The 144,179-nt window shown below is 41.8% G+C and overlaps 2 protein-coding genes across 4 annotated transcripts; both read left to right on the top strand.

Moving 5' to 3' along the window:
• Positions 1–32,445: 32,445 nt before the first annotated feature.
• SLC22A15 (solute carrier family 22 member 15) lies at positions 32,446–78,128 on the top strand. 3 transcript variants are annotated; one of them, XM_061638765.1, is made up of 13 exons: positions 32,446–32,758; positions 35,081–35,293; positions 38,535–38,667; positions 39,955–40,119; positions 41,950–42,079; positions 45,123–45,338; positions 53,394–53,534; positions 54,023–54,108; positions 56,252–56,372; positions 67,017–67,089; positions 69,260–69,448; positions 70,748–70,843; positions 77,734–78,128. In XM_061638765.1, the coding sequence occupies exons 1-12, from the start codon at positions 32,672–32,674 to the stop codon at positions 70,829–70,831; spliced, it is 1,638 nt and encodes a 545-aa protein (XP_061494749.1). In that variant the 5' UTR covers positions 32,446–32,671; the 3' UTR covers positions 70,832–70,843; positions 77,734–78,128. The 3 variants fall into 3 exon arrangements, with proteins under 3 accessions (XP_061494749.1, XP_061494739.1, XP_061494758.1); XM_061638755.1 differs by lacking the exon at positions 77,734–78,128 and having other exon boundaries at positions 70,748–73,196; XM_061638774.1 differs by lacking the exon at positions 77,734–78,128 and having other exon boundaries at positions 32,447–32,758; positions 69,400–69,448; positions 70,748–70,836.
• An 18,912-nt stretch (positions 78,129–97,040) lies between these two features.
• MAB21L3 (mab-21 like 3) lies at positions 97,041–139,632 on the top strand. Its single transcript, XM_061628360.1, is given in 7 exon segments — positions 97,041–97,319; positions 97,321–97,423; positions 102,005–102,145; positions 110,012–110,303; positions 111,304–111,485; positions 121,545–121,739; positions 139,151–139,632. Coding segments are annotated over 7 exon segments (1,281 nt in total). The 5' UTR covers positions 97,041–97,185; the 3' UTR covers positions 139,385–139,632.
• Positions 139,633–144,179: the final 4,547 nt, after the last annotated feature.

Raw genomic sequence — 144,179 nt, 5'->3', positions numbered from 1 at the left:
CTACTACAGAAAATTTATCCCAGGCTTTTCCAAGCTAACAGCTCCCCTTACGGACTGTTTAAGGAGAAAAGGAAAGTTTCAATGGACAGAGAGTGCAGCGAGAGCTTTCGGGGAACTGAAAAGGAAATTCGCATCTGAGCCTATTTTGCGTTTTGCTGACCCTACCCGCCCTTTCATCATGGAAGCGGATGCTTCAGATGTAGCCATAGGGGGGGGTCCTTTTGCAACCAGATGTGGATGGGAAGGAATTGTATCCTTGTGCATATTTCTCCAGAAAACTAAAGGATGCCGAAAGAAATTATACAGTGTGGGAAAAAGAGCTGTTAGCCATCAAAGAGTCATTTGAGAATTGGAGACAGTATTTAGAGGGGGCCCAGCATCAGATAGAAGTACGTTCTGATCATAAGAACTTGGAAAGTCTGCAAACAGCTCGGAAGCTGAACCAGAGACAGATACGTTGGTCGCAGTTTTTCGCCAGGTTTAACTTCAGGATTACTTACTTTTTTTTTTTTTTTTTTTTTAATAATTTTTATTCAAATTTTTCCAAAAACAAACAAAACAAAGTCAAAAAGACATAACAATACATCAACAAAAAAATGAAAATAAAATAGTTGACTTCCGATTTGTCGCAGATCAGCTATAAGTATATAATATACATCAAACCTGTCCCTTAATGTATACATACAGAGTCCCTTTTCTCCATAGGCTGTCTTAATTAATCGTCAAATCCCAGTATCATCATTTTATTTTGATCTTTCAACAAAAAGTCTAAGAGAGGTTTCCATTCCTTAAGAAATGTATCTGTCGATTTTTCTCTAAGTAAACATGTCAATTTATCCATTTCTACTAAGTCCATTAATTTCAATAACCATTCTTCCATTGTTGGTGTTGATTCCATTTTCCACTTTTGTGCATATAATAATCTTGCTGCCGTAATCATATATAATATTATTCTTCCATATTTCTTTTCTATTTGTTTATCCATAAAACCCAATAAGAAAAATTCTGGTTTTGACCGAATATTTATCTTTAGAATTTTTTGCATCTTCCTACCTATCTGTGCCCAAAATAATTTCGCCTTTTTACATGACCACCACATATGATAAAAAGATCCTTCTTGTTGTTTACATTTCCAACAAACATTAGAGACATTACTATACATTTTTGACAGCTTTTCTGGAGTCATGTACCAACGGTACATCATTTTATAAAAATTTTCTTTAAGATTATAACATAATGTAAATTTCAAGCCTTTTTTCCACATATTTTCCCATTGATCCATTTGTATGTTATGACCAAAATTTTTTGCCCACTTTACCATGCACTCTTTTACTTGTTCTTCCTCCATATCCATTTTCAATAAAAGTTTATACATTTTTGCAATTATGTTTTCATCATTTGTACACAAACCTATTTCAAAATCAGATTTATTTATTTCAAACCCATACATTTTCTTGTCCATTTTATATCTTTCTAACAATTGTAAATAGGCAAACCAATGAAAACTATATCCTTCCTTTATCAATTGTTCTCTCTCTTTCATTATGTATTCTCCATGTACATTTTCTAATAGTTACTTCAGGATTACTTACCATGCCCATGCAAAAAATCAGAGAGCAGATGCTCTATCCAGACAACCGCAATATAAAGGAGATGAAGTTTGCAGCCCTCCCCAGTACATTGTCCCGCCAGAAAAGCTGATGTTGGGATTATGCCAGCCTTCATGGGAAGAGGAGCTCAGGATGGCACAGCAGAGGGATCCATGCATGCAACAATATATCCAGGAAATGGAACAGGACCCGGATTCAGAAGTAAATTTCCATTGGAAGGATGGACTGCTTTGGTTTAAAGCTGCCAGATATGTGCCAAAGGAGGACCTAAGACTCAGAATTTTGCATCAATGTCATGACTGTATTACGGCTGGGCACTTTGGCATTTTTAAGACCATTCAAAATGTAGCTAAGGATTTTTGGTGGCCAAATGCGCCGAGACATTGAGAACTATGTAAAATCTTGCTCTGTCTGTATGCGGACAAAAACAGACACGGGAAAACCTGTGGGGTTGTTGGAACCTTTACCAACGCCGAGTGAACCTTGGAAGGACCTATCCATGGATTTTATAACTGATTTGCCGAAGTCACAAGGAATGACAGCTATATTGGTCATGGTGGATTCATTGACCAAGATGGCACATTTCCTTCCTTGCTCAGGAGCCTTAGAAGCTAGAGAAACAGCAAAATTGTTTATAAAGGAAATTTACCAACTGCATGGATTGCCCAATAGCCTAGTCTCGGATCGGGGAACTCAGTTCACAGCTAAATTTTGGAGGGCTGTTTGGAAACAGCTGCAGACGGAGTTAAAACTTTCTTCAGCTCATCACCCCCAGACGGACGGGCAGACGGAGAGACTTAATGCGGTTTTAGAAAGGTATTTACGTGTTATGTGTCTTACCAACAGACGTTTCCTATTTGCATTTTGCAGAATTTGCTTATAATAACTCCTTGCATACCAGTACTGGACAAACACCTTTCTTTGATAACTATGGATTCCACCCCAAGGCTTTCCCCAGCAGTACAGGGAGTATGCCTGTACCGGCTGCAGGGGAATTTCTGCAGGAGCTTCAGGCGGTGCAGCAGGTATTGAAACAACAATTAGACGAGGCCAAAATGGAGTATAAATGAGTTGCTGATCAACATCGACGGGAGGGGAGCCCCCTTCAGATAGGAGACAAGGTATGGTTGTCTACCCGCTTCTTCCAGATGCCGGGCAAATGCAGGAAGCTACAGGATAAGAGAGTGGGCCCCTTTGAAATAGAGGTGCAAATCAACCCAGTGGCTTATCGTCTGAAGTTGCCAGATACTTTTAAAATACATCCTGTGTTTCATCGCTCCTTGTTAACGAAAGCAGCCCCTCCCAGTGAGTTAAGACCAGTGGAATCTCCAGGAGTGCCGTTAATAGTGGATGAGCAAACTGAGTTCGAAGTGGCAGAGATTCTGGACTCAAGGAGAAAACATAACAAACTACAGTATTTGATTCACTGGAAAGGTTATGGGCCAGCTGACAGATCATGGGAAAATGAGTGCGATGTCCATGCCATGGACTTAGTAAGAGACTTTCATCAACGGTTCCCTCATTGTCCCAAGCCGACAAGTTGGGGGGAAGCACAGCATGAGAGAGGGGATGGTGTCCAGATGCAGGATTGGGGCCCTGATGTTTCAGAAGATGAGGAGAGGGAGGGGGTCATTTGGCCAGAGCCGTATGAAGAAGAAGCAGAAGAGGGGGAGGGAATCTCCGAGATTGAACTGTCTGGGAGCGAGGACCTTGAATGTCCAACAGACATAGATTCTTACCGTGAGCTTCCCACGCCTCCTCCCCCTCTGGGCTTGGAGAAGTTGGAGAAGAAGGGAGGGCAAGGGGGAATCCAACCCCCTCCTGATCCAGGAAAAAGCAAGGAGAAGCAGCCAGATGGTTTAAGCATTGCCCCCCCGCTTTCCCCCATACCTGAGTCAGATTTCTCAGAAGTGGAGGGGGCATTGGCACCCCCTTCACCACGTACAAGGAGATAGCAAAAGAGGCGGCAAAAGAAGGGGGAGAGGCGGGGTATGGATGAGGGCACTTTGAGGCGGAGTGAGAGAATTTGCACTCGATTGCCCCCTTCTTAAGGGACGGGGGGAATAGTGATTCCTTGTTCTGTCAACTCTCTTCTATGTCGCAGGTTATGTTTTGTAATTGAAGTTCATGAGACAGCGCAGTCTTTGCCTGGATATTACTTTAATAAAAACTGAATTGCTTTCACCAATTGGTCTGGTTCCTGAGCCCCAACCTGGACACGACAATATGGCTGTAAAGGAGTTCTCGCCTGGGAAGGAAAGGCTGCTGGTCAGTTTCACGCCTGCCTTCCCACGGAGAATGAAATTGACAAAGCTTTCCGAGCAGGCTTGAAACCTCCCAGAAGCCCTTTTCTTGTTTGCATTTGTGATATTACACTTAAACGAATGTATGCTTTTCTGCCTTTATTGATATTTAAGGAGATACACACACTGGCAATGCACTTATTTCTCCAAAAAAGCAAGAAACGTGTCACACACACCCCTCCTTCTCCCTTTCCTTCCCACGGAGAATGAAATTGACAAAGCTTTCTGGAGCAGGCTTGAAACCACCAGAAGACCTTTTCTTGTTTGCATTTGCAATATTACACTTAAACAAATGTATGCTTTTCTGATTTGAAGCAAAAACCCCAGCAAGTAGAATGAAATTGACGAGGCTTTCGGAGGCAGGCTGAAACCAACCACCCCCCCTTTCTCGCTTGCTGTGCATTGCAGATCTCACCCAGAGCGGCCGCCCAGTTTGCAGGCTGGCAAAAAATAAAATGCATCTGTGCAGTAGTTGCAGATCCCGCCCATAGATTTTAAGTCAGCATTTGATTTGATCCCCAGGGAAAGACTCTGGGGGAAACTTTTTTTTTTACAATAATTTTATTCAAATTTTCATAAAACATACAAAACAAAATCATAAAACATTCAAAGACAAAAAACAAAACAAAACAAAAATGATTAAACAAAAAAATAAAATGTTGACTTCCCATTTGTCACAGATCAAATCAGTTATAGGTCTACAATATATAACAATCCTGTCTCTTAAATTATATTATAAAATCACTTTCCTCCAGTAGTTATCTTAATTAATCATCAAATCTCATAAACATTACTTTATTCTTTCCACAAAAAGTCAAAGAGAGGTTTCAATTCTTTAAGAAATATATCTATCAATTTTTCTCCAAATAAACATGTCGATTAATCCATCTCGTTAATAATAATAATAATCTTATTGTCATAACCATAGTCCAAATAAACATATCGATTAATCCATCTCATCAAAATCTGTTAGGTCCAATAATTTCAATAGCCATTATTCCATTATCCATATTAATTCCATCTTCCATCTTCAATAGTCCTGTTAAGTCCAGTAATTTCAGTGTCCAATCTTCCATTATCAGTATTCCATAATAATCTTGCTGTCGTAGCCATAGTCATATAATAAGAGTCTGATGGGAATTTCCTCTATCCCAAATATTTTCTTGCCATCAATTCTGAATAAGTTGCTGAAATATTGTTGTAAAGTCATATCTCTGTTCTTCTTTTTTACAAAATGCACTGGCTCATCTCTTGAGAGTTTTTCCATTGTCACATGGCTGCAGTTAATTCCATAGATTTTCTCTATATCAAGCTCCATCACGTCATTCCAGTCCAGAAAATTATCCAAGCCATTGATAACTTTATCTCTAATATCTTCATTAATTTCTTCAGAGATAACGTTAAATTCCAAACAGTAGATTTTATTTCTAATATCCATAAACTCCAGATCTTTTTCCAATTCCACATTTGTTCCAATCTCCAGGGCTTGTATCTTCCCTTTATTTTTTCTTTTCTCATCTCTGATCTCATTCTCCTCTCTCACAGGATCCCCTATTTCTTTAAGCTCCTGCGTCATTTTGCTCAGTTCCATTTTCAGCTCCTTACTGCCCTGTCGCAGGGTTTGTTTCGTTATCTCAATCTCATCCATTATTTTCTGAAACATAATTACTTCCAGATTCTCAGCCGCTTTCTTGATTGCCATTTTTAAAACCATGAGAACAAAGCAAAACAAAAATAAAGAAGAACCACTTCTTATTTCAGCAACAATTGGGTTAATATTCCAGGCTTGATGACATCACAGTATAAACAGAGCAGCCTGCCTTATCTCTCTATGTTCAAGAATACAAAACAAATTTAGTTCCCAGCATCAAAACAGTTAGTGGCGTCGTGAAGAAGCAGATTCGTCAAAATAAAATAGACCAAAAAGAGAATAGTCCCAGACAATATAATGTTCCTCGGAATAGAAATCCCTCTTCTGTTTATATCTTTAGAATGCACTTCCAGGACAGCTTTTTGCAATAGAAACAGAGATAAGCTGTTAATTTCGTGAATAACAGAGAAGAGTTATAGCTCACCCAGAAGTTCTTTAAAGCTGATTCATTTGACAAATCTCTTTTTGCTGCAACAATTTAAACCAAGTAAAAAAAAGAATAGAAAGAAGGGTGCTTGCCTGTTAGTCTGTTTTCTCTTTGAAGAAAAGATAAACGTATCGCATTAAACAGATAGAGCTTGTTCGGAAATCCGTCCGGCATTGCTGGCTGGACCTTTTCTCATAAATTAATGAAATCCAGTCCTCCCAACAAAAACAGGCTTTTGAGGTTGATCTCTACGTTTCTCCCTGCCCGGGAGAAATTTCATCAGTCAAAAAAAAAAATGTTCTGACTGATTTATATCTGAATAAGCTTCTTTTGAGGTGGGAGCCTGTCTCAAAAGCAGGCACAAGCGAAGTCACCCTTCCCGGAAGTCGACTCTGGGGGAAACTGAGGGAGACTAACATTGATAGGCGGTTATTAATTTTAATTCAGAGTGTCTATGGAGATACCCATTTGAGGGTGAGGGTGAGGTGTAATCACGCCGGACATTTGACTGCTCCTATTCCAACCTACAATGGAGTCAAACAGGGATGTGTACTTGCCTTTTTAAAAATGATATTCTCTCTCTCAGGATTGGCCTCATTAACATTAGTAGATACCTTCCAATCACAGTGGAAAAATGCCGTGACTAACAAATTACATCTCCTTGGACTTTCGATGGAAGTGGTCTTAGACCTAGGTTATTACAAGGCCAAAGAAATCATCTGCCAACGAATTAGGGACATCGAGCTACAAAACAACCTGAGCTGTGTGGCAGCATATCCTTTCGTTTGGACCAGCGTGAAATCCTTCGCGCCTGTGGGCTCTCTAACTAACTTGAATATTGCCAAGTATAGAAAATCATTCACGCTTGCAAGACTTAACGTACTTCCACCAGCACTGTTGGAAGGGAGGTATAAGAGAGTCCCTTATTCTGAACGGGTTTGTCCCTGTGAGATCGGGGCAGTGGAATCTGTGGACCATGTTTTATTACATTGCCCACTATATTATGATTTCTGTGACCTTTTTATTTACCCGTGTTTGTCTAAAATGTCGAGGGCCCCTGAGGCAACATATGTTTACAGCTTACTTGCAGATCGGTTCCCAGGGGTTACTGATATGGTGGCGAAATTCTGTGCAGCCGCTATTGCTCATAGGAGGGTCTTAATTAAAGATTTTAAAACGTCACACTAGTTTCTATGAATAATTAGTTTTAACGATACAGTTTTGTAAACTGAAGTTTCCCTCTGTAAATATTTATTTTATAATGCAAATTTGTTTTGTACTGCATTTGCTGGTCTACGACCGAAATATATAAATTCATTGAGCAGGGGGTTGGACTTGATGGCCATGTAGGCCCCTTCCAACTCTACTATTCTATGATTCTAAGTCCCAGACAGAAGAAAAAGAGTCTAGGGGCCCATCCATACCCCCTTTTAATCTGCAGTCTAACCCTTTGTGTGTCCATTAATTCACCAGCATCCATATGATGTTCCTCGCCATTTCAGACTTTCTCTTAGTTAAATCCGTACTTCTTCTATTCTGCTGTAAAGTGATTATTTTTTCTGACCCAATTATTAACTGCTCTAACCTCTGTAGTGAGGATGTCTTTCCCTCCTTTTTTTTATTATGTGCAGATGATATTAGATCCCACCTTCTGTCCATGCCTCCTCCTTGTTCCTTACAGTTCTGCTTCTGGTACTGAACCAGAGTAGTTCCTCCTTCTGGCTTTTGTAGCTGTATTGCATTGCTTTAAAAAAAAAAACTCTTTTGCAATCAAACATAAAATCAAATGTTTAATGAATCACGTTTCCATTTAAAAGCTATTTTGTGATATTATGCAAACAAAGGCCAGTACATTGAAAACACAGCAAATCTGCACGTGTTAATTAAAAAGTCAGATATACTTTTGCGCTCTTAAGAACATAAGAACATAAGAAGAGCCTGCTGGATCAGGCCAGTGGCCCATCTAGTCCAGCATCCTGTTCTCACAGTGGCCAACCAGGTGCCTGGGGGAAGCCCGCAAGCAGGACCCGAGTGCAAGAACACTCTCCCCTCCTGAGGCTTCCGGCAACTGGTTTTCAGAAGCATGCTGCCTCTGACTAGGGTGGCAGAGCACAGCCATCATGGCTAGTAGCCATTGATAGCCCTGTCCTCCATGAATTTGTCTAATCTTCTTTTAAAGCCGTCCAAGCTGGTGGCCATTACTGCATCTTGTGGGAGCAAATTCCATAGTTTAACTATGCGCTGAGTAAAGAAGTACTTCCTTTTGTCTGTCCTGAATCTTCCAACATTCAACTTCTTTGAATGTCCACGAGTTCTAGTATTATGAGAGAGGGAGAAGAACTTTTCTCTATCCACTTTCTCAATGCCATGCTTAATTTTATACACTTCTATCATGTCTCCTCTGACCCGCCTTTTCTCTAAACTAAAAAGCCCCAAATGCTGCAACCTTTCCTCGTAAGGGAGTCGCTCCATCCCCTTGATCATTCTGGTTGCCCTCTTCTGAACCTTTTCCAACTCTATAATATCCTTTTTGAGATGAGGCGACCAGAACTGTACACAGTATTCCAAATGCGGCCGCACCATAGATTTATACAACGGCATTATGATATTGGCTGTTTTATTTTCAATACCTTTCCTAATTATTGCTAGCATGGAATTTGCCTTTTTCACAGCTGCTGCACACTGGGTCGACATTTTCATCGTGCTGTCCACTACAACCCCGAGGTCTCTCTCCTGGTCGGTCACCGCCAGTTCAGACTCCATGAGCGTATATGTGAAATTAAGATTTTTTGCTCCAATATGCATAATTTTACACTTGTTTATATTGAATTGCATTTGCCATTTTTCTGCCCATTCACTCAGTTTGGAGAGGTCTTTTTGGAGCTCTTCGCAATCCCTTTTTGTTTTAACAACCCTGAACAATTTAGTGTTGTCAGCAAACTTGGCCACTTCACTGCTCACTCCTAATTCTAGGTCATTAATGAACAAGTTGAAAAGTACAGGTCCCAATACCGATCCTTGAGGGACTCCACTTTCTACAGCCCTCCATTGGGAGAACTCTCCGTTTATTCCTACTCTCTGCTGTCTGCTTCTTAACCAATTCCTTATCCACAAGACGACCTCTCCTCTTATTCCATGACTGCTAAGCTTCCTCAGAAGCGTTTGGTGAGGTACCTTGTCAAACGCTTTTTGAAAGTCTAAGTACACTATGTCCACTGGATCACCTCTATCTATATGCTTGTTGACACTCTCAAAGAATTCTAATAGGTTACTGAGACAGGACTTTCCCTTGCAGAAGCCATGCTGGCTCTGCTTCAGCAAGGCTTGTTCTTCTATGTGCTTGGTTAATCTAGCTTTAATCATACTTTCTACCAGTTTTCCAGGGACAGAAGTTAAGCTAACTGGCCTGTAATTTCCGGGATCCCCTCTGGATCCCGTTTTGAAGATTGGGGTTACATTTGCCACTTTCCAGTCCTCAGGCACGGAGGAGGACCCGAGGGACAAGTTACATATTTTAGTTAGCAGATCAGCAATTTCACCTTTGAGTTCTTTGAGAACTCTCGGGTGGATGCCATCCGGGCCTGGTGATTTGTCAGTTTTTATATTGTCCATTAAGCTTAGAACTTCCTCTCTCGTTACCACTATTTGTCTCAGTTCCTCAGAATCCCTTCCTGCAAATGTTAGTTCAGGTTCAGGGATCTGCCCTATATCTTCCACTGTGAAGACAGATGCAAAGAATTCATTTAGCTTCTCTGCAATCTCCTTATCGTTCTTTAGTACACCTTTGACTCCCTTATCATCCAAGGGTCCAATCGTCTCCCTAGATGGTCTCCTGCTTTGAATGTATTTATAGAATTTTTTGTTGTTGGTTTTTATGTTCTTAGCAATGTGCTCCTCAAATTCTTTTTTAGCATCCCTTATTGTCTTCTTGCATTTCTTTTGCCAGAGTTTGTGTTCTTTTTTATTTTCTTCATTCGGACAAGACTTCCATTTTCTGAAGGAAGACTTTTTGCCTCTAAGAGCTTCCTTGACTTTGCTTGTTAACCATGCTGGCATCTTCTTGGCCCTGGCGGTACCTTTTCTGATCTGCGGTATGCACTCCAGTTGAGCTTCTAATATAGTGTTTTTAAACAACTTCCAAGCATTTTTGAGTGATGTGACCCTCTGGACTTTGTTTTTCAGCTTTCTTTTTACCAATCCCCTCATTTTTGTGAAGTTTCCTCTTTTGAAGTCAAATGTGACCGTGTTGGATTTTCTTGGCAATTGGCCAGTTACATGTATGTTTAATTTAATAGCACTGTGGTCACTGCTCCCAATCGGTTCAACAACACTTACATCTCGCACCAGGTCCCGGTCCCCACTGAGGATTAAGTCCAGGGTTGCCGTCCCTCTGGTCGGTTCCATGACCAACTGATCTAGGGAATAGTCATTTAGAATATCTAGAAACTTTGCTTCTTTGTCATGACTGGAACACATATGCAGCCAGTCTATGTCTGGGTAGTTGAAGTCACCCATTACTACCACATTTCCTAGTTTGGATGCTTCCTCAATTTCATATCTCATCTCCAGGTCTCCCTGAGCATTTTGATCAGGGGGACGATAGATCGTTCCCAGTATTAAGTCCCTCCTGGGGCACGGTATCACCACCCACAACGATTCTGTGGAGGAGTCTGCCTCTTTGGGGGTTTCGAGCTTGCTGGATTCAATGCCTTCTTTCACGTATAGAGCGACTCCGCCACCAATACGTCCTTCCCTGTCCTTCCGATATAGTTTATATCCAGGGATAACCGTATCCCACTGGTTTTCTCCATTCCACCAGGTCTCGGTTATGCTCACTATATCAATGCTCTTCTCTAAGACCAAGCACTCCAGTTCTCCCATCTTGGTTCGGAGGCTCCTAGCATTAGTGTACAGGCACTTGTAAGCAGTGTCTCTCTTCAAGTGTCTTTGGCACTTGTGGTTAGGCCTGTGGTAATTTTGCTCTTCTGAATTTATATCCTGTGCCCCTGCTCTCACAATGCCTACTTCTAGGCCTACCCCTTTTAAAATTTCATCATTTCTTTGGTTTTTATCCCAGGGGGGAGGTTTATTCCGAACCGGACCTTTCTCAGCTCCTGTCGGGTTTCCCCCCTCAGTCAGTTTAAAAGCTGCTCTGCTACCTTTTTAATTTTAAGTGCCAGCAGTCTGGTTCCATTCTGGTTCAAGTGGAGCCCGTCCCTTTTGTACAGGCCCAGCTAGTCCCAAAATGTTCCCCAGTGCCTAACAAATCCGAACCCTTCCACCCGACACCATCGTCTCATCCACGCATTGAGACTGCGAAGCTGGGCCTGTCTGGCTGGTCCTGCGCGTGGAACCGGTAGCATTTCAGAGAAAGCCACCTTGGAGGTCCTGGCTTTCAGCATCCTACCTAGCAACCTAAATTTTGCTCTTCTGGAAAAGTGAGGGGAAAGCAAAATACTGTTCTGGACCAATTACCATAAAGGGGTGGACTTGGGGATGTGACTAATGCAGAAGCAAATTAAAAAAAATTAACGCCTATATCTATAGATGTGAAAATTTGGGTTTGAAAAAATAAATCTGAGCATAAACAGAATATGTATGGATCTCGAAGCCACCAACCAAATATGGAAAACATGGATTTGGGGATTAGGTATGGATGCGCCCTAACTAAACCCATTTCCCATTTCCATTTCCCAGCTTTTGCAACCTTAGGAACCTCTTTAATTCCAGTCATTTGCTATTGGTAGCAATTAGAAGATTTAAGGGAGGATTTTCAGAAGGAAAATGGCATGGGGAAAAAAAAAGAATTATCTCTTCTCTCCCAATATGAATTAAAACAAACAAGCAAACATGAAAGACAGGGATTTGAAGATGCATGTAACATTTAATTTGGCCCTCATTTGGAATAATTTTTACACAAAAGTATTTTTCAAATGTGCTGAAATATCTTTACTTGTATAATAAAGATGTTTTAAAAAATAAAATTAAAAACCAAATTCCTATGTGCTGACATTCTCTTTGCCTGCAGCTAATATGACAAACACCCAGTGCCAAGAATTTAAATTCAGAGGCAAGTACAGTAAAAATATTAACAAGAGACCCTTGCTGTTGTTATGTGCCTTCAAGTCGATTACGACTTATGGCAACCCTATGAATCAGTGACCTCCAACAGCATCTGTCATGAACCACCCTGTTCAAATCTTGTAAGTTCAGGTCTGTGGCTTCCCTTATGGAATCAATCCATCTCTTGTTTGGTCTTCCTCTTTCTCTACTCCCTTCTGTTTTTCCCAGCATTATTATCTTTTCTAGTGAGACTCTTAGGAATGAAAATATTATGTGAATGCAAAGAGATGCTCTTGGTGTTATGTTAAAACTCCTCTGACACAGCTACACTGAACCTAGTGTGTGAAATGGTATGTCACTGAAGAGCAAGACAACAAAATGTCTAGCCACAAGTAGGATGGGTCATCAGATGCTCAATCAATCTGGAAGTAAAAAAGAGATAAAAGACAATAATATATTGATAAATCATAGCACTGATGTCTATAAAACATTTGTGGAATACCAAACTCTGCATTTCCATCCAAAACACCTACCACAGCACCAATGCAGCTGCTATCTTCCCCCAGCCTTACGCTGTCCCACAAAGTCCCACACTTAGGTAACGGCACCAACCTTGTTCATTGCTAGGCAATAAACACACACAGAGCTTTGTAGACACCCCATGCACTTTTCTTTGCCTCCCACTATTTGTTGGAAGTGGGGCAAGAGCAACTCCTGTTTTGTTCTTTTGTTTGTGCTCCAGAAGGGAGATAGAGCTAGGGTCCTCCAGATGGACAGGCTTGATTACCTTTTACCTGTGATGCTCTAACTGACTTCCTTCTGTCGCTAGACTGTGACGTCTTTAGGGAAGCTTACCTGCCCCTCCTCCTTCCGCCCTTTCCATTCCTTTGTCCTCCAACTGTCTGGGAGAGAGGAGACATCCCTTTGTCTCTCTCTCTCTCCAAGCCACGAGGCTAACTCCAGCACCTGGGCGTTATGCCTCCAACTTAGTTAGTTAGTTAGAACTAGGTATGCTTTTCTATCTACTATGTATTTCTATAAATAAAGGAGCTTTTCTTATTTTACTAAGTCTCCAGTCTCAGTGATGCTGATGCAGGGTAAAAGCCTGCTTTCTTAGGTAAACGCATGCATACGCTGGCACACTCACATTTCAACATCTGCTGTTACTCTGCTGCTGTGGTGTTGCTTTAAACTAAATTAAGCACACAGCGCAACAAGGGTTACGGGCCCAGCAAACTAAGTTGAATGCAAGTTGTAGCTGAAGCTAAAAGTGCTTGTGTGTAATTTACAAGGGAGACTTTAATTTAGAAAGAAAAGCAGAACAAAGATAGAAAGGTTGGCTGAAGTTTCAACGCTCGAGAAATGCGTTCCAAGGCTTGAAAAGGATAACTACAATCTATGGACTCTAAGGTTCACAGCCCTCCTGGAAGGAGAAGAATTGGACGAATTCTGACTGATCCTGAACCATCAGCTGAGGATGCGAATGCAATGGCTTCATGGAGACGTAAGCATGCAAGAGTAAGGTCTCTGCTTATTTCTGCTCTATCAAATGAAGCATTAAGTTTCTGTGTAAGATGTAACAGTGTAAAGGAGATGTGGGCCAAGCTGCAAGGAGTCTATAACAAGAAAACAAAAAGCCACATTATGTTTTTGTACAAGGAGTTGTTTTCTCTAAAGGCAACTACTGAGAGAGGCAGTCTGAATAAATACATAGAAACGTTTTCAGAACTTTTTGCAAAATTGGAAAGGTGTGGCAGATTTCTGAAGATTTAAAGAAAGGATTGCTTTTAAGCTCTCTTGATCAAGATCATAAATTAATTTCCTGCGTGCTAGAAAATTCTGATCAAAGTCTGAGTCAGCTTATATCGTATTTAAAAGACCAGGACTTTTGGGAAAGGAGGGGAAATGGAAGCTGTGCCTGAGCAAGCAAACTTTACTGTGGGGAGAAACAAACAAACAAACAAAAGGTAGCCACATGAATCACCACCCGAATCCACAAAAGGGCAAAGACAGATGGAATTTGTATTTTAAATGTGACTCTCCAAAACATTTTCAAAGGGAAAGCGTTAGGTGACAGACAACTCCAAAGCCTGACTTCAAATGAGAAACCCCCAGGCAAACTTGGCAGAGAAAGCCAACAACAGACTTATAGCTATGTGTCTTATCAAGGCAAGAATGATTGCAAAAACAGATTTTTAATTGACTCAGGATCCACATCACATACAGTAGGGCCCCGCTTTATGGCGTTCCGCTGATGCGGCACCTTTCATTTTCAATTTTAAAAGTTTTTTTTCCCCTTTTGCGCTGTTTTGCGCCATTTTCGCGTCATTTTCACACGACGCGACCCATTAAAGTCAATGGGGTTCCACTTTACGGCGTTTTACACTTTACGGCGGGGGTCTGGAACAGAACCCGCCATATAAGCGGGGCCCTACTGTATTACAATTGATAGAAACCTGTTTAAAAGTTTTGAAAGTCACAAGCAAAAGATACTTACAGCATCTGGACAAGAAATTTTCTGTGAAGGAATTGGGACAGTTGAATTATTACGCAAAGTGCCAGGTGGGCAAAGACAGATGGAGCTTAAGAACTGTCTATATGTTCCAGATTTTAAAGACAATTTAATAAGTGTTACAAAAATAATGAAGTTTGGAGGTGAACTTCATATGAGTGGAGAATTTTGCCATGTTCTAGATAAAGGAGGAATATGTTGCACAGCAAAAGTGAAAAATGGACTTTTAATTCTAGAATACTTAGAAACCATGCATGCAAATGTGGTCAAGGAAACCAGTGATTCTGAATGCTTGCATATCAGGCATAGAAGGATGGGACATGCCAGCCTAACAAGAGTTGCTGCTCTAGAAAAAGAGAATTTGGCAAGAGGCATTAAAATGAGACAGTGCCATTGTACACAAACTTGCAGGTGCTGTATTAAAACCAAAAGTGTGAAGCCAAAATTTCCTAAGAAAAGTGAGAGGAAAACCAAAAGGCCTCTAGAGCTAATTCACACTGATTTTTGTGGGCCAATGAAAGTGCCCTCCCAAGGTGGAAATTTATACATGCTGACTTTTATAGATGACTACTCCAGGTATACTACCATGTATCTGATAAAGGAGAAAAGTCAAGTTCTTCAAAAACTGAAGGACTATGTTAGGATTGTGTTCAACAAATTTGGCAGAAAGCCACAGATCATAAGATCTGACAATGCAAGGAAATATGTGTCTAGGGCTATGCAAGATTTTCTCAGTGAGGAAGGCATAGGGCACCAGACTACAGTTGCATACAACCCAGAGCAGAATGGGGTCTCGGAGAGAATGAACAGGACCCTTGAACAAATGGTTAGTTCCCTGTTAGAAGATGCGCAGTTACCAAAGCAGTACTGGGGAGAAGCTGCGGTTACTGCCACTTACCTGCAGAACCCACTTCCTGCATCTGCAACCAACAAAACACAATTTGAACTGTGGCATTATAGGATACCAAGTATGTCTCACCTTCGTGTATTTGGGTGCAAGGCTTTTGTGCACATCCCAAAGGAAAAGAGATCCAAACTTGACAACACTGCCAGGGAAGTAATATTCATTGGATATTCTCCAACGCAAAAGGGATACAGAGTAATAGATCCAAAAACTGGCAAAGTTGAAGTATGCAGAGCTGTCCATGTTGATGAAAGTGCTCACACCAACCAGAAGGTGCGCCACACCAAACAGATGACAGCGAAATGGAAGAAGCTGAGTTATTCTTCTACCACAGAAGGTATAACAGTATACCTGCAGAAGAAGGTGAGGAGTCTGAGCCAGAAGAAGACTGAGCCAGAAGAGGTAACAGACAGAACAGGCATCAGAGCCAGAAGAGGCAGCCGCAGCGCCAGCACCCAGACTCTCTGAACGCACCAACAGAGGTGTACCACCAGACAGATTTGCTTACCTTGTGAGAGATGAATTTCCAGAACCAGAGACCTGGAAAGAGATTGATGCCTTACCCAAAGCCAAAGCTGAGAGGTGGAGGCAGCCAGCCAAGCAAGAGCTGGAATCTCTACACCAAAGTAAAACTTGGACACCAACCAAGCTTCCTCAAGGAAAGAAAGCTGCAGGCTACAAAAGGAAATTCAAGAAAAAGCCAAATGCTAAAGAAAAGTCTGTATATCAGTCAGTACTGTTACCAAGCCAGATGTGGTGGTAGCAGTAGGATACCTGTGCTGAAAAACCAGCTAGTCAACCAAAAGGGACTGGGAAGCAAGCAAGGATGCAACAGACTCTTGGAGTCAGAAGGGGTGAGTTCACGCACCAAGTACATAGACGTGAAGCACCCACCTACCGCAGAGGACTGCTCAAGACGGAGTATTGTCCAACAGAAGACATGACTGCAGACGCTCTCACGAAGGCGTTGGGCAAAGTCAAGACATTGCAAGCTGCGAGACAAGACGAATCTCATGGACTGAACCAAACACTCGTTGAGAAGGGGTGTTGGAAGCTGGGCAAGAGCAACTCCTGTTTTGTTCTTTTGTTTATGTTCCAGAAGGGAGATAGAGCTAGGGTCCTCCAGATGGATAGGCTTGTTTACCTTTTACCTGTGATGCTCTGACTGACTTCCTTCTGGCGCTAGACTGTTATGTCTTTAGGGAAGCTTACCCGCCCCTCCTCCTTCCGCCCTTTCCATTCCTTTGTCCTTTGACTGTCTGGGAGAAAGGAGACATCCCTCTCTCTCTCTCTTTAGCTTTTCTTATTTTACTAAGTCTCCAATCTCAGTGATGCTGATGCAGGGTAAAAGCCTGCGTTCTTAGGTAAAAGCATGCACACGCTGGCACACTCGCATTTCAATATCTGCTGTTACTCTGCTGCTGTGGTGTTGCTTTAAACTAAATTAAGCACACAAATTACACACAGCGCAACACTATTGCCATTGGCACTTGATCTAACAGGCTATAGTGTCTGCTTTGATCATAAACTCTTTGCTGGTGCAGATTCCAGGACATTATTTATTTATTTATTTATTTATTTCATTTATATCCCTCCTTTCCTCCAAGGAGCTCATGGTGGCATACAGACATGGTTCTCCCCCTCCCAATTTTATCCTCACAACAACCCTGTGAGGTAGGTACGGCTGAGAGACAGCGACTGGCCCAAGGTCATCCAGTGAACTTCATGGCTGAGTGGTCCATCTAGCCCAGTACTAGTACTGTGGCAGCATCTCCTCAGAATCTCAAGCAGAAGATGTTTTGGGAAATATATTGCCCTGTTCCCTTGACATCCTTGTAACTGGAGACCGAACTGGGACTTTTTGCATGCAATGCATGTGATCTGGTACTCAGCTATGACCCCTCCCAGAAAATGCACAGCTCTAATCAGAAACCCAGTTTTCTTGAAAAAGCTCATAGTTCAGACTGGCCTAGAATCGAAGGGATTATATTGTTGAGAGAACTGGGTTAAGCAATCAGGAGAAAATATACTTCCCCCCCCCAATTAACAATAACAGACATTTATGGTCAAGCTCTTCAGAACTCCTAATGCTGCTCCACCTCCCTTCATCAGCTAATTTCATCACCTGCCACCCTCAAGCTAAGCTAACTGCCACTGGACTTGGTTTTGTAATGGAAACTCAGCATTCAAACCAGCCAATCAGGAAAGAAGTGTAGGCCTCAAATGTCAAGCTCACTATACTATTTTACACTGGTAAGCAGACACATGGATAATGGCAGGATGTATGTGTCCGAATGTTCTTTTTGAATTGTCATGATGCCTGAATGATCTCTACACATTATCCAAATATACTTAAGACTCTCATTCTAGTAGCTTTCTGTTGTCTGTCTTGCTGAATCACTTTTAATTTGGCTTGGAAAGGACTCACTTGAGTAGGTTTTGCACCTCTTGCCCCCAAACCAAAATTGATTTCCATCTATTCTGGCTTTTGCTGAAAAATGCCTTTTTTTTTTTTTACATCATTTATTCCTTTATAATCCTGCATTAAGGAACAAATATTATCATGTCACTAAAACTTCATTTGCAAACTTGTTATATAAATGTACTGCCTTCAAGTCAATTCCGACTTATGGCGACCCTTCGAATAGGGTTTTCACAGTAAGCGGTATTCAGAGAGGGTTTCCCATTGCCTTCCTCTGAGGCTGAGAGGCAGTGACTGGCCCAAGGTCACCCAGTGAGCTTCATGGCTGTGTGGAGATTCGAACCCTGAAACACGTTAAATAAAGCAGATGATTAATATGACTAAGCTCCTCATTTACATATTAATCAGTCCCAAAATATCCTACAAATTCCCAATACCTGGAATATAGTTTGTCGCTGTTGTTACTGTTCATGCAAAGGGAATTTCACACTCTAAAAACATATTTCCATCTAACTTGGAATGATTTTGGATTGCAGATTTGGGTCAGACATGGAGCAAAGAGCTATTTGTACAAGATGAGCAGCAGAGCACAGTAGTTTTGGCACAGTGAGCACTGTCTGTGTGGTCACAGGAGTGATATTAGCATGGGGATGTTTCATGCCACATTGCTGTGGCTTAATGAGAAATTATCTGCCATGGCCTCTCTTTGGCTGAATGATTCAGTGTATGAATTAAGCAAAACTGAAATTCGCTATCATGTAAACACAGACTCAGAATTTCTAGGAAGTCCTTTGAAGTCCAAGGTTTATTTAATTTAATTAATATTTATACCTCACTTTTCAATTTAAATAGCTAAAGCGGCTTCCTATGATTCTATGAGTTAGCAGTACTAACAATTAAGCAGAAAGATAATAAAACTGCAATTAATTATTTGAAAGCTAACCTGAATGTAAAAAGTATTTACCAACCACTGAAAGGTAAGAAGAAACCAGCAAATCTCCATCAGGAAGGAGGTCCACAGTCATGATGACACCACTGAGAAGGTCCTGTTTCTTCTTCCTGCCTACCTGACATCATGCATTGATATCTGTAGGACTGATATTATGTACATTGTAAATAATAGGACTTTCAGCCATTTTGTGTTTGGTTTTGAGTTGTAAGACTATAAAATGGTTGCTTTTGGGTTTTAGAGGTTGTTGTACTGCTACCTTTCAGCCAATGAGATTATTATTTGGGTAGTATAGCTGCCTTGACTGACCTATCACAGGATCTTTTACAGCAGCCTGTTCCACATAGCACTTTATTTTGGTGCACCCAACAGACAACATACACATAAGATGGTTTTCAATGCTTTATTTACACCTGATAATGAATACAGTTCCAATAAGTAATATTCCACGCTCACACATAAGTTCACACATGAACCTATTAACCTGATACATAAATAAAGTTTACCATCCCACACAGACAGCATTAAACCTAACAGGGTGATCAGTCCAGCTAGACAGGTAGGATACCAAACCAAAGGCTATTGTAGTTAGACCCTCTCTGATAGATGTGCTGTGATGTTCTTTTCCTACTACTGCCACTGGTCACTATACAGATCTTGCTCTATCCACTCTGCTCCAGGCATTCCCATTGGCATTCCCTCCTTATCCTTGCCACTTGGTACCTTATTCTAATGTTCTATAACTTATATAACTAATAACCTAATGTGTTTGGGCTATTTTTGCATGTTATTCAACCCTTCTTCATAAACATGCTTACCCCTTACGTTCTATCACTATCAAACATTCTATCTTACCCTTAGCCTACCAGCTGTTCCATATTCCTAATAGTTGTTCTTAATTGCTTCAGCCATCCTAACTATTCTATCATCTAGTTCAGCCTTTCCCAACCAGTGTGCCTCCAGATGTTGTAGGACAACAATTCCCATCTTTCCTGACCATTGGCAATGCTGGCTGAGGCTGATGGGAGTTGTGGTCCAACAACATCTGGAGGCACACTGGTTGGGAAAGGCTGATCTAGTTCAATGCCCTTCCATGATCTTTCCCCAAACTGGTATTTTATCCAATATCCTTTTATTTAGGGGTCTCATCAAATAGCATATTCTGGTATTCCAGGCTCCCCCAATATCTCACATGTAAAGCATCACAAAGTAACAGTACACAGGAAGGTCAAATTCTCACTGGATTATGTTTTGCACAAGAGGGTTAAAGTTGTAGCCTAGGAACCTAGCAAGTAAGGAGACATAAAAGCTTAACCAGGACTCTTTGCTCTTTCAGATTAAGTAAATATTTAGGAGGTGAGTGAAAATATTGTATATAAGTAAAGCTAGAAAATAAAGAAATTTCATTTATTGGGGACATCTGAACCATAAATTTGTTTGGAAGAGTTGAAGAACTGAAGGAGCTGGAGCACTACAAAGTGTTAGAGAGCATGGTTGGAGCACTGTAGCAGAAAGGAACCAGAAGGAGGCCACAAAGGGTCCCAGAAGCTGAACTGAGAGATGCAAATTGATAATTAGTGGCTTGGTTAAGGATACAGCCTGGATAAGTATAGCTGGATGCATTTATATCAAGCTTTTTTTATTTGTTCTTAGGGTTAACTACTCAAACTGAGAAATTAGTTTTATTTTCTAAAACCATTTTTTCAAACACTATTTAATTTGTTGCCTTACTAACACTTTAAATAAAATCATGGTCTGCTTTGGAAAATGTTGATTTGTGGGCATATTATTCACCACATTCCTAAGTGCTATACTACACTACCCAGTATAGAGAGTAGGCTGGGTCAGTTAAAGTTCCAAAGGTGAAGGAGCTGCTTAGTGGAGGTAGCCAAGAGAAAAAAATATATCCACTTGGTGGCAGTGCAAATTAGGAATGCTTGCCTCCCTTCCTTCTCACTCTGCAGGCTCTCGCATGTGCTGTCACAAGTCATCCAAGAGAACAGTCAGTTAACCTTGGTCTTCTTCTCAGTGAGGCAGTCATCTTGTGTCTCTGGACTGTCCCAGTTCAGTTTATAGTTATAAGCTCATGTGATTGAATGAAAATAAGAAACACATAGAAATGAGCCTGTTGAGGAAAAGTTTAAGCTAAAACTCTTCTCCCTAATATGCTAGTTTTCTATGTAGAGGACCACCCTGCCCCCCGGAAAGTATTCATACATGCGATTCCTGACTTGCAATTTGAAGTTGTATAGACCAAGCACTAAGTCTTTGTTACCCACTGATCTGGCTTGTCTAGTGTTTAAGTGTCTCTAGAAACAGGTCCTGGTGCTCAGCCTCATCAGTCAACAGACTTGTCCAGACTTGCCTCTTTTCTGTCCCACAATATGATATCGGGGTGAGTGTATAATTTCCATGACCTCTGTGGGCCATAAGCACTGCAGAGAGCTTCTCCACCTATCATCTGCCACCCCCTCCTTTTCAAGGCAAAGATCCATTCAGCTCTCACGAGATCCCTTCTGGGCCTTCCCATCTGAAAGTCTGCTTTTGCTTTTGCAGCCACTTCTTCTGGCTGGGCCCCTCTCTTCTTATTAATAGCTCAAGTGATTCTGGGCTCTAGCAGCAGCTCACTGCCAATCGCCAAAACGAACACCTGTTTGGCACAGAGCGCTGTGCTTCACTTAGCCCACCAGCTGGCCTGTTCCAGGCCCAAGCCTTACATAGGAGGCCAACAGCATATTTGCGCTTACTCCAGAGTTCGATGGCTGCTGCACTACTGGAAAAACATTTTCCTGCTAACTTTCCATCTGTCCTGCCTTTAGATGCCCAAAATCACAGGTCACGTCTTGCCTAGTGTATTTTGGAATTAGCTTCTCTCGTCTCAGCAACATGCATCTGTTTTCCCTCTACTATGCCAGCTTGTTAATATTTTGAAAAGAGGGATCCATTTATAATTAAACTCTTTGCACAGAAAACAATACAATTCCTACTGACACAGAGCAGCTTATTCTCACAAAACAAAACAACAAAAGCCTGACCATTTTACATAGGTCTATGAATGTCAGGGACGCTAGAACTTGAGCCAAAAGTCTCGTGGTTCCAGGCTTGGCAAGCTACCAGGGACTGCGCATGCTCACGCCTTGGAGTACTCTTCACCTGCATATGAGAGCAGAGTAGTTGTACAACATCAGCTGCTGTGACTAGCTAGCAGTATGAGACCAGGCCTGGTATGAATAACGGGAGCCTGGCCTTCTCAGCGAGCAGAAGTGCGATCAACAGAGGGGTAGCTCCTCCTCTTTTCTGCAGGACCAGCTGGAAAAAATGCTCAGTATCCCTTCTGATTATGGGAATTTGTTTTCTTCAGACCTAAGCAACATCGTGGTTAGGAGCGTCACAAGAAATTGAGCAAGAGTGTTTGAATTCTTGTGAGCAGAACTGAGGCAGCTGCATCCTTCTCTACCACCTGCTACTGAAAAAAGATGCCTTCGGGCTTAGGGCGGTATATAAATTAAATAAAATAAATAAATAAATAAATAAATAAATAATGCTGGCAGCATATTTACGGTCATGGAAGGGAAGAGAGGCTGAGCGGTCCTTTCTTGCCTTCCAGAGAGTACTGCGCAAGATTAGTCTCCCTCCCCTGATTTTAATAAACTCAGAACAATTGTAAGTACACAGAGAGCTTCGGCTATGGGGCGGTATATAAATACAATAAATAAATAAATAAATAAGGTTCCATGGCAAGCGACCCTAATGAAAAAAGGAGTCCAAGATGGGTGGGAGTTTCTAGAAATGGAAATTCTAAAAGCGCAATGGCAAGCAATTCTAACAAGGAAAAAAAGGGTGAAAATAGCAGAAGAAGCCAATGTGGCTTCACAAAAAGCGTAGAGATGACCAGAAAACAAAAAAGGACACATAAAGGAAGTGGAAAGAAGGCCAGGCCACAAAGGAAGAGTACAGGCAGGTATCACAGAATTGCAGAAATGGCACCAGGAAGGCTAAAGCTGAGAATGAGCTGAGGCTAGCGACGGATGCTAAAAGCAACAAAAAAGCTTTCTTCGGGTATGTCCATAGTAAAAGACAGAGAAAATAAATGGTGCTACAGCTACTCAATGAGAATGGCAAAATGATAACAGATGACAAAGAAAAGGCAGAAGTGCTCAATTCCTACTTTGGCTCAGTCTTCTCCCAAAAAAGTCTCTATGATCCTCCTGGGAAACATGAAGTGGAAGGGGCAGGATTGGATTGGAGCTTGAGATTGATAGACAAATGGTCAAGGAATACCTAATTACTGTGAACGAGCAGGGCCTGATAAACTACATCCTAAAGTATTGAAGGAACTGGCTGAAGAACTCTCAGAACCACTGTCTAGTATATTTGCGAAATCATGGAGGGCTGGTGAAGTGCCGGATGACTGGAGGAGAGCTAATGTTGTCCCTATCTTCAAAAAGGGCAAAAAGGAGGAACCGGGGAACTACAGACCAGTTAGCCTAACATCAATCCCTGGAAAAACTCTGGAGCAAATTATAAAGCAATCAATCTGTAAGCACCTTGAAAACAATGCAGTGATTACTAGAAGTCAACATGGATTTATGAAGAACAAATCCTGCCAAACTAATCTTATCTCATTTTTTGATTGGGTAACCTCCCTTGTAGACTGTGGGAATGCTGTGGACATAATATATCTTGACTTCAGCAAAGCTTTTGACAAAGTGCCCCATGATACTCTGATTAGCAAGTAGCTAAATGTAGACTGGATAACTATCAAGTGGATCCACAGTTGGCTCCAGAATCATACTCAAAGAGTGCTTATCAATGGTTCCTTCTCAAAATGGGCGGAAGTAACGAGTGGAGTACCACATGGCTTGGTCCTGGGCCCAGTGCTCTTCCACATTTTTATGAACGACTTGGATGAGGAGGTACGGAGCATGCTTATCAAATTTGCAGATTATACAAAACTGGGGGGCATAGCTAATACCATGGAAGACAGAAACAAAATTCAAAGGGGCCTTATAAGACTGGAGCATTGGGCTGAAAACAACAGAATGAAATTCAACAGGGATAAATGCAAAGTTCTACACTTAGGAAAAAGAAACCAAATGCACAGTTATAAGATGGGGGATACTAGGCTCAGCAATATGACATGTGAGAAGGATCTTGGAATTGTCATTGATTACAAGCTGAACATGAGCCAACAGTGCGATGTGGCTGCAAAAAAGGCAAATGCTATGTTAGGCTGCATTAACAGAAGTATAGTTTCCAAATCGTGTGAAGTATTAGTTCCCCTCTATTCAGTACTGGTTAGGCCTCATCTTGAGTACTGTATCCAGTTCTGGTCGTTGCACTTCAAGAAGGATGTAGACAAACTGGAACAGGTTCAGAGGAAGGCAACAAGGATGATCAGGGGACTGGAAACAAAGCCCTATGAGGAGAGACTGAAAGAACTGGGCATGTTTAGCCTGGAGAAGAGAAGACTGAGGGGAGATATTATAGCACTTTTCAAGTACTTGAAAGGTTGTTACACAGAGGAGGGCCGGGATCTCTTCTCGATCATCCCAGAGTGCAGGACATGGAATAATGGGCTCAAGTTGCAGGAAGCCAGATTTCGACTGAACATCAGGAAAAACTTCCTAAACTGTTAGAGCCATACAACAATGGAACCAATTACCTAGAGAGGTAGTGGGCTCTCCAACACTGGAAGCATTCAAGAGGCAGCTGGACAGCCATCTGTTGGGAATGCTTTGATTTGGATTCCTGCATTGAGCAGGGGTTGGACTTGATGGCCTTATAGGCCCCTTCCAACTCTACTATTCTATGATTCCCCCTTGTGGGTGGGCATTCTTTAGATATCTGACCGGCTTTTATGCAGAAGATGGAGTTGACTTCTGCTTTGCTCCGGGGGAGAGATTAGAATTGCAGGGACGTGGATTTCTTCTAAATATGAGGGGAAACTTAGAACTGTTTGACAGTGGAACAGGATCCCTCAGGAACTAGTGGTCTCTCCTTGTCTGGAAATATTTAAACAGCGGCTGGACGATTTCTTATTTTTCCAATATTAAGTTCAGTGCTCCATATCTGTGATAAAAAAAGACCCTCATCAGCATTTTAGTGTATAATTTCCTAATGTACACATTTTTACATACAACTTTGCCTAACATGCACATTTTTGCAAAGCAATTTTGGGCTCCTGGGAGGAAGGATAGGATATAAGTTTAATAAATAAATAACATACTAATATAATGAATTTTATATGTTATTTTCATTAATGTATGCATTTATACGCATTCTTTAGTATAAGCTTTTGTGCAAAGATTACTTGACTGGAAAACCGCCCTGCGAAATTTGGACAAATGCAGGGGATGGCCGTGTTTCATTTCACACAGTGTTTATGAAAGTGTGAGTTGGGTACGTTTGCCTTTAAATCGAATCCATCCCTCATCCCTAGTTGGAGGGCAGGTCAGTGCCGAGGGCCAGCTGATGCAAACAGCATCAGAACTGGTGCTGAAGGGAAGAGCAACCACACAATTTACACCCAGGGAAAAGTGGTGGCATCACAGTACTTCTTTTTAACAGGGATAAAATCTGTAGTAGAACTAGTTCTCAGTGAAGGAATTTTGCCCAGATCCACAGCTCTTTTTTTCTCACTTTGCTGTTTAAATACTCACCCTACTATTTCTTCTTCTTCTGATACAGAAGCTGCTTTGAAGGCTTCCTTGACCCTTCCAACTTTGGCAGCAAATTAATAAATAGCTTTCTTTCTCTCTTACTACCCTCACTAAAAATCTTCCATGGGATGCATACCCAACGAAGAACACACAGGGAGAGACCATTTATTACTGCTGCAATGCTACTGCCAGCTCCAGTCTCTCCCTCCAAGGGTTCATTCAGCTGCATCCAGTGAGTCGAGCTTCCTACCCTTGATTTAATACAGTGCCTTGATTTTGGGCCCATTAATATCCCTGAGCTTAAGTAGAGCAGGATTTCTGAGCAGCAGCCCTGCCCTGTGCTTGTGTGTACATACAAGGCACACAGTCCCAAGCAAGCAGGTTGCAGAGGTGGTGTTCTTTTTTCTAAGAGCATGGCCATACCACCATAGCAATGGCCACACTGAGCTGCCACTGTCGCACTGTAAGCCTTAACCGTTACCCTTTTGTCACTCTGAGAGTTATTTTTGCCCTCTTGCCCCGCTATCACCCAAAGGCCAGGCTGAGTGTGTTAGTCACCAGGAAGCTCAAGGGAACTCAGCTGCATCTCTTCGCAACTCTGCTTCCCTCATCTCTCCTAAAGCATCTTTTGCCTCATCAACACAATTCAGTCTAATAAATGCAGTCGTTAAAGGCAGTGGAGATGCACTCTTGAAACTCCTGCTTTCACTGAGCCTCAGGTGCTGAGCCCAATGAACCAGTTACAAATGTCAAATTCTTTTAGAATGTCAGGCACTGAATTTATATCCTACAGCAAATTTATGACATAGTCAGGAGTGGGACATGTTAATATTATTGAAGCATGCAGATTCACTTTGCGCATGAAACTTGGCTGATGGCTGCTCTATGTCCCATATTAAATCAGTGGATTGCCCTAAACTAGTAGCTGGTAGCTGGTGTATGGAATGCTGTTCATCACAGAAAACACTATATTTGAGGGTGTACCTGATGAATTAAGAAAGGAAAAATTAAAGCATCCCTGGTGTGAGTTATGTTCTTACAGTGGGAGAGATAGGGGTGTGGATTAGCCAGAATCAAGTATTTGTCTGATACGTGGGGTTTGAAAGAGCATATGAAAATGAACTTTACAACCAAAACCCCCAAAGTGCTGGGCTGGAGGGGGTTTGGATACAAAGGAACTCTGCCCCCCTGCAGTGTCAACCCATCTGCCACCCCAAGGACAGCCTGGTGGGTGGAAGTTGACATCCACCATCAATCTGCCCGGTTGAAGGTCCCAAGACAGGGCATGCTGGGGGCAGGGATGAGGTGTGGTGAGTGCCAGGTGCCAGGCCACCACATCCAATCCCACCTCAGCTTATGGCCATGCCCTTGAAACCAGGCTGATCCCACAACAACAAAAGGGTTGACAGAATGGAAATATACCCCCGAGGAAACAATGGGGAGAACCTGATCCTGGACTCTTCAGCCATGCCCATGCCATCATGGAAGCACTCTGCACACAGCAGATTCCTGCAGCTGATTGCTACACTGCACTGGCAAGGTATAAGCACCATATGTGCCAAGCACAATCCATATGACAGTTCATACGGTGTGAAGCTATGCTCCACCTGTTCTGGATGGAGGGACTTTGAGTCTGCAAGGTGGGGCTCAAGGAAGGGGAACCATGGTGAAAGGGCCCTTTGCATTATTGGGAACACAGAGCAGAAACACAGGATACTTTGGGGGGAACATGCCACATTTTTACTTTAGTGTTCAGTGTTACATCTTTGCATTTGAGGACCTTTATTAGTTCTTTCATAGCTGCCCTCCCCAGTCCTAGCCTTCTTCTGATTTCTTGACTATTCTCTCCCTTTTGGTTAATGACTTTGCCAAGGTATTGATAATCCTTGACAAATTCAATGTCCTCTCTGACAACTTTAAAGTTACATAACTCTTCTGTTGTCATTACTTTAGTCTTCTTGACATTCAGCTATAGTCCTGCTTTTGTGCTTTCCTCTTTAACTTTTATCAGCATTCGTTTCAAATCATACTGGTTACTGCTAGTAGTAGAGTATCGTCTGCATATCTTAAATTGCACTCCCATTGCTTTTAAAGCATTCCATAGTTTTTCATGATCTACACAGACTTTGCTGTAATCTCTAAAGCACAGGGTGATTTCCTTCTGAAATTTCCTGGTCCGTTTCCATTATCCAACGTATGTTTGTGATATGATCTCTGGTGCCTCTTCCCTTTCTAAATCCAGCTTGGATGTTTGGCATTTCTCACTCCATATATGGTAAGTGACTTTATTGTAGCATCATGAGCATTACTTTACTTGCATGGGATATTAAGGGAATTGTTCGATAATTACTGCATTCCCTGGGTTCCCCTTTCTTTGGAATTGGGATGTATATTGAACACTTCCAGTTTGTGGGCCATTGTTTAGTTTTCCATATTTGTTGACAATTTTTTGTCAAAATTTGGACAGATTCAGTCTCAGTAGCTTGTAGCAGCTCTATTGGTATGCTGTCTGTTCCTGGTGATTTGTTTCTTCCAAGTATTTCAAGTGCAGCTTTCACCTCACATTCTAAAATTTCTGGTTCTTCATCATACTGTTCCTCCGTTAATTAATCAATCATCCTTGCATCTCTTTTATAGAGTTCTTCAGTGTATTGCTTCCATCTTCCTTTTATTTCATCTCGGTCAGTCAGTGTGTTCCCCTGTTGATTATTCAACATCCTTACTTTTGGTTTAAATTTTCCTTTAATTTCTCTAAGCTTTTGGAATAGGGCTCTTGTTCTTCCCTTTTTGTTGTCCTCTTCTATTTCTATACAATAACTATTGTAATAGTTCTCTTCGTTCCTATGTACTAGTCGCTGTATTGTCTCCTTTTGCTTTTGCTTTCTTTCTCTCTTAACCATTTTAAGAGTTTCTTCAGTCATCCATTGAGGTCTTTCTCTCTTTTTAACTAGAGGTATTGCCTTTTTGCATTCTTCCCTGATAATGTCTGTGACTTCACACCATAGTTCTTCTGGTTCTCTGTCAACTAAGTTTAAAGCCTCAAATCTGTTCCTTACTTGATCTTTATATTCTTCTGGGATATTATTTAAATTGTATTTTGGCATTATGATTGCTTTGTTCTTCTTTAGCTTTACTCTGAATTTCAATATTACCACTTCATGATCTGTACCGTAGTCTGCTCCAGGTCTTGTTTTTGCAGAAAGTATAGAACTTCTCCATTTTCTGCTACTAATTATGTAATCAATTTGATTCCATTTGGTGATGTCCACATGTACAGTCGTCATTTTGGTTGCTCAAAAAAATGTGTTTGCAAGAAACAAATTATTGGCTTCACAGAATTCTATAAGTCTTTCTTCTGCTTCATTTCTATCTCCTAAGCCCCATTTCCCCTCAATTCCTAGTTGTTCTGTGTTCCCTACTTTGGCATTCCAGTCCTCCATGATTACCAGCAAATATTGTTTTGGTGTGTGATCAATTTCTTCCTGTACAGGCGGGCCCCGCTTATATGGCAGGTTCCGTTCCAGACTGCCACCGTAAAGCGGAAATCGCCGTAAAGCGGAACCCATTGAGTATAACGGGGCGCGTTGCGCAAAAATCCCACAAAAGCGCAAAAACAGCTTTAAAACGGGGAATTTCCCCTAATTGAAAGCCGCCGCATTAGCGGAATGCCGGAATGTGAAGCGCCAGTAAGCGGGGCCCTGTGGTACTACTGCATAAAATCTCTCCAATTCCTCTTCTTCTGCGTTTGCTGTTGGAGCATAGACTTGGATGATGGTTAAGTTAATAGGTTTCCCGTTTAATCTCATTGATATATCTTGCTCAGACCTTGTGTTATAGCTCCTAATTGCTTTTGCTACATCACTTCTCACTATTAAAGTAACCCCATTTCTTTTTCATTTCTCATTTCCTGCATAAAATATTTTGTACTTGTCATTTTCAGTCAGACAATTACAAAATGTTTTATGCAGAGGAAATAATATGTAAATAATAATTTACAACCATAGTGTGAAACCAGATACATATCAAGACATAATATAAAGAAATATTTATATAAGCATGAATGTCAAAGATTTTATTACACAACCTGTAATATGTTTATAGTGCAATCCTATGCATATTTCCTCAGAAGCAAGTCTAAATGTATTAAATGGGGCTTACCCAGACAGGGAAGCATGCACAGGACTGCAATTCAGTGATAAGGAACTTCACTCACCCAATCCAAAATTCAGAATCATGCCACGTTAAGCTGCTTTGCAACTGTTTTATGGTTATTGGGTTTTAAATAGCTTTATTTCTTGTTGTAAGCTGCATTGGTTTCCAATCCTATCTCACAGGGTTGTTGGAAATATTCCATACACACACACACACACACACATAAGAGATGTGAAAATGCATACACCCCATATAACAGTTTATTGCCAAAACCAGTTGGCTATTGCAGAACTTTTAAAAAATAAATAAACATTAGTTTCCTGCCAAATAAAAGCAGTGACACCTAAGTAAGCCCTGCCTAAATGATTAAAAAAAGAAATGGAGGGGGAGAGAAAGAATTACTAACACAATCCTTTTCTATGTTCACTCAAACGTTCCACTGATTTTCAGTACAATCCTAACCATGTCTCCTCAAAAGTAAGTCCTACTGAATTCAATGGGGTTACCTCCCAGGTATGTGGAATTAGCATTGGAGCTTTACTCTCAGAAAAGCTTCATATTGGGAAGGTTTTCAAAACAGGTAATGAATAAGACAAATAAACTGTAATCTTCAACAGTTCAGTAAAATTTAAGCTTGTTTGACTCCTTAATAAGAAAAGTATAACATTGTAGCATGTACACTTTTTAAAACTTCTTTTAAAAAATTATTTAAAAGATTAAATGTATAATATGCATTTTGCAATTAAAAAAAACATGCATGTACACTTTTATTATAACTAAAATTGTTTACTGTGTATGCCCACCAAGATCCTACTGTGATCTTGCAACCTTTGCATGTTTACTCAGAAGCAAGTCCCAATCCTGTATAAAATACTCTTTATGCTGCTGAAAGCTATATATTTACTGAATTTCTGATGTGAGACAAGCAGGAAAAGGAAACTGTGGTTTAGGTATTGCCTGGGGGTCAACAAATCTTGTTAATCACAACGCTGACTTCACTTATTGGCTAAAACCTGAAAGGGCGGGGATTAGAACAGCAGGTACATAAATTGCAGGGGATGCGGCTGACGAAAGCCAACAGGAGTGGACTTCTGTGTGAAAAGGACTGAGAGCTCAGTTCAGTTCTGATATTGAAAACAAACCCGTAGTCTCAATGAGCTCAAAAGCATCCTGTTATTTAATTCTAGTTACACTTCTTTTGCATGTGGCTCTGGCTGGTAGCTGTTAGGGTTCCAGTAAAAAAAAAAAAAGGGTATCTCCCAAGCCTGAAGTCTGCCCAACCCCTGTTCTAATCCATGGATCTTCCCTTTCATCTTGCCTTTTAAAAGAGCAATTGTTAAAACTGAATAACTGATTGAATATTACATACATAAAGGTAAAGGTAAAGGTGTCCCCGCACTTGTAGTGCGAGTCGTTTCCGACTCTTAGGGTGATGTCTTCTGACGTTTACTAGGCAAGACCGTATATATGGGGTGGGATTGCCAGTTCCTTCTCTGGCCTTTCTTTACCCCCCAGCATATGCCAGGTACTCATTTTACCGACCACGGATGGAGGGAAGGCTGAGTGGACCTCGACCCCTTTTACCGGAGAAACGATTACATACATAAAACCCCCAAATATACTAATATTTTGCCTGAAGTATCTGTTGCCGGTCTGCGTATGTCCGTATATGAATAAAAATGACAATGTATTTAATCGTTCATTCATTCAATGAATAGCTCAATTCTTGTGGCACTAAGCCTCCAGAATATATAAAAAAGTTATATGATAAAACAAACAAAATCCATACAATTTCACACAATATAAAGCCGGTTGTGAAGGATTATCAATACCTTGTCAGAATCATTAACCAAAATAGAGACAATAGTCAAGAAATCAGAAGAAGGCTAGGACTGGGAGGGTAGCTATGAGTGAACTAGAGAAGGTCCTCAAATGCAAAGATGTATCACTGAACACTAAAGTCAGGATCATTCAGACCATGGTATTCCCAATCTCTATGTATGGATGTGAAAGCTGGACAGTGAAAAAAAGTGGATAAGAGAAAAATCAACTCATTTGAAATGTGATGCTGGAGGAGTCTTGCAGATACCATGAACCGCAAAAAAGACAAATAATTGGGTGTTAGAACAAAGTAAACCAGAACTATCACTAGAAGCTAAAATGATGACACTGAGGTTATACTTTGGACACATTATGAGAAGACATGATTCACCATAAAAGACAATGCTGGGGAAAACAGAAGCGGGTAGAAAAAGAGGAAGACCAAACAAGAGATGGATTGATTCCATAAAGGAAGCCACAGACCTGAACTTACAAGATCTGAACAGGGTGGTTTACAACAGATGCTATTGGAGGTCACCGATTCATAGATTGGCCATAAGTCGTAAAGACTTGAACACACACACACACACACATATACGGGTCTACAAGTTCGCTGCGATTTTTATCTGTCCCTCCTCCAGGTTATATTTGTCCTTGTTTCGCCAGTGCTGCTCATTCGGCATCGGCTTAATTGCCCAGTAGAGTTTTAGAGATACAAGCAGTGCCAGGCTTCCGGGTCGAATTAGAAGTTTCATTTAACACAGTTTGAAGAGAAGATCGGCTTGTAAACTGGTTTTCCTTTTTTTACGCTAATAAGATTTGAGTGAGAAAAAACGAGAAGTTCTGTTTTTGATGTCTCTTTTGGAGGCAAGAGAAGTGGGGAAATGACACGCTGCTGTCCAATCACAGCTGCGCAGAAGTCCCGGCTTTTTCCAGTTTTTCCCAATGGGGTGCAGTGGGTGTGGCACGGCGGCGTCAAGATTAACCAGGAAGTCCCGTCTCCAAGTAGTGCCACCGTAGCCCTTAGTGCCCTTCCCTTTTGGGCATGCGCATTTCTGTCCATTGAGTCGCTGCTCTTCTGCTAGCCGCGCTGGCTGCTGTTTAGGTCTACTGTGGTTAGCGGAGTTCTGGCGAGTGGGATGCGCTTTCCGCTACGAGGAGGGCTGTCGCCGCCGTTAAGGCCCCCGATCCCGTCATGGAGGTGGAAGAGGCCTTCCCTCTGGTTGGCCAGATGGGGCCTTTTCAGGTCTGGCTTTGCATCTTGCTCGCCGCGCTGCTCCAGGTGAGGAGGGGCCGCTGGGAGGGACAAGGGCATTCATCTCTCTTCCGGTGGCGGCTCAGGGCCTTTGATGATGAGGAGGGAGGAGTCTGTCGCCAGGGAGATGGGGAGCCCCAAGTGGTTGGACGCCACGACTTAGCTGCAGGAGAAATCGTTTTGTTCCTGAAATGTTCCTGTTGTGTCTTTTCTGTAGTTCGTAGCCAGCACCTACACGAAATTGAAAATGACAGCACAAATGCATAATTAGAAGTGCACGGGTATCTGCATTTTTGTTTACCGTGACATCGGTGAGGCGCCCCAGCCTTAACCCCAATCAGAAGTGGGTGCAGATTGTTCCACCACTTATATAGTGGTTCCCACCACCATCCTTGGGAGGAAAGCTGAAGATGACGTGGCTGTTGTAGACTGAGCTGCACCGAGTCCCTTTAGCAACCCACTAGTCAAACTAGGAAGCCTCTACCAGCCTTCACAGCTGGAAAGATGGAAATTGCTGTTGAGCCAAGGCACTCAGAGCAGCTGTGCTGCCCAGCAGCCAAACCAATAAGACACTGTCCCCTGTTCCAGCTCTGGAGCTGGAAAGTGAGGTGGAGGCTGGCTTAGCTGAGTCACCCAGAGCAACTCAGCTACACATAGCCATACCAGCAACCCTTCACCACTCTTCCCAGTTCTAAACTTGATCCTAGAGATTGTCTCTGAGGGGCATCATTCTGCCAAATACAATTTTGGGTTTGACTGTAATGGACCTCTGGAAACCACTCTACTCTTGATCTAGAATTTCCCCAGGCTGATTTGATACTGATGACTGAGGAGGCTTAGGCTGTGAACACACTAGTTGCCAGAGCAAAGCTTTTCCATTAGTCACACCTGGAGGGAGAACGGGTTGATCTGCCAATCAGTTGCGAAATCTCTTTAAAGCCATTTTTTTAAAAAATAAATCACTCAAGCTGCTCCCACCAGCAGGGCCAGCGCCAGGCATGACTGGGCCCTTGGGCACCAGCCTGCCCTGGGCCTGCGGTGCCCACCTGCATGCCCCACCTACCTCTCCCGCTGCCTCAGGTGAATGCCGTGCACGCTGCGTGCCCATGCCTCCCATCAACCAAAATAGCAGCAAGGGTGTCAGTCCCTTAGGGAAGCTTCTGCCACCATCTTGGTTGATGGCAGGCATCTGCGAGCAGCACGTATAGCATTCACAGGAATTGGAGAGATAGATGGGGAGTGCATGTGGGCTTATTGAAGCTCGTGTGGTCTGTATGGGGGGGGTGCCTGGGAGCTCCCTCTCTGCAATCTGTGGCAGGGTTGGGAAGTTATGCTGCTGCGGTTCACGGAACAGGAACACTACCCTCCCACCCTAAGGAGGGGCTCTTGGCCAGGGCCCGACCTGGCTGCCCTCTGGCAACAGCCTTGCCCACCCGATTTTACAGTTAAAAGGGTTGGGGTTTGATTAGCGTTGTGTGCCCCCGTTTTCAGAAGAGAAAGGTGGAGATGTACTGGAACCAGCAGAACAGTGAGTGTGTTTCTACCCTTAGTTCTCACTTAGTTGGTAAATCTGTGTCTGGTTTGTATCACTTCAGTGGAGAATTCTTCTCCACCCACGAAAATTCATTGTACATGAGAAATTAGCTGGTCAAGGAGAAGTCTAGGTTAGAATCCTTCCTGTGACATGTTTATTTTCTTTGAGAAAACTATTTTGTATGTAGGAACTTTGAAGTATACGAGACCCAATCTGAAGTTGTACAGAGCTTGAAGAACTAGCTCATATGTCGGTTGCGAGATTTGAGGAGTTCTTATAAACAAATGGGGCTATTTGTTCTTCAGGTGGCATGGTCTAAATGTTCACAAAATATATATTACTGTAGCATAGTGGCTGTGAGTCAGAAAGTCCCTATTTCAGATCTCTGCTAGCTATATTTACTGGGTGCAACGTGTGGCACATTACCTTGGCAAACGTGTGTTTGCAGAGGAGAATTGGGATGTGTTCACTTAACACTTTCTTCACCATAGTTTGCTGGTAGTTTAGAACCCTGACTTGTTCTGAAGCTGGGAACTTTACTTTCTGGTTTGGATGAAGCAGGAATTATGGTTTATAGACTTATTCTGCGAAGGGAGGAGCAAGGGGATTGTAAAAGGTGCATTCATAGGACTGCTGTAAATGGACAAGAGGGAGAAACATTTCTGAAGCATCCAAGGAGTTTCACTTGATAAAACTGAAATACTGACAACCTAATCTGAAAGGCAAAGATTTCTGAGCCATGTGTAGGTAGGTAAGTGTCTGAATGTAGTTGGTGGTTCTGGCATTGATCTTGATTTTACTTCTTGTTGTTTCAGCTCTATGTAGCCAGCGAAGCAGTCCTCATTGCCCTAGTGGGGGCAACACCTCCTTATCAGTGGGACCTTGAAGGGATCTCAGCTAACAAAAGCCGTAGTAACCAGTCAACTAGCGAAGAAAGAGCTTTTGGAAAGTGGCTCCTGACAGCCAACGGGAGTGAAGTTCGTAAACACATACACTTTAGCAGCAACTTTACATCAATAGCCTCTGAGGTAATTAGACAATGATTTTTGTGGAACACTTGGATATACTTAACCTTCTAAATTATTGATTATAAATTGTAGGTAGCTGTAGTGATCCGTTAGGGGACAAAATCCAAATTCTACAGTAAGATGTCCCAAAATAGTAAGCAAGCTTTTCTCTGGACCTCTTCTTCAGACTGGATGTTAAGCAGAATTGGAGGGAAGAGGTCAGACATCATGGTGCAACCTAAAATCTGTTTTGCACCTAGAAGAGACCGATTAAGTCTGTGGACCTGGGCTCAAATCCCCACCCAGCCATGAAGCTCACTGGGTGACAGTCACTGTCTCTCGGCCTAATCTAACATGAGAGGAGGAACCCATGTATACCACTGTGAGTTCTTTGGAGGAAAGGTAGGATATAAATATAATAAATAAACCTCCCGTGCTCCCATCTTGAGACTGTTACAGACTGAAGCCTTTGGGACTCCAATATCATACCCAGCTTGCACACACACCCCACACCGATTTTGCTTAGTGTCCACGTTAAAGAAGAACTAAACGTCTGTGTGCTATTTTGTTACATTTTAGTTGGTCCAAATTAAATCATTACCATTATGTAGCTTTTAGATTGTTAAAAAATAACTGTTATGATCCAATAATAATAATTTTGTCTGTCTGGGTTCAGATGAACATGTCCAGTTCTGTGGATGTTGCCTTACAGGGCTCTTCTAAAAAAGCATCTGATTCATGCATCTTATGAAGTGGAGTGAAGTTCATAAAAGCTTATGCCATAATAAATATGTTAGTCTTTGAAGTGCCACAATGTCTTTGTTGTTTTTGCTGCAAGAAGCTAACATGACTACCCCTCTGAGAATGTGGTGTGTGTGCCTAGAGGAAAGTAGCCTGTTTATGATTGCATCAAAGTGCTGGAAGAAGAAGCTCACCCTTTTACTAGGTTCATAAATGGTACTGTGCTTCAGTGGTCACCTGAATGTAGCATGGCTTTTTTCCTTGCCAAGTCTACCGCGTTATATCTGACCCCAGGTTTGTAGTTCATCTTGCTACAGACAAACCACAAATGGTAAGCCATAGAAGACCTTAGCTACATATAGCTTGTGGTTTGTCTGGAATGAGATAAACCAGCGTTACCAACCTTTTTCGACCCAACGCCCCTTTGCAAAATCTTTTTGTGCCCAACACCCCCCTCAGATTAAGTATATGCCAATGCTTCCTATTCTTCCCTTAAAATATGAGTAATGCATAAAAGGTATTTTCAGTGATTATTACTGATCGTTTTTATCATGCCTTTTTATTGCACTTGGATTACACATTGAATTCTTAGTATGATTTATTAATATACATACATAGTTATAGTTATAGAAAAGTAACTAAAATTAGATTTATTATAAAATACTAGTGTGATCCTTGAGCTTGATAAGTTTTGGCTAACTTCACAATATCTGGAGTATACTTGGATAGTAATAGTCTTACACTGTGTTACTTAACAAACTCATTCAGTTTACTGGCATTGTTTCGTTAGACAAGTTCATTTAAACATCGCACAAACAACGGGTAGCGAGTGTGTCCCATTCCTGAAGAAAACCAGCGAATAACTGACTGTCTGCGTCACCCGTTTGCACACGGCACTCATCCGTTGGAAGAATGCGCCCTCCACCAATACACCCAGCTTATCAAACACTCTCTCATGATTGGCTCCAACATCCCTCAAGACAGCATTGGGACATTACCAGTGCCAGGGCATGGCTAATATCCCCATTCCTTGATAAGACACTGGCCACTATTCAGAATTTCTTTACCAAAGAGCACACACTATTTATAGTGTTATTTCCATGAATTGAGACTATTAAATACATTCTAACTGGGGACAAAACAGTTTAAAAATTAATGATTTGTGTATTAAATAAAATTAAACTTAAATGCTTCAACTGTCGCATCAGACCGCCAAACGTCAGCGCCCCCCTAATGAACCCAAACGCCCCCCTAAAGTCTGTAGTCACGCCAACGCCCCCCTGAAAGGCTATAACGCCCCCCAGGGGGGCGCTACCGCCCACGTTGGGAATCGCTGAGATAAACCATGGTCCCAGGTTTGGATGTAACACTAAGCCATAACTTAGGTCTTATTAGGATGGCAGCAGGAGGAGTGGAGGAGGAGCAAAGTGCCTGTGCCCTTTTGTCTTAGAACCCTCACATTTGCTCGTTCATACCCTGGGCTCCAACTGGGAGGAAGGGTGGGATCTAAATCAAATAATAAATCAAATAAATAAATACTAAGGCATATTTTAGCTTAGTGTTATGCGTAAACCAGGTCATAGTCTCTTCTCACACCTCCATTGAAGATGCCCCACTAGTGCCCCACCTTGTAATGTCCTTTGGAGAGTGCAGCATGACTAGCCCTGTTTTTTTACTACCTCTCACATTTGTTGAAAAGGTTTAGGTGCCTTCTATGCTCTCTCTGCATATAGCTATCTTTTGGGCAACTTATGAATCTGCATGCTTTCTTTTCTGTTTTCGTTTAAGGCCTGGAGGAAAATACTACAATACTTCACAAGCATTAGGATGACTTTCCCCCCTATGTTTCTGAGGATTTTTCTGCAGTCATAATATTATTTTGATGACAGGTGCCCATCTAACCTTCTTCATTTTCCATGTAGATTCCAGTGTTTGGTGCCATGTGACCAAGCAGTCATGATGCCACCAAACCCTTAATTTACCTACCAGCTCTTCAGGGATTCCATTCCCCAATTCTCTGCCTTCCAGGACCCATTTCTCTTTCCTATGTTCTGCTGGACTAAAATACTTAATTTAGTTGTGGATGGCATTATTGCAAATAAGCCATTACTACTTAGGTTACTGAAGAGAATTTTGTAGTTAATAGATTACGTTTGCGTTATTAGCTCACATAATTTTGTAGTTTTAATACAATTTTTCATAATTCTGTGAAGGTAAACTTGCCTTTTTAGTTGCTAAATTGATTTTCTGTATATGAAAGTGGATGCTTGAAGGCATTTGGTGTTCTAACACTTGTCTATGTTCTTTTCTGTATATGTATAGAGGTGCAAATGTGTCTACAGATGGAAATCACTAAGGAGAGAAATTAAAATACCTTTACTTTTGCACTGGGAAAATATAAATAACCTTTTGTCTGGTATTAGTTGTTGGATGCATTATCTACACCACGTTAAACATAATTCTCTTTTTTTAAAAAGCTGTTCTGTTGGATTCTGCCTAACTCTGCTTTTTCTCCCCCTAGTGGTTTTTAATTGGCAACTCATCATACAAGATCAGTGCTGCCAGTTCATTTTTCTTCAGTGGTGTGTTTGTGGGAGTGATTACTTTTGGACAACTCTCGGATCGTTTTGGACGGAAGAAAGTCTACCTTGTAGGTAAGTAGTGTCAGAAAAAAATTGAAGGAAAAACCTCTTGTTTTTCTCAGCTTAGTTTCATCTTCAGTGTCTGTGATGGCCAAAGAAAAGGCTGAAGACAGCCCCGTGCACCAGCCCTGTATTCAAAAGCCCTGTACTTCAAATATTGGAAATCGCATCATAGTTTTCTTATCTCACATTTTGTGGGGTTTTGTCACCTTCTGGGGCATTGGGGACTGTCGTAAGAGTGGGGATGGATGCTGAAATGGAGTTTAATGTCTTGTGAAAAGAATCCATGAACGTTTTTTAATTGGGGTCCAATTGCTCCATTTGGGATTAGGGGAATTCTTCCTTGTATCAAATTGGCTAGTGACCATATGGTGTTATGTTATGTGCTGTTTTCCTCTTCTGTTAATGTGTGCTTCTTACTTCAACATTATCATCTTACTCTGCAAGTTTTTCTGCAGTTTCTTTTGTGGTTTAGTGTGATCTATATTGCATAGAGAGATTGCTGAGTTGGTGGGCAATGCCTTACAGCTCTATAATTCTAACCTCTGAAGCAAATAAAACAGCTAAATTCCTGTTACTCAAATATTCTGGATATATATTTGTTAAGAAATTGACACAATAACATGGAGTTTGATATCTATCTAACTGAACACTCAGGTAAACATGATTACCACTTCTTTTTTGGTATAGCATTCATCCCAACCACCAGGAAAACCTGACAACCGATGACAGTTACAGGAGGAAGGGTTTACCTTTGCCTAGGCTTCAGATGCTCAGTGTGGCATGAGCTGATGGATCTTTCTCTCCCTAGCAGCCCAATGCAGCCGAAAAGGCTGTGGGGACAAGATGGCAGCAATCCTTATCCTGGCTCAGATGTTTTGGCTGTTGCTGCTGGTTCTTAAAGCCCTGGCAAACCTAGTATAAATAATTGCCCTGAAATGGCCACTAGGAAAGCCTGATAGCAGCTGGTGATTAAAATGGGATAATTATATACCCTGTTCACCATCCAATTGGAAGCTGATAAAGATATGGGGCTTGATTAGGAGTCACCGATTTCAAAAGAGTGCGAGCAATTGTCAAATGTGATTTTTCTTTTCCCCAAAATGAACCAGACTTAAAGTGAACTGTTGTGCCAGGTACGTTCAGCTATATTTGTCATTACAGAGTACGACATGCGCTTCTTTGAGTAGCTTGCAGAGCTGCATTAAAAGATTGCACTGTGTCAGGAATGGCTAAATGAAAAAATCGTTGTATTTCTTGAAAATTGTTCTGAAGGAAAATTTTCTGTTTGCCTTCCAGGTTTTGCCCTTGACGTTGTGTTTGCTGTTGCTAATGGATTCTCCCCTTCATACGAGTTCTTTGCAGTCTCTCGCTTCTTGGTGGGAGTAATGAATGGTGGGATGTCATTAGTGGCTTTTGTCCTGCTGAATGAATGTGTGGGCACTGCTTATTGGGCTTTGGCAGGTACAGCTTTTAATTACTAATCTTTATATTAAAGGCTTAAAACAAAATCTAGTAGCAAATCCAAACTTCAATACAAAACTGATTTGCACATAAACTTGATGGGCACACCCATGTAATCTGTATGCACCAGGACAAGCCCTTTGTTTTTTTTATTGTTTACTATGTGCGCAAATGCTGTGGGGAGCTGTGCTTCCCACAGGTTGTATACAGGGTCGTAAATATGAGCTGGACAACAAAATGGATTTTGTGAGCCCTTATGGTAATTAAAAGACTTATACTTTGAGCTTGGAAGGATAAACATCTATCATCTATTACACAATGTTCTGAGGACCCACTGCCTTGGCTACATTTGAACATATTTCTTACAGACATCAGTATTGTCAGGATACCTATTTGGACATCTAGAGGGCTTATATTAACTTAATTGTATCCTGAATGTGAGCTCAGAGCGTTTTTTATTAGTTATATATTTTTCTTTCCTTCATTTTTCTTTGTTGTTCTTTTTCATCTTTGTGAAATTTGCTGATAAAAATAATAATAAAGAGCTTGTATGTTATGCATGGGATGTACCTTCCAGCTGTAATGTGTGAAGTAGTTCTAAGGTTGTATTCTTTGTATGCATATGACCAATCACAAAACTCTGCAAAATCTAAAAAATCTAAAAAGCTAAGCATTCTGATTCTTATGCATTACAATACTAGCACAAGCATTAGGTTTTGTAGGATGAGGATAGTGTACCTAATCTATATGGTTACACTGTCTGAAGTGTTCAGTCTAGCTCTGCTGATGTCAAGCAAAATCAGAGTCTAATATACATATTTTTATACCACTTATGCTGAATGTGCAGACTAAGCTGTTTGGTTTTGAAATTACAGTTCTTTGTTTTCATGAAATGAGATTGTACCTGTGTGATCTAGTATGGAAGCTTTAACCAATTATTGAGGAGCTTCGCTTCCCTTTGTTATTGGGGCTTTGAACCTTGGAGTGCCCAGTCCAATCGTGTCGCTGAGACTTTCGAGTTACATTAGTGACTCGGAATAGTTTTCTAAAAACGATGAGAGAACTGCAACCCTTCTCTTCCATTTTGAACCTGATAATGATCTGTCTGCCTTTTGTAACATTGAGACTTCACTGTTGCAGCATACTCTGTTTGGGTCTGGCCTTGAAGATTTGTTGAGGCTACAGATACTAGTTGTGATTATCTAATATGACTGGGAGCCTGGAGAAAACATGTAGATTAGTTAATGAGTTTAATGGCTCACATAACCCCACATTTTTCTCTTGCTTCCTTTTATCAAATATCAGCTTTATGATATCTTCTAGGATGCATGCTTTTACCAAGTCCATTAGTGTACATTTTTGTCTAGCTGGTGGCTGCATGCCTATTAATTTTTTGTATCTTGCACTTTTGTGATTACTTGAGTATTTCAATAGGATGCATTATAATCACTGTACCAATGGGTTTAATAGGTCCTTAGTAGCACCACCCCAATTCTTAGTTTCCCTTGAGGAAAAGTTGGCATGATCAAAACTTTTTGGGAAACATGACATGAAGATGTATTTGCGCCTAGTGTTTCTGTCTTCTGTATATTTTATGACAAATAGTTACCAGTCTTTTAATATCAGCAACTGCCCATAATGGTTTATGGTATCAGTGATTAAGTATAGTACAGAAAAGACCAGGTTGTAGCCTGGTTTATCTTCTTTTTCCATCTTTAAAGTTCTTTGTCTTGGCATCTTTGTTCAGGTAACCTTCTTTGCCTGTCTTTTATTTTAACAAACATCATTAAATGGTCAATAACACTTTTTTCCCTGTCTGCCTTATGTTAGGATCAATTGGTGGCCTCTTCTTTGCTGTGGGAATTGCCCAGTATGCTTTGTTAGGATATCTCATTCGCTCCTGGAGAATGCTAGCAGTTGTGGTTAACCTGGAGGGAACAGTAGTCTTCCTCCTGTCTCTGTAAGTTACCTACCTTAAAATTGTTCTGGTGGTATTCATGAAAAGGTGTGAAAATCACTTGTCACTGAGTAGGAGTAGTGATTCCTCTTTCTTGCACTCTTTTAAAAGTATTTTAAAATTGTTTGATTTCTCCCTTCCCTGATCCTAGTTTCTCTAGGCCTGGATGCCGCTTTAACCTCTCCTCATAAGATTTGATTTCTAGACTCTTTCATCTTAATGGCCCTTCTTTGAATCCTTTCTAGTGCCTGACTTGAAGTCGCCCCCCCCGAACTGAACACAAGATTCGAGATGTAGTTTTAGCAGTGCTAAGTAGAACGGAAGTAGTACATCCAGAATTGTGCCAGCACTGCTTCTGTTGACACAGCCTGGAATTGACCTTGGCCTTGTGCCATTGCATCACCTTTGTCTTGTTAGTCTTATCCACTATTCTCCCTAAATCTGTCTTGGAGGTGCTGCTGCCTTACCAATTTCCCACCATTTCTAAGAGCAATTTTGTGGCTCTTTTCCTGCTTTGTCCTCATTCATTTATGTTCTGATAAATTCTGCAAAGATCTGATCATCCATGTTTTTGCTACTTGTCCCCAGATTTCATAAGCTGCAGGCTTCAGATTTCTTTCCCTTAATGTCATCTGTGGCCACTGCTTTAGACGTAGGCTCGTAGCAAACAGCAGTTAAAATGAAGACAGACGTAGGATTTGAAGAGCATTTGTATCAGATTCTTCATCTATAGGATACACTGGCTTGGCTTTGCAGTATGTAATACACAAACACACACACAATTAGTAAGCTGATCAGCCTTCAGTCTTGCCCTCCCTCTTGTGCAATAGGTAAGTTGCCTACGTCTTTTTTTAACGACACATGAATTTTTGGTAAATTGAAGGATAAATGTTTGTATAAACGTAACAAAAAACCCACCAAAGTTTGAAAATCAGTTGCCAAGCTGCTTTGGATTTTTAGGCAGTGGGGAACATGTGAGTGATAGCTAGTGGGTGTCCACCACAGGTTTTACCTGTAGAAGGTGAACCATTGTTTTTCCAGAGTTCAGCTGAGAGGTGGGGCAGGGGGGGGAACTGCGCTTAACAAACTGCCGTGGCTACTCTTAAAATGTTACATGTAAATTTATCATTATATTTTACTGTAACACATACAAGTCCTATGAATTAAAACTAGAGACTTAGCTTACATAACCAACAGTGTAGGTTTGTGGTGAGAGAGGAAGGCAAGTTCACCTCATCTTTGCTCGGAGCTTAAGGTTTAAAATGACCTAAAATTTGAATGGAAACTGGAGGGGGTGGGGGGATGAAAAAAGAAAATTGCACTCCAAATCCTCTCTAGCTGTTTAACAGTGTTTAGAATTTTTTGACAATGGGCGTAACATAGAATGCTGAAGCGTATTTTCCCAGTTCTTCTTGAACAAACTCTTCTTGGACCAGATGGGGAAAAATATTCAGGCTGCAGGCTGGATCCTGAGCTCCTCCACCCTCCGTGGGAGATTTTGTCTGTTGGGCAGGCCAATCCTAGTGGGACTTCCATTTGATGTCAAATTTAAAAGGCACGGAATACAAACTTTACTTGGCAAGAAACTATGGGGAGTGTACTTTAAGGCTCCCAGTTGTTTCTTTGCAGTGGTGTCTTTTCTTGAAGCTACCCCACACCTGATGACAGGTGGACATAACTTGGGGAAAATGGCCTCACAGGCCAAATTAAGACCTCTGCCAGGCCAAATTTGGCCCACAGGCCATAGGTTCCCCATGATTTCTTGTACAAATTAAAAACTTGGAAAACTTCAAGAGACAATGAAAAATGAAAGACAAGAGAGTTGGTGACAATATCAATACGGCTGAGGTAACTTTATTCAGAGAAACCAGAATCTGTCTGGATAGAAAAGTAATGCACATTAGCCTTTGAGTTATGCGCTGATGGCAGGAGGGGTGTTGGAGCATTAGCTATTAATGCATAACCTTTGAACACTTTGTGAGTCCTAATGCAAGTCCCAGGTTTTGCATTTGCCCATGCTAGTTTTGCTTTATTTTACATAGGAAATGTCCATCATTTGGCTGATTGTAATAGACTTCAGGCACATAATGATCTGGAGATTTGAAGTTGCTTGCTCTGGTTTATGAGATCACCATGCATAGAAGGCCAGAGGCACCTACATTCTCCAAAAATTAGTAGCGGCCTGATTGCCAAAGGCAAATGACATGAAGGCCTTTCCCAAGATCCTTCTGTACAATCCAGACTCATGCTGGAAAGTTAAATCTTAGTTTCATTTTTAAAAATGCTTCTAAGATTTATGGGTGCAGAGTAGCTTGACAAATTAAAGTTTCAGTGACTCTGTATTTCCCAAATAATAGTGTGTTTAATTCCTGTGGTTCTAGATTATTTTCAAGGACTAACCTACGTATTTTAAGATTCTAGAACAAACATTGCAATTCTGTATATGTTTACTCACACTTAAGTCCCACTATGCAGAGGGTTTCAGCCTAAATTACATGCAGATGTAAACAATTAAAAGCAGTCTCAGTTTATAAATTAAATATAAAATATAGTTCCAAATATAAAATATTTGGAAAAGGTTATGAAATAAAGAAAAACTTGAAAAAAAGGGAAGAGAGGAATCTTAGCATTGGAGAATAGATGTTGCTAGATATTTGTGATCAACAATTTCTAAATAAAAATATTGTGGGAATACATGTTCACCAATCAGTTTTGTTATGTTAATGACACTATCTGCATACTTTTAACTATATAGGTGGTGTGTCAATGTCCAATATTCTCACTACTTTCACACTACTTTTTCAAGTTGTGTTAAATTTGTTTTTGCATATTCAGAATTTTTCTAATATTGTCAAAAAAATGGTTGCATGCAATACAGAAGTGTGTGTTATGTACCTACACAATTGTTCTTGTTTATCCTTGTGCAAAGCAGCAAATATGTGAAGTCTCTTTATAGTATAAAATGTTTTGATTTTAGGAATTGTACCAGAAAAGTCATGTTGACCCTAATGCCACCCATGGACTGTTCTTTTTTCTTTCTTTTTAGATTCATTCCTGAATCGCCTCGTTGGTTGTATTCACAAGGACGGCTGAGTGAAGCTGAAGATTCCCTCTACCTCATTGCAAAGAGGAACCGTAAACCAAAGTGCACCTTTTCGCTTAAACTCCCTGCTGACAGAAGTTATAAGGAGGCTGGTAGCATTCTGGACCTGTTCCGATACAAGATCCTTTTGGGACGTACTATGATCATGATGTTCATTTGGTACCTAAGCTCTCTTTTTGATCTGATTTTAAAGTGCTGATATATTATTGTTGAAACACAGAATAAGCACCTTATGCCTTGACAGTTGTTAGATTTTTGTTGTTGTTGCTCTTCATTTATTAGAGACTCCTTATAAAAAAAACCCTGGTTTTGTTTATTTAGCTTCTGATGTTTTTTCACAGCCTAAAGTCACTTGATTAAAAAGATTGGTAATTTCCCTTCTTTTAATCTAAGAATCTAAAATAGGACAGTGCTACACATTACAGTTATTTTGGGAGACACTCGCTACACCAGTGTTTTTCACAGCAAACACTTGTGTGTGAAAATAATGCACGAATAACACATATCTGAGAGGGTATTGTTGCTCATCATAATTTATGCAGAAATAACAGTTGTATAACACTAGTATTCCTGCAGCAGATGTACATCCCTTGGAAGTAACATGCTCTTCCCATTGTGACTCTCCAGAGGACCTCAGATTGGGAATACTGTGCTTAAATTTGTGTTCCAGATAATAGTAATAGACGAGGGGAATGGCTTTTCGTATACTGACTTTTAGAAGCTGACCTTGGCTTAACTTTAATATCCTGGATAGGTGCATAATTGCTCCATTTTTGTTCCATTACCTGGAGCTTGTTTTTATAACACCACAGAGACGTTCAATGGCGCTGGGTGAGTTTTTCATCTCTCTGTAGACTCTGCCGAATCTTTTATCTTTCACGTTATTAGCATTAATACTGGGAGGCTGAAACTACTGTAAAGGAGCTGCAAGAGACACCCCCCCCACACACAATATCTCCCAGTGGATAGAAGATATAAGATAGTGAGTGGTCTAACTTGGCAATTAGAAGCCTCTCTCAGACAACGGCCTTGACTCTTCGCCCAGCGTCTTTATTTTTAAAGAATCGACATTCCAGCTTACCCTCATTTATGAGCTGTGCTGCTGGATACGGGCTGGATATTTAGTTATTTACGTCGTCGGAGGGTAGCTATTTATCCAGAGGATACAGCACAGCTAGACCGAGTCAAGCTGCTATACTTTAATGGTTTTAACAAGGAAAGCAAGAAAAGCCCTGGAAACGCCACCCTTACTTGAAAGTTTGCCTCTACAGAAAGTTAAAAGGAAGAGGAAGAAACAGACCTCACCCCCCCTTCCTAATCAGATGACAGACATGACATCTATGCAATGCAAGGAGCAAAAAGATCAGCTAAAAATAACTCATTTTCCCCCCACCCTATCTCACAAGCAGCCAGAGATGGATAATACCCAAGTGTCAACCCCCCTTGATTGGTCCTTTACTTCCAAGGGATTTATCCAGGTGAATGTGGATGAATCTTCATCTTTGAACCTGGCCACTGAAATTGCTTTGGCTGAGAACCACAATACAAATTGTGTGATACCTTCTCCAGGAAGCAACCAAATACCTTTACCAACCGACAAACATAAGGACTCACCTGATGTCTGGGCAATGAGTGCTGATGATCCAATCCAGTTAATTACCTCGGGAGCAAGAGTAACACCCTCAGGATCCGCGTAGGCGTGATTCTGTCCAGAAAAGGACCCTGGAATGGAGGAAAATCCTGGAACTCCCTTGGAGCTATCCCAACAACATACTCCAATAGAGCTCCCTGGCTCAGGCCTCCTGCTAACAGAATGGCTATTTATGTTAGCGACAGAGCTGGAACATGAATAAACATTTCTAAATGAATCTAATCGACTACTAACAACCTTAGTCGAATTACACCAAAAATCCTTGGTATCCTCTCAGATTTCTGACCCATCTGTTATCCAAAACTACATACCAGCAACCCCTCCCCCCGGGACAAAAGCTATCCGTCGGAGGGGTAGGTTTTTCCGGAAACAAAGGCCAGTAACTAATATAAAAAAGAGCAAAAATAAAAAAAATCTAAGATCGATACGAGGCAGTTAAATGAACTTTAAGAGATTGTTTGACCTGTTGGACCGGCTAACAGCATCAGATATAGAGAAATTAAGGTCTTCTCCTTCGAAGCAGCCCAGCAGGGAAAGGATATCTTCACAGCGGGTAGATTGTACTAACTTTTGTACTAATCCTTGTCCGCTTCCAGCTCCTCTGGCTTCGCCAAAACTAATTTCTGGTTGTGAGCCAGATCGCTATATACCTTTTCAAGATCCATGGCAAGACGTACTCCAGAGGGAGCATATAATCCAGACCAAGATGACAATTCCCACTATTTCACAATGGAACCTGGTATTAAACCAACGTAAACTCGTGCTTGCAAATTACCCTAAACCCAGAGGTTTCATATCACCAATTGCTCGGAAACGCCGTCTGGTGGAAACCCTGAAGGGTTTTCCTTTTTTTTTTTTTTTTAATAATTTTTATTCAAATTTTTCAAAAGACAAACAAAACAAAGTCAAAAAACATAACAATACAACAAAAAAAATAAAAATAAAATAGTTGACTTCCGATTTGTCGCAGATCAGCTATAAGTATATAATATACATCAAACCTGTCCCTTAATGTATACATACAGGATCACTGAAGGGTTTTCCTATACCACCTTTTAACATCAATGATACTGAACAGGTGGAGTATCTATATCACAACAGTCGTAGGTCCCGTGCCGCAGTTACCTTCTCCTCGCGGAAAGGTGCCAATCAAATTTGGCATAAGAGGACGGCCCTGGCCAACTCGGGTTTAGTTCCACTAAGATTTTTTGAGAATAGGGCTCCACCAACGGCCCTGATATCATGCTTACAGACACGAAACAAATACCCACAGGGTGAGCCCCAGACGAAACAAAGGTTGCTGATCGACCTGGACCCTTTGGAATTGCACTCCAGGAATGGAGTTGCTGAGTTGCTTTTCCACAAGGGCACGATGGAACCACAATCACGAGATGGGAGTTACACCGTGGATGGGTCTGATGACCTCATGGACGAAGAAGAAAAAATGTTGCTACACTCTTTTGCCTCTCTTCCTGTTGGAGACCGGACCAAAATTTTAAAAAGACTTAATCAGCTAAATTCACACCTTGTTAATATTCATGCTCAGGCAGTCAACATGACTCTTTCATCCCCGTGTAGACCTGCCGAAGAAGAGGAGGAGGAAGAAACACCAATCACAACTCGTGGCCAATTACGGGAATGTGACGACTCACTGAGCCTCCGTGCTGTACTCCCATCATCATCGGTGCCACTGGTCAGTGCAAAGACAACTAGGGCCACCAACATTTCCCCTCATTCTTGGCTAAAAATGAGGTATCTGGAAGAGGCCGAATTAGGTGACACTGAGAACTCTTACTGTTCCAATAGAGCACCTCCTATTTTACAAACGGTCTCAGCAGAGATAAATATACCCAGTATACCGAACCTCCAGACAACTGATGCCGACCGGATCGGTAGAGGCCCACCTACATTACGCCCACTCCTAGGAAACGGCTGTTCTAGTTTATATAATGAAACTGATGTAATCTGCCCAGACTGACAATTTTCGATCCTCTCTTGGAATATCATGGGCTGGTTCAACAAACACAGAGAGGCGGATCTGAGCCCATTTCTTAAAGAGTATAAGATTCTGTGCCTCCAAGAAACATGGGCAACACAAGACAGCTTCCTCTACCTTAGCGGTTTTCAAGTCTTTTCCACCCCAGCGGTCAAACACAAGGCCTCAGTATCCTCATTTCAGTAGATCTGCCAGCAGAGATACAAGTTCTGAACACGAACTGCCCTCAATATATCCAGGGGCTGAGACTAACTGGGAATTGCACTGGTTCTCTTATTGTTTTAAACGTGTATTTTCCCCCTGTGATAGCTAGGAAGGTCACTTCGGGATGTATTTGGGATCAACTCTCGGAATGTTTGACCCAGCTGGAATACCAGTATCCCCACGCTAGGCTAATATTGTGTGGTGACTTTAATGCCAGGTTGGGAGGTATTGGATGCGTGGTGGGTCCTATTTCGAACCACGGCCCCTGTCCTTCAGTCCCCGTGTTTGAGAGGGTCACACAGGACCAGGTGTCCAGCAAGCAAGGTGAAAAGCTAGCAGATCTCTTACTGCTCCATCATTTGGAATGTATGCATGGCTCCCCCGTAGATCTGACTAGAGGAGCTTCCACGTATTTGACCACCAGGGGTGCCAGTGTGATTGACTATGCTTTTGTATCCAACGCCTTGTACCCTGATGTGTGTAAATTAGAAGTGGTGAATAGGACAGAAAGTGATCACTTCCCCCTCCTGTTTCTGTTGAGAGCGTTTCAAATCATCCCCCCTCCTCCCTTACTAACTTTGGAGGGTGTTCAGGTAGCTGAACGGAGAGTATGTTGGTCAATTGCTTTGCACTCATCCATCACACAACTCCTCGACAGCAATGCTCTTCTCTACCTTAGGGAAGAATTTTTAGACTTGGAAACTAATATTCTGAAGTCTTACCAATCTATTATCTTTCAGTTTCGACCCATGCTGACTCAAAAAAAAAATTTACGGCCTCTTGGCTAGCGGGTAACAGATGGTTCGATTATGATTGTAAGCGTGCCAAGAGACAGATGGCGAATTATGCACGGATGGCAATTAGAAATCCGGAAAAATACTGCCACGGCCACTTGGTGTCCCTTCGATCTGCTTACAAGTCAATGATAAAACGGAAAAAGGACTTGTATGCAAGATCGCAATGGCAGCAACTGGGACAAGCGGCGGAAGGTGGAAATGACCGCCAGTTCTGGGATCTGGTGGCCAAAGGGCTGCGTACACCCAGACAATTAATATCTAGCCAAATACCCGCCTCTGTCTGGTTTGAACACTTTACTAACCTCTACACGGACCCGGTTGCCTATAATGAGTCTAGCCTCTCTCTAGAGGAGCTTGACTTCCCAAAATGGCCTCCAGTTACGGAATCCCAAATTGGCTCACTTATTGCCACTCTGAGGGCGGGTAAAGCACTGGGGGAGGATATGCTACCACCCGAACTTTTTAAAGACTTCTCTGAGTGGTGGGCCCCTATTTTGGCCAGACTGTTCACCCAACTTAACACCACTGGCATATTCCCTGATGGTTGGAAGTAGAGTATTGTTGTATCTATATATAAGAAAGGTGAGAGATGTGATCCTCATAACTACCGGCCAATTAGCCTTTACAGCAAACATCTTTACAGACTCTACAGCAAACATCTATTGCTTAAAATAGAAGAGTGGGAGGCAGCCAATCAAGTCATCTGCCCCGAACAGGCTGGATTTCGAAAAGGACAAAGCACCATCGACCACTGCTTCACACTTTATTATGTAGCAAAACAGAGCATGCTAGGGGCCCACGAAACATCTGTATGCCGCTTTTGTGGATCTGGCGGCCGCTTTTGATTCCATAGATAGATCAGCGTTATGGACCAAACTTGCTGCCACCAATATTGATAAGCGACTTTTGTTCCTTATTAAGGAGTTGTACTCCAACACCAGTGCAAGAATAACAGTAGGTAATTCTGGTTCCCTAACTGATCCTATACGGGCTAATAAGGGGGTAAAGCAAGGCTGCCTTTTAGCCCCGCTTCTCTTTAACCTTTACCTAAATGATATTGTTTCAGAACTAGCTGGCCTGGAATTTTTTCCTCCTTCCTTGGGGAGTAGGAAAGTGTCGATGCTGCTTTATGTGGACAACATGATCCTATTATCCATTACACGTAAGGGCCTAAGGAGACTATTGGCGAGTTTAAACACCTACTGTATAAAAGAAAAACTCCAGATAAATTATTCCAAAACTAAGGTAATGGTTTTCGGGGAAAAGCATCGCAATTTCAAGTGGTCCATTGGAGGACATCCAATTGACCAGAGCCGTTCATTTAAATATCTGGGTATTTATTTTCAGGATACCCTCTCCTGGAAAAAGCATTTTGCTCATATTAAAATTGTTGCACTGAGGTGCATTGGAGCCATCCTCAGATTTTATAGGACAGCGGGTGGCAATCTTGTTGCCCCGGCACTGAAAGTTTTCCAAAGTAAAGTTTTCACCCAGATATTATATGGGGCAGCAATCTGGGGTTGGGAGGACTCCTATCTCGCTAACCTTGAAACTATTCAAAACAACTTTCTGGAAAAGCTTTTGCGACTCCCCATTGGCACCCCTGCGGTGCTTCTTCGCGCCGAGGTTGGTCTACCCCCAGTCAGGGCTCGGGTCCACTGTACCCTACTTACATTCTGGGGAACCATAACAAAGTCACCATCCAAGATAGTTGTGAAAGCTTGTTATGATGTAGCTTCTGCTGACAAGATCTGGGCTTCTAGACTTACAAATGTCCATCAGCAGTATCACATTTCAGACCAGGCTGTAATCCCATTTAATAGAATCAAGCTGCGGGAAGCAATCTACGGGCACTGTTCATGGATGGACAGACTAGCAATTACTAATACAAAATTTTCCAGGTGGTTTGGTGTATTTAAACACGACCACACACGGGCGAGATATTTGACATATCCCATATCAGTCCATCTGAGACAAGCTTTCATGGCACTCAGATTTCAGACGATGCCGAGCGCAGTTCTGCTCGGATGTTACCACCAGATACCCTGGGAGCAACGGTTGTGTATCTGTGGATCATCTGTGGTGGAAGACGTGCCCCATTATTTGCTGGAATGCCCCTTATATTTGCATCCTAGGACCAAATTTTTAAGTGAATTGTTAACACATCAGGGAACCTCCCAAAAAACACACCTCATTCCCTTCCTTTTATCTGATAATGACTTTGTGGTCACATATAGGGTTGCCCATTTCGCCTTAGCGGCACAAAAACTCCGGGCCAAACATGTAGCTGAATTGGAGCTCGCCAAGGGGCAATAATACATACATAATCCATTACCTGGTTAGTGGGTTAGTGTAGCGTTTTTTGATACTTTGTTTATTGCAGACATCTATGTATACTGCTGGTTTTAATGATGTGAGTTGATGTTTTATCTATGTTGCGACGGCTTATAGCTATGCAAATAAACTGCTACTACTACTATAACACCACAGACTTGGGTCTAAAAGCTTTTGTCAAGATTTTCTGTGGAGTTTATCAGGAGAGATCTAAAGTACCGATTTTTTTTTCATTTGGGGTTATTATAACTTCTGCAGTTATTTGGGTTGAGGATGGTTTAAAATGACTGGAATAGATCCACAAGGTATGCAAACGATAAATAAAAACATTATGCATTATATCGTTTATCATATAATCAAAATTTAGTGTGATCAGATTCTCATTTTGCTTGACAATGGACACTACTAGTGAGTCAAATTTCTGGGGCAAAATATATGGTGGTTATAGCCCCAAACTCTTCAAAAAGGGTGCAGAATTCATTTGGGAATCTATACCTATGTTTCTATAAGAAACAGACATGTCTGAATATCTTGAAGGTCTGGCCCGGTGGGATTATATTGGCATATAATTACATAATGGCAGAGTAAAAATAATTTTGTGGGCACATTTTCTCCTTCAACTCAACAGCTTAATATAAACCTTACAAGACTGTGCTTGAATGTCTCTGTGTTAAAGATGTGGAGAACCTCTAACATGCGCAGCACCATACATGTGCAGATGTTGTTCATGGTATTTTGATAGAAGGAGAACCATTTTTCTTTGTTTAATGGAAGAAGTATGACTGAGGTCCAGTGACATAGATGGGAAGGTTGGATTAGGGGGCTTGTCCAGGAAGCAGCTTCTCCCAAGGAAGACAACTGTAGAACACCAAAGAAAAGAGTGGCCAGGGAACGTGGGTGTCTTGTGCGCTGTCTTGGACTTCCAGCTGCACTGGTCTGCTATTGTTCACCTGTCATTTATACTAACAGGGATCACTCAAAGGTCTCTATGTGCTGAATCAGTATACCTAATATCCAAAAAAGCCTCTTCCTGAAAATACCTTATACCGAAGTGTATTGCCCGCAAGCCATGCATTCATTATGCTGATATAGTGGTGAAGAAGCCCCAGTCAATGACTTTCATGCCTCAAGCATAACACCGTTGTCTGGGATTAAGGTTATGGTTACTCTATAGTCAGAAAACTAGAAGAATCAACTTTGCATTTTACATCTCTTCTTATTATCCCATATAGGTTTGTATGCAGCTTGGTTTATTATGGTCTTACTCTAAATGTGGGTGACCTGGGTGGCAGCGTCTATGCTAACCTGGCTCTTTCTGGGCTGATTGAGATTCCAGCATACCCTCTCTGTATCTACTTGATTAACCAAAAATGGTGAGTGAAATGCTGGTGAGTGTTAAATGCTAGTTAGACTTTATTAATGTAATTAGCCCTCTTGTCTGGTAATCCTTATCAAAGGATTGTTTCATTGGTGTGGATACTACTGAGCCCAATTCCATTATTTTGGGGGAAGTAATGTTATATGTTATATATTATATGTCTCTTCAGTGTGGGAGATGCTTGTATTTCTTTATTTGACTATAATTGATCCTTAAGGAAAGGTGAATAAACAGGTACAATTAGGAGCTGAACACACCCTTTCAGGCACAAAAATGAAACCAAAACACGTGGGAACGTAATATATAAGAAAGTCAATTTTTGTTTGTCAAACTTCTGTTCAAAAAGCAGGAAGATTAAAAAGACAAAAAAGCAGGAAGATTCCATGTGATTAGAGTAATAGGCTTTCTGTGCTGAAGCCCTGGATGCAAAGAGAGCTTGTTTTCTTCTCACCTTGTATTTTTATCGCTCTTCTGATTCATCAGGTTTGGCCGTAAACGGACGCTTGCAGCATTTCTCTTTCTAGGGGGACTGGCCTCTCTTGTTGTCATGTTTCTTCCAGAAAAGAAAGGTAAAAGTGTTATTATTCTAATCATGGAGAAGTCTGCAGGACACCAACATCTTCCAGCTAAGGATTTCTAAAAACTAAACAAACGGAGCAATCTTCAAATACATTGGAGAGTTTTGTCTCTGGCAGTTGGAACCTCTACTGATTGATCTTACGAGTTTGGGAAGTAGTTTAAAATGTAACCCAGCTAATTCCTTTTGAGCACAAAGCAGAAGACTTTATCTTCTGTGTATGGATCTCCAATTTCAATCCTGCTTTTCAATAGAAACATCACACTCGTTTTTCTCTACATTTCAGTGAGCGGTTAATTAAGTTTAATAAACATATATATCTTTGGGACTGCATGGTCCATAATGACCTTCTGTTAGATGTTAAGCTTCAGAAAAAGATAACAGAAAAGTGTAGCAGATTAGAACTAAACACTTTCAGGCTGCTTTTGTCTTTTGACTGAACTTTCTCTTTTTCTTCCCTGTTGCAGAATATTCCCAGCAGTATTTTTTCCATTAGAGGCTGGCCTAGGGCATCAATTAAGCCAAGAGTGGAGAACATTTTTGGTTTAGTGGGCCAGATCTATATCTTCCCCACCCTCATGGGCCAACTTTGAGAGGTGGGCAGGGACATTCATGTGTCAGTCACTGACATTGTGATGTTGTAATCAGCATATGCACACGGAGCTCACTCCTGCCTTCTGCAGCCGCATCTCTACCTGCCCCCCAACTGATGTTACATATGATGTTGGGTGTGGGGCATGTGGTCACGGTTTGGAGAAAATTTGAGAAACCTGACGGGCCAAGTTTGGTCTGTGGATCAGAGGTTCCCCACCCCTTAATTAAGCCAAACACATTTTTTTTACATAAGTGAGTCCACATTTGTAAATAATAAAAACTAATTTGACCTGGATAGCAATATTTATATGTATGTAAGCCATATATGTTAATGTTTTAAGTACTTACACTGCTCCATTTTTTCTGTCTTTGTTCTGTTCTGGTTCCTTTCCCTTATTAAATAGGAGAAGCAACTGAGAACATGCTAAAAAATTGTGGTCAGAGGCAAGGACATCCCTGGCAGCTTGAGGGGAATGTTAATATGCTGTCCTGTAGTTTTGAGGGAAATTAAGGATGGTTTTGCCCAAACTCGGTTACCTTTGCAGTCTATCTGCATGATGCTCCAACCTTGAAGTGAAGTGCTCCCTCAAACAAAAATAAAGATTTCCTGTACATGGAAAACTAGTCCATTAGGGAGAAAGCTAGGGTAGAACCCTTTCCCCTGATATGCCAATCCTTTCTCTGTATGATGTGTGTGTGTGCATAAGAGCATTATTGGATGAACTCCCACCTACAATCTGAAGTAGTTCAGCCCATAAACAGATGGACCACCTTAGTAGAACCAATTCCTCTTTTGTGCCCTGGGACATTCTTCTCCCATATGCTGTGAAGTTTACAATATTCACTTACACGGATTTCATTCTAATATTTATAAGCATGCTTCATTAAAACTGTTTATCTAGAACATCTCTAACATTTTACCCGGGGCTGATCCTATTGTCCAGCAACCTTTGTACTTCATATGCAACATATATTTTAAGACATACCACGTTTATGAAATTTTGGGCTATTAAGTAAAGTTCTCTGTGTGTGCATATGTATGTATGTGGGGTGTGTGTGTGTATGGAGATGAAACAGTTGCTCGTCTGTGAGCACAACATGAAATGTACATTTCTTGCTATTTCCTAAAGACTTCTGATTAATAGTGATAACTTTCTTCTCTGTAACGTTGAACTCTTCAGGAGGTTGGATGATTAATTTGAACATCTGTTTGTTATACATATTTTTTAATCAAATTATCTCCATAGCAGTTTATAACCAATTATAAATACAACAAAACCCTATTCAATAGCCCTTAATTCTCTGGTCAATGGCCGAGGGTGCTTCTCCTAAGTTCTCCAGTACAAGAGCAACTGGCAGTTGGAGCAGAGTGTATTTTCTGGCAGAAAAGTGAAAAAGTAAGCTCCCAGCAACTGTTCTTTCTCTGGCTGATATATGAGGACAAACTAATCTTCCTATTGCCCGGTAGGGAGGGGTGCCACTTTCAACATAAAGCCAATACTTACGACAGCATCTTGACAGCTTTTGCATTTTTTCAACAGCTACCGGAGTATTTGCAGTTGTGAACAACCGCTCATTGTCTTTACTGGGGAAATTGACTATCAGTTCAGCATTTAATATTGTGTATATCTACACATCAGAACTTTATCCTACAGTGATCAGGTAAGACAAGTTCAATTTGGTGGTGGCATCTGTTGTCTTTATGTGTCCACTTGTCCTTTCTTTTTCTTGGGAGGCACCATTCAATTTAAATTCATAGCTCCTCATTTTTAGGGTGGATTACAATAAATCTCTATAGATATGGGTCCTTGTTTATGAAGGGCTTGCAGAAGGAATTTGACTTCTGCTTATTTTCAGGTGCAAAATTTAAATGTGAAAATCCCAGTTTAGCCAAAGAATTTTGTTCACACAAGAAATGTGCAGTGTTTTAAATCCACTTGAATGCTACTTCCCTGTATTATACAGTCTTCTCAGAGTCTGTACAGAAGCATTCTGTATAGAAGCAGTTTCTTTGGGATGAAGAAGGCATCCGGAAAGAAATGGGTTAAGCCCTGCCGCTGGACAGAAAAGCAAGGAACTTGTGACTAGTTCTGCTGTCCTCCAGGCTTCTCCGAAGTTTATTCTTTGCCTTTGCCTGGGATACAGCAAACTTTTCAACCTTAGAACTCAGTGTTTTTTTCTCATTTTAACCTTGGCTATTCTTTCTTAATCAACCTAAAATGTGACAAACCACGGCTTTCTTCCTTTTTACTGCCTTCTCTTTCTTCGTTGTTTTTCTTCCTTGCACGTCTCCTTTTCTCCTCATGGCTCAGTTAGGCAGACAAGAAGCAGTAGCTGTTAAAATGTAGAGAGCACAGCATGTACGACTGTTCCAACAGCCTAAAGCCTAAAAAAGGAAAAGAAAAAAAGAGCCTTCTTCTAGAGCTGTGGCCAAGCCCTCCATTGAGAGCTTCTGCTGTAGACTCATTCATTCAACTCCAGATCATGTGGAGCTGCTCAGCTGCTGATGTCCAGGAAGGCTAACTTCAGCTGCCGTCAGGGGTGAGATCCACTTCCTCTCCAGTCTTAAGTTTAAGTCCTTGCATGCCAGTAACTGCTGCTGTGCACAGTTCCTGGAAAGCCAGCAACATTCAAGTGAGAGTGATGCTCATCTCCTCTCAGTAGTGACTTGGGAATAACTGGTGTGGAAGAGGGAAGATTGCTTTGTGCTCTTTTTGTAGCCTTCTGTATGAGGCACCATCTTCAGAAGGGGAGGATTCAGATGAAGGTGGAATTGCTCTACCAGAGGCTTGATCTGCCATCCAAAGCAGCTTTTTCATTAGAAGACAGCCCTAAGTCCCTTTTGCAACGTTTTGCCTCTGCACAAATACTGCATTCTATTTCTCATTCAGCCTCCCCTAAATCCATGGCAGCCAATAACATTTTATTTATTTAGGTGATTTATAGCCCACCCTTCATTAAAATCTATCCCAATGTAAAAATATAAAACAATATAAAAAAATCCAACCGCGGCAATAAATCAAAAATACGTTGCAGCACCACAAGGGTGACAAAACATGGCCTCCAGTCAACAAACCAAATGCTTGACTAAATAAAAAATGTCTTTACAAGTTGCCTAAAACCCATGATGGTTGGCATCAACGAAAGCCATGATAGGAGGGCATTTCACAGTTGGGGTGCCGCTAGAGCCAGGGTGGAAAGGGCTGCATGATCTCATAGGAAACCTTCTGCCGGCCACATCCCAGTGGTGAGTGGGACCAGAAGCAAACGTGGGTGGGGTCAGAGTGAAAAAAAAATAGGGAGAACAATGGATCTGATTCTTACATAGGCTACATTCCGGGCACACAAAAGTCAGGAGTTTACACTTGCACCCACGTCTCCATCTGAGCAAGCAAGGGGCATTATCACAGTTCAAGGACACATTCCAGCCAGGTACAAACACCAGAAGTCAATGTGGAACTGGGTCAGTTAGGGGTGTGGCCTATGGAGAGTCCCAGGGACAGGATAGAGAAGCATGGAGGGACACATTCTGCCCCAGGCCTAAGGTTCTCCATTGCTACACTATAGAGAGTGCTGTCTTGTTGTGTCTCATACGCATTATTAACAGGGTGGCTCCACTTGATCTCAGAGATTAGGCTGAGATATAGCAGAGTAGGTGGCCCAGCAAATATCTAGATCCCAAGTTATGTATTATTTTATATACAATCACCTTGATTCTGGCTTGGTAGCTAACCAGCAGTTCTTTTAGAACTGATGTTGTTAGCTGCTAACCAACCCACTCACCTGCCTTGCCACCACATAAAGTGCATTGTAATAATCCATTTGTGAAATTATTCACTAATAGGCAAAAAACCTTGTGGTTTAAGAACGTACTTATAGCCAACAGATATTGCTATCAAACTTTAAAAAGCAGGGAAATTGGACAGCTATAGTGAATGCACCAGGGGAGCAGGAGACCTGACCTTTCTGAGATATTTGGGTTGCCCTTTCGCAATCCAATCCACTTCCTGTGTAGCTTGGAAGAATTGAGTAAATGTGCCTCTGAGCATATGGTGAGTGGTGGCAACACCTGCCATCTCCAAAGATGGAGAATTACATTTTTGTATGTTTGTTGGTGTTCTTAGTTCTCTCATTCTTCATCCTAGAAATCTGAGTCAAATATATTTTTATTAATTTCAAAGCCTTTTATTGGTCAATGTCATATGATGGTGAAGACAGTCTTTTGTGTTTCAAACTGGAGATTATGCTCTATTTCTATTTTGGGCGCATTAACAGTTGAATCTGAAACTGCAGTTTGATGTAAAATCAGACTGATTACAATATGTTGGTACTTAAACAATGACTCTAGTTGTTGGAAAAAACAAAGTTAGCCTGCCCAAGATGCATGTGTTCAGCCTGCTATACTTAAACTATTCCACTTAAGGAAAAGTGGGTATAGTCAATTAAAAACATAGAGCACACCGAGAATTTTGCTAGAAAATATTTCACCTCCCACTGTTTTATCTTGTGCAAACTGAGGCACTCCTCATGTCCATTCGAAACTATTCTGCAGAATAGTCAGTGCTATTATTCCACAACTCTTTTTGGACCTTTTTTTTTTTTAGTGTTGCAAAGTGTTGCTGTTCTTCACATATTCACAGAAACAGAAGCAAAAGAAAATGATTTACTATAGGAAACTTCACTAAAATTGCAAAGTAAATCAAACATATGTAAAGTGACTATCTGAACTTTCATTCATTCATTGGCGATCACTCATGGCTGAGTAAGATTGTCTTCCAGTGTCCGTAAGTGACTGGAGGCCAATTCTGGATCCACACAGCTTCCCACAGTGAGAACATAGGTTTCCAGATGGAAGATGGTCACGATGAGGATTTGCGTGACGTGCCTTCCGATTAGCTCATTTGTCCCTTTCACCCTGTACTCGTGCTTCTTCAAAGTCCATAGCACCTTTGATAATGGCCGACCACCATTGGGATGCTCATGGGCCAGAGCTTCCCAGTTGTCGATGCTCATGTTACATTTTTTTAGATTAGCTTTAAGAACATCTTTAAACCTCTTTTATGTCCACCGATGTTCTGTTTTCCATCCTTAAGTTGGGAGTAAAGTAGCTGCTTTGGAAGACGGTAATCAGGCATTCGAACAACATGGCCGGTCCAGCGAAGTTGATGTTGGAGGATCATTGTTTCAACACTGGTAGTCTTTGCTTCTTCCAATACTCTAACATTAGTCCGCCTATCTTCCCAAGTAATTTGCAGGATTTTCTGGAGGCAGCATTGGTGGAATCTTTCAAGAAGTTGGGAATTGCGTTTATAGATGGTCTGTGTTTCACAGGCGTACAGTAAAGTTGGTAGTACAATGGCTTTGTAAATAAGCATTTTGGTCTCCCTGTAAATGTCCCGATCCTCGAACATTCTACGCTTCATTCGTGAGAATGCGGCACTCGTAGAGCTCAGACGATGCTGAATTTCACTCTTGTGGCTGTATAATAAATGATGTATGGAGCACCATGATTAAGCTAACTCTGGAGAGGAATGGCTGTAGTTGGTGTACCAGCCACAGCTGGTAAATGGCACTCCCCATCATGGAGGCAACTTGTAACTCCATCAACAGTGCTAGATATAGGAGTACCCCCAGACTTTGCAGACTTTGCAGATAAAGTCGCTCAGATTCGTTCCGACTTGGATGCTATCTGACTGTCTGAAGGAGGCAGCAGTGAGACCACTCCTGAAAAAGCCTTCCCTGGACCCAGAGGATTTCAGCAGCTACAGACCAGTGGCAAATGTTCCATATCTCGGCAAGATCTTGGAACGAGTGGTTGCTGACTAGCTCCAGGCGCTATTGGATGAAACTGATTATCTAGATCCATTTCAATCGGGTTTCAGGCCCGGTTTCGGCACTGAGACGGCCTTGGTCGCCCTGTTTGATGATCTATGTCGGGAGAGAGACAGAGGGAGTGTAACTTTGTTGATTCTCCTTGACCTCTCAGCGGCTTTTGATACCATCGACCATGGTATCCTTCTGGAGAGGCTTGCGGAGTTGGGAGTTGGAGGCACTGCGTGGCAGTGGTTCCGCTCCTACTTGTCAGGCCGTCTCCAGAAGATAGTGCTTGGGGAACATTGCTCGACACCGTGGGTACTCCAATGTGGGGTCCCGCAGGGTTCGGTTTTGTCTCCCATGCTTTTTAACATCTATATGAAGCCGTTGGGTGCGGTCATCAGGAGTTTTGGAGTGCGTTGTCACCAGTACGCTGATGACACGCAGCTCTACTTCTCCTTTTCATCTTCCTCAGGTGAGGCGGTCAATGTGCTGAACTGTTGCCTGGACGCGACAATGGACTGGATGAGAACTAACAAACTGAGACTCAATCCTGATAAGACTGAGATGCTGTTGGTGGATGGTTTTTCCAATCAGATGGTGGATACATATCCTGTCCTGGATGGGGTTACACTCCCCCTAAAGGAACAGGTTTGTAGTCTGGGAGTCGTTCTAGACTCTTCCCTGTCACTTGAGGCTCATGTAGCCTCGGTGGCACGGAATGCGTTCTACCATCTTCGATTGGTAGCCCAGCTACGTCCCTACCTGAGTAAGGAGGATCTTACATCAGTAGTACATGCTCTGGTAACCTCACGTTTGGATTACTGTAATGCGCTCTACGTAGGGTACCTCTGAAGACGGTTCGGAAGCTACAGCTGGTGCAAAATGCGGCGGCCAGACTGCTAACAAGAACGAAGCGGTCTGACCATATAACACCTGTTTTGGCCCGCTTGCACTGGCTTCCAATACGCTTCCGGGCCAAATTCAAAGTGTTGGTATTAACCTATAAAGCCTTATACGGCGCGGGACCTCGATATCTGTGGGAACGCCTCTCCCGCTATGAACCGGCTCGTACACTACGGTCTGCTACGAAGGCCCTCCTCTGGGTCCCGACTCATAGGGAGGCCCGGAGGGCAGTGACAAGATCAAGGGCCTTCTCAGTGGTGGCCCCCGAACTATGGAATAGTCTCCCCGAGGAGGTTCGCCTGGCGCCGACACTATCATCCTTTCGGCGCCAGGTTAAAACCTTTCTCTATTCCGAGGCATTTTAATTTTTTGTTAATGATTGTAATGTTTGTAATTTGATTTTAGCCTTTGCTGTTTTTAGATTGTGAAATTTGATTTTAGACTGATGTTTTTGTATTATATTGTATTTTATTGTATCTATGTTCACCGCCCAGAGAGCTATTGCTAGTCGGGCGGTATATAAGTTTTATAAATAAATAAATAAATAAATAAATAAATAAATAAATAAATAAATAAATAATTGATACAGTCTCAGGTGATGTAACTTTGGCTGCTGTCTGTCCAATAATGACGGATTCTTTTCAATTTGTACAGCCCGAGGATGTGGACAAGATCCTTGGAGAGGTGAGAGCCACCACATGTCTGCTAGACCCTTGCCCTTCCTAGCTTATAAAAAGTGCCAGAGAGGGACTGGCTGAGTGGGTGGGGGGAGTGGTTAATGCCTCCTTACACCAATGCAGAGTTCCAGGTTGCCTAAGGGAGTCAGTTGTAAGGCCTTTGTTAAAAAAGCCCTCCCTGGACCCCTCCATAATGGATAATTACCGGCCATTTTTGGGTAAGGTAATAGAGCGTGTGGTGGGCTCCCAGCTCCAGGGATTCTTGGATGAAACAGATTATCTGGATCCATTTCAATCTGGTTTCAGGCCTGGTTATGGGACGGAGACAGCTTTGGTCGCCTTGGTGGACGACCTACGCAGAGAACTGGACAGGGGGAGTATATCCCTGTTGGTTCTGCTGGACCTCTCAGTGGCTTTTGATACCATCGACCATGGTATTCTTCTGGGCCGCCTTGCTGAGATGGGACTTAGGGGCACTGTTTTGCAGTGGCTTCATTCCTTCCTGGAGGGACGAACCCAGAAAGTGGTGCTGGGGGATTCCTGTTCGACCCCTTGGCCATTGACCTGTGGGGTCCCTCATGGCTCAGTTTTATCCCCTATGCTATTTAACATATACTTGAAACCGCTGGGAGAGGTTGTCCGGGGGTTTGGGGTTCGGTGCCATCAGTATGCTGATGACACCCAACTCTATGTCTCCTTTCCACCTAATTCCAAGGAAGCTGTCTCGGTTTTAAACCAGTGTCTGGCATCAGTGGTGGACTGGATGAGGGTGAACAAATTGAAGCTTAATCCAGACAAGACAGAGGTGCTCCTGGTCAGTCGTAAGGCGAATCAGGGAATAGGGATACAGCCTGTGCTGGATGGGGTTACGCTCCCCCTGAAGACACAGGTGTGCTCCTGGACTCAGCGTTAAATTTGGAGTCCCAGGTTTCTGCAGTGGCCAGGAGTGCTTTTGCACAATTAAGATTAGTGCGCCAACTGCGCCTGTTCCTTGAGCTGTCTGATCTGGCCACGGTGACACATGCCTTAGTTACATCCCGTTTAGATTACTGTAACACGCTCTATGTGGGGCTGCCTCTGAAGACTGTTCGGAAACTTCAGTTGGTACAACGTGCTGCGGCCAGAATGCTAACTGGGGCTGGTTACAGGGACCGTACTACCCCCCTGTTAAAAAAGCTCCACTGGTTGCCAGTCTGTTTCCGGACACAATTCAAAGTGCTGGGTTGACCCATAAAGCCCTATACGGCTTAGGTCCAGGCTATTTATCAGACCGTATCTCCCTGTATGAGCCTGCCCGGGCCCTGAGATCCTCAGGAGAGGCCCTTCTCTCAATACCCACATCTTCTCAAGTACGACTAGTGGGGACGCGTGAGAGGGCCTTCTCGGTGGCTGCCCCTAGGCTTTGGAATTCCCTTCCTAGGGAGGTAAGAATGACCCTGTCATGGCCCCGTCAGAGGACTCCTCAGATGAGGACGACTCGGGAGTAACAGCAGCAGACCCAGGAGCAGCAGGAGACACGGAGGAGCCTCCTGAGAATCCAGCTCCTTCTGCCCCTCAGCTGCAGAGCACCCCAGGGACAGCAGAGGCCCTGCAGCCAGACACAGACAGTGAACAGGATACTCCCTCCTCACCTGCAGAACGCAGACAGCAGAAGGTCAGGCAGAAGAGAGGCAGGCCTGTCTCCTTAAGGCCCAAACGCTGAGGGCTCACACCTGCTGTCCATCCTGCTCTTTATAAGGCACACCTTGGCTGCAGCTTGTTGTTGACTGCAACGTCAGGCGTGGCTTTATGTAGACCTAGTTTTCCTGCAGCATCTCTCTGACTGACCTCCTTGGCAATTGATCCCGGACCTCCACTGACCTCGCTTCTGGACTTCTGACTCGGCAAGTATGCTTCGGATAGGCCTGGCTGATTTACAACCCGACTGCTGGCTAAGGACTTTCCTTCCCTGCCAAAGACCCAGGAATTTCCAGCCCCCCCTGACACTGCTGAGGCAGTGTAGAGCTGACAGACCCCCTCTTTGGAGTCCTTCCGCCGACAAGCAAAGACCTTCCTATTCCAACAAGCCTTTGGAATTGAAGGCTAAGGATAGGGCGTGAAGGGTGCTGCATTGGTAATGTCTAGTATATCATTTTTAAACTAGTTTGAACTTTTTTAGCTATTTGTGTGTATGGTTTTAATATTGGAAATAGTTTAATCTTATTTTAATGTAGACTTTGTATGTTTTTAATTATATGTATTTTTTATCGGGAAGCCGCCATGAGTTCCAGTTTTGGAAAAATGGTGGGGTATAAATAAAGATAAGGATAATAATAATAATACATACCTGCTCCTTAAGGGGGTATTGCAATACCATCCAGAGCAGGCAACCTACTATTAACCTTCCTATTTCCCTGTTATACAAAGGATTAAACAGGCAGTGATATGATTGATCAAATCCAACAACTATAAACATTTACATGAACATAAATTGTATCCCGGAGAGCCAGTGTGGTGTAGTGGTTAAGGTGTTGGACCTGGGAGACCAGGGTTCGAATCCCCACATAGCCATGAAGCTCACTGGGTGTCCTTGGGCCAGTCACTGCCTCTCAGCCTCATGAAAACCCTATTCAGAAGGTTGCCATAAGTCAGAATCAACTTGAAGGCAGTACATTTATATTTTTTAAATTGTATCCCAAAGCTTAAATACATTTCAAAGCCACTTCTACTGCCTGTATCTTCTAGAACTTTATTCCTCTGACTGGAAGACATACTCCTAAACAAAGAATTGAAGTATAGAGCCCTTCTCAGAAAGCCTAAGGTTACATAGCTGGCACCACTCTAGACGCCATTCTAGATGTTTGTAGTGCTATTGCAGCATCCATGGTGGCCACACAGACACATCTGAATTTGTCTTCTCCCATTTAAAGACACTTGTTTGTTTTGGCAACAAGGGCCATAAAAAGGTCTTCAGCAAGACCAAGGATAAATGTAAGGCGTTGCCTTCTTTCAGGAAGGAGATTTAGAAAACAATCTAGACACCTCTGTTATTCCTTTCATTCCAACAGGGGCTACTTTCATTCCAGAATTCCAAACCAGTGTGGGCCAGAACCTGTATCAATACCAGACCCCACAGTTCCTCCTCTCATGTGTTGCAGGCCCCAGCAGGCAGGGAATCTAGGCAACAAATCTGATACAGGGTCTTCTCTGGATACAGGGTCTTCTCTGGTGTAGGGGAAGGCTAAAGCCCTGCCTGCCTGGGTGACAGACACTTTAGGTCCTCAGCACCATAAAAGAGGGCCTATTCATAGAATTTCATTCTCTAGCAACTGACAAGTTCTAGCCATCTCCGGCATCAAAATCAAAAGAAAAACAGTCAGTCATCAGATAGGCCTTTCTTCACTTACTAGAGATGGGGACAGTAGCACCCATTCTTCCAGAGGAGAACTTTTCCAGGGTTTACTCACTATTCTTTCTTGTTCCCAAGAATAGTGGTGAGTGGAGGTCCATCCTCAATGTGAAAGAACAAGTTTATCATGCATCACAAGTTCAGGCTGCAATCACTGAATTCAATCAAGAGAGCCTTTCATCTAGACAGTAATCTGTCCTTGATCAACCTGACAGAGGCATACTTCCATGTCTTTATCACCCCCTCTCTGAGGTGCTTCCTCAGGTTCACCTACAGACAAAAAGCCAATATGCAGCTGGCTTCAGCTCCTCAGATATTCATTGTTATTTCCATGGGCTCCTCTCTGCCTTTCGAGCATTGATATTTACACTTATCTGGATGATCTTCTCCTCATGTCCCCCTCCAGAGACAGGTGAAATTGAGACCACTGTACCTTAGTCTCCCTCCAGTATCTACAGAGACATCCTGCCATCCTCTTGGTTTACTTACTGGTCTATTTTTTTTTCTCTTTGGATCAGGATAACTTGGGAATATCCCGTTCCTTTGTGAATGCCTCCTTCACCCCAAACAGAGAAAGGAAAGTAGGGCAGTTAACATGAGGTTTCTTGTTTGTGGTAAATGAGACATCCAGGTGTCCCAGCACCAAGATGACTGGGATTTTCAAATTGTCATCCAATCCCATTATTGTATCCTGAGATCTCCAGTTTATGCTGGGTTCTTTCCAATTGGGAGAGTAAGATTTCTTTTCCTCTAGTTTTATTCTGTTCTGCTTACACATGATACATAATCATATGGCTCAGTGCACTCTACCTTCAGCTTAGCAACAAATATTAGTGAGGAGCACAAAGGATACAGCACAAAGACCTAGTCACGCTCAACTTGCCTTCCTAGTCTGTAGCAGGGCTTAACTGATTTCTTTCCAGATGGTAAGCACCCAACTTTGCTTTCACACTTGACCCAAGACCCAGCCAGAATGGAAGTGTTGATAACTTGATGAAGAACTTCTTTGTTATGTATGAGACAAGATATCAGACATTTTGCTATCTGAGAGAGAACTACTTGATGTAATGGATAGATCAGATTGTGTGTTGGAGACAGGGCTGTGGAGTCGGAGTCGGGAGCAATTTTGGGAGGAGTCGGAGTCGGTAGAAATGTACCGACTCCGACTTCCAAATAAATTTTGATTGACAAGAAGCAATTTTGGGTGGAGTCGGAGTCGGACAGTAGAAAAATAGAGGAGTTGGAGTCGAACAGTAGAAAAATAGAGGAGTCGGAGTCGAAGGTTTGGCGTACCAACTCCACAGCCCTGGTTGGAGACTTGGGCTTGAAGGTCAGTGGGTCAGTATTAGCCTAACTTATCTCACAGGGTGGTTGTGAGGATTAAGTAAGTATTTTCTGTTTTATTAAATAGATATTTTGAGCAAACTTCAGATACTCTTCAGAACCTAAAAGCATAGTTCTAAGCTCAAATTTGTTGAGGAAATATGCTTCGTGTAAATGCAGCTGTTTTATTCTCCACAGGAATGTTGGAATGGGAGCCTGCTCCATGTTCTCCCGAGTTGGTGGGATCATTGCGCCTTTTGTTCCAGCTTTGGTTTGTCTTAATTTTTCTTTCTTTTACCCTCTCGCCTGCAAAACCTGGGCTGTAGTACTGCAAAATAAAGTTAATACATTTTGTAAGGGTTAGCATAATATTGTTTCCCTACAAGAAGTGCTACTAGAGGTTTTTAAAACACTTGTCAAACCATTTTTTTCTTAATGAAATAAACAGTTGAGGGGAAGATTTGGCTTTGACTCTCTAGTTTTCAGAATTCTGGGAAATTGCCAGGTGTGTCAGTTTGCTATGAAGCTTGCTAGTGTAATCTTTTGCTGTCTGGTGCAGCTTTGAAGAGTCCTAAATTATGCTAGCTCATTATAAGGCTTTGGTGAGTGTGTTCTGTGTATGGGGGGGAGAGGTGGGAGGAGGAAAGAGAGAGCACACAATTGCCTAAGTGTGCAGAGCAACTGGCCATTCAGTGGATACTGCAGTTGGCAGGCCTACTTAAAATGGATAAAAATATGAAGCCACCTTATATTGTCTCAATCCATTGGTTCATGTAGCTAAGTTTTCCCTGCCGTGCCTGACGGCAGCTCTTCAACAAGGTCTTTGCCACCTAATATCTGTTTAAACTGGAAATTCTAGGGAATTGAACCTGGGGCCTTCTGCACACAAAGCATGTGCCTATCACTTGAGCTATGGACCCTTCCCAGTATGGCTACTGCACTGATATTTCTACTGACTCTTTGGCAGCTTTCTCTGCTCACATTTGTGGAATCATGCAATTGGAAGGGATCAAAAGTTTATCCTGACCAACCCTCTGTCCCAAATATAGGGCCATCCAGCCCCATACAGAGAGCCTTCGGGCTTAGGGCAGTATATAAATTAAACTAAATAAATGAATAAATAAAATAAGTGTACATAGAAGATGCATGCACCACAAAAATCCTGAACTGCCTTAAGCAATTATCTTCTTCCACTAGGGTCTAATCCCACCCACCTCATGCATCATGAGTGAACCCTTGGTTAGCATCTCTTGAAGCCGAGCCAGTTTAAATGTTGCATGGTACCTGAGGAGGTGAATACAGAAGAAACAACAGGAAATACCGGGGGCAGTTTTGCAGTAGAAGGCAATTTTGATTGTATTTTCTACTCTTGGAAGGCAGAGCCAGCCAGATGTGTATACCTTCTGGGATAGATTTGTTATGAAAATGGAATGCCTGTCCAGCTTAGCTCCTACTTCCAAGCATGATCCCTTGGCAGATTTGGTACAAATCATAGCGACTTCCTGCACCCTAATTTGTTTTAGGGTAAAAGGGGGTGATCAGGTAGGTGTTTCAGGTGCCCAAAGTTTTCAAGGTGCTTGCAGATTGACCACTTTATCATCTACTCCAGAATTTTCCTAGGGATTGATGTCACAGACTGGTCTGTAGTTCCCTGGTTCCCCCTTTTTGAAGATAGGGACAACATTAGCCCTCCTTTGGTTATCCAGCACTTCACCCATCCTCCACAATTTTGCAAAGGTAATAGACAGTGGTTCTGAGAGGTTCCTCATTTATTACAGTATGTATTAAGAGCGGCACTGTCTCATACTACAGACTGGACCTGTAGTACACTTGCCAGACTGCTAGCACACCTTGAGAGCAGAGTAACTCTGCCCAGACTTTCTTGCAAGTTCTGAGGAGAACCTCGGTCCGTAGCAATTGCCAGTCTTGATGGTGCTGTATGAGAAGATGAGAGTAGAGAGGGAGCCAGAGTTCATCCGCAGCATTTGTAGGTAATATTATGTCATGAGAGTTCTGTTCTTTCTAACCTTGGCCCTGACAGGAATGGCTAGGGGATAGATGCCTGAGTCTACTGCTTCCCAGGCTCCCCTTCCTTCCATACTGTCCCTCTGTTGTGGCTGCCTGACTCTATTTTTGCAACTGTATTTTTGCACTACCCACATTTTTTATCTGTGCATGCCTAATTTGGGGCCAATTCACATGACCAATAGATTGTTAATGATGTGGCTTGAATAGATTAGTGCATAGTTCTCATCCTGTCATGTGTAACCACAGTTCCAGTCTGTAACTGACCCAACGTGCTTTGCCAATGCAGAACAGTTAGAAAAGGGTTGAATAGCTAGAATGTTCTTACACAATCATTTATTGATTAATGTGAAAATATAATTTGAGCTCTGGCTACTACTGCTGCTGTTTGTTATATTTATTCTTAATTTTTACAGAAATCTGTGCAAGGATCTCTGCCATATATTGTGTTTGGAGTGTCAGGCTTGTTGTCTGGCCTTCTGAGTCTACTATTACCAGAAACACTAAATAGCCCATTGCTGGAGACAATATCTGATCTACAGGTTTGCTCATATAGGAAGCTGGGAGATGAAGCTGTGTCGCTGCAAGCACTGGAAAGCTCACGGGTATGTAAATATTCTAATCCCTCTTGTGATAATAGCTGTCAAGTTGAATTGGAAGTCCCGCTTTCTGTAGGGTTATGTGGTATCAGTCTCTGGAGATGGGTTCCAAGGAGAAGATACAAAATATCTTGTTGTGCCTTTTAGAGTACTCTTAGGCAATGGTGGTTGAAATGATGGCTAGGCAAATTTCTCACCTAAATCTTTGTTCAGACCTTTTACCTTGCAGAAATCTGACCTTGACCCAGCTTTCCTAGGCAGTGGCAGGGAAGCTTTCTTAATATACAGAAAGCCTGTCCCTCACCTCCATCGGGAAGCGAGTTGGAACTTTCAGCTTCTAGATAAAGTGACTAGTCCCTAGCAGATAGACAAGGTTTCTCTTTGACTGCCAGCTTCCTTTTTATTTCAAAGGATAGCAACCGTTGTTCATGCACTCTTCTCTGCCCCGTCCCCCAATAATGTTGAGGGGAAATACCAGGAGGCTCTCATACTTTTGAACTTGTGAAGACAGAATCTCTTATCAGAAGCCACCATAAAGGAACATCTTTTGGCAGGTTTGTGTCTCAGCCACCCTGTCTACTCATGGATAAGCCCCCTTCCACGGCAGAGATTGTCTACACCTGTCCTGTTCCTTCCCCTTCTCTGCAACAAGGAACAAGAAGGTTCAAGCCAGATCCCCACGCCAGTGATAGAGAAAGCAAGTTGACTGGCAGTAGGGTTTGGCTGCCATCTTGTTGAAGATCATAGCTATTGAGGTGTTGGAAAGGGAAGCCACTGGCACTGGATAAGTTGAGTGCCTGCTTCCTTCGACTTAAGTGTACAAACTGATAACCAAGAGGGCAGAGCAGAACCTTCAGGAGGGCCAGGAGTTGGCTCCTGTGAAATCCAATTATTTGCCTGCTCTCTGGTTTGTAAAAGTCAGTGGCTTCTTATCCTTGATTATAAGGGGCAAGCCTCAAACATGCCAAAAATGCACATTCCAACTTGGCCAGGTGTCCTGTTGGCACTAATAGTAATGACATTTTTATCAGTTCTTTATGGAGTGTTTTTAACACTCTATAAGATTATTTCAGAAATCCATACCACAGCCTGAAAGTTACATCTTAGTATTATCCCATACTGTGGATGAGGGTGGGGTTAGAGTTTGAAGCTGGGATGTAATGGCCTGTCAAAAGTTTTTCCTGTTTAAAAAGTGAAAATGGCCTGGTGAAAAGGTCTTGCAATGCTGGCATTAATCATATTAAACATTTTTTCCAAAGCTTGGTGAACAATATCTCTGATATCAGAATCTCATTTTCCTTTTAGTCTGACCAAGATAGTTCAGCTGGGAGTGGAAGTGAAGATGAAGAGTTCTACGATGCTGATGAAGAGACTCAAATGATTAAGTGACAGATAAAACACGTGTGTGACATGCTTTGTCCTTTTTGAATGATCCAGTTGGTTTTATCTATGAGCTTTAAAGCTCAGAGCGATCAGGGGGCATAAGAAACATACTATTGTGTCTGCTTTTAGGACACTATTGAGAGTTGTTGCAATAGGATGACGGCTTGTCATTGACAGCTCTGGCAGATAAAGACTGTTCTGATTTACCAGCAAGTAAAGAATTTGCAGGATACACATCATCTGACAGTAGCTGTGAATCCTAAAAGTGACCCCAATGTTTAGCCAGATCTATTCTGTATGTATTACAGTTTTTTCCTTCAAGTCTGACTTTTATTTATTCATTGGGAGTGGGCTGTTTGTTAAGCTTGGGTTTTACTTTATCCTGGTGAAACTTGACTGTGGAGAGGCATTATTAACCATTCAGTAGAAGCCAGTGTGAAATACTGCAAGATGTGACATTTTTGCTGGGAACTTAATTCCTGCTGGTTCTGTATTATATGGGATTTTGATCTTGAGGTGATGCAGAAAGTGATCAGGCATGATGTTATATGAATGTGGATGCAGGATATTACACAATAAAGGCAAAAGACCTAAAACCCTCACACACAACCCTTAATTGCTGTTGCATAGGTTCCTAGCATGCAATGGGGCGTTGCTGCTAAGGCTTTGGCTCTCTAGACAGGGCACTCTTTCCTCCTTCCAGAGTGAGAACAAGAGTGAGCCTGCCTTCCCAAGATTTTATTTTCTTCTGTCCCTGTTCTAGAAGTTATCATGAAATGCAGGCTGGGAGGCAGAGCACTCCCCTCAGGAGAAGGGGGTCTTCGCTTCATCTGGGGGCATTAACTTTCTCTCACAGGAGAGTAAAGCACATCTTTATCTAGGGGATGAGATCAAAGGGAAAACTATGCAGCTGCAGGATTGTTTACATCTAAGGCAATGCCTGCCTGACACTAGCTATGCAAAGTGCAGAAAGCAACTAAGCTAGGTGCAGAAGCCCAACTCTATCATGGCCACAATAAAATATAAAGATAGCTAGAACACTATCTCGGTCATTGTGCAAGTTCACACTTAACTCCTTGCCAGTCTTTCGATCAATCTCAATACACTTGGTTGTCACCACCATTTGACTCCATTCCTTAGACTCCCTTCCTGCAAAAGTTAGTTCAGGCCTTATATAGATCTGCCTTATATCTTCTGCTGTGAAGACAGATGAAAAGAATTCATCCAGTGTCTCTGTAATCTCTTTATCCTCTTTTAGAAACATTGACTCCTTTGTCATCCAAGGGTTCAAACTGCCTCCCTAGATGGTCTCCTGCTACTAATGTATTTAAAGAATTTTTGTTGGTGGTTTTTATGTTTTTAGCACTGTGTTTCTCAGATTCTTTTTAAGCATTCCTTATTGTCTGCTTGCATTTCATTTGCCAGAGTTTGTGTTCCTTTTTGGTCTCCTCATTTGGACAAGATTTCCATTTTTTGAAGAAAGCTTCCTTGGCTGCTAATAGTGTCTTTGACTCCGCTAGTTAACCATGCTGGCATTCTCTTGGCCCTAGTGGTATCTTTCCTGATCTGCGGTATACACTCCAGTTGAGCTACTAATAATTTGTTTTTAAACAACTCCCAAGCATTTTGGAGGGATTTGACCATTGCCTTTCCACTTCCTTTTTACTAATCCTCTCATTTTTGGGAAGTTTCTTCTTCTGAAGTCAAATGTGACCATGTTGGATTTTCTTGGCAATTCACCATTTACACGTATGCTTAATTTAATAGCATTATGGTCACTGCTCCAAATTGGTTCGACAGCACTTGCATCTTGCACCAGGTCCTGGGGGCACTTAAGATTAAGGCCAGGGTCTCCATCCTTCTGGTTAGTTCCACATCCAACTGTTCTAGGATATCTAGAAATTTTACATCTTTTTTGCGGCTGGAACGCATATGTAGCCAGCCTATGTGAGGGTGGCTGAAGTCACTCATTACTACATTTCCTCTTTTAGATACTTCCTTGATTTCCTTCATCATCTCAAGATCTCCCTGAGCATTTTGATCAGTGGGGTGATAGCATGCCCCCAGTACTAAATTACTCTTGGGGCTCAGCATCAACCACCATATCCCTTCTGTGGAGGAGTCTGCCTTTTGGGATTTCTAGCTAGCTGGACTCAATGCCCCATTAGGCATACAGAGGGACACCACCTCCAGTGCATCCTTTCCTGTTCTTCCTATACAGTTTATATCCAGAAATAATCATCTTCCACCCAAAGTTTGACCATTACTAATTACTACAGGGGTTCTCCAACAACTGTAAGGTCGTATATTCTGCTGTGTGTGCTATTTTAGTTGTTCATCCTTGTCCTATGAATAAAGCTGTCAACTAGCACATTTGGTGTTAATTTCATTGCCTTTCCTTTTAAAGAACCTCTGCCCTCATTCAGCGCCAAACGCCAGAAAGCCCCCACACCCCTGCTGGCTTTTCACCTGCATAATTATTTTTGTAGTTTATTGAGTCACTATACAGAGTTACTATATAGAGCACCTATAGAACTTAAGTCAAGGAAAAGATGAGCAGAGTGGTGTGCCCTGGCCTCACCCTGGTACTAAACTGGCTCTGCTGCTTAAGTTGCCTTGATGGTTTATCAGCTGCGAAGCTTCATCACGTGGGGTTTCCTCTAGCTCAAGGAGCATCTGTCAAGGAAACACCTCTCCAGTTCTGCAACTGTGGATGCTTTGTTATATAGGTATCTGGACAGGCACTCTTCTAAATTTCAATTTCAGTCAGCAGCTGCTTTACTTCACTGGAGCCTGCCATTCTTAAGTCCTGAATGATAACCTATTTAGTGATCAGTGATCATGGATAGAGGGAGGTGTAGCCATGGGGAGGTAGTGAGCAACCACAGAAGACGAGGGCAAGGCTGTCTACGCCTTGTTCCTCTCACCCCTTTCATGGATGGGTTCCTCGTTGCTTATCTGCTATGCCCACCGGCCTGTGTGTGCTGTTGTTTAACACTGATCACTACACAATAAGACCACACTCATCCATGATTTCCTCATGCATGAGGGTGCCAATATGGTGTGCATTACAGAGACTTGGGTGGGTGAGCTTGGAGGAGTTGATCTGACCCAACTTGTCCACTTGGATACTTGGTGCAGCACCATCACAGGCTGCAGGGAGGGGGGGAGGAGTTGCTGTGGTCTACAGAACTTTCATCTCTGTCGCCAGGAAACGACTCTGTCTTGGAGCTGGCTGTGAGGGCCTGCACCTGGTTTTGGGCCAAGGAGACAGGAAACTAGGGTTGCTCCTGGTGTACCGTCCATCTCCCTACCGAGCAGCTTCTCTGACCGAGCTGGCAGAGGCTATCTGAGCTGTGGTATTGGAGGAGCCCAGAACAATAGTCGTGGATTATTTCAATATCCATGGAGAGGCTGCCTCTAGTGTTCCAGCTTGGAACTTCATGGCCTCCATGACGACCATGGGGCTGCCTCAAATTGCCACCGGCCTGACACAGGGCACACCCGTGACTTGGTTTTTGCTCCAGATGGAGGGAGGAGTGGTCTGAAGATAGGGGGGCTGAATGTCACCCCATTGTCATGGTCAGACCACTTCTTGGTGAAGTTTAGATTTATAATAAAATAAATAATAAAATTTTATTTAGCAGACGCCCATCTGTCCGACTGAACGGACACTCTGGGCGACTTACAATATATGGCTGCAATCCTTCCCTACAGATTAAGGTGCAGATTAAGATGATCTGCCACCAGATACTAATGGAATCTACTGGGTTCCTGAATGCCCTGGGGGAGTTCCCAGTAGATAGAGCAGGTGACCCTGCTGAAGCCCTTGTCACACTGTGGAACAGCAAGGTGCATCGGGCTCTTAACATGGTTGCCTCTGAGTGCCCTGTCCAGCATTGTGGAGCCCAGTTTGCACCTTGGTACACCAGTGTGCTAAGGACCATGAAACAGGCTGGACAGCGGCTAGAGCGCAAGTGGCAAAAGACGTGCTGCGAGGCTGATCGGCATGAGTAAAACATAACCATGTCTACTATGTGGTGGTGAGGGTGGTGAAGAAGGCCCACTTCTCTGTCACCATCGCATCCTCAAGTAGCCACCCAGTGGAGCTTTTCCATATTGTCAGGGGTCTGTTGACATCAGCTCCAGGAAATGGAGTTTTAGACCCTTTGGAGGTCCACTGTGAATTGTTTGCAAGGCACTTTGAGGGTAAAGTTGCTTGCCTCCATAGCAATCTTGATGTCTCATCCACATCTACCATAGTCCCCAATGCGGTGTCCAGTGCAGCGTCTGCTGCAACTTCTTGGGATCGGTTTCAGCTGATGCAGCCTGATGACGCGGACAAGGTACTTGTGATGATGTGGCCAGCAATGTGTCCTCTCAACCCTTGCTCTTAAAAGCTTGCTTAGGGGGTTTGACCAAGTGGATCCAGGGTGTGGTCAATGCATTGTTGCAGGAGGGAGTGGTTCCAGCCACCCCGAAAGAGGTGGTGATCAGATTGCTCCAGAAAAAGCCCACCCTGGACCCATTGATTTGTGACAATGACTGCCCTGTTGCAAATACCCCATTTTAGGGAAGGTGATTGAGAGGGTTACGGCGTAGCAATTGCGAGTACTCTTGGATGAAACATTATTTTGACCCATTTCAGTCTGGGTTCAGGCCTGATTAAGGGACTGAATCAGTCTTGGTCACCCTGATGAATGACCTTTATTGGGAGAAGAACGGGGAGTGCGCCCCTGTTATTCTTACTTGATCTCTCGGTGGTTTTTCATACTATTGAGCATGGTATCCTTCTGAGCCAACTTAGTGAGATGGTTATCAGATGGTTTTACAGTGGTTCCAATCCTACTTCCAGGGTCATTTTCAGAGAATAGCATTGAGTGGTTACCTTTCAGCCCCCTGGCACTTGTGCTGTGGGGTGCCATACGGTACCATCTTGTCCCCCATGCTGTTTAACATCTATATGAAGCCCTTAGGAGCAGTCATCAGGAGATTTGCGGTGAGGTGTTAGCAGTACACTGATAATACCCAGCTCTATTTCTCTGTAGCATTTGAATCGGGAGAGGCCATGCAAGCCCTGGACTGGTGCCTGAGCTCTATGGTGGGCTGGTTGAGGGCCAATAAACTGAGTCTGAATCCTAGCAAGACAGAGGCACTGTGGGTTGGTGATTCCCGAGTTCAGATAATTGGTCAGTTGCCTGCTTTGGATGAGGTTGTACTCCTTCTGAAAGAGCAGGTCCACAGTCTGCGGTACTCTTGGATCTATCCTTGTCCCTAGAGACCCACGTGACCTCACTGGGTAGGAGTGCCTTTTCCCAGCTTCAGCTAGTAAGGCATCTGTGGCCGCTTATGGATCGGGATATCCTGGCCACTGTTGTCCATGCACTGGTAACCTCCAGGTTGCATTATCGTAATGCACTCTGCGTGGGGCTGCCTTTGAGGTTGGTCCGGAAGTTGCAGCTGGTGCAAGATGCAGTGGCACAACTGCTCACTGGGGCAGGGTATCGCCAACATTTCAACATTTCTGCTGAAAGAATTGCACTGGCTGTCTATTAGCTACTGGGCTAAGTCCAAAAGTTATGGTTTTGGTGTACAAAGCCCTATACGGCTTGGGACCAGGATACCTGAAAGATCATATACCCAGTCGATCACAGCACTCTGCGTGTGAGGGCCTCCTGCAGATACTATCTTGTCAGGAGGGCTGTTCTGCACAACATAGGAAGTGGGCCTTTAGAGTAGTGGCACCTACCCTGTGGAATTCCCTCCCCTTAAATATTAGACAGGTGCCATCTCTGTTATCTTTTTGGTGCCTACTGAAGACCTTCCTTTTTCAACAAGCCTTTTAAGCAGAGACCTTATCCTAGTCTGTGTCTGTGTTGGAATTGTTTTTTAAGATGTTTTTAAAGCTCTTTTAAAGATATGTAATATATTTTTATGATGCTTTACAGTGTTTTTAGTGCTTTTGTTTGCCATCCTGGGCTCCTACTGGGAGGGTTATATATAAATAAATAAATAAATATTTTAATTGTGGCTCACCCAAAGATGTCTATGAAGCCAGTGCAGTATTTTTTTTATTTTTATTTTTTTGCTGCAGGTACTTTAATGGACTGTAAATACTATGTGTTTCTTAACGCAGGATTTGTGTCACTCTGAATACAGGGAACATATATGGGCATATATACTTCTTAACACACATGAAAGCAACTCTTGCTGTTGAATGTATTTATGTGCTGCTAAAATCGGTGTCCTGTTCTATAATGGAAAGGTTTAACTTCCTGTATGCTGCACTTACATGCTAGTTCTCTTTCCTTATAATATGTTCGTGCTGTGGGTGAATATATTCTTGGGTCAGTCATGGTTTTGTCCTGTTTCCCATCCCCCCCCTCCACCGCCCCCAGTTTCTACATTTGCCTGATTAAACCTGCCATCAGTTTAGATCTAATTGCGAGAATTTTTTAAACTAGGAGATAGGCTGGAGAAAAAAATTAAGAGAGTTGAAAGCAGTTTGAGATGACTTTGTTTCCAAAGAACTGTACACATGCTTTGTTCCACTGTCTCGCTTCTGCTTTTTGAAACAATACAAATATCTACCAAACTTGCTTAGAATCTTAGAATAGTAGAGTTGGAAAGCCATCGAGTCCCACCCCTGCTCAGTGCAGGAATCCAAGTTAACGCATACCTGACAGGACGCTGCTTCCAGAGCTGAGTCATATAAGGGTATAGACCATGAGCAGCAATCCTGTTTTCAAGCCAGCTTCTGATCTCTGAAAAAGATGCTGTAGTCCGGTAGATCCCAAACTTTTTAAACCATGGACCTCTTGAAAATTGCTGAGGGTCTTGGCAGGCCTGTTGTAGCAATTGTAATGTGCTGTGCTAGATTCTGTATGATTTTTAATTGTATTTTACAGACCACCCGAATGAAGTGGTCCGTGGATCACAGTTTGGGAACCTCTGCTGTATCCTGAAAAGATTTATACACATCTTCTGGCTTCACCTCCCAGAACATTATATAGTAGGATTGAAACAGAAATCCATCTAGAAAACCACTGCCCCATTGGAAATATTAATGATGTTTGAAAACTTTGTATGATGACCATCTTGCATACCTAAGTAAACTCATTAGGATTATTTTGCTTGTGCAGGCCAGGCATATAAGTATGCTTAGGACTGCAGCCTACGGGTTTCAGATACTTGCCTGTGTTGGGTAAAACATTGCCAATTTAAACCTGTAAAACTGCCTTTGATTTGCGCCATTTGTGTAATGTGTGTTTGACTTTGTGCCTTCTTTCTTCCTTCATCCAAAATGCCTCAATAAAAATAAGGTCATCTGCAGTATTGCCTACTTAGTTTTATGCTGATCTGCCTACTGCTAGTGTAAGGAGTGATTTCTTTGAGACTAGATATTTATACCCATCCCTGCAAGGAATGATAAGTTGGAAAGCAGTTCCATTTAGAGTGGCATCTTCCCAAAGGGCTTGGGAAGCTAGAACTGTCAGTGTGAATCAATACCTTTCCCTAGATATGTTGCAAATTGGTGCTAGCAACAGCCTGGAGCCATTGAAATGAGAGAATCAGGTTAGTGTCAGTGGGAGGGATGGGGGGAAGAAATAGAAAGACGTCTACTACTTCTCAAAGTAGGGATAGGAACTTGTTTATATACTTTAGAATTTAAAATTACAAGGAGAAGATTGATCTGACTGCAGGATTAGTAAAGCACTAAAAGGCTTTAGTCATAAGAATGTTAATGGATTAAAGAAGATGGCAGTTTAGATCGCTTGCTCCATCTAACATTGCCAAACATCTTATAAAAGCCACCTTCAGTCTTAGTAAACTCTATTATTCCTTGATTGCCCACAGTGGCATTGCTCCATAGCCTCTCAAGAGGTAAAGAAACACTATTCACCTCCTACTTTGCAATGTGGGGACCAGCTCCAACTGACTTGTGGCCTGGAGGAGGGTGAAGAAAGCCCCTCTATGCCCTGTAAGTCTGCGTGGAGTTCTAAGGAGGACGTAGAACCCGTGGTTGAACTCCTACAGCAACTTTGAAAAGAACTTGCGGTGCAATGCGTGGCTGTCATTACACCTTCAGAGTGAAATGAAAGATCTCTCTAGGAAAATTGGTGAGCTGAGCAAAACAACAAATGAGGCTCTTGACCTCAGTTTAAAGATGGCATAGACTTTTTAAAAACAGGATGTTTGAGATTCAAAGTTGTATGTCTGAATGGGAGAACAGGAGTCGCAGGAATAATGTAAACGTGCAAGGGGTCCTTGAATTGGCAGGGGGTCAGGACCTCCTTGCCTTCTTGATATCATGGGTGAGTGGCTCCTTACACTTAGAAAAGATAGATATTGAATGCTAGCACAGGGCTTCAGCCCCCGAGCCTGCACAGGGCCAATGACTAAGGAGTGTATCATCAAATTTACACACTACATGGTACAGAAAGATTTAATGCATAGGGTACAGCTGCTAAATGCAGGGATAAGGTACTGGTGGGGCTTCCCATTCAAATAGTTGTTATCCATGAGGGGGTTGTGCCACACAGAGAAGCCAAGACAATGCTGCCCAATTTGAAACTGATACAAGATGATAGGATTACAGATTCAGACAAAGTCTGTTCCAGCAAAAGAAGAGTTGCCCACAATAAATTGTATGACTGGCAACCAAAACCAAAGAAAAACAAGAAGCAGAGGAAGTAAAAAAAAACCCTGAAGCCTTCTCTGAAGGGCCCTGGAGTGAGCGCGTCAATTTCAGTGCCAGCATTATTCACTTTTCCTACTCCATTTCCTGACTGACACTGTTACTGACACATATGCAGTTGACTTGAGTTTGTTTCTTCCTACAACTCAAAGAGAGTTTTCTGTTGGTGTTAAGTGGGCTAATTAGAGCCCTTGTGTATTAATGTTTATTCATGGTTTAAGAAAAGGTCAATGAGCATAGGCTGCTTCTTAAATTGTTACGCTGTGGGCTGGGTAGGTGGGAGACAGTGAATGTTCAAGTCCCCTGCTTAGGTTTCTCTGTATCATTCCCTCCATGGAGAGAATGGACAGAAGGGGCTATAATGCCACTTCTGTGGGAGGGCCTTTTTGTTTTGTGGAGGGGAGTGAGGAGATTTGGAGGTGAAAAATGTGTTCTCTGTTTATATCCTCAGGCCTTCTGTTGCTGAATGGTCATGGGTTTGATCCATAGTTTGATCCATGTCTTTTTCAAACGTTCTGCAGTGCCAAGCCCTTAATTTAAACACTTTGTGATGGTTCTCTTTACATTGCACAGAAGTAATCTCTCTGTGGCTGATTGAAAATAACTGAAGCCCTCTAAAGCCCTAGGGCTGGATGGATTGTTAAATGTTACTTAATTCATTTAATATGAATATAAAAATAAGCTCTTGGAATGTCAATGGATTGGGCACCCCAGTTAAAAGGCATAGAATTTGGCCTAATCTGAAAAAAGGAAAATCCTGGTATTTTTGTGCTGGAATCCCTCCAAAAATGTAGCGATGCATCTAAACCTCTTATTCCTAATTCTCAGGGCAACTGGTATGGAGCCCCAGGTACCTCAAAGGCAAGAGGGATGGCAATTTGGAATGTTAGTGCTATAAACCTGATAGTACAGGATACCATCTGTCATCCAAAAGGCAGGTTCATTTTTCTTAAAGGCCCAATAACCAAATTTTAAGGTAACTGGGCTGAATCTATAATCCTAATTCTAATCAAAAGGCATTTTTACTTGTCACTTGACACAGATGTACAGTTTGCAGAAGGGGAGGTAGTGCTGGGTGGGGACTTAAATTGGCTGAGTGATGCTAAGTAGGATAGACATGGGAAATTTAAAAGAATTTTGTGAAGGTTCTGAAATATCTAGTTGATGATGACGATGATTACTACTATTATAAATAGTAATAATAATAATAATAATAATAATAATAATAATAATAATAATAATAATAATTTAGTGCACTTTACCAATAGGGCCCGGGGCAAATTGCAGAATCGAAAATACAATATTAAAAAGAATTAAAACATTTAATCACAAGACTAGGATGGGTTCTTAAAACACATATTGGGAGCTGAAGGCCAGGGTAAAGGGGTGTGTCTTTAGCATTTGCCAAAAACTGGAGTGAAGGTGCCAGATGGATCTCTGTAGGGAGGGAATTCTACAACTTAGGGACTGCCACAGAGAAAGCTCTCTCCTGAGCCACCATCCCTGAACTTCTGAGGGTGGTGGAACTACCAAGAAGGCCCTCCGCTGATTTAATTGACATATGGAGAGAGAGAAATCCAGCAGAATTAGATTTTAACCATTTCTCCCAAAGACATAATTCACAAGGAAAGACTACGTATAGGATTGAAGAGTTGGCAAGGACATATAATTTCATTGTTTGTTGGCTCCCCTGGATCCTCAGACCATGCACCTCTACTTGCTATTTTACATCTGCTAAACTCCTAACCTAAAATGATATCATGGAAATTAAATCTTAATTTACTGTTTTAAAAACATTGTGGATAAGCTAAAGCAGAATTTACATAATTATTTTGAACTGAATGATACTGGTGACTTATTGGGAGCAATGGGACTAAAAGAGGTGATATGGTGAAGTGGCGCCAACTTATAAGTGAATATTCTCATTTTAAAAGAATGAGGGAAGCCTCTAAAATAAGGCTCCAATCTGAAATTAAAAATCTTGAGATGTTACACAAACAGGCAGCAAAAAAATAGCTTTACTACAAAAAAAGGTTAGAACTCGATAGTTTGGAAATAGGAAAAATAGCTGCCGCTATGCAGTATACAAACCAAAAATATTACAAGCATGGAGATGAGAACTCAAACTTCTAACATTTAAACTAAAAAAGAAGATACTATGCAGTAGAATTACAGCACTACATGGACCTACAGGCAAAAAATTATATAACATAGAACAGATGGGTGAGAGATTTCAGACTTTATACACTAACTTATACAAATCTAGACCAGTAGATAGCATTCATATTAAGCAATATTTGAAAGTTGCCAGTTTAAAACTACTAGATGCAGATCAACACAATTTTTTAACTGACCCCATTACAGATGAGTTGGACAGAGCTTCTAAAAATTGAATCCTTCTAAAGCCCTGGGACTAGATGGTTTCACATCTTAGTTCTATAAAATATTTAAAAAGGTACTAAAATGATATTCTGAAGGGAGTAAGATACCAAATACCTGGAAATAATCAAGATTGGTGGTCTTGTTGAAACCTGGGAAGGACTCACTACAAATAGATTCTTAGAGGCCTATGTGTTAATAAATCAGACTGCAAAACTTTTAGTGGCATCCTCACAGATAGACTGGCATTGCTATTACCTTATTTAATTGATAATGATCAAGTGGGCTTTATTCGGGGAAGGCACATAGCTGACCCTATCCACAGGGTAGTAAATGTTGATTCATCATACAAAAATGACCCCCAAAAGTAGTTTCAGTAGTGTCATTAGACTCCAGCCAAGCTTTCAATACATTTAGTTGGGAATTTTTATGTTTAATGTTAGACCAAATGAGTTTTCGCCAAGTAACTTATAAGAACCCTATCACATTCATATGGTAATAGTCATGCTTCCATTTGTATAAATGGTTGGGATATACTCAGATTTCAAACTGTGAGAGACACTAAACGGGTGCCCTTTCTCACCTGTTCTCTTCACTCTTTCCGTGGAGCTTACAGATAGTAAGAGATGGCAAAATGTTCTATACAAGGGGTCAAATCACTGGGTTTAGTCCATAAAAATCCATTTGCTGATGAAATAGCTTTGTTGCTTGAGAATCCCATAATCTCTCTGCTATATGCCTTACAAGAGATTGCTGATTATAAGAAGGAATCTGGAATGGAAATTAATTATACCATATCCAAAATGCTAATTCCTCCTATGGACCAATTAGAACTACACAAAATATCCAAAAACAAATATGCCCCAAATCTGTAAAATACTGAGGAGAGTCTATATCCATAACTCTATTTTCTTACCTTGTTTGTAAGATATACATAGCTGGGTCTCAAGGGTGGGGAGGAGTTGGGGGGTTGTATTTTTTCTTATTATGTGTTTAGGTTTATATTGTGATATTGGAAAATTACAAAACCTTTTAAAAATTAAAAAAAATAATGTGGCTACATCAGGTAGGCACAACTTCTGCCATAAGCTCTTGCAGAATTGGCAAAATGAGGGAGACACCAATACTGGTATTCATTCTGTCTCAAATTTTACTTACCATTGGAATTGGAATCACTAGAATGGGGCCCTCTTTTCTGCTCCTATGTGAGGAACTGTCCATATTGTGATTATCCCTTGGGTGCGAGACTCATGTTTCAGCAGATGCAGTGGAAGCTGGCCCACTAGGGCTACTGGGGCACAGCCCTCCCAATGGGAATGCCAAGCAATTTTAAACCCCCCCAACACCCTCTCCCCACAAATCTGCACATTATTTCCTGCCCCACACACACTTTATAATTTCTTGAATTTACAGAGGCTTGTGAACGCATTTCTGCCAATCTCTTGTTCTTTGGCCAATTAGCTCTCTGCACCTCTCAGCCAATCCTCATTCAAAAGTGTAGCTATGGCAAAAAGGACTCCCTGCACTGCCTTCTTGTCCAGCCTACCAGGAAGTCTACTCCTTCATATGTTGTTATGAGGCTTATCCAGCACAGCAAATATAGTAGATTAGGGAGGAGTCAGATCTGAATGAGTCCTGCTTCAGGAAGAGCCTTAGCCTAGTTCTGAGCATGCTCAGAGCTATTTCACTGAGGGCCAGATCTCCTCATAGGTAACTAGAGACTCAGCAGAAAGCTTTTCTACTTTGAGGGGTTTTAGGGGGCTTAGTTTAGTTTGTGTGACCGAGAGAGAGAGAGAGAGAGAGCAAACCACAGTGAGTCTCTTTCTAAAATAAATATTTTTTTACTTTATTGTTTTGCATTTATTTTTGTGAATTGGGAGGAGAAATAAGAGGATGGCTTGTGTATGTTTTACAACAAACTCTGTGTTAACTATTTCCCTCCATTCACACATTAAAAGCTTGTGGAGCAGGACAGGTTTATCTGAGCTGCTTGCAATTCCAGAGTATTTTTCAGAATATTTCCAGAAAAGGGATGTGGATCTACTTCCTACAAGGCCCTCCCTTAGCTTCAGTTCAGAATATCTTGAATACAGAGGAAGGTGCATGGTGCTATTATTTCTTGCTTGAATTTTGTCAGTAATTTCTAAAATGAAAAGTTTGGCCTCTGTGCCTGTCTGGATATGACTCCACAACCTTCCCCAAACCTGGAAGATACTTTCCTTAATCTCAGACATAACAGATTATGATTAGTCTGGTGTGATGCACTGTGCACATGAGCAGAGATAATTACATCACATTTTCAGGACTGAGCCATGCATTGGAAAAATGTTATGCTTTGTTCTGATGTGCTCTGGCTCATACAAAACAATTTTTTGTCTATTGGACAAAAAAGGGATAATGAAAAGTTAAATTCATTTTTTTGAGGGAAGAAACCTGCATACCACTGGAAGCAGTATACAAATATTTTTATAAATATAAATAAATAAAAAAGAAGGTAAGCTGTCACCTCCATAGTGGCAGTCTTGGATCATGAATATTTGACTACATTCGAGTATCAGGTAGCCAAATGACTGGTATGTCAATCCTATTAAAGCCTGAATATCCATTGAACTGCGCCTCAAGTGAAAGATTAGGGAGAGGAATCTGGAAGCATGCCCTCCCTTCCAAGAATTAAAAGCAACAGAACAAAACTGCAACGTGCATTTGTTAACAGGGGAGCTGAAAGAAAATATTGCTAATGTGCTCTGCTAACAGAGATTCAGCAGGCACCTTCTGTTTTAACTTTTAAGTGCCTGCTGAAAACCTTTCTGTTCTGTCAGACTCCTGCAGGCAATTAAGAACATTTTTTCCCTGCAACAATTGACTTTTGTTTTATTTATATTTTTTATTTGCATTTTTCATGTGGTTTTTTTTTTAATTCTGTGGTGGTGGTGGTTTTAAACATGTTGTAAATTACTTTGATGTTTTAATGAAATAGTGGTTTACAGATATTTTTATAAATAAAAATAAAATAATTTGATGTTATCTCCAAGACAGATGCTAAAGTACTTGACGTAATAGAAATGTTTAACAATATAATACTTTTAATATTTATCATAGACCTGTATGGTATTAGTTGCTCTCGCTTGCTTCCTCTGCCATGCTGTGGCTCCTTCTTACTTTTTAAAAATAATTTTTATTAATTTTCAAACTGGCAGAACAACAAATAAGAGGGAAGGAGAAACTCCAAGTATGAAGAAAATACAGTTAGAAGCTTTCGCACAAGATCTGGGTAACAGACCATGAGTGTAGTAGTCAAGTTATATAAGAACCATAGAATAGATATTCAAAAATGGGGACACAGGGTAGAATGGTTGCCCGCCCAACCTTACTTAAGCTGGGTTAGGGGGCATGTCTAATTGTTGCGACATTGACTTAGTGCAGTGTAGTTGTGTCTAGTCTAGCTGAGTAATTATGCTGAATCCTGTGTAACCAGTAAGTTGATTCATTAAGCACTCTGAACTGAAATCTTTTTAATAAACCTATTAAAGAAAAGCACATCATCTTGTTCATGACTGGCTTCAAGGTGTTTGGGCAGGACAGGCTGGATGTTTTGTGAACCTAAAGCAATTTGTGACAAATTGATGTGCCTTATCTGTTTACACTACTGGTGGTATGCCATGGCATGAGAAGACTGACTTGATCTGTATGACCACTTGAGTGACAGTCATCTTGTTAAATCAAGCAATCTCAGGATAGTTGGAAAAATAGCCCATTATGAAAAGGCAGTTCTGTCCTGCTAGCTTAAATGAATCAATGCTTACTAGCAGGGCCGGTGCCAGACATGCTGGGGCCCTGGGGCTCAGCTGGCCCTGGGCCCTGGCACACATGTGTGCATGCACACATACATGCGTGCGCACACCCAGGGCCAGCCCCAGACACGCTGGAGCCCTTGGGCAAAAGCCTGCCCCAGGCCCCAGCACTCCCCTTCCGTGATTGGTTCATGGCAGGGATGCAAGCGCGCAGCACGCATGCGTGCCATCAGCCAAGATGGTGGCAGAGGCTTCAGCCCCTTAAGAAAACCTCAGCCACCATCTTTCTTAAGGGCACCGCTGCGTGCACAACCACAGAAAAAGGTAAGTTAAGCAAGGGAATGGCGGAGCCCCAAAGTTCTTGCCGTGCGATCTGCTGCAGCAATCCTGCTGTGAATCGCGGAAGGGGAGCAGAGGGGCCCCTCAGGGGCTCCTGTAGCCTCAGGGGCCCTCGGGCCAGTGCCCCACCTGGCCACCCCTTGGAACTGGTCCTGCTTACTAGGGACGAAGGAGAAATTTGATTCAGTTTGCATTTCAAGCAGAATCTGTCAAATGAACACTTTCCAAAACAATTTGAGAACTGAAACACAGCCATCCTTCAAACGTGGCACTTATCCACAAAAGTCGCAGTTTGCCACCCAAAAAATGTTTTTAAAAATGCATATGTTAGGGAAAGTGTGCGTATAAATAAATATATGAGTGAAAACATACAAAAGTGCATTATATGAGAAATTGCTTACAAAAATGTGTACTTTAGTCAAAACTGCCTACAAAAATGTTTTTAAAGAGAAATTTGCTCTAAAATGCTAGAGAATTTTCATCAGGATTTTTTTTTAAAAAAACCTGAATTTAAGACTGGAAGAATGAAAAACAGAGAACTGAAACTGACAGATGTTTCCATCCCTACTGTCTGCACGTGACCATGAATGTAGTGGCTCCCACAACAGCATCATGGCTTCTTTTGTGTGAGCTGACCTATATTTCTGACATATCAGGCGGGCTTTCACAGCTCCTTCTATGTCACCATTAATGTTTGGCCAGTATAGAGCATTCTTCACCCTGTTTGCATTTTTCTTCACCAAAGTGGCCTTCATGTATTCTTGTCAACATATCTTCGCATAAAGCTTTGGGTACAATCAGCCTTTGAACAAGATGCCATCTAGCACAGGAAGTCTAACTTGAATTGATAGTATGAGCTTTGTATGTGGTGTATCCCAATGGCTCTAATGACATTTTGCAGAATTTCATCCTGATCTATGGCCTGGGCAATTATGACCACATCTCTTCTGCAACTGGTATCAGTTGGTTATTGTTGTTTTCTTATTTATTTATTTATTTATTTATTTATTAAATTTCTATACCGCCCCATAGCCGAAGCTCTCTGGGTGGTTCACAACAGAATAAATACATCAATATACAATTAAAACACATATAGAATTAAAACACTCAAAAATACTAACATTAAAAATACTGATATACTAAATACTAAAAACATAAAGTATAAGATACAAAGATGTTATAATGTTAAATGATTAAATGATTAAAAATGATTAACATAATTAATTAAAATGCCCGGGAGAAGAGGAACGTTTTAACCTGGCGCCGAAAGGATATTAACGTTGGCGCCAGGCGTACTTCAAGGGGGAGATTGTTCCATAACTCGGGGGCCACCACTGAGAAGGCCCTTTTGCTTGTTGCTACCCTCCGAGCTTCTCTCTGAGTAGGCGCCTGGAGGAGGGCCTTCGATGTTGACCGAAGTGTACGGGTAGGTTCATATCGGGAGAGACGTTCCGACAGGTATTGTGGTCCCATGCCGTGTAAGGCTTTATAGGTTAAAACCAACACCTTGAATTGGGCCCGGAAACTTTATTTATTTATTTATTTTTAAAACTTATATACCGCCCGACTAGCAATAGCTCTCTGGGCGGTGAACATAAATACAATAAAATACAGGAAAATACAAAAGCATCACAATCTAAAATCAAATTTCACAATCTAAAAACTGCATAATTAAGATCAAATTACAAACATTACCATCATTAAACAAAAAATTAAAATGCCTCGGAGAAGAGAAAGGTTTTAACTTGGCGCCGAAAGGATGATAGGGTCGGTGCCAAGTGCACCTCCTCGGGGAGACTATTCCATAGTTCGGGGGCCACCACTGAGAAGGCCCTTGATCTTGTCACCACCCTCCGGGCCTCCCTATGGGTCAGGACCCAGAGGAGGGCCTTCGTAGCAGACCGTAGTGTACGAGCCGGTTCATAATGGGTGAGGCGTTCCGACAGATATTGTGGTCCCGCGCCATATAAGGCTTTGTAGGTTAATACCAACACTTTGAATCTGGCCCGGAAGCGTATTGGAAGCCAGTGCAAGCGGGCCAGAACAGGTGTGATATGGTCCGATCGCTTCGTTCTTGTTAGCAGTCTGGCCGCCGCATTTTGCACCAGCTGTAGCTTCCGAACCGTCTTCAGAGGTAGCCCTACGTAGAGCGCATTACAGTAATCCAAACGTGAGGTTACCAGAGCATGTACTACTGATGTAAGATCCTCAGGAAACATATAGGCAGCCAGTGCAAGCGGGCCAGAATCGGTGTTATATGTTTGGACCGCCTTGTCCCAGTTAACAAGCTGGCCGCTGCATTTTGCACGAACTGCAGTTTCCGAACCGTCTTCAAAGGCAGCCCCACGTAGAGCGCATTACAGTAATCTAATTTAGAGGTTACCAGAGCATGAATGACTGAAGCAAGGTTGTCTCTGTCCAGATAGGGGCGTAGCTGGGCCACCAACCGAAGTTGGTAGAAAGCATTCCGTGCCACCGAGGCTACCTGAGCCTCAAGTGACAAGGATGGTTTGAAAAGAACTCCCAAACTACGAACCTGCTCTTTCAGGGGGAGTGCAACCCCATCCAGGACAGGTCGAACATCCATCATCTGATCAGAAGAGCCACCCACTAACAGCATTTCAGTCTTGTCTGGATTGAGCCTCAGTTTACTAGCTCTCATCCAGTCCATTGTCGCGACCAGGCACCGATTCAGCACATCGACAGCCTCACCTGAAAAAGATGTAAAGGAGAAGTAGAGCTGCGTGTCATCAACATACTGGTGACAACGCACTCCAAAACTCCTGATGACCATACCCAGTGGCTTCATGTAGATGTTAAAAAGCATGGGGGATAGAACTGACCCCTGCAGAACTCCATACTGGAGGACCCAGGGTGCCGAGCAATACTCCCCATGCACTACCTTCTGGAGACAACCCGCCAAGTAGGAGTAGAACCATTGCCAGGCAGTACCTCCAACTCCCAAATCAGCGAGTCTCCCCAGAAGGATACCATGGTCGATAGTATCAAAGGCCGCTGATAAATCAAGGAGAATCAACAGAGTTACACTTCCCCTGTCTTTCTCCCGACAAAGGTCATCGTACAGGGCGACCAAGGCTGTCTCAGTGCCAAAACCGGGCCTGAAACCCGATTGAAATGGATCCAGATAATCAGTCTCATCCAGGAGTGTCTGGAGCTGATCCGCAACCACTCGTTCCAGGACCTTGCCCAAGAATGGGATATTTGCTACTGGTCTATAATTGTTATAATTTTCTGGGTCCAGGGAAGATTTCTTCAGGAGCGGTCTCACTACCGCCTCTTTTAGGCAGTCAGGGACCACTCCCTCTCGCAATGAGGCATTAATCACTTCCCTGGCCCAGTCGGCTGTTCCATCCCTGCTAGCTTTTATTAGACAAGAAGGGCAAGGATCCAGTACAGAAGTGGTTGCACGCACCTGTCCAAGCACCTTGTCAACATCCTCAAGCTGCACCAACTGAAATTCATCCAAAAAATCGGGACAAGACTGTGTTCCGGATACCTCATTTGATTCAACTGTTATAACGTTGGAGTCTAAGTCCCGACGGATGCAAAAGATTTTATCTTGGAAGTGTCGAGCAAAAGCATTGCAGCGGGCCTCTGATGGTTCTACCAAGTCCCTAGGATCAGAATGTAATAGTCCTTGGACAATTTTAAATTTATGTCTGTGTCTGGACTTGGAGTCTTTGTCCTATCATAAGCTCTGGGCAAGACATCTGTTATCAGCTTGTAGGCAATGTGAGCTGGGAAAATCTCATGTTGCTGTCGTTCTCTCCCCCACCCCTCCCTTTGCAGTCTCATCCTGAACATATAGCATTGCTCTTAGGAAGACAATATTCCTCAAATTTTTCCTGCACATTCTTTTTTGGTGTTAGAAAGCTATAAACTATCTCCATATCTTTTGGAACCGTAAGAAATAATTTTTGGAATTCAGCACTTGACATAATACAAGAAATTACTGGCTATAATATATCCAGAAACCCTAAATGTCTGAACTGTCCCGATCTCTCTTAGAATCATAGAATTGTAGAGATGGAAGGGGCCTACAAGGCCATTGAGTCCAACCCCCTGCTCAATGCAGGAATCCAAATCAAAGCATTCTCTCACAAGCAGAGGAAGCAAGTGAGAAAAGCCCATAAGGCTGCTCATACAACACAGGTCTAATAAATCTATAAGATAAAGCAAAAGTATGTAAGCTACTATTTTGTTAGATAGATACAATAATTTTATATTATATTACATTGAGCACTTAGCATCTTAGATCCTGCGGAATGCTCTGCCAACACAGATTCGGCAGGCACCTTCAGTTCTGATTTTTAAATGCCTGCTGAAAACTTGTATATGTCACCAGGCTTATGTAGGCAATTGAGACAATATTTAGTTAATTGATTTCTGATTTTACATTTTATATAGTTTTATTCTGTGTTTACATATGTTGAAATGTAAACTGCTTTGTGAGGTCCACCTGAAAAGTGTTATATCAATGCCTTAAATAAATAATAATTAATAAATAAATACATGTGGCCATTGTAGAGCTAGTCACAGACACTTTCTAGAAAGGAAGAGGAAGGGAAGAAGCTTGAGGAAAACCAAACAAGAAGTTATTAAAGGAGAAATCAGCGAGGGAATAATAGGTTGCCTTTCTGTCTATTCCCCCTCTCCCCCCCGGTTCAGGTTGTTACAAGAGCTGGTGCTTTATTCCTAATAAAAGCATGATCTATTGCAATTTAGCTTCAGTTTTTAGTAAATCTCGCTCTCTTTCTACCCCCCTGTTGTCAAATCCCCAATCATTTGCATCCAAGCATTCGCTTCATGGGTGTAGGCCTCCATTGCTGCCCTGATGGAGCGCTAGTGGCCTTCCCCTCTTTATGTGGCAACTGGCAACCATTTGCCCTGTGTTTATTTCTGTCTCTATTATAGAAAGAAACTGAATATATGCTATTGATATAGGGTAGACAACATGGGTTTGTGTAGGCTGTGTATTATCTTTTAACGGCTAACTGTCTTGCTATGAAACCATTTACTTCCTTAAACAAAGAACCAGGAAGTAGTGACAAACACTGCAGCAATGCCTGGAGGGATAGGGCTTTACTGTACAACAACAAAGTGAGCCGGTAACTGGGGTGAAGCTACATCAACCACAGAATATTACAAAGCCAGCCACAGTCTGTCTGCATGGCTGCACTTTCCACATTGTTTAGCACTCATTTAAGAAGTGGACAAACTTCCAAGCATCAACAATGTGGTAAGCTGGTTATCTTGTATTTGCCCTGTAGTTATTAGGGATTTGGGACAGAAATTTTAACTTCTGCGCCTTGCCTAGTGAGAGATCAGGCCAGTTCAGATATAAGAATTTTGGCTCCCTAAACAATATTTTAACCCTTTTTAATATGGAGGGGAGAGTGTTCTTGCATTCGGGTCCTGCTTGCAGGCTTCCCCCAGGCACCTGGTTGGCCACTGTGAGAACAGGATGCTGGACTAGATGGGCCACTGGCCTGATCCAGCAGGCTCTTCTTATGTTCTTATGTTCCCAGGCTGGTATGTTATCTACTGCCCAAATAATCTGCCTAAATCTCAATACCCCGGGTTTAGTTTCATCTGTGTAAACATCCCTGGGACGAAATCATGCTATGTCCCTGAGTACAGAATGGGATTTAGGACTGACTAATTTTGTCTTGCATCCAAGCTCATTGTCTCATGTAACTTTGTTGTTCTGTGAAGATGAATTTTGCAGCCTCCAAAATCTGTATAGAGCCCTCCAGAAGTATTACTCAAAAGAAGAAATCACCTTTATAGTTGTTGAGACTGACATGGCAGTAACAATCTGGGCTCCTGCTGGGAGGAAGGGCGGGATATAAATTAAATAATAAATAAATCTATAGGCATGTGGGGGGGAGGACCCAGCAATGGAGGCACTGTTGATGGAGCTGACAAATATTGATCTCAGCAATGAAGAAACAGTATTATTTGGGCTTAGTACATGACTTGGTTGCTGTCACAATGAATCAGCAACAACAATGTAAAGCTCTTCCACTTCCAAGCCTCCACCCTGAGACTAATAGTCAATTAAAAAAAAACACAATATGCAGGACATCCTCAAAATAGACAGGTCAAGCACATTTTTTTACATTGCTATTTATATAAAGTAGTATATGCTCTATGGGAGGAGGCATTAATAGAAGCCATCAATGCTAATAGCAGTAACTCTAAACAGTCTCTCAAAGGACCATCAACTTTACTACCCACACAGAATTTATTTATTTATTTGTTCATTCCTTCCCTGGGGACAAGCCTAGTAGTAGTTCAAAGGTACACACTGCACAATGTAGTAAACGAAAAGCATACAACCCTCCATAGCTGAATGCAATGTTTGGAAAGGTGTAGGCAGCTCATAGGCTTAAAATTCAGCACCCTAACAAAAGAAAAAAAGTAATATAGTGAGTGGGAATGGGGGCAATGTGTGTTCCAAGGCATTGCTTGAAGAAACCTTTTCAAATTGTTATGAAAATATCTCACTTTCTGAAAAATAAAAATAGCCACAGGGTGGGTTTTAGCATCTATTCTATACCTAACTTACCCCTCTCCCCTTAAAATGTGATGAGGATGAAATTGTATGTCTGTATGTCATTCTCAGGGCGTATCCACACAGGAGCATATCTTCATACTAAAGACGCTGCTTTTACTATTGTGATAGATTTGCAAGGTCCACACTTGGTAGCTTCAAATCCGCTGGTTTCCATTCACACTAGTAGGCATTCCTCTGTGAAGGATCATTTCGGTGTTTCCTTGTGGCTCTGCCACATGTTTACTTCCTCTGGTTCAAGGCTGAAGCCATGAGAGCGCCTTGGTGTGAAATTGACAAGAAAAAATGAAACTGACAAAAAAAACACCCTTCTCCATTGTCCCAGCCTAGATGGGGGGGGGGGGGTGAGTGAAAAGGCAAAGTAGGCAGCAGCTGTGGCAGCTTTTCCAGGCGGCAGAGAGGGAGGGAGCGGGTGATGGCGCATTAAAAGAGAGCCCGCCCACTAAAAAAAATCAAAGCAAAGCGCCTACAAGGAGGAGTGCTGTGCAGCTGAGACGGTTTTTCCTTTCCTTTTCGCATTATAATTGGATTGGGTTAATACGGATTTAAAGGGGGAAACTGTGTTATAGCTTTTCCTTGCCTGCAATGTCATGTGAACCATGTGGATTACAGGGAAATGCAAGTATTTGGTTTGTTTGTTCGTTATTTGATTTATATCCCGCCCTTCCTCCCAGCAGGAGCCCAGGGCAGCACACAAAAGCACTAGAAACACTTTAAAACATCATAAAACAGACATAAAACATAAAACAGACTTTAAAATATATTTAAACAAAACAACTTTAAAAACATTTTTTAAAAGCTTTAAAGACATATTAAAAAGGGTTAAAATATTGTTTGGGGGGGGAAAGGTTTTTTTTTTTTAAAAAAAATATTAAAAAGCAATTCCAACACAGATGGGATAGGTCTCAACTTAAAAGGCTTGTTGAAAGAGGAAATCTTCAATAGGCCCCAAAAAGATGACAGATAGCACCAGACACATACTAAATTGCCGTGTGGATGAGCCCTTATACTGGAGAGTGTGCAGAATACAACCATGACAAACAGCTTGACTTCTGGAAATCCCAAGACAACAAAAATTGATTTTGTGAGCCCTTAATGTTTTCTAACAGACTTTTATACTTCAATCCTGGAAGAATAAACACCCATCGTCTATTACGCAATGATCTGAAGACCACACTGCCTTTGCTATTTTTGAACATATTTCATATAAACATCAATCTTGTGTGAATACCTGTCTGGACATTTGGATGGTTTATATCAACTTAGATGTTTATATTAAGATGGATGTATTTATTGTTACTGTATTTTTAATGGCACCTGCTGTTTTTTTCTTCACTTTTTTCTTCCTTTCCTCTCTTTTTGTTTTTCTTTTTCTCTTTGTTAAATTTGTATATGAAAATAAAAATAATGGGTACTATTCAATGCTAGTCCTACTCAGCATAGAAGCATTAAAGTTAATGGACATAACTAAGGCTGCAATCCAATACACACTAACCTGGGAATAAGTCCCATTGAACCCAATGGAGCTTACTTTTGAGAAGACATGTATTGCATTGCAGCCTAACTTAGGTTCATTAATTTCAGTGGGTATACTCCTTTGAGTAACACTTACAATAATAATAATAAAAATCCCTTGTAACATTTCCTCATGTCTTAGGGCCAAAGTCGATTCAGCATCCATGAATAGAATCTACTGCGGGGGGGGGGGGGGTTAAGCGTTAATAGCAAAAATAGCTATATGTTCTGTCCAGCTGAGAAAATAGTAGCTTGGGGAGGGCATTTTAATCAGAAAAACAGCAGGAAAGAGTTAACCCTCCCCCCATCCTATGATCCCAATCCTAATCGTTCCCTCCATACTTGGGATGTGCTAGAATTCCACTCCATTTGGTACTGAATTTTCCACTTATTCGCTTATTCTCAATTGTTGCAGATCAGATTTTACGTAGCGATTTTCCGCAGCTATTTTTGAAAAGTTTTTTTTTAAAAATCCACCTCTAAAATATCAATATTAAGAACCATAATTTTATCAGTATTTCATTTCATTTATTGATATTTCCCTTAAAATATCAAAAATATCAATATTTTTGCAAGAAAAAAACAGATTGGTAAAAGCAGTGGCTAGCAGACAAAGAATGAACTGAAATCTATACTGGCCTGTTAAGTTGACGGAATGCTTTCGAACTGGCACCAGCCAACGGATCCCATCCCTACTCCATACACAGCTGCTGTTGACACTTCCACATTTAAAAAACTCATGGCGGTCCTATTCCTAGATGATCTCTGGCATCACATCTGAAGTGGCCTTAAAGGTAATCCAAACGTCACATTTTTAAGACTCAGAAAACAGTAGTGTGCCCTCAGTTTTATTAGTAGTACATACATTTCCCCCCTTTCTTCCACGTTTTCTGCAGGTATGCTATGTTCTTCATATGAAGCTCCCTTATACCAAGTCACATAAGTGATCCATCTAGGTTAGTATTGTCTCACTCCAGGGTTTTAGACTGGGGGGTTTCTCTCAGCCCTATACAGAGATGCCAGGGATTGAATTTGGGACTTTCTGCATATAAAGCAGATGCTCTACCCCTGAGCTATGGCTCTTCCCCACATAGCACGGAGCTATTACACCTCCCTATCTGTCTGCCTGTCTGTTGTTTCTTTTACATCCCACCCTTTCTCCCAAAGGAGCTCTGGGGTTGACTTTGAAATGAGAGGCTCCATTTAAACTGACTAGAGCCTCCACAATCCTAAATTCAGGCCTCTAGAAACTCCTCTCTGATGTGGAGGAGAAAACATACAGTCATGGCACTCCTGTATGTTTTTCCTGTACTGTATAGTGAATGGCATCTTCAGCAAGGTGATTGCCTCCCACAGAACCATGGCCCATTCCAAAGTGGAGCCCTTCACAACAGCTTTTAGCAAAAGATGATGATACAGGGATCACTTCATATTAAGGCTGTGTACACACCTGTTTACTCTGCATCCCATGTGCTCCTGCCACGGTTTTGGGAAGTGGTGTACACAAGACATTAGCCACAACCTATATCTATCTTGTTGTTTCCTATGAAATACTGTGTTTAGGTATGTTTTTCCCCAAACCAGCTTCGATCCAAATTGAGAGAAAGAACAACCTAGCTGAGTCATAAGATGGTGATATGTACAGAACCTTAGTTTGGCCCTTTATTGTATCCTAAACAGCGTAACAATAGCATGTGAATTGAGAACAAACTGACTGGTATCCTATTTTCTCATTTTCATTCTGAGTGTTTGTCACTTCTCTACTTCTTCCCGTTTACACAACAGTCTTTAAGCCCTTGTCAGCCACTGTCACTTAGCTGACAACCTCCCAAGTTGCCTCGGTGTGCCTCCTCCAGAAGTGTTGGCAGTCTCTCTCTCTCTCTCTCTCTCTCTCTCTCTCTCAGACATTTGCATAGCTTACATCAGCTCCCTATAGATGTACCATGCAATCCACATAACACGGTCTCATATGAGCAAAAAATCAGGAGCTAAGGACACCTAACATCCTCCGTGGTGCAGAGTGGTAAGCGGCGGTAACGCAGCCAAAGCTCTGCTCACGGCTGGAGTTCGATTCCAACGGAAGGAGGAAGTCGAATCTCTGGTAAAAGGGGTTGAGGTCCACTCAGCCTTCCATCCATCCGTGGTCAGTAAAATGAGTACCTGGCATACGCTGGGGGGTAAAGAAAGGCCGGGGACGGAACTGGCAATCCCACCCCATATATAGGGTCTGCCTAGTAAACATTGCAAGACGTCACCCTAAGAGTCGGAAACAACTCGCACTACAAGTGCGGGGACACCTTTACCTTTAAGGACACCTTCAGAATAGCTAACCCCAGTCTAGACTACTTGGGTGACTGAAAGCATAGAACATCCCTGTGCCAAACTTTTCTGAAGATGCTTAGTCCCTACCAGTCTCTTGTGGCACTGTAAGGACATGCAGGGAAGCGATTGTTAGTGCAAAGCTGAGCCCAGCTGTTTTTAGTGAATCTGGCCTTGGATGGGATGAGTACACCACATGCTTCTGACGCACGCAACCTTTTGCAAAAATACAGCAAACAAAACCCCTTCGATTGATAAAGAACCCAATCAATTGTTTTCCCTTTCTGAGCAATTTGTGTGCATTTGTGCTTGTTTGGGCTGCTGACAGCTCACAAGAGGCAGCTTAGTATGTGTTTACAGTCAAGAAAGCAAAGCAAATGGCAGGCAAGACCCAAGTGGTGTGGCATTTACTGTCAATATAGCAGGAGAGAGAAAGGAGAGATAAGGAACAGAGGCTGTAGACTGCAACGCCAAAGTGTGTAAAATTAGTTGCACAGTTGCAGAGAAAAGGGGGTGGGCAGAAAATGATTTTTTTACAAAAGGTGTGGGCAAGATCTTGGCTGAACAAGGAAGTGTTTGTGGCACTTAGCAATGGCTGGGAAAGTGCTCTGGTTTTAATAAAAGACCAGAGTTTTCTAAAATTCTGTATCGGCATATGTTAGGGCTGTCATTTAAAAATGCAAACAGCCAAGCCACTTTTTAAAGAGGGGCAAGATGGGGAATGTCCTCAAGGGCTAAGTTGGGGGTGAGAATTATAATGCAGAACAGAAAGAAGTATTGCTTTTCTTCTCTATTTGCAGGAAAACCAAGATTTATTTATTTTTTAGCTAGAGACAAGAAAATTACAGATGAAAAAAGCCAGCAAAAACAAAGGATTTTCCTTGGAGATACATAGAAGACAAGTCCTTACCATGAAACCACTCACTGAAGAGGCTGTAGAACAATACATCCAGAATAAGGTAAGGGACATTCTGTGTCTCTCGTCTATTTTCTAAAGGTTCAGAATTCAGGACGGAATTCTGTTTTTACATTTTTGAGGTAAAAATCCCCAGAGAATTCATATTCTAGGTAAGGTAACAACTGGATGAAATATTGGGAAAGGTCAACTAAATCAAACTTGGGAATGGCTCCTGTTCTCAAGTACCCAGTTTTAGATCTGCAGTAAAACCATTATGAACAAGTGCAAGATCTGTGGCTGTTCTCAGTCTACCTGGATCCAAATTACAATGCAAATGCTCTCATGACACTTCTGTTACAACTGATTAAAACAATGTTTTCCAAGCTTTTTTATCTTCAGGAAACCACATTGACTTGTCAGTTAAGGGGACGGGGAATTTTAACTGGAAAAGATGTGGGGTGAAAGAATTCAATATTTTCCACCAGCACTGCAGATCCAATAGATCCACCGCCACTTTTCAAAAAATGTGAGAAATATCCTGGTGCCATGTCTAATTCAGCCGATTTTCTCAATAACTGTCCAACCTGGGACATTACACTTTATTAGATGATTCATATATAGTAATACCTCATTTAACAAATCTTCTAGGAAAGAAGCTTCTTTTAACAAAGTCTTTTTTGGGTATGGGGGCGTGGGGGAGGGGTCCACACTCTGACAGAGTCAGAAAGTGGCTCCTTGTCTACTGGATTGCAGCTGCTACAGGCACCTCTCTCACACGTGGCTGGAATGAAACTCCTTGCCAAGTGGTGCGGGTGCCTCCACAGTATACAGTGCGTCAGATGCCCTGGAAACACTGTTTACTGCAGATGTGTCTGCTCGAGTGTAGGGGAGGATGGCAGAAAGAGCGCGACTAAGCATGGGGGAGTGGCTGCCCCTTGCCTGCCTGCTTGAGTATACAGAGGAGAACTATGCTCAAAGCTTTAGATTGCTATGGCAAGATGCTACAGGATAAAAGAAAAAAGGCAAAGCAGGCGTCGCTGGATGCATTGTGGAAGAAGCCTTCAAGTGGTCTTGTATGCAGTGCTTACCTGACCTGGTTATTTCATTTCAGACATGTGTATTGTTAGTTCTGAATAAAAAGTTTGCTGAAATATGTTGAACTGCTCTTTTTTGTGATGTAGGAACTTATCCCTATTCTTTCCATGTTTATTTGTTTATAAAAATATTTGTATACCACTATTTTGTTAAAAACATCAAAGAAGTTTACGTTAAAAACAACCACCACCACCAAAGAATTTAAAAAACCCATTAAAATACAATAAAAACAAAGGTCATCTGTTGCAAAAAAGCATCTTCTTAACTGCTGGCATAAGTCTGGTGGAACAGAAAGATTTTCAGCAGGCGCTTAAAAGTTAGAACAGAACTTCTTGTTCCTACCTCTGGTACCAGTTTCTGTTAAAGAAGTAATGTCCAGGAACGCAAGTACTTCATTAACTGAGGTCTTACTGTAATCCAATATAGAAATGGAATGGGTAGAGAGTGCCAAGCCAGTTGCTATAACTCTGAGGGCTCGTCCAAACTGACCTGGATAATCCACATTTTGCATATTCGCTTTGTCATTTGAGAGTCCCCACTTTGCCTGTTTGTTCGCCCTTTCCTGATGTAAAAAACACGCTTCTTTCACGCCCGCACACGCGGTGGGAAGACCCTACATTATTCTCGCTTTTTCCCAGCTCCGCCTCTAAAACCACCCCCTATCAGCCAATTGGTCCTCAAAGGAGCACAATAACGCGCATGCGCTGGAATGTAGGAGCGCGAAAGTTTGAATCTGTAATGGAGATTACAGATCTCCATTAATGGAGTTCACCGATTTTTTTGGCTCTTGTACAGCACCAGTTACCAAACCATGCCGCGCCTGCTGAGCATGGGAGGGGTGAGGAGGGATAGAATGTGCCTGCGCAGAGCGTGAGAATTGTGCCTGGAGGGTGGTTTTGACAGCGGCGGCAGCAAGCAAGCTCAGCACACAGCCGCTTGAGCAGCAGCACTGGCAGCACCAGAGAGAGAGGGGAATATTACGCTGCAGGTACCTTAATGTGTGGTGTGTGTGCGGGCGCGTGTGTGAGACATATATACAGCAAAGGAGATAATGTTATACATAATACCCCTGCCTCTTGTTTGCTTGCATTTGCGATATATCACTAAACCAAATGTACGTGGTTTAGCCTTTTTGCATATTAAACTTTCTGGGGGCAATTTTACAGCAGAAGCAGCAGCAAGTAAGCACGATCTGGTGCCTGCTCTAGATCTCCAAGTTGGACTCTGCTCCAGCACAGCAGCGCTTGGCGGCTCTCCTCGTCTTCTACCACATGTCAGTTCCCCTCCCTGCCTCCTTGACAGCACTTTCCAAGGAGATCGGACACAGCTCCTTTCAGCCGTTCTGTCATTTCGTCCCAGAACTGCACAGCTCTTTGCGCAGCTGCGAAATTGCAGCTGGAGGAGGGAGAAAGGGGAGTGCCCCAGAATGCCACCCCCTCCCATTGTGGTCATAATCGCCACTCCCCACTTTATTTTAAGGGTGCTTGGTGGGCGCGTAGGCACACGCCTCTGTTTTCCCGTGTTCCAAAGAACAAGTTGATCTGTATCGGCAGTCCTGAAACACCACCCCATTGCTCTGATTGCTTCAGTTTTCCTGGGCTTTCCCCGGTCATTCGCGCACATGCGCAAACCTGGAAATACATGATTGGCTGGGAATGAGGAAAGGGGTATGGGGAAATGCCCACGGAACGCCTCCAGCTGTAAAGTCCGTGGTATTGCATCCAAGCCCCTTCAGGTTCAGTGGATGATTCCCGAATTAAAAAAGCATGTCGCATTTTTTGCGATACTGCAAATCCAGTTTTAACTGTGCGAAAATGTGCAAAAGCAGACGGCGTCATATGGACCACCAAAAATAAATGGATACACAAAGCGATCATGTCGCACATTATACAGTCGTTTGGACGAGCCCTGAGATGCAGGTGGCTGGCAAGTTGTGGTGCCAAAGGATCCTGAATAGTAGAACTGGAGGGTAGCAGGCAACTGGGGTAAGGTGAAAAGACGTGAGAAAACAGCACAGATCCTCATACAGTTCATAGACCCAGAAATGTGAGATAAAGACAACAAAAATGAGTCTTAAAATACTGTAATGCCTAAAAAGTTCAGTGTGGCAAACACTCTTATTTATTTGTTTATTCACATAGTATTGCATCATAACATCCCAAACATGGGTGGGAAAAGCTCTTTGAGGATTGAGGGGAGGAATTTATTGTGCACATTAATAAATTACAGTGCAAAGCACTTGCTGGCAGCTAAAAGGTCACATGTAAACTTTGCACTATAGTTTACCAGTGGGCATAGTAAATTATTTCCTCTAATGAAGAGCGCTCATGCTCAAAATATGTTGAGACATGTTGATGCATTGTCAGGGGCGGCGTTTGCAAACGCGGGGCCCGATTGGGAGAGCATGGTCGTGGGTGGCATCCTGGAGATTGATGCCATTGGCAGAGAGGATGGCATCGCCCAGGTGGAGGGTGCCGCAGCACTCGGGCACCAGCCCCAGGAAGATGCGCAAGATGAGGATGGGCATGCAGTTCACACGGCTGCCCTTAATGCTGATGCCCAGCCCACTTGGAGGGGAGCCCGGGGCTTTGTCACGAGGAGAGGAGCACGATGAGCTGCTGCTGCCAGGCATTGCTGGCAGAGGGGAGAAGGGCCACCCGGAAGAAGGCGGGTGGCTGGCCGCCGCTAGGGGGTGCATCTCCGGGCTGCTGTTCCTGCCTGCTGTGCTTTGGCCACTCGGGCTGCCCACAGGGCTCCGTGCTCTGGAGGTGGTAGTGGCGGCGGCGGGGCTTCCCCACTTGTTGCCGTTGGGCAGCCTGTTGATGGGCTCCGCATCGGAGCTGAGCACCAGCACCTCCCCACTCAGCTCGGCACAATTACCCCACGAGCACGGGGCCCAATTGGTCCAATTGGTATTTTGCCGGCTCTGTGCATTTTCACATGCAATCTTGTGCTTTTTGATTTGTAAGTTAGTGAATTTTAGTTATGTTGTCATCAGATGCTATGAATCTTCCAGTTGGCTGACAGTTTCCATTGTCATTTCAAGAGAAACCTACATACGTTGTCTGTTCGGCACCTATTGAAGACTTTCCACTTTCAACAAGCCTTTTAAGTTGAGTCCTGTGCCAGTCTGCGTCTGTGTTGGAATTGCTTTTTAATATGTTCTTAAACCTTCTTTTAAAAAAATGTTTTTAATCTTAGATGATTTGAAAGCTTTTTTAAGTAACGTTTTTGAAATGTTTTGTTTTAATATGTTTTAAAGTTTGTGTTTATGATGTTTTAATGTTTTTTGTGGTTTTGTTTGCTGCCCTGGGCTCCTGCTGGGAGGAAGGGTGGGATATAAATAATAATAATAATAATAATAATAATAATAATAATAATAATAATAATAATATGTGTGTTCATGGAAATACACCACTGTCTATGTACATACATGCATTCCAGGAGGTCTCTGGTTCAGCATCTCCATGTGACTAATCTGTAGCATTTAGTCTGGTATTTGAAACACAGAGTTACATTTCTATTACATTAAGGATTATGTCTGCAGGTGGTCCTGAGGCACCGAGTGGTGGCCAAAACTGTGGATGAAGTGCAAAAAATCATACAGCAGATAACTACAGAAATTAGCAACAAGGACTCTCGTTTCCAGGCGATTTCCAGCTCTGGGATTCATAATGAGAACATAAAGGTAAATGCAGAGGGTGCTAAGGCTTGGCTTGTGTGCAGTGAGCGCATGCGTGGCTCTGGGTCCTCCTCCTAATGGGAGCAGCATCACAGACTGCAGGATTAAAAATGTAAATGCACTGCCTTCAAGTCGATTCCGACTTATGGCGACCCTCTGAATAGGGTTTTCATGAGGCAGTGACTGGCCCAAGGACACCCAGTGAGCTTCATGGCTACGTGGGGATTCGAACCCTGGTCTCGCAGGTCGTAGTCCAACACCTTAACCCCTACACCACACTGGCTCTCGCAGGCTTAAAGGAAGCCACATTTGATGCCTCTGGCTTCTTCCTCTGAACTTCTTCCTCTGAAATGGTGCAACAACCTTTTAAGTTTAGACCTATCCCAGTCTGCATCTGTGTTAGAATTGCTTGTTAATATGTGTTTTTTTAATAATATGTTTTTAACCTTTTTTTAAAGATGTTTTTAAACCTTTTTTTTAAAAAATGTTTTTAACGTTGTTTTGTTTTAATGCATTTTAAGGTCTGTTTTTATTATGTTTTAAAGTGTTTTTTCGCGTTTTGGTTTGCCGCCCTGGGCTCCTGCTGGGAGGAAGGGCGGGATAGAAATCAAATCAGAAACAAAGAAAGAAACAAACCTTTATGGGACAATGCCAGGTCTGGGCTGTGGAGAGCAGTCTAAGGAGAACCAGGAGTTATGGAGGAAAGCACTTGTTGAGATTGAAAAGTAATTCAGAATCAAAGGACAAGCCAGAAGGCAGGGCTGGAGGGCAACCAAAAGATACAGGAACACACAAGAGCTCAGAAGATTTTATTGCCTGAGAAAAGCTTCAGTGAAATAAGAAGCTTTTGTATAGCCCTTCCTGTTCTGGATGTTCAAATGACCAGCCTGGGTGGTTGGGGTCAGTCCAGGGCCTGAGGATAAGCAGCTGCTTAAGCAGCTGCAGTTGAGTAACTCACCACACAGAGGAGCTGCATACAGACCCAAAGTTTCCCAGTTCGAGTCCTGACAGACATTAACCTCAGTACCCTCTGAATGGGCTTTTATTACCACCAGTATTAAGCTACGGTGATCATCAGAGGCATACTTCCTTACAATAATTTAATGTAATACCAGTGGAAATGGATGCATTTGGTCATGGAGATATTCTACCATGTACTGGAGTAATTATGACTAATTATTGCCACACAGTGATAACTGTGTATAGGAACTCCTTACAGACCTTTTAAAAATGGGGGGTATATTTTTGGGATGATAACTGAGGTCTTAGGCTGCAATCCTAACCCATTTACCTAGGTGTAAGCCCCATTGAATTGACATGGTTAGGATTCCACTGTTAGTTACCAAGAACAGGTGGTATCTGGTAGCCTACTTGTATACTTTTATCCACTACCCAGATACAGCCATGTCTGCCTGTTTCAGAGGATATTACAAAATGCCACCTCACCTGCTACTGAGGTCCAGATGCTCTGGAGGACACAGACACATCTGCTTCTTTAGACAGTTGCTGCCACTGCATGTGTCAGTCCACACTCTGCACAATTTGCTTGACCTATCATCCCTGGGCTTTTCGTACCACAGTATTTGTCATCTCTACATAGAACTTTGTATACTAAGACTAACAGTCCTGTGGAACTCTTTTGCAATGGAACAGCACAAACAATTTATTCCATCTGCACTTGTGCATGTAATTCATTTCTAAGTTCTTGATGGCAAATGGTGAAAAAAATAAGGTTCAACCCATTTAGTGATAATATTCAAAATCTGCACATTACCATCATGCTATTCCAACCCTTTGGTACATTCTTGAAGGATGCCTCATACATTATGGGATACTGGTTACTCGTCAGATCTGGAAAGAGTTGGTGCCATTCAGGTCCTTATTTGAAACAACCTTCTCTTTCCTTGATTCTTGCCTCTGTTCCTTTTTTTTTATGGTGTCAGTTATTAACTATCAAGCCTGGTCTAGATTAAGCTGCTCCTCTAAGATTCATTTTGGCTTCTTATAATGAATTCCTCTAGAAGTTCCATGTTTGGAAAGGTTGTACACTTTTTCATCCAATGTGGGACTTCTTCAGACTCCATCACAGGCCAGTGTTTACTACTTTTGACAGGAGGTGCGGGATGAAGGCAGGAGGTTGGGCAGCCACTATGCAGGGGACAGGATTTGTTGGTTCTTGTGCCTTGCCTTCAGCCTTGGAGCAACTTAGACTCAGTGACCCTTCTCAGGGGTCAAGAAAATCTGTGTTGAGTTCACATGAAAATAAGCAAAGGATGTAAGAGTTAATCAGGGGGTCCACATTCTGAGCAGTACATTTTTTAAACAAGATTATACTAATGGAGACTCATATAAAGAAAAACATAGTAGAAGCAGTTCTTTTGATATAAGTGTTGAAGTCTTTTCCATTCTGATGACGATCTGACTGCCCAATAGCCTTCCTTTTTTGATCAAGCAGTGTTATGGAAAGTCAAGGTCTGTTTACATCAATTAGTTCATGGTTATCATAGGAATATAGGCTGTGTGTCTCAGGGAGATTGTAGAGATTCCTGTTGATGTGTAAAATGTTGCAGTATATTTCTCCTCTGTCTTTTAGGATGAGCCCTCACAAGCAACTTACAAAAAAAAGTTAACGACAAAACAATTGAACAAACATAATAAAAACAACATCAAATTAAAAACATATAAAAGGGGAAGTCAGTAAAAAGCTGGGCTGGGTTTTAAAAAGTCTTTAGGGATTGCTTAAAGACTGCAAGAGAGAACACCAAACAGAGTGGGGCTATCACTGAAAAGACCCTATCTGACCTTAGCGGTGAGCCAGATAGCATGGACTATGACCAATCTTAGGGCCAGGGAGGCTCATATGAGTATTGAAAAATTGACTGCCTTCAAGTCGATTCCGACTTATGGTGACCCTATGAATAGGGTTTTCATGAGGCTGAGAGGCAGTGACTGGCCCAAATAACCATCTGTCCCAGAGCTGCCTCCAGACAGTTGTTTAAGGCTTCCACTGCTTCCCTGGGATTAGCCGATGAAAACAAGAAATAGAACTGTCTGCATACAGGTGGCACCTCCACCCAAACTCTGTATGACTTCTCCCAGTACATGCTAAAAAATAAGCAACAGAGAGGGCCACATCAGAGCATTGTGCCTCCAAGGCCACTCTTGCAAGGAGATCAAGCAAAATATTATGACTGATGTTGTCCTGTTTGGATTTACTCCAATGTGTCATACATGGGGCTGTCTTTGAAAACACTCCAGACTATGGAGATTGCTAATTGGAACTGAGAGACATATTACACCAGTACTTTGTCATCTTCACTGTTGCTATCAGTGCCATAGAGTAATCCCTAAGATGGGCTCTAGTCTGTGTTCGATCATATTTGTTTTGTCAAGTCTTTTGCCGTTTACTTTATAGTTGTGGATCCAGCCATTTCCCTGCCCTCAAGTCTTCAGTATACAAAAAACCTGAAAAGGTTTGGGTCAGGATATTTTGGTGCAAATGCGTAACCTCTTCATTCCAAAGAGATATTTAGAGTTTCTGGACAGGGCTAGCAGCTGTATCAGTGGGAAATTCCCCTGAGACATCAGGATCCATACGTCTCCCAAGTGCAGACCATCATAATAAGCCTCCCATTCCTGTGGCAGACTGAGGCAGCACACTGCCCAAACCTGATCAGATAGCGATCTGTCCATGACAATGAAGTCATAGCAAGTTGCCATCCACCAGGTCACCTTCCTTCCCAATGATGGCTTAGAAGTTAGTAGTAAATTAATTAAGAAGAACAGAAAATAAAGTCTAAATGAATATCCTGCTATATGTGTTGGACTAGATATCATCTAATGAAATGCAAAGGCACCTCAGATAATGTGTCCTCAGGGTAGATGTCAGTCCCTCAAGAAAATCAGCCTTGGAGACAACCCCTGCCAACTCAGACAGGGAGACTTTGGGCTGGACAGTACACTTAACAGTATCCCAATCCTGTCTTGAGGGTCAACACTTGAGAGTGGCAGGCTGCGGACTGGACTATCTGGACAAGGAAATGGGATATTTATGAATAATAGCTACTCCTTCCTTGCATCAGGTTGATCCTGCAATCAGAAACCTGGTGAGCACAACTGGAAGAAATTCACTTTCCCCCCTTCATTTTTCCAGTTATACATGTCAACTGAGCATGTTCTTGGATTAAATAATAGACAATCACACACATATATACGTATTGAGGGCTGCAGTATAGCTCCCCCTAAGTACAACCTCATGTAGGCAGTCTTGTATTCCCCCCACTTTGGTTATTTAAACGATCACTTCCACAGAAAGGGCCTTCTTTCCTTGCTACTCAGACTGGGCAATTGCACTTGGGAAACCTACCTCAGAGGCAGGAATTTTTACAAATCTCATGTTTATGAGTTTACACAATTAGAAGTGACTGCATCTTATCCTATGACATGGGAGTCTTGCTATATTGGCCTTCAGACTGAGGGTTACAGGGCCATCTACAGGGGGTACACATGTACCGGGCCCCAAGCCAGAAGGGGGTCCAGATTCTTAGCTTTCCTTTTTTTAAAAAAAGTAAGTCACTTCGACATCTATAAAGAAAGTTAGAAAACAATATGTGGAGGCAATGTTCTGAGGCTTATTGGGCAGATAACCTGCTGTTGCTAGGATGCTTAATCGCTTAATCACTGTTGCTAAGTGATCAGAGGAAGGAGTACTGCCCCCCCCCGGATGTAGGGTGCGGAGTTCCCAGAGCAGTAGGGGGGGGGAGAAGCTCCACGTTGATGCAGCTGCTAGCCTGACACTGGGCGAGAGGATAGTCTGCTTGTATACTTTCCAGTGTGTCCACATTATTTCATTTACTCCTCAAGTGTGCTGCCTTTATAATATAAAACACAACTGGCTGGCTTTGGTATGTTTTACTTGGAAGCAACTCTCTTGAAAAAAATGAGGCTTCCTTCCTACAGAGAAAATAAAGTGATATTGCAACACACACACCCCATTTTTCCATGTCCCCCACACAGCCACTACTGGTTTGCTTGTCATCACTGGGCTGTTATTTATTAAAAACAGTAACCATAAAACAAAAATAGAAAATACAAAATGAATCAGCAAATACAACCATAAAAGTCACCAAACATCTTACAGCTACAGCAACACGAGGATAATTTGTTTATCAAGGTTGGCAAAATATTTTATGTATGTGTGCATGTGTTTTGCTGAGAGTTGTGAAACTGCACATACTTAAGAGTATTTTTTGCTTGTTCTTGTATATTTGTATCTTGCTTTTCCTCCCAGGAACTAGAGATGTAACATTTTCAGAAATTTTGAAACCATGGGGGAAACAACTTTTTTTCAGGGAACACTGGAATTTTTGGGGAAATGGAAAAATATGCAATACTTTTTTTAGCGCCCTTACAGACTGAAAGTCATTTTGTTACTTTAGGAACATAAATGTATTATGCATAACTCCATTTGCCTTTCAATTATCATGTTTAGTACATCAAAAGTACAGTTAATTCAGACAATAATTGCAAACTGTAATAAATGGAGCTACAAGCTGCTGAACTGTAAGGAAACTAGCATCTCTTTCATTTTGCCAGTTTATGAGGAGCAGATAAAAAACAAAAACAGGAGAAACCACTAACATTCTAGTAAAATAAAGGAAACTATTATGTATTCTGAAAAATCCGCATTGTCAGGAACACATGAAGCATAAAAAGAGCTGGGGGGGGGAAGTAGGGGGACCAAGACTCAATGAATTATCTGTGAAGTTTCATCAGTCTCATTTTCTGAGCTATCGGTTTCTGCTTCTTCATGTTTGTCATTATATTTATCATGGTCTTCTAAAAACTGAAGGTTTGTCCAGACTGGAACAAGCTTTTATACTTTCTCACATGTAATATTCCCCCCCCCCAATTTTTTTTTATTTTTTTTGGCAGGAAAGTCTTTGGGGGGGGGGAAAGAAGGAAGAAAGCTATCCAACTTCCCCCCCTGAAATTTCTGGACCCTTGCATCTCTGCCAGGAGCTTTGTATATTGTTTTCCCCTTCTCCCTTTTTATCCTTACAACAGCCCTGTGAGGTAGGCTAGGCTGAGTTGGTAGTTCAGACACCAAAGTTGTGAAACTGCACATACTTAAGAGTATTTTTTGCTTATTTTTACTTATCAGGGTTGGGGAACTTTTGGGGGTTTTGTTTTTGTATTTTGCTATAAATATCAGGACTATGAAGCCTTGCTGTTAAAGCAAGGAGGTGCTGATTTTCTGGTTTTGTGCCTGTTTATTTTTCTTTGTATGATCTGTGAATGACATGCTTTTCCTCCCAGGAGCTTTGTGTGTATTACCCACCTCTCCCATCTTTTCTTCGTTGCAACAGTCCTGTGAGGTAGACTATGCTAAATTAATATAGTACATAAGCAGCAGTTTTTGTCAGAATGTAGGGGCCATGCAGGGGCCCAATCCACATACAGTGTACTGGTCCCAGGAAATCCTGTTGGCATCCTTGACCAGCTTTGAAGCCAGCAACATTGAACCCTCCACTCATCAGCTGATGCGTGGAGAGTTCAATCCCTCTGGGTGATTCTTCACCAGCGTGTTTCCTGTGGTGAATGTGCTGGTAAAGCAGACCCCCTCCCTCCTGGTCAACTCTGACTGGTAGGCAGAACCACCCACCTATAAGTCACCTGATGTCATTATGACCACATGATTGACGGCCAGAGTTGACCTGTGAGGTATGTAGAAATGAAGATCTTGCCCATCAGGCCAAAAATGTTCCCTGTTCCTGACCGACACCAACAGAGAATGGTTCAATACATATATAGATATATAATTTCCTCATTACTAGCAGATGTCGTGTAGTAACTTAGGCTCCAATCCTAAGCCTATTTACTTCTGAGTCAACATGCTTAGGATTGCACTGAGCTGAGAGTAGGGAGGGGTGAGAATTTCGATTCAGCTCACATTTCAAGCAGAATTTATCAAATTTGCACTTTCCAAAACACTATGAGCGCTGAAACATGGCCATCCTTCGAAATTCACATTTAATAGAATTTTGGGATGCAGTTCGCCAACTAAACAATATTGATCAAAATGCTATATTAGTGGAAAGTATGCATAAAAATGAATATATGAGTGAAAGTAATATGCAAAAAGGCATGATGTGATTAGAAATGGCTTGCAAAACTGCTTACAAAAATGTGTTTATTTGGAGAAATTCGCACTAAAATGGTGGAGAATTTTCATGAGGATTTTAAAAAAAAAATTCACAGATTGCTGCAGATATGTAGAGAACGTAATTTAACATTAGAAAAGTGAGAAGCTGAAAGAACCAAAACTGACAGGTCTTTCCATCTGTAGCTGAGAGCCAGGAAGCCTCTAGTTCAGATCGAAGCCATGAGCTCACTGGGTGGTTTGAGGGAAGTCAATGTTCTCTCAGCCTGAAACTCCCCTCTACAAAGATGGAAATCAAGATATTGGACTACCTTGCAGGGCTGCTGCAGAGGTTGCTGACATCATAGGTTGGTTTGAACACCGAAGTGCTATATAAATGCCAAGTTGTGGAAAATGGACATTTTAGATATAGGCATCTGAGGGTCCTCTAAGTGTAAAAGCAAACCAACCCTTGCTTTCATAGGACTGCTGCTATTCCTTTCTCTGTGGAGGGCTACTTTGTGGAATTTTATGTATGTATGCCTGCATTTAAGTCATTTATAGACTGCTTACTATCAAACAGATCTCGAAGCAGGTTACCTCAGAAAATCCAGGTGTATGTATACCTTTTCAACAATTTAAGAAAAAAGAAATTCCATTTCCACAAAGTTTGTTCAAGTTTCCTGGTCCTTCTAGCCGTTTCCTGTTCCCACCTTTCTGACTTTGTCTAGGTGTTATCACCCAACCAGTTCTTCATCACTGTTCCCTTGGTTGGCCTGTCTGGATACAAAGAGGGCCAGATACGGCACTGGCGCTACTACACAACACATGGAGCGAAGCTTCTGTCTCCTGTCAGGGACCCAGACGAACTGCAGCAGTGGCTGGAAGTGGAGCAGTTCTCCAAGAGCCTCCAGCAGTGGCATAAGGCAGATGTGAATATTGAGGGGGACCTCGTGCCTGCCAAAGTCCTGGCTGTCTTCCGAGACCTTGTGGAGAAATCAATCATATCTTCCAATCTCATGGGTGAGTTTACTGTGGAAGGTGTGATAGGAACTGGCTCAGTCTTTTTGGTGTTTTGTTTTATCTGCAATTTGATCAGCCAGTTTACACCCCTCTACTTGCTCACCCAAATCGCAGTACAGGGCCTAGGACAGAGCCACTTGAGACCTCCCTCGATAGCCATTAATGAACACTTGTTGGGTGCGATTGTTTAGCCAGCTCTGAATACACCCAACAATAGTATCCAGCCCACATTTTACTATCTTGTAAACATTCATTCATTCATTCATTCATTCATTCATTGGCGATCACTCGTGGCCGAGTAAGATTGTCTTCCAGGGTAAGGTCTTTAACAGTGGGTCCGTAAGTGACTGTGGAGGCCAATTCTGGATCCACACAGCCTCCCACAGTGAAGACATAGGTTTCCAGATGGAAGATGGCCATGATGAGGATTTGCTTGACGTGCCTTCCACTTAGCTCGTTTGTCTCTTTCGCCCTGTACTCGTGCTTCTTCAAAGTCCATAGAACCTTTGATAATGGCCGACCTCCAATGGGACACACATGGGCCAAGGCTTCCCAGTTCTCAATGCTCATGTTACATTTTTTTAAGATTAGCTTTAAGAACGTCTTTAAACCTCTTTTGCTGTCCACCGATAATCCGTTTTCCAAAGGGATATGGGAGACCATATCAATTGCTTTGCTGAAATCAAGATACACTAATGCTTAGTTCATAAGGCTTGCAATCAAAGGTGGCCCTTCTAAGCAACATTGCTACCTGCTATGTTGCCATGTGTTTCTAGGCTATGTAGTTCTCTAGATTATTACACAAGCTGGTCTAATGAGTTGCAGGGATCTAAATGGAACAATGATTTCCCCCTTTTTTGGTGCCACTGCTAGATGCATCAGTAAAGCAAGACATGAAGTTACTCCTACCATGTTAAGATATAGCCCTGCCGTACCCTGCTTATCAGTGCTGTAGCCCAGCTTCTACTGACCAAATATCCTTTTGACGTTTCTTCCCCAGATAAAGTCAGCATTTTAGAAGGCTTCAGCCCAGTGGTTCGTGTTGCTGTTGAGACTCCTGATTTCCAGGTTGAGGTTGAACTGGCTCCAGCTATTGAGATCCCAACTTGTTGGCCTCGGAAAATCAAGTGGCCCCGATGTTTCAAGTGCTGGCCTTGCCAGGAAAAAGTGCAGTGCGTTAAGGTACCAGGCCAAGATTGAACTCGGAGACTGTGATTTTAGCCCAAAGATGATCTTGCAAAAAGGGACACATGGAGGGACAAGACCATAATGGATTTAGGCCATAATGACTTAAGCAGCTCAGCTAATTATACAGCAACGAGAGTGGCTGCATACTATACCCAGCATGGATTTTTTACATTCCGTAATGTTAAATTGAAAATACCCCCCGCCATTCTGATGCTTCCCCCATAAGCTCATTTCAAAACAAAACCTTACAAAACCTATAGTCCTGAACTCAGAAACACTTGCTTAACAACCCTTTAAATTTTCATGGCAATACACAAAACAGTCAGAGAGAATAGAGAGTTTGAAGTCTAAAAAGAGAGAAAGAAAACCCAGAGCCCTTTTGGCCTTCTTTCTGTCAGTGGTCTCATAATCTGTTGAAATTCATTAAAAATCAGCCATGTTCACAGAGTACCTCTAATCCTATTACTGACCTTGCCCCATACTCTGACCTTCATCTTCTTTAGTTCAAAGGTTTAAAAAAGTCCTGGCTGAATTTTAATTAATTTAATAAATTTTGCCTTGAACTCAATGATAGTATCAGGCATGCTCAGTAAGAACCAACTGTCAGTGTTCTAAAAGCCAGACTTACAGCTGCTGGGCTTGGCTAATCAGGGGGCCACACCCACACCAGACTTTGATTTCACTTGAGACAGTCATGGCTTCCCCCAGAGAATCCTGGGAAATGTAGTTTGTGAGGGGTGCTGAGAGGAGACTCCTATTCCCCTGAGAGAGCTCCAGTGGCCAGACTGGTTTAACAGTCAGCCACTCTGATTGAAGGTCTGTGAGGGGAACAGGGCGTCTCCTAGCAACTCTCAGCACCCTTCATTAACTACACTTCCCTGGATTCTTTGAGAGAAGCCATGACTGCCCAAAGTGAAATACAGGCCTGGTGTGGATGTGGCCAGGGACAGCTTTGGTTTAAATTTGGGTGGGAAGCTATATGTGCCTGCTGTAGAATAAAAAGGTGGGGGAAATGCTGAAAAGCAATGATACTGTTCACAATGTTTTCCTTTTGGAAAGGAAAGGGGCTTCTCATCTGCCCAGTGCCTGCCCACCCAATCTCCTCCCCTCCCCCTCCTCCTACCCTCCCTGCCCCTCCCCCAGGTCAGTATTGGACTACAACCTGGGAGACCAGGGTTCGAATCCCCACACAGCCATGAAGCTCACTGGGTGACCTTGGGCCAGTCACTGCCTCAGAGGAAGGCAATGGTAAAAACACATCTGAATACCGTTTACCATGAAAACCCTGTTCATAGGGTCGGCATAAGTCAGGATTGACTTGAAGGCAGTCCATTTCCATTTTCAAATATGATTGCACAGAAATAAATCCCATTGAACTCAAAAAGTATGCAAATGATCAAACCCACCCTCCCTTCTCCTCCTTCCTATCCCCTCCCTCTTGCCCCTTCCCTCCCCCTTCCTTTGCCCCTCCCTACCCATCCCCATCCCCTTCCAATCCACTCCTCCCCCTCCCCTTCCTCCTCCCCATGGTCAGTTTTACCTATCTTAAGCATGATTGCACAGGAGTAAATACCATTGAACTCTATAAGCATGCAAATGATCAAACCTGACCTCCCCCTTCCTTTGCTCCCCTCTAATATGATCCTTCCCCCTCCCCCTGCCCCTTCCGCATGGTCACTTTTACCTTTCCTAACCATGATTGCATAGGAGTAAATCCCATTGAACTCAATAAGCATGCAAATGATCAGACCTGCCTTTCCCCTCTCCTCTCCCTTCCTCCTCCCCTACCTTGCCCACTCCAGCCCTCCCTCCCTCCCCCCTGGTCAGTTTTACCTATCCTAAGCATGATTCATGGGAGTAAATCCCACTGAACTCAATAAACATGCAAACAATCAAACCTGTCCTCCTCCTCCTCCCTCTCCTGCCTGCTTCCATCCCCCTCCTCCCCTCTGCCCTTCCCCCTCCCTCTTCTTCCTCCTCCCCTCCCCATCCCCTGTGGTCAGTTTCACCTATCCTAAGCATGATTGCAGGGAAGTAAATCCCATTGAACTCAATAAGCATGCAAATGATCCATCCATTCTCAGCATACTTGCACAGGATCCCATTTCTTACCTCCCGGATTAAAAAGCAGAGAAATTCACTAATAGGCAAAAAACAGACCTGACCTCCTCACTGAGATATTGTACTGCCCTACAAATTTGTCAAAATGCAAACACAATTTGGGTTAGTCTTGCACAGTCCAATCCACTTGCTGTGTAGCTTGGAAGAATTTGGTAGCATGTGCCTCTGAGCATATGGTGAGTGATGGCAACACCTGCAATCAGCCCAAATAAAAGAAGAAGCAACATTATTAAGACAGTTCATATAGCTCAGATATGTCTGATTTACTTTGCAATTTTAGTGAAGTTTCCTATAGGAAATCATTTTCTTTTGTTTCTGTTTCTGTTAATATGTGAAGTACAGCAACACTTTGCAAAATTTACACTAAAAAAACTCCAAAAATAATTGTGGAGTAACGGCACTGACTATTCTGCAGAATAGTGTCCAGTGGACATCAGAAGTGTCTCAATTTGCACAAGATAAAACAGTGGGAGGTGAAATATATTCTAGCAAAATTCTAGGTGTGCTCCATGTTTTTAATTGACCGTGCCCACCTTGCCTTCAATGAAGTGGTTTAAACATAGCAGGCTGAAAACATGCATCCTCTTTTTTCCAACAGCTAGAGTCATTGCTGAAGTAGCAACATATTGTAATCAGTCTGATTTTACATCAAACTGCAGTTTCAGATTCAACTGTTAATGCATCCAAAATAGAAATAGAACATAACCATTTTGAAACACAGAAGGCTGTCTTCACCATCATATGACATTGATGAATAAAAAGGCTTTGAAATTAATAAAAATTAAAAAAAATTAATAATTTTTATTCAAATTTTTCAAAAGACAAACAAAACAAAGTCAAAAAACATAATACAACAAAAAAATAAAAATAAAATAGTTGACTTCTGATTTGTCACAGATCAGCTATAAGTATATAATATACATCAAACCTGTCCCTTAATATATACATACAGGATCACTTTTCTCCATAGGCTATCTTAGTTAATCGTCAAATCCCAATATCATCATTTTGTTTTGATCTTTCAACAAAAAGTCTAAGAGAGGCTTCCATTCCTTAAGAAATGTGTCTGTCGATTTTTCTCTAAGTAGACATGTCAATTTATCCATCTGTACTAAGTCCATTAATTTCAATAGCCATTCTTTCGTTGTTGGTGTTGATTCCATTTTCCACTTTTGTGCATATAATAATCTTGCTGCCGTAATCATATATAATATTATTCTTCCATATTTCTTTTCTATTTGTTTATCCATAAAACCCAATAAAAAAATTCTGGTTTTGACTGAATATTTATCTTTAGAATTTTTTGCATCATCCTACCTATCTGTGCCCAAAATGATTTTGCCTTTTTACACAGCCACCACATATGATAAAATGATCCTTCTTGTTGTTTACATTTCCAACAAACATTAGAAACATTACTATACATTTTTGACAACTTTTCTGGAGTCATGTACCAACGGTACATCATTTTATAGAAATTTTCTTTAAGATTATAGCATAATGTAAATCTCAAGCCTTTTTTCCACATATTTTCCCATTGATCCATTTGTATGTTATAACCAAATTTTTTTGCCCACTTTACCATACACTCTTTTACTTGTTCTTCCTCCATATCCATTTTCAGTAAGAGTTTATACATTTTCGCAATTATATTTTAATCATTTGTACACAAACCTATTTCAAAATCAGATTTACTTATTTCAAACCCATACATTTTCTTGTCCATTTTAAATCTTTCTAACAATTGTAAATAGGCAAACCATTGAGAACTATATCCTTCCTTTATCAGTTGTTCTCTCTCTTTCATTATATATTCTCCATGTACATTTTCTAATAGTTCTTGATAAGTTAACCATTTCTCTTTTCCAGCCATTTCTCTTCTGTAAAACGCTTCTTGACTTGAGACACATAATGGTATTTTCGAATAGAACCTTGGTTTATATCTATTCCATATTTTCAACAGAGGACGTCTTATAAAATGATTATTAAAGTCTACATTTACTTTTACTTTGTCATACCATAGATATCCATGCCATCCCCACTTCAGGTTATGGCCCTCCAAATCCAATAGTCTTTTATTCCTCAATAAAATCCATTCCTTTATCCAGACTAAACAGCAGGCAGCAAAATAAAGTCTCAGATTTGGTAATCCCAGTCCTCCTCTTTCTTTGGCGTCTTGTAGTAATTTAAATTTAACTCTTGGTTTTTTTCCTTGCCATACAAATTTAGAGATATCTTTTTGCCATTGTTTAAAAGGTAAATCAGAGGATATTACAGGTATTGTTTGAAACAAAAACATCATTCTCGGTAATACATTCATTTTTATCACAGATATTCTACCCATTAATGACAATTGTAGTTTATCCCATCTTAGCAGATCTTTCTTAATCTCTGTCCATAAGTTTTCATATGTTTATTATGAAACAACTTTGAATTTTTATTTGTCATAATGATACCTAAATATTTCAACTTTTTCTCTATTGTAAAATCTGTCTTGTCCATTAACTCTTTCTGTTCCCTTAAAGTTAAATTTTTCACCAACATCTTTGTTTTTTGATTGTTGATCTTAAATCCTGCTAACGGTCCAAATTCTTTTAATTTGTCCATCAATACATTAATTCCTTCCAAAGGGTTTTCTAATACAATTATCAAATCATCAGCAAATGCTCTCAGTTTATATTCTTCTTTTTTTATCTTTAATCCCAAAATCCTTTTATCTTGCCTTATATCTCTAAGCAGCACTTCTAAGACCAGAATAAATAGAAGGGGAGATAATGGACATCCCTGTCTTGTACCCTTTTGTATTTCACATGAATCCGTTAAATCTCCATTAACAATTATCTGAGCCTTCTGAGATGTATAAATCGATCTAATCCATTTTATAAAATTGTCTCCAAAATCCATTTGCTCCAAAACCTGAAACATAAATTTCCAATTCAAATTATCAAATGCTTTCTCAGCATCTAAGAAAATCAAAGCTGCTTGTTTATCATTTCGTTGTTCTAAATATTCCAACACATTCAAGACATTCCTGACATTGTCACGTAATTGTCTTTTAGGTAAAACCCCCGATTGATCTTCCTGGATAAATTGTTGCAGTATTATTTTCATTCTTTCTGCCAAGATCATTGTAAAAATTTTATAGTCATTATTCAATAGAGATATCGGCCGATAATTTTTTGTTTTAGTTAAATCTTGCTCCTCTTTAGGTATTAATGTTATGTTAGCATTTTTCCAACTATCCGGTATCTTTCCCTCTTGCAAAATAGAATTCATTGTATACTGTAAAGGTAGCAAGAGTTCCTCCTCCAAACATTTATAGTACATTGCAGATAACCCATCTGGTCTTGGCGCCTTTCCTGATTTAATTTTGTTTATAGCTTCAGATATCTCTCTTGACATGATAGGGCCATTAATAGCTTGTCTCTGAAAGTCTGTAATTTTAGGCAAATTCTGTTTAGATATATACTCTTCTATTTTTTCAGATGGGATTTCCTGACACTTGTACAATGTTGAATAATATTGATGAAAAATCTTTTTGATTTTTACATTATCTGTCAGCATCTCATCTCCTTCTTGTATCTTTAAAATAATATTTTTTTGACGTTCTTTTCTTAATTTATATGCTAACCATTTCCCCGGTTTATTTGCAAATTCAAAAGTCCTTTGTTTAGCAAAATTTAATTTCCTTTCAATTTCTCTAACTGTCAGCATTGATACTTGATTCTGTAACATTTTAATTTGATTTACAATAGAAACTTTAGTTGGATTCTTTTTCAATTCTTCCTCTTTTTGTTTTATTTCTTCCAAAATTAATTGCATTTTCTGTTGTTTCTTTTTTTTAATTCAGTTACATTTAATAAAATATCTCCTCATAAATGCCTTACTTGTATCCCAAACAATATTTTCATTTGTTCCTTTATGTAAATTATATTCAAAAAACTCTTTTAATTTCTTCTTACATTCTTGTACTACTTTGTCATTCTGTAATAAAGATTCATTTAGTCTCCATCTAAATCCAAGATTTTTTTTAAAAAAAGTTAATATCACAGGATTGTGGTCCGAAAAAGTTTTTGGTAATATGACCATTTTAAAAATATCTTTCACTAGATTTTTAGACATCCAAATCATATCAATCCTCGAGAATGTTTTATGTCTTTCTGAAAAATAAGTAAATTCCTTTGCGTTATCATTTATATATCTCCAGGTATCCACCAATTCTAAATTTTCCATCAGTTCAAAGCAAATCTTCGGCAATTTACCCTGTGTCTCTTTAATATTTTTTTCAGAAAGTCTATCAATTTTTGGTGAGATTACCCCATTCCAATCACCCATGACGCACCAATGATCATATGAAAACTCTGACAATTTTTCCATAAGTCCTGTATAAAACCTTGTTTTATCTTCATTGGGGGCATAAATACCCACTATCAAAATTTTTATACCCTGTAAAGTAATTTCAACCCCCACAAATCTACCACTATCATCCAGTAATATCAATTTAGGAAGCAATTGTGGGTTAATGTAAAGAACAACTCCATTTTTTTTTTGATCCAGCCGAAATAAATTCTTCACCCAAATTTTTACAAATCAAATATTTGGAATCTTTCTTCTTAATATGAGTTTCTTGTAAACAAATTATATCCAATTTTAATTTTTTCAAATAATGAAACACTTTCTTTCTCTTCTGCGCCGTGTTGGCTCCATTTATATTCCAAGTTAGATATTTGTAATCCATCTTTAAGTGTGTATTTTAAAATGTGCCTGATGCTCCCTTTAATCCATCATCTTCCTTCCCCTCCTCTGCATGTTCTTGTTGACTTTGTTTCCCAGGAATTATATCCATATCTTTGAGTTTATCTTCTTCCATGTCTTTTGAAGCTTTTCTCAAGAAATCCCTTGCTTTCTGAACAGTATTCAATCGATATTTCTGTTGTCTGAATGTAAAAATCACTCCTTCTGGAACATCCCATCTAAATTGAATTTTGCATTGCTTAAGTTTTTCTGTAAAGAAAGCATATTCTTTTCTCTTACGTAAAAGTCTAATAGGAATTTCTTTCATCACCAGTATTTCTTTACCGTCAATTTTAAAGGTATTGTTGAAATGTTGTTGTAATACCATATCTCTGGTCGTCTTTTTTATAAAGTGAACAAGCACATCTCTTGGAATTTTTTTCATTGTTGCATATCTGGAATTAATTCTATAAACTTTATTTCAAATTTCATCCGATCTTCATTCAAATCCAGAAATTTTACTAAAGCATTAACAATTTTATCTCTGATGTCTTCACCTGTTTCCTCAGGGATTGCACGAAATCTCAAACAATGTTCTTTATTTTTCATTTCAATCACAGCCATGTAGTCCAATTTTTTTTCTAATTCCAGATTTAATATATCTGTTCTATTCTCCAAGATTTGTACCTTTTCTTTAGTATTTTTTGCATCCTCCTTTATTTGCCCAATTGTCCCTTTAATCTCATCCACTTGTGTTTTAATATAGTCTTTTATATCTATCAATTCGGTTTTCATTTCCTGTTTTATATCACTAATCCCTTCCATTATTTTTTGAAACATATCTGGGGGTATAGCCCCTTCCTGTGAATCAATTGAACCTCTTCGCTCCTGAGCCTTAGCTGCTTTTCTAGTTGTCATTCTAAAGAAGCCTTTAATTTCTGATATTAACCACTGTTCCAAAACCTAGAGGCAGTCTATTTCTTTTTTTTTTTCCTCCACCAACAGAAGAGTTAATATTCCAGGCCTGTTATTATGGTCCGGCCAGCACAGCTCTTATCTACGTCCAGGAATGCAAAACAATTCTGGTTCACAACACCAAGTGATTAGTAACATATACGAACAGCAGATTCGTCCAAAAAGAAATAACCCAAGGAGAAAAATAGTCCAAAATATATTTCCATCAAATAATAATTACCTCTCATCCGTTTTTAATCTTTAAAACTACAAATTCAGGCCAGCTTTTTGTCGTAAATATATATATATATATATATATATATATATATATATATATATATATATATATATATATATATATAAATTGTTTACATTTTCTTTCTTCCTTAATTATATTTAAAAGAGAAAAAGTATGACTCACCCAGATTTCTCAGTTGCTGATTCATAAACAAATCCCTTTTATTGTAGTAATTTAAGCCAAATGATAAGATTTAGACAGAAGGAGGCTCGCTGGTTAAGAATGTTTTTAGGAAGAAAAAAAAACGCTTCGCTTTTTTTCAGTACAGCTTGTTGGAAGTCCTGACTCCGTCTTCAGCCGATCAGTATGCCTTCTTATCTCAGGGAATTCCCGATCAATTCCAGCAGCCGACAGCTCAACGAAGTCCTGTAGAAAATCTGATCGGTTCACCTATACCTTGGAGAACATTTAAGCCAGTCAAAGTTTCCTCTTGGCTGGCTTTTAAACTGAAAAAAGCTTCCTCTGAGGCAGAGATCTCTCAGAGACAATCACCAGCTGAGCACTCACTTCCGGGAAGTCCCTTTGAAATTAATAAAAATAAATTTGACACAAAGATGGAGAACTATATTTTTGTAAGTTTGTTGGTGTTCTTCTTACTTTGCTTCTTTCCTGTGTTACTAATGTTTCTACAGAGAATCTAACGTAGAAAATTTTATTTCCCTCAATATTTATCCTAGAAGTCTGTGTCAAATTTATTTTTATTAATTTTAAAAAAATAAAAAAATAAATAAAAATAAGTCTGTGTCAAATTTGTTTTTATTTTATTTTATTTTTAAATTAATAAAAATAAATTTGACACAGACTTCTAGGATAAATATTGAGGGAAATAAAATTTTCTACGTTAGATTCTCTGTAGAAACATTAGTAACACAGGAAAGAAGCAAAGTAAGAAGAACACCAACAAACTTACAAAAATATAATTCTCCATCTTTGGAGATGGCAGGTGTTGCCACCACTCACCATATGCTCTGAGGCAAGTTACCAAATTCTTGCAAGCTACACAGCAAGTGGATTGGACTGTGAAAGACCACCCCAAATTGTGTGCATTCTGACACATTTGTAGGGCAGTACAATTTCTCAGAGAGGAGTTCAGGCCTCCTGCTCCCCTGGTGCTTTCACTATAGCTGCCCAATTTCCCTGCTTTTTAAAGTGTGATAGAAATATCTGTGGGCTATAGGTACATTCTTAAACCGCAAGGTTTTTTGCCTGTTAGTGAATATTCTTCAGCATTGTGGCATCATGCATTGCCTTCCCACTGAATTCCTCCATCCTTGAAAGAAAAGAGACAGGAGAGTGGTGCAAATTAGTAGTGGAGACTTGTAGCACATTCCTGTAAACAGAGAAGCAATACATGAGTCATACATGAGTTTCAAATCTTCTTTTTAGGGAGAAATGGCCAATGTACACAACCCATAAAAGTATAAAGAAGGCACCATATCCAAGTAATGCTGCTAGGTTTGGGAAAGATGGTAATTTCCAGAATCCTCTTAATCAATTGCTTTTAAAGCCTTACACATTAGATAGTGTCTTCTCCAGTATTCCCCTTGCAGCTGGTAAAATGTTTTCTTCATGTTTTCTTACCTGCACCAAAGGACCAGTTAAAAAACTATGATAGCACATAAAAATTCATTTGTGGACTCTTCTCCAGACATGTATGCAACTCCCTTCTACTGGAGATTCATCAAAGCCCAAGCCTTAATGTATCTTCTACATGTCCTACGAGTGCAATGGGTTAAGCAGGTATAAGTTGCTTTTAATTTAGCATATTTTAATATCTTTTAATTGAACAGTGCTGTGCTTTTAAATCTGTTACAGAGCACTAGTAAGTATCCTGAACCCTAATGAACTGAAACCCTGAATATAAATGCTGCTCCTATTAAGATGCTCATTCTCTGTCTTCTTTTCCCATCTTTCCTGGCCCAACATTTTCTACTTCTTTCCTGCAGTCTTTTGGCTTTGACCTCTTGGCCTCTTCCAATTACCACTGGTACCTGAGCTTCTCACGAGCTGAACACATACTGATGAAGGGACTTGATGAGGACGGTGGCTGCCGCATGATGTGCTTCCGGGTTATGAGGCAGATGAAGGAAGATGTCTGGTGTGCAAGAAATAAGCCATTCCTCACATCTTTTCACCTACAGGTGTGTGCAGCCAACAAGAGGTTGGAAAGGGGCAAGAGAGGTCTGTATCTCAACAGGACCTATCTGGGAGGACTGGCTGCTTATATTTTATTCAGTGTCAGTGGTTTGCCAGGAGCTGGGCAGAAAACAAGGAGAGTGTAGTTTGCCTTATACTGCGGCAGACCATTGGTCTATCTAGGTGAGGAGTAATCCAAATACGATCCTAGGGACATGCGTGGCTCTCAGCTTAATTGTATGCAGCCCTTGGACTACTTTCAAAATTTATCTTCAAGTGATCTGTTCAGACATTATTCCGGTAATCTCTCTCTCCCTGCTCCCAGTCACCACAGGTACCTGCTATATGGGGAGAGAAAGGGAGAAAAGGAGGTATCAGGAAAAAATGTGTGAAAAGGGGGTGTTGGAAAGAGAAAATGGGTAGAGTTACACACTTTTGGCTCTGGCCCCACTCATCATTGGCTTCAGCTCTGCCCACATTTGGCATGTGGCCTCCAACAGATTATCCCCAAGGGAATAGGATGCTCAACAACAAAAGTTTTCTACCCCTGATCAAGGTCAGTTCTGTCTACTCTGACTGGCTGAAGTTATTAAGAATGCAGTCTCTCTAGCTGACTTGTGCTAGAAAAGCCCTAGGTTCTCTCTTCTGCACTGAATATTCTGCAAGCATTGTGTGATGGAGAAGCCTGGTGTGAGGCCCCCAAACATTGTGGTGAGTTTCTTGGCTTTCAATTATTGAAACAATTCTGTAGGGAGTGTGGCCAGGGCTTCAGGAAGATGGCTGCTTGAAGCAGTAGCTCCAAAAGCAGTAGCTTTCCTCTCGCCTAGACTACTGTAATGCACTCTACATGGGGCTAACCTTGAAAACGGTCCGGAAGTTGCAACTGGTACAGAATACAGTGGCACGCCTGATTAAAGGCAGCCGCCAGCAAGATTACATAACTCCAGTGCTAAAAGAGTTGCACTGGTTACCAGTTGCTTACTGGGCCCAATTCAAGGTGTTGGTTTTGACCTTTAAATCCCTACACGGTTTCGGCCCAGTCTATCTGAAGGAGCGACTCCAGCACCATCAGCCATGCCGCCTAACACAATCAGCCTCAAAAGACCTTCTCTCCATCCCACCAGTTAAAACAGCCAGACTGGTGAGAACTAGGGAGAGGGCTTTTTCAATTGTGGCCCCCACCCTGTGGAACTCCCTCCCAAATGATCTCCGCCATGCCCCTTCTATGATGAGTTTCCGTCAAGCCTTGAAGACCTGGCTCTTTAGGCAGGCTTTTGGGGTGGGCTAGGTTTTACTATTATTGCTTCAGATTTTTAATGTTTAATGTATTTGTACGTTTTATTTTGTACGTCGCACAGAGTGGCCGGACAACCAGCCAGATGGGTGACTTATAAATTTAATAATAAATAAATAAATAATAAAACAATATGCAGCAGTAACTCCAATATGAATGTCTAAGTCTTTCCAAACTGTACCAAACCCTCTTACATTGTGCAGAGGCAGGCTGGCAGTATCGTCCACAACTATCCAAAATGGCGCCCACACCACTAAAGATGGGAGAGCTTCCAAAAGAGGGCAATTTTAGTTTAAAAGAATAATCTGCAGATTAGCTCATGAAATCTATGTTAATGGACACTTGGAAGGAACTGATTGTTCCCCTGGGAGGAAAGCTAACTGATTTTCAGTACAAATCTTAATAAAATTACAGAAACACCCTCCTCTGCTATTTGGTGTTATCCACAGTGATGGAATTAAGTGCTTGCAAAAAGAAAACACTGAAATGTAAAGAAAAACTGAAGAAAATAGGGAGCAGAATCCTCAGGAAAAAAAACTTGCCCCTGTCTGGTTTTCAAGAAAGAGCAGCAGGAGATGACACTGTGGAATTTTTAGTGATCTGGTTTACAGCCCTCCTGCCTGGTTTGGAAATATCCGCAGACAATTGAAAACATGCCCATTGAGCTTTTGGACCTAAGCCATGGGAAGGAGCACCCGCAAAATATGTGTTTTCTTTTGTAAGGTAGAGGGGAAAAGATGAAATTTGGAGACGTCTCAGAGATGTGCGACATGACAACCAACCAATTTTGGAGTTATGAATGAATGAATTTTATTATTACGGTCGCAGACCAGATATTAAAAAAGAGACATAAAAAGGCAAACATAGAGGATGGAGGATTTGGATATTTAGGAGTTATAAGATCTTGATCCCAAGACCCTTCACAAACGGTGAGACCTCAAACCTTTTATGAGCAAACTTCAGGAAGCAGGTATTAAATACAGTGGGAGTTCCCTTTTCAGATGGTTGTCATGAGCAGTACAACTATGCTTATGGCAGCAACAAGAAAGAAAGGACCTGCTGACTACGCTGGAAACTGACCTCCCCATGGAGGCTACCAGATCTTACCAGATAAATGAAATGGAGGATGAACTTGGTGAGGTATTGAACGGGAGATCGGAGCCAAACTCCAGAGTTCAGCATGCATGGAAACAACCTTTGGGTAACAGCAAATCAAATTTATTATCTATTCCTGGCTGCTTCCTCCACTCAATATCTGCTACCTTCTGTCTAATCCTATCTTGCTTTGTCATAACAATGTTCATACAAAGCCACATTGTTGTATTAAATGTAATTAGTTTTGTCTCTTCACCCCATTCTCTGAATATTTGCTTGATGTTCTTCAGTCAGTATCTCCTGAGGATAAACCACACAAATTCCAGTTAAAGTTCCCTCCAGGAACCACCTCTTCCTGGGCAATGGACTGCATTTTTTGAAAGAATGTCTTCAGAAAACGTAATTCTCATTCATTAAAAGCATACACAGAGCCTATTGTCAGAGGCTTATTGCCTTCAAGCAAACCTTTTATAAGAATAAACCGACCATTTTTGTCTTTAAGCAGAACTTTGAAATCAGAAGTTGCATCTAGAAAGCGAGAGTACACTTCATCCAAAAACAAAATGGGACACCCTCTTTTTCATCAGTAGACATTTGTAAAGAATTGTAAAATTCTATAGAGATCCTTAACAACATGTCTAATCCTTTGGTTTGGAAAATTAGAAATTGTTTAGTTTCAATTAGTCTTCCATAAAGTGTCAGAAGAATTGGTGTCAGAAACAACTGCGTCACATCAGACAATATAGAATTTGTTATTAAGCAGTTGAAACCAGGCAAGGCTCCAGGCCCAAACAGCTTCACTTCACTGTTTTATAAGCATTTTAAGGAATCTCTTTTGCCTCACTTAACACAGCTGTTCAATTGTATTTTGGAAAGGGCTGAACTCCCAGTCTAAAACACGGTTAGACTGACAAATCATTACAATATCCAAACTTTAAAGATCACACCATGAATGAATCTTTTCACCCAGTCTCTTTGACCAACCAGGATTATAAGATCTATGCTTCTGTGTTGGTTAATAGGTTAAAAAAGGGTTCTGGGCAAACTTGTTGATCCAGACCAGACTGGTTTTGTATCTCACCAAAATATAGCTGATCCAATTGTAAGTTATCAAACATTATTGATTTCAGTAAAAGATCAGGCTCCCTTCTGGCAATAATGGCACAGAATATATTCAAGGCCTTTGGTTACCTAGAGTGGGTGTATTTAATTGAAGTGTTGTCTAAAATGAAATTTGGTCCTAAATTTATTTCTATGATTAAATAAAACTACTCAGTTTCTACTGCAAAATTTAGAGTTAATAACTTAGATTTGGAACAAATCAATATGTGGTGGGGGACAAAGCAGAGCTGCTCCCCTCTCTTTTGTTTATATTGGCACATGAACCTTTAGCCATCCATTTTGGATCAGCCCCAGATATTAGAGGAGTGATCATTAATGGTAAGCAATATACATTGAGGCTATATTCTGATGACATTATGATAACACCTTGCCCTCAAGAAATGGCTATTGCCTTGCAGAGAGAACTGACTGGTTTTGCTTCAGTAGCCAGAGTGAATTTCCAGAATTTGGAAGCCATGTGTTTAATGTTCCTCCCCAATAGCCACAGATCTTTTCCCAAGTCCCTTAAAATTTCAATATGCCACAATACAATGAGATACTTAGGGGTTATATCAGGAGGAATTTGAACAGGTTGTACAAAGAGAACCTGTTGTCTTATATATTTATTTCATTTACACCCCGCCTTTTTTTTCATAATAGAAACCCAAGGCAGCTTGCATATGGTTCCCAGGTAGTCTCCCATCCAGGCACTGACCAGACCTGATGCTGCTTAGCATCAAGCAGGGAGCAGGCCTTAGGTGCCTTCAGACCACAGCCTGTGTAGTAAAATATAAGCAAGGATGTTTCAAGCTGGAAAAAAAAAGAATGTTAAACTTAAGGACATAAGGCAGTGGTGAATGGTTATTTTACCTAAATTGACATTTCTTTTCAAGATCCCCCCAATTGGGATTCCACCAGCTCAGTTGCAGAAATGGCAAGCCAAATTCTTTTATCTTTGGTCATTAGAAACTTTGTATTAATAAGAATGGGCTATATTATTATTATTATTATTATTAGATTTATATCCCACCCTTCCTCCCAGCAGGGAGCCCAGGGTGGCAAACAAAAGCACTAAAAACATTAAAACATTATAAAAACAAACTTTAACATACATTAAAACAAAACATCTTCAAAAACGGTACTTAAAAAAGCTATAAAAACATCTAAGATTAAAAACATTTTTAAAAAGGTTTAAGTGTGGCGTAGCAGTTAGAGTGTTGGACTATGACCTGGGAGACCAGGGTTCGAATCCCCACACAGCCATGAAGCTCACTGGGTGACCTTGAGCCAGTCACTGCCTCTCAGCCTCAGAGGAAGGCAATGGGAAACCCCCTCTGAATACCGCTTACCATGAAAACCCTCTTCATAGGGTCGCCATAAGTTGGAAGCAACTTGAAGACCATACATTTTAAGAACATATTAAAAAGCAATTCCAACATAGATGCAGACTGGGATAGGTCTCAATTTAAAAGGCTTGTTGAACGAGGAAGGTCTTCAATAGGTGCCAAAAAGATAACAGAGATGGCGCCTGTCTAATATTTAAGGGGAGAGAATTACACACGGTAGGTGCCGCCACACTAAAGGTCCATTTCCTTTGTTGTGCAGAGCGGACCTCCTGATAAGATGGCATCTGCAGGAGGCCCTCACCTGCAGCGCGCAGTGATCAGCTGGGTATATAAGCTTTATAGGGCTTTGTACACCAAAACTAGAACCTTGAACTTGGCCCGGTAGCAAATGGGCAGCCAGTGCAATTCTTTTAGCAGCGGGGTGACATATTGACAATACCCTGCCCCAGTGAGCAGTCTCGCCACCGCATTTTGCACCAGCTGCAGCTTCCGGACCAACCTCAAGGGCAGCCCCACAAAGACTGTATTACAGTAATCCAGCCTGGAGGTTACCAGTGCGTGGACAACAGTGGTCAGGCTATCCCAGTCCAGAAATGGCTGCAGCTGTCTTACCAGCTGAAGCTGAGAAAAGGCACTCCTAGCCACAGAGGTCACCTGGGCCTCTAGCGACAAAGATGGATCCAGGAGCACCCACAAACTACAAACCTACTCTTTCAGAGGGAGTACAACCCCATCCAAAGTGGGCAACTGACCAATTATCCGAACTTGGGAAACACCAACTCACAGCACCTCGATCTTGCTAGGATTCAGACTCAGTTTATTGGTCCTCATCCAGTCCACCACTCAGTGCAGGCAGTGGTCCAGGGCTTGCACGGCCTCTCCCGATTCAGATGTTACAGAGAAATAGAGCTGGGTATTGTCAGCATACTGCTGACATCTTGCCCCAAATTTCCTGATGACCACCCTCAAGGGCTTCATATAAATGTTAAACAGCATGGGGGACAAGTGTTGGCGTGTGTGCGTTGTTGCATGAAACAGCATACATTACGTTGGAGTTAAGTTGAGCAAGAAACTTCTTCAGAGCATTAGAGCATGTTAAGAGTCTTTTATTAAGACATTATGGCTTAAGGCTTAAGAGTAAATACATGTAGAGTTTCTTCAGTCATCCCCCCCTCTGGTACATCTCTCCAAAGGTAAACACAAAAGACAACCTCTCAGCTCAGAGGCGTAATTCAGAAGACACAACTTACAGACTCTGTTAGAACTTTCCCAGTCTATCAGATGGTTACCATAGCAACGGCCTTGACAGCCTGTTCCCAGACTGGGCTAAGACATAACTCCCCCCTAGTTACAGTTTTGCAGACTTGATGGAAAACTACTAGGCCTCATGCCAACAAGCCCCCCTTTTTCCCATCATGTCTGTCAATTACAAAGAAATCTCAGCAATATATCTCCACAATACATAGTCATACAGTAATACATTTCTACAATACCTCTTGCAATACATTTCAGTATATTGCATCATACATTTTCAGTTCAGTTCAGTACAGTTCAAAATTACATCTCAGTACAGTTCAAAACTTTATTCACTCAAACTTTGGTTGAACACATGTCAAATACAAAGTGTCAGCATCCATTTCCACCAGTTTATGCATTCCAGCACTGGATACTAACCCCACGGTAAATCTTTCAGGCGGTTTGCCTAAATTTGCTCTTGTAGAGCGTCTTAAAGGAACCAGAGCTTCGGCTCTCTCTGCCCCCCCATTTGTGCTTGTGCTTGGCACAGCCTGCGCAGGAGCTTCCATTTCCTCAGCCTTACGTTTCTTCGATCTGCATTTTGCACAAATGAGCTCATTCAAAGCATCTCTGAGAGGTATTTGTGTGCCTTCCACTTTAATGTCAAGATCTGGCTTAAATGTCTGTGATTGTGTTCATGTTTGTGTGTCATCTGATCCTGTAAGAATAACTGTCTGCCTTTGATCCCAAGGCTTTTCTGAGACTTTAATGCTTCTGCTCAGAATTAACTGCTGTGTTTCTGGACACCAAACTCTGAAATATGCATTCTGAAATCCCAAAACAAAACCTTGCTGTGCTCTGGGCGCAAGCTTGCCCCTCCTTTTTCCCTGTGGAATGTGGATCCAGCACCTTGCCCCGAATTTTTGAATGTGTTCTATTTTAGGCTTTCTGCCAGTAAGTTTCTCATAAGGAGACATTCCAAGTGCACTGTGTAACACCCTGTTGTGAATATAATTCGCATAAAGAATTGCTTCTGCCCAGAAGGAATTCCCTAAACTGCAATCCATCAGCATGGCTCTCATTGCTTCCTCAAGCACCCTGTTTTTGTTCTCTGCAACCCCAGTGGAAGGTTTAAGTGCTATTTTCTTACTTGCCAGCACTTCATGCAATGCTTTACCCATGAATTCTTCTCCCTGGCCTGAGTGTATAGCCCCCACCGTGACGCCGTGTTGAGTTTCGATTCTCTTAATGAACAGTTTCAGCTTCTGCTCAGCTTCACTTTTATCCTTTAACAGAAAAACATGACAAAATCTTGAAAAATCATCTACCAGTACCATGAAGAATTTCGCACCTCCTCGTGAAGCATTTATTGGCCCTGATAAATCAACATGAACTAGCTGGTAGGGAGCTGTTGTGGTTCTCTCAGCCTCCCGGTTTATTGGTGCAATAGTCATTTTAGCTTTATTACATGCATCACAATCCATTAACTGTCCACAATCTTTTAAACGCATGTTTTCACTGTGCAAAGGGGTTTTCTTTATCGTGTCAAGGTTTGCATGCCCCGGCCTTTGATGCCATTCTTGGACGCAGCCCTGATGTACCTGTGCCTCAGCATTTAACACAGCACACCCTGCTTGACTGCTCTTTATTACAAACTGTGAATCATTAAGGCTTCCCTGCAAACACACTTGATCTCCCCTCATTATATAACATTGGTCTTTGTGGAACAAAATTGAATAATTACAACTCACCAGTTTGCTCACTGACAATATGTTATGAGCCAATTCCGGAACAAACAAACATTCTGACATTATCCCAAGTTTATCAAATCTCACCAGTCCACGGGCTTCCACAGATTTCCGTGATCCATCAGCAAGGTGCACAAAATCTTGCACATTTTCTGAAGTGTAAAACAAACGTCTGTCTTTAATTAATATATGGCTTGCTCCGCTGTCAAGCAGCCAGTTAATAGGTCGTAAATCTTGAGACTTCTGTTTACAAACAAAGTTCACACTTCCCTGCTTCAAGCCTCCGTCCCTGGAGTTTCGCTTGACTGGTCATTCCTGCTGTAGATGCCGTCGATCTCCGCAAATAAAACAAGCCTTCAGCCTCTGTTGCTGCTCCTGTTTATTATCCTTCGGCATGGCATTTTTCACTTCTTGCCTCCTGACAGCTTCCATCGACTCGGCTCTTTTCGCCTCCTGTCTCCGCTGCCATTCTTGGGCCAGCCTTTCCTCAATAAACGCAACGTTCAAATCTCCATCAGGCATGGCTTCGAAAGCCATGACCATATTATTCCAAGTCCCATCGAGTGAAGCCAGGATCAGATAGGTCTTCTGAAGTTCAGAGTGTTCGACGCCTCGGTCTGTCAGCTCAGCAAAGAGGCGTCTGAATTCCATGAGATGCTCACACATTTCACACTCACCCGTGAAGCGCATCTGGTAAAGTTTCCGTGCCAAACACAATCTAGATCCCGCAGTCTGTTGCACATGAAGAGCCTCCCAACCGGTCCCACATCTGTTTGGCGTTTGTAATATCCCTCACGTGTAGCAGTTGAGAGTCTGATAGAGCCAGAAGTATAAAAGCTTGAGCTCGCTCATCGTTCCTAGTCCAAGCCGCTGAAAGGGGTGCAGGGGGCGTACCTTCAATAGCTTCCCATAATCTTCTTTTACTAGCAAAGCCCGCATTCTCGGCTTCCAGCTGCCATAATTCTTTTCATTAAGCCGTTCCATCGGCAAGCCTCCCCCAGACAGGTTTACAGCCATGTTGCTCACCTCCGTCTGGTACAATCAATCAAGCTGCCCTCTCTGTAACTCTGTCTGCTGTTCAGACCAGCAACTTACTCCCGTGTAATGCGCAGTGGATCTGGGCCCATAACCCCTGTTGGCGTGTGTGTGTTGTTGCGTGAAACTGGGACCTGGTGCGTGACGTAAGTATTGTTGAACCGATTGGGAGCAGTGACCACAGTGCTATTAAATTAAACATACATGTAAATGGCCAATTGCCAAGAAAATCCAACACGGTCACATTTGACTTCAAAAGAGGAAACTTCACAAAAATGAGGGGATTGGTAAAAAGAAAGCTGAAAAACAAAGTCCAGAGGGTCACATCACTCGAAAATGCTTGGAAGTTGTTTAAAAACACTATATTAGAAGCTCAACTGGAGTGCATACCGCAGATGAGAAAAGGTACCGCCAGGGCCAAGAAGATGCCAGCATGGTTAACGAGCAAAGTCAAGGAAGCTCTTAGAGGCAAAAAGTCTTCCTTCAGAAAATGGAAGTCTTGTCCGAATGAAGAAAATAAAAAAGAACACAAACTCTGGCAAAAGAAATGCAAGAAGACAATAAGGGATGCTAAAAAAGAATTTGAGGAGCACATTGCTAAGAACATAAAAACCAACAACAAAAAATTCTATAAATACATTCAAAGCAGGAGACCATCTAGGGAGGCGATTGGACCCTTGGATGATAAGGGAGTCAAAGGTGTACTAAAGAACGATAAGGAGATTGCAGAGAAGCTAAATGAATTCTTTGCATCTGTCTTCACAGTGGAAGATATAGGGCAGATCCCTGAACCTGAACTAACATTTGCAGGAAGGGATTCTGAGGAACTGAGACAAATAGTGGTAACGAGAGAGGAAGTTCTAGGCTTAATGGACAATATAAAAACTGACAAATCACCGGGCCCGGATGGCATCCACCCGAGAGTTCTCAAAGAACTCAAAGGTGAAATTGCTGATCTGCTAACTAAAATATGTAACTTGTCCCTCGGGTCCTGCTCCGTGCCTGAGGACTGGAAAGTGGCAAATGTAACCCCAATCTTCAAAAAGGGATCCAGAGGGGATCCCGGAAATTACAGGCCAGTTAGCTTAACTTCTGTCTCTGGAAAACTGGTAGAAAGTATTATTAAAGCTAGATTAACTAAGCACATAGAAGAACAAGCCTTGCTGAAGCAGAGCCAGCATGGCTTCTGCAAGGGAAAGTCCTGTCTCAGTAACCTATTAGAATTCTTTGAGAGTGTCAACAAGCATATAGATAGAGGTGATCCAGTGGACATAGTGTACTTAGACTTTCAAAAAGCGTTTGACAAGGTACCTCACCAAAGACTTCTGAGGAAGCTTAGCAGTCATGGAATAAGAGGAGAGGTCCTCTTGTGGATAAGGAATTGGTTAAGAAGCAGAAAGCAGAGAGTAGGAATCAACGGACAGTTCTCCCAATGGAGGGCTGTAGAAAGTGGAGTCCCTCAAGGATCGGTATTGGGACCTGTACTTTTCAACTTGTTCATTAATGACCTAGAATTAGGAGTGAGCAGTGAAGTGGCCAAGTTTGCTGACGACACTAAATTGTTCAGGGTTGTTAAAACAAAAAGGGATTGCGAAGAGCTCCGAAAAGACCTCTCCAAACTGAGTGAATGGGCGGAAAAATGGCAAATACAATTCAATATAAACAAGTGTAAAATTATGCATATTGGAGCAAAAAATCTTAATTTCACATATACGCTCATGGGGTCTGAACTGGCGGTGACCGACCAGGAGAGAGACCTCGGGGTTGTAGTGGACAGCACGATGAAAATGTTGACCCAGTGTGCGGCAGCTGTGAAAAAGGCAAATTCCATGCTAGCGATAATTAGGAAAGGTATTGAAAATAAAACAGCCGATATCATCATGCCGTTGTATAAATCTATGGTGCGGCCGCATTTGGAATACTGTGCACAGTTCTGGTCGCCTCATCTCAAAAAGGATATTATAGAGTTGGAAAAGGTTCAGAAGAGGGCAACCAGAATGATCAAGGGGATGGAGCGACTCCCTTACGAGGAAAGGTTGCAGCATTTGGGGCTTTTTAGTTTAGAGAAAAGGCGAGTCAGAGGAGACATGATAGAAGTGTATAAAATTATGCATGGCATTGAGAAAGTGGATAGAGAAAAGTTCTTCTCCCTCTCTCATAATACTAGAACTCGTGGACATTCAAAGAAGCTGAATGTTGGAAGATTCAGGACAGACAAAAGGAAGTACTTCTTTACTCAGCGCATAGTTAAACTATGGAATTTGCTCCCACAAGATGCAGTAATGGCCACCAGCTTGGACGGCTTTAAAAGAAGATTAGACAAATTCATGGAGGACAGGGCTATCAATGGCTACTAGCCGTGATGGCTGTGCTCTGCCACCCTAGTCAGAGGCAGCATGCTTCTGAAAACCAGTTGCCGGAAGCCTCAGGAGGGGAGAGTGTTCTTGCACTCGGGTCCTGCTTGCGGGCTTCCCCCAGGCACCTGGTTGGCCACTGTGAGAACAGGATGCTGGACTAGATGGGCCACTGGCCTGATCCAGCAGGCTCTTCTTATGTTCTTATGTTCTTATGGAGTTAAGTTGAGCAAGAAACTTCTTCAGAGCATTAGAGCATGTTAAGAGTCTTTTATTAACACATTATGGCTTAAGGCTTAAGAGTAAATACATGTAGAGTTTCTTCAGTCATCCCCCCCTCTGGTACATCTCTCCAAAGGTAAACACAAAAGACAACCTCTCAGCTCAGAGGCATAATTCAGAAGACACAACTTACAGACTCTGTTAGAACTTTCCCAGTCTATCAGATGGTTACCATAGCAACGGCCTTGACAGCCCGTTCCCAGACTGGGCTAAGACATAACTCCCCCCTAGTTACAGTTTTGCAGACTTGATGGAAAACTACTAGGCCTCATGCCAACAACAAGATGGTACTCTGCAGCACCCCACAGCACAACTGCCAGGGGGCTGAAAGACACACCCAATGCTATTTTCTGAGAATGACCTTGGAGATAGGATCGTAACCACTGTAAAACAGTTCCTCCAATACCCATCTCACCAAGTTGGCCCAGAAGGATACCATGGTCAATGGTATCAAAAGCCACTGAGAGATCAAGTAAGAATATCAGGGTTGCACTCCCCGTCCTTCTCCTGATAAAAGTCATCTGTCAGGGTGACCAAGGCCGATTCAGTCCCATAACCAGGCCTGAACCCAGAGTGGAATGGGTCAAGATAATCTATTTCATCCAAGAGTACTTGCAATTGCTGTGCTACAACCCTCTCAATCACCTTCCCTAAAAAGGGGGCATTTGGGACCGGTCGGTAGTTGTTACAAACCAATGGATCCAGGGTGGGCTTTTTCAGGAGCAGTTGGATCACCACCTCTTTCAAGGCAGCTGGAACCACTCCCTCCTGCAATTATGCATTGATACCCTGGATCCACTCAGTCAAACCCCCTCGGCAAGCTTTAATAAGCCAAGAAGGGCAAGAGTTGAGAGGACACGTTGCTGGCCACATCAACGGAAGCACCTTGTCCATGTCATCAGGCCACATCAACTGAAACTGTTGCCTAGGGAAGGTGTGCCTATGTGTTGCCTAGGGAAGGGGGATAGAGACTGCCTAATCTTGAAAACTATTATGCAGCCAACCAAATTGCATATATTATTCCATTTATATTTGAGAAGCAAGATAAACAATGAGTATGAATGGAATGGTCTCAAGTAGAGGGTGTTCCTATACGGGTGCTTCCTTTTCTTTAAAATAAGCTGAGGTCCCTCACTTGGCTTGAAAATAGATTCACTTATACCATGTTTAAAAGTTGGATCAAAACGGTGGCAGTCCTTTCTCCCATCTTATCTCCTCTGATTCCCTTGGCATTCCACCCCATGTTCTTTAATAAGCATCATACATACCATTTAAGCAGGTGGCATATCAAGGGACTATGCAATTTTTATGTAAACAAACCTCTAAAAACAGAAACAAGCCTACGAGAGAGGCTGGAAGACATCCCCCTCCCATAGTTGTTGGGTGGGCCTTTTTAGCTAATCCGGTGATTAAAGAAAGTGTGACCCGTAAATTGTCCAGTTCTGAAAGTTTAGTATTAGCCAGTTCTGAGACCACTAAAGGTACAGTGTCTGGTTCAAAGCTTTAACATTTTATGGGAACATGAGCTGGGAATCAGTACTGAGGATAACAAATGGGGCTCACTATGAGATAAGCCCCCTTTCTGCTCATTTTCAGTGCAGCATAGAGAAATCTCACTGAAATTGCTATACAGGTGGTACTTGACCCCATGTAAACTATATAAACTATGGATTATCTCCACTATGTTGGAGAGGTTGCCAAGTTGCCAGCACCTGCCATCACATGTGGGATTGTTCAAAAGTGCAAACATTTGGGGTTTAAATATTTAAGGAAATTGGAGCAATAGTCAAACAACACATCTAGCCATCCCAGCATTTAGCCCTATTAAATTTGTTCCTAGATAGGGACAAGGACCTAGTTAATAAGGAATTAATCAGTCATCTAATAACAAGATGGAGTATCACAACGTTCTGGAAAGATTTGTTGAGAGCAGACTTAGAATACTGGTACAGTGTGGTGGTGGATACAGATTTACTAGAAAATTGATGCATAAATTGAGAGTTACTAAAGGCCAATGAAAGTGAGATACGTTTATTGCAGTTTGATTTGATTATGTAGACTACACGAACAAAAATATATTATGGGAAACCCCTGTCATTGGCATTCAAGTGGATTTGATTACAATATTAGGCTTATTTATCCTATGTCATAATTCTGCTCCGGATGTGCCCTGTGTTTCTTCCCATCCCAGTAACAGAGAATTGTTGTGATTATGGTATGATTTGTCATGAACAACTTTAACATTGTTGATACTAGCTATTACTGGAATTTGTCACAAAATATTGCCTAGCTAAGTTTGTTCCTGTTTATGTTTCTGAAATATTTAATTGTTTAATTATCTACCATTTTTCCATATTGTTTCATGCATGTTTAAGATAAAATTGATCTTCTTTGTACTACATGTTAAACCCAGTAAGAATTTCAATAATAAAAAAATAAACAACACTGTATTGTTTGTCTAATGTGTAGGCCAAACATACATACCCCTAGAGGTGCTAGTTATCGGAGTTTGGCATATTTGCAGCAGAATGCAGAAATAAATAATCTGGTAAGACTGGTAGTTGAAAGAATAAAGAAACTTATTACTACTGGGAAATAAAGTCATTCTGAGTACAGGCATACATGTGGCCATTGTAGAGCCATGAAGCTCACACCCATGGACACTATCTTTGACTGACTAGAGAGGAAGAGGAAGGGAAGATGTAAAGTCTGAGAAAAAACGAACAAGTAGTTACTAAAGGAAGAACTAGCAAGGGAAGAATAGGCTGCCTTTCTGTCTATTGCCCCCCACTGGCAATAGACAGTCCTTTGTTACAAGTGTGGGTGGTTTACTCCCAACACCCCTTTTCAATAATGCATGTTCAAGTCCACAAGATTCATCTTCTCTCACAGAAGTTGAAAATGATCTCTGAGAAGTGCCCTATTGTGAATATCTGCAATCATGCCCCCACTGGGCAACACTCCATCTCAACAAGCTCTTTCAACAGATGATATTTCACATCGATACACTTAGTATTTGCACTGATCCTTTCAGTCTGTGAGAGCTTTATGCAGCTTTCGATGCCTTCCAGGATCTGTATGGATTTGGGTTCATCTATTTCTAAAGCCTCCAATATTTGACATAGCCATTTCAGTTCCTGGCATGCTTGGGCAGCTGATACATATTCTGCTTCAACAGATGAGATCACTACTTTATCTTGTTTTTTATTTGCTCAGCTAGCTACTCAACTCCATAAATATACAAGTTTCCACCAGCGAATTTGAGATCTACTGTGTCCTCCGCCCAATCTGCATATGTGTAAGCCACCAGTTTGGGACTATAACTTTAGTTTCAGATGAGCAGTCCCCTTTAATTTCTGCTCACTCACTTTTCCGTTCTTTTTCTTGACAAACTGGTTTTTCTACACAGGATCCCTGCTGCTGCAGCTATATCTGCCCTTGTGTTCACCAGGTACAGCTACTTACCTATAGCTGTCCTGTATTGGTCATTCTGTGACAGAGTTCACTGTTTTCATCTCCTTTTAGATAATTTGTCTCCACGGGTGTAGCCACTGCTTTGGCATCCTTGAGGCTTAGGTACTGAGGTATTTCATGGACCTTTTGTCTAGAGGAGATCGCTTCCATTTCCCTCTCTTTCTGTTTGGATCCTAAGGTAGTGAGTGATATCAGCCAGCTGCTTCACCTCTAACTCAATTCAAGTGATGTACAGTTTCCTCACAGTTTCATTTACATAGCTCAAGAGCAAGTAATCAACATATGTCAGTATATAAGACCATCTGCTATTTCAGTATTGTGCACAAAGACAGGGATCAACTTGAGCTTGCTTGAAACCTGGTTCAGTTTCTCATACCATGTTTTTGCTGCTTGTTTTAGTCTATATATACTTTTCCTAACTTTGCATACAACTAGTTTGTCTCCTGATTTTTCAAATCCAGAAGGTTGTTCCCTGTAGATTTCCTCCTTAATTTCTCCATGTAGGAAAGCAGTCTTTATATCCAAGTGATCAACATGCATTTTTCTCGATGCTGCCACACTTCAAAGTGTCCTTATCGTGGTGTACTTCACTGCAGGGGCAAATGTGTCAATGTAATCTTCCTATTTCTGGGAATAACTGCTAATCTAGCTTTATATCTCTGATTTTTCTTGTCTGCATTTTGTTTTGCTTTGAAGACCCATTTACATCCAATAGGCTTTTGCCTGCTGGTAGTTCTGTGAGTGTCCAAGTCTGATTTTTGTGTAGAGACCAGCCCAAATTGAAACTGATACAGTAGGGCCCCGCTCATACAGCGGGTTACGTTCCGGACCCCCGCTGTAAAGCGAAAACCGCTATAAAGCGGATCCCATTGACTTACATTGACCAAAATGGCGCCCGGCGGCAAAAAAACACCATAAAAGCGGAACAAGCGCTGTAAAGCGGGGCCTTTCTACAATTCACAACCACTGTATTAGCGGAACGCTGTAAAGCAAAGCGCTGTAAAGCGGGGCCCTACTGTACAGGGGGAAAGGACTAATTTTCAGATACTGTGTGGACATCCTATTAATTAGCATGGGCTTTCGGACCAATTCTGAATTGAGGGCCTTGCCTATCACTGGCTTCTGCAGTATAAAGAACTTGCTGACTAATTAGCCTTTCAAGGCCACAAACATCCCCAAATGGCACTTTAAAGAAGCATTAAAGCTAAACCAAATGTGATACATTCCACAAAACTTAGAAGCATTAATCCTTTGTGTCACTTTACTGCACTCATAGTGCTAACTAATTGGGCTGTTTCACAAGCTGTTATAGGTGGGAAAGGGACAATACAGGCTGCCCACTACTCTGCAGCAACAAGTATGTTACAGTCCTTCTCCCCCAACAAGCACCAGAGGAAGGAGGGCAGCTTGGGACTTCCCTAGTCGCTGCTGTTTTGTTTTTCTCTAGAACTGTACCTTTGGTCCTCTCTCTGATAGTTGGGTGGAGTTTCAGGATGGAGAGTAGGGTCTTTGGATGGGTCTGGAGCAAAAAATTGTCCTTTTTTAAAAAAAAAATTGTCTGAGAAAAAAAAGGCCTCACCCTTCTGGTCACCAGTAGCAAGCCCAAAAAATCCTAGCCAGGGTGTTTAATCCCCCCCCCCCGGTCAATTGACAATCCTGGGCATTCCTGGTTCAAGGCTTCCAATTTCAATAATAGAGCGTGTTATCAGCAAACAAGAGTGAGCTTCACTAAAAAGTGCTTCTTCATAGTCGTGCTCCATTAGAAAGCTGTAACTAGGTGAGAAGGATCTGGCCAGTTCCGTTCTCTCGGTTTTTTATTTTTTTCCCATTTTAAATTCAGTTCTCCGTTATAAAAAAATCCTCATGAAAATTCTTCAGCATTTTAGTGTGAATTTCTCCAAACAACACATTTTTCGTATGCAGTTTTGACTAATGTACACATTTTTAAGCAATTTCTTCTAATATAATTCACGGTTATGTTACTTTCACTAATATGTGCAGTGTTCAGAACTGGACAGAGTACTAAAGATGATGCCTAAACAGTGCCGAACAGAGAGGAACTAGTACTTCACACGATTTGGAAACAGTACTTCTGTTAATACAGCCTAAAATAGCATTTGCCTTTTTTGCAGCCATATTGCACTGTTGGCTCATATTCAGCTTGTGATCAACAGTTCCAAGATCCTTCTTGCATGTAGCATTGCTGAGCCAAGTATTCCCCATTTATAAGTGTGCACTTGGTTCTTTTTTCTAGGTGTAGGACTTTGTACTTATCCCTGTTAAATTTCATTCTGTTGTTTTCAGCCCAATGCTCCAGCCTATCAAAATCCCTTTGAATTTTGTTTCTGTCCTCCAAGGTATTAGCTATGATCTCCCAGCCAGTCATGCACTTCCTGTGCAGTTGAATCTAGTCCATTGTGTTCAATAGTAATTTATTTGTGTCTTTTGCAGATGGTACTTTTTTGGACCTGTGAGAAGTACCCTTACTCCAAGGACTGGTCCTGTTTCCGCAAAGGCTTCCTACGGATGGTCCGGAAGTTGCACAAGTGTGTAAGCCAGCACTTCCTGAAGCATTACTTCATCAAAAACACCAATCTGCTGAAATATGCCAACACCAATGACCTGGATATGGTGGCAGGCAAGCTGGCTGTCTTCTTGGAAAACCCTGTGCTTCCTCTAGATTGAGAGGAATGGATATGCAGGTTCCTGAGCTAGGGTTTGCCCTGTTCCTTAGTTCTTCTGTGTGGCTATCCCTTCAGGTGATGAGCAGTGAGGACAGAGGCAAATAGACAACATCCAGAAGCAAACTCTTGCATTCTGCCTCCCCATGATTAATTTCCTTAATTGGTACCTTTTTACTCTGGAGCCAGGCAGTCTTTTTCAAATCTCCCACGAACAGAAAACGTACAAGTTATTGAGCAAAGGAGAGTGGGTGGGGGCCTACTTTCATTTTTAAAAAGCTCTGCATGGGCTAAGCTCAAAAGTAGTTTTGCCATGTTTGGATCCAGGGCTAAGTTATTGAGAGAAACTGTGCTGCTTTTGTTGCTTAGTTTGTTTCTCTCTATCAGCAAAATTGGGGTTAACATAGAGGACTGGTGAGCATTTATCGGTGTGCTTAAAAGATGGTTGGAAGCATCTTGAGATATCTGATGGGAATGGGGGATACATGCAAAGAGTAGTCAAAGTTCCACATATGTTGGTGAATGACTCTTAATCCTTAGCTGCTAGCCCAGTTGCTAAAATGTTTGATTTTTCCTCGGTTTTATTATTAATTAATTAATTAAACTTATATTCCGCCCGACTAGCAATAGCTCTCTGGGCGGTGAACATCCAAAGGTTTTCCCTTTTCCTTGCTACTCTCATATTTGTTTTTTCCCAAGGGTTAGTTCTCTCATTGGTTTTTAAGACACAGACTAACCACCAATGTCTGACTGCATGGACAGCACCATAATAAATGTATCTGGGTAATAAGTTCAGCTGGCTCCATGATGGACTTGATCACTTCCAAACTCTTGCAATTTATGATCCCGTCTGGAAGTGAGTGGTATATATTACTCATTCAGATTTGTGTTCACAAAGAGCACCATGTCTGCAAAATGTAACATGGAAAGCAGCCCTCAGGATTTTCACCTGAGAGGAAGGCATGCAAACAGATACAAGCTTCCCATGTTTGCTGCTGCTGCCTCTGCTTGTGCCATGTTTCCCAGCCTTTCTCAGTGGTGTTCAAAAGTGGTCCTTGCTGGGAAGGGACCAGAATAGGAGCCTTATTTTCCTGTGCAAGAGATCATTTTTAATGGTTCACAATACCAGTCACCACAACCATTTATTCTAGTTTTTAAAAGTGTGGAGAGAAATAAGCGAATAAAAACAATGCTGTTTTTGTGTTTAATTAGAGCATGTGCTAGAATAAAGTGTTTTTATTTCATGTAACTTGTTTAATCATGCCATCAGCTGTCAACAATGGGCAAGTTTTAAAAAGAGCAGGACTCTAAAACAGTTCGGACTCTTTCTTATAGCCAATATAACTCAAATCAGCACCAACACTGTCCACAGGTTAAATCACAGCATACTGTAAAGTGGCAGTGCCACATTGCCATTCACAGAACTGCTTCTTGTAGTAAAGGTTTTTAAGTTATAAGAGTGTGTCTGTAAAATATCATACTTGAAAGCTGTTTCCGGATGCAATGCATATCTGTGTCTTTCAGGTGAGTCAGTGCAGGTATAAATCTCTTCCACGTATATAGGAATGCTGTTTTAGTATTTTGCTTAAAGTGCCTAAACATCCTAAAGGTGGGCCTGAAGTGAGAGTATGAGGCCCTTCTTCATAAAGCCAGCCATAAAGCAGGGATACAAGCCAAAATACTTAGCACCAGTGCTATTGCAGTGAGACTCATCCAAGGGGCACCAGCATTCTCCTCATCCAGGACTGCCAGATGACTTTTAATTCAAAGAAGTTCCCCGCAGACCTGTTCTTTATTCTTGTATATATTTTCATTTAGTAGTAATAGTAGTAGTAGTAGTAGTAGTAGTAGTAGTAGTAGTAGCAGCAGCAGCAGCAGCAGCAGCAGTAGTTCATCAAAGTGCAAAGCTTTACACGAGAACCATCTACAACATAAATTCAGTACAGGGGAGGCATTAAAACGGAGGCTGCCAATATGGGTGCTTGTGGGTCCCCAGCACCACCAAGACCTTCTCCTCCTGGTTTTTATTTTTACTTTAATGTTTTGAGGTTATTTATTTATATATTTTGATATAGTTTTTTAACCGTTAGGAGGCAGGTTCTGGCTTCTGGCCACCCAGCCATCTTGCTTTCTTCTTCCTCGAATGCCTGTGAGGCAGCTGGTGCTGGTGCTTTGCTTTCCAGCACGCTCAGCCAAACTGCCTGGTGTTTCTAAGGAGAGGAAGGGGCAAACAGAAAAAGGGATCTGTGGTTTTGTAGGATTTGGGGGTATATATAAGTGAATGTCTTGCATTATCTGGGTGGGTTTGTGAGGGGTTTGCTTTTAGGAGGAGGAGGAGGGAAAGTTGTCTGGCTGGATTTGGTTTTTTGTAGGGCTATGGGAAAGTCTGGGGAAAGCTATGGGTGGATTTGGGTAGTGGAGTGATGTTGCCTGGGTGAGTTTGTCTCTCAAATTTTGAAATGTGCTCTTGGGCCCACAACGGCTGGTGACTCCTCTACTATTTATTTATCATTTGATTTATATCCCAACTTTCCTCCCAGCAGGAGCCCAGGGCTATTAAAGGGAGGGAAGGAAGGAAGAAGGGAGGCAAGGATAACGGAATATGTGTTCAGTTCAATGACACGTCCTTGGTCTTATTTCCAGTATGTGATGAGATCTAAGAGGTTTTGCCAGAGGCTGCATAAAAAAGGAGATTCGAAAGGAGAGGCAGCATCATATAGGTGTTCTGAGAGGGATACAAATGTCCTTGTTTCAAATGTGGCCATTCCAAAGTGATTCTTACTTCTGAAAGTTTGATCTGACAACCCTCCCATATCATTGCTTTTTACTCAACTACCCTTGAGCAGCAGAGTTCTAGGAATGTTCAAGTATCCTGCCACAGTTGCAAAGCATTGTTTTACCTTCATCCCACCATATGGTGGCAGTCTGCTTCAATTATTGGTGCTCTGTGATACAGCAGAACTCATACTATTGCTGCTACTGAGCTCTCCTACTACTGACAGGAAGCAATACGATCACATACAAACATTAAAAGATAATTTAAAAGGGAAGTGATGTACTAAAGGGAAAGCAGCAATGAATCCCCCAAAACTAGAAAACAAAAAAGGACTTCAACCCCCAGGGTCAGCCTTGTCCAAATTGTGTCAGTTGCACAGTTGAAAAAGATGGCTTCAAAACCATAACTGGTATATGAGATTTCATGGAAAGAGCATAACTGAGGATGGCGCTCAAGCCATTCGTATGAAACACTCCTTCAGATTGGACATGTGTGTACTCATTTTAGGGCCCCAGAGCTGAGGATAGCTCCATAATGGCTGCCTCTCTTTGCCACCATCACTTCACTCTTCCGTGGACTGAGGAAAGGACAGCTCCAGACAGCTCCGTTACATTCCTCTTGTTATATCATTTAGGCCTTCCTTCCAGAGCAGAGGTAGAACATCATGGGGAAGGGAGGTATGTCTGTGTATCATCTGCTTGCTAATTATATTTAACCTTATGACTCCAGCAGCAACAGAATATTGCACAAACTAGAAGACAGAAGGGACCTTGGGAGGTGTGGCATTTTAAGTCTCTTTGCTGAGCGAGGGGTGGGGGTGCTAAAGGTGTCCAGTCTGCCATTTCAAATGGTAGACTTCACCCCCTTCCTCTCCCCCCAGCCTGGCAGAGCTAATCCCAGGGTGCTGACTCAAGAGTGGATATACTGGCAAGGAGCCCTTCCCAGCCAACAGATTCCAATGTTCAGTAATGTCTCTGCACAGTATCCCAGGTATATGAGTCCCTGTATAAGAAGAAACTTGCTTTCCCACAACTAAATCTGGAAATGAAGCATTGATACTACCCAGGAATTTGGTGTGAATCACACCAGAAAAATGGCAAGTGTTATTGTACCCTTAGAAGCTACTAATGAGCGGCAAGCACTACTACGTCAATAGAACTTCTTAAGAATGGTGCATCAGGACATTTAATGCTACATAAACTCTGTATAAATAAAGATTGGGGTCCATGATTAGTAAAATGTAGGTAGGTCAGACCACCTACATAGACATCCCTGAATATCTAACATCAAAATCAGGCTTAAGGACCCTGCTAGGGATGTCAGTGCGTTCCTGAGCTACTTGGGTAAAACCCAATTGGTACATCCAGAAATTCATAGGCTGTATCTGAGCATCCCCATTGATGAGGTTTCATATCACAGGAAACATTTTCATCTTATCAGAGGAGGAAACAGCTGGGAGAGCTACTATTAATTATAGTATGGCAGTTCTCCCGTTACAATTTCCTACTTGTGTGCTGACCTTCCACAAGAGGCAGTGATGGCCACTAACTTGGGGGGCCTTAAAAAAGGATTAGACACATTCATGGAGGATAGTGTTATCAATGGCTACTAGTCATGATGGCTATGCTCTGCCTCCATAGTATGCTTCTGAGGCAGTATGCTTCTGAATACCAGTTGCTGGCAGAGCTTGGAAAAGTTACTTTTTTAAACTACAACTCCCATCAGCCCCAGCCAGCATGGCCACTGGATTGGGCTGAAGGGAGTTGTAGTTCAAAAAAGCAACTTTTCCAAGCTCTGGTTGATGGAAACTGCAGGAGGAGTGTTCTTGCACTCAGGTCCTGCTTGCGGGCTTCTCATGGGCCACTGGTTGGCCACTGTGAGAACAGGATGCTGGACTAGATGGGCCACTGACCTGATCCAACAGGCTCTTATGTTCTTATCTGCACTTATGTATGAGGACAAGCACACTTAGTATTGTGAGAAAAGCCATGGAAGTGTATTTGCATGGGTTGCTACCCACATA

This window comes from Rhineura floridana, chromosome 1, assembly GCF_030035675.1.
Source record: "Rhineura floridana isolate rRhiFlo1 chromosome 1, rRhiFlo1.hap2, whole genome shotgun sequence".
NCBI classification, from domain to species: Eukaryota; Metazoa; Chordata; class Lepidosauria; order Squamata; family Rhineuridae; genus Rhineura; species Rhineura floridana.
This window is presented reverse-complemented; position numbering and strand designations above follow the sequence as displayed.

What these genes read in the sequence shown, in the direction of transcription:
- SLC22A15 (XM_061638765.1), top strand. Translation starts at nt 32,672, where the DNA reads ATGGAGGTGGAAGAGGCCTTCCCTCTGGTTGGCCAGATGGGGCCTTTT. An exon ending in ATGATCATGATGTTCATTTG is followed by an intron (nt 45,339 to 53,393) that starts GTACCTAAGCTC and finishes TATCCCATATAG; the next exon opens with GTTTGTATGCAGCTTGGTTT. An exon ending in CGCCTTTTGTTCCAGCTTTG is followed by an intron (nt 67,090 to 69,259) that starts GTTTGTCTTAAT and finishes TAATTTTTACAG; the next exon opens with AAATCTGTGCAAGGATCTCT.